Raw genomic sequence first — 121,896 nt, 5'->3', positions numbered from 1 at the left:
TTCTTCCAGAATGAACATACTTTTCCAAGAGAAAAATTAACCCAACAACTAGGCTTACAAAATACTTCCCTGTCAAGATGACTAATTTAAATATAGTATTCAGGTGGAAGTTGCCGTGAGTGATATTATTCCGTGTACAATTTCGGGAAATGGTGAGGAACTCACCTTTCATAGGAATGAAACGTAGCAAAGATTTTGATTGGGATTCTTAAATTCATTTCAACAATCAGGGTTGAGAAATGCGTCCATATCCAACTCAGTTTACTGCTCGGTCGGACAGCAGTTGCTCGATGTAGCTTCGGTCATTTTATTTGCACAACTAGGAAACTGCAACTATCCTTTGTACTTCCAATGCAAACAAGGTTGCATTTTTGAGTTGGCTAGAAATGTTTTTTTTCACGAAAGGGAAAACTATGGAGTCGCTCTACCCGACCTTGCAATATTGTGAAAGCGGATCGCAAAGTCGGTAATTACTATTACGGTTAGATTCGTCCAACACGGCAACATACAGAAACGTTGTACTCAAATCCGAAGCCACAGCGAATTAATTAATCAGGTCACACATTCGGAGACTATGCTTGCGAAGTTCTTCAATACCGCCCTCACTATTTCGGAAACATTTCATAATTTAGTTTTAATTCCATTATTCTATGACAATTTCGTTGTTCCTGGATTAGCGGAGCAGAGCTGTTGATGTTTTCAGGATTTTTTTGTTTTCCTGTGAAGATGGTTTGAATGGTACCTACTCCTGAAAATCTAGTAATATCGATTCAGAAAGCAAGTTTTGAGATCAAATCTATAAGGTCAGATTAATCAGTTAAAGGCATTGAAGACTCGCCCCAAACCTTGTGCCGCGCTTTGAAAAAGTTAGCTTTCAGTTGCTTGCAAGTGAAGTTTTCTGCTTGTCGCTACAAAATGCACACAGTAATGACATGAAACCTTGTTATCTTTAGCTGGACCTGAGATGTCCATCGCTGTATCGTTTGTACACTGTGCTGTGGGTATTGACCGCAGCTGTATGTACTGACTGTACACTAGTGTCTAATTACCGACAGTAGCAAGCTGTGTGTGTATTTTCTGGGATCGATGGTGGTGTCTAACACTTCTGTTACACCTCATTCGAAACTAGTTCAGATTACCGGCATGAGACGTTTCTTTGTGTGCGAGTCTTTACACCCTTTAACCATTCATTGAAAACATACAGAAACCAAATTACCCAGTGTCTGTCATTTTTCCTACGTAACAAAAAATAAAAGTGACACAAGAAATAACAACCATAGGTTTCAGTTTGATAAAATGTATTATCTTTTAACAAGTAAACATTACATCAACAAGTAGTGGAACCAGAATTTTTTCTATATATACCTGATCATTTTCAAATTCGACCTTTTTATGACATGAAAATATGTATCAAATCTGTTTTTGTTTACAAAAGTTTGTTTGTCGTAGAAATATAAAACAAAATTGTAGGAAAATAAAATGAGTTTTTTACTTCCTTATCTACAACTGTCCATGATTATTTATATCGGAAAAAAATGTTGAGAAAACAAAATCTACACCTGATATCTACAATTTCATTAAATATTTCGTTACATAATTTACTCTTAAAAAAAAAACAAAGAAACTAAGACAAAATACTTCCTTGTTTTTCTGTTCTTTTTAAGCCGATTTTGAACAATTTCTCCATGATATTCGATGCTTGAATCCAGATTTTCTAGTTAATTTTGATCATTTTTTAACATTCAACTTCAAAGCAAATTTTTAGCAATTAATTTTTCGATGCTACTATTACTCGAAGCTCAAAGTCCCTTAACGAGATATTCATTAATAAATCATACTACAAACAGTCTTGTAATGAAGTGTGTGCAGGGACAGTTGATGAATACTAAAACCCAGACTAACACATTCCCCCCCTCCACCCCCCAATCACCCCCCACCCCCGATTACAAGTTTCGTTTCTCCATCTTCTTGAAACCACACATCACATACATTCAAACTCAAACTGTTTTTGTCCATCCTAATCCCCCCTCTTGTTTCCTTAATCCCCCCCCCATTCACTCCTCCTTTTTACCTCCATTGTGTCCTCCTCTGTTCTTATGATCGTACCCCTCTGTCGCCCCTCATATTCTTTATTTTCCTCTTCTCTTCATCTCAACACTCTTTGATCCTACCTCTCCTCTTCCTCTGTTGGTTTCTTTCTTTCTTCTCTCCATCCCTTGTCTACTAATCCCCTTACATCTATCTCTTTGTGTTCACCATGCTCATTAAACTGTCTGTATTCTGTGCGTGTGTTTGTACCTTGTATGTATATTAGATCCTCCTGCAATCAGGAACTCGCGAAGAAGCCTCATTGGCTTATCAAAGCCGCAAGCTGACCGAAGTCAGTCTCTCACATTCATATTTAACGTCCATGATTATGAATTGTTAATTGTCAACAACTCTGTAACTGGACGACATACATTAATCTTGGAGTGACTCGAACCGGGGACCTTATGATTGAAAGGCACCGGTGTTAACCACTGAGCTAACACTCCACACCTTCTGTTACTGTTACTTGTCTTTTAGCTTTTGAAGAAGATCCTGCTAGGATCAAAATGTCAGGCCAACTTACTTTTACACACCCTTTGATTTGCCTAATTCATCTCAATTTATTATTCAATGTTCCAATTAACCTTGTCTATTCAACATGTTTTCTCTCATCTTGGATTTAGTCTGTCATTGAATAAGATTCTAACAGAATCAATACATTCATAACAAATTCAACACTCCTATACACCTATGACACAGGGCTATGGCAGTAGATAGAATGTTTCGTTCAACCTTTTATTTTCCCTCGCAGATGTAACACTTGAAAATAGGCAGAGGCATTTACCGGCTAGAGGTGGATTAAAATCAGCGACCTCTGGGGTTACTAGCCCACTGCTCTAACAACTGAGCTATCCAGCCATTGGTTGGTGGCAATCCCTATATAGTCATTCTTTGCTGTGGGCACCGGTCAGAAGTCAGAGTGCCTTGCATCACCGCGATCAGGTCACAGTTTGATTGGGTCCGACCCAGACAGAGGCAGGGACAGGACTTCAAGAGACATTTGACTTTTGAAGTAGAATTATACAATTAAATGAAAAACCGAAAACTGACTGGTAGATTATAAACAAATGGCAAAAGAGCAGAGAAATAAAAAATAAAAAAATTAAAATAAGACATTAGAATAATTAAAAATAGTAATACTAGCAAGGAATAAATACATTGTTAAAAGTCAGTTTAAGGTAACTTTAAAAATTTAAGTTAACATAAAAGGAAAATGGAAAAAAAAAATTTGGACAGACGTTTTCACTAAAAATCTATTGTTTCTGTAAGAGAAAAACTTTTCCAAACGATTAAAATTTGATCAGAATGGACCAAGTGGTATTTAAGTTCATTGGAACAGACTAAAGGCACATTTTTTAATCAAACAAATATTTGCAAATATAAAATGGAAAAAAAAAAATTATTCCATAACAGTAGTACTGTGGGATATCAGTGCAGCATTGTATAACCATTTCCGTTGAGAAAAGTTTTTTCTAGTTTTCGATGTAAAACTTCCTAAATGATGAAAAATATATAAAAGCAACATTTCTTAGTTATTACTCGCAAAAATCAATATGTTTTATTCTTTCGTTATAAATATTGAAAACTGTGAATTGTAAGTACAAAAGAAAAAAATACAACACGCTGTTTATGTAAGGTTTGTGATATTAACTTCTCTGATATCTTTAACAGAGAATAAACAAAATCGAAACAGAACTGGGGATTCCCCCTACCCTCTATGCATATTCATGATGCAGCAAAAATTATCATAAAATCGAGTTATTATTAAATTTACACTGACGAGAAGTTATCCAGATACAAGATATGTCAAATTAATATTCCGCTTATAAAATGATTTTGCAATTAAACAACCATTTCCATAAAACTTGAGGATCATAAAACCGAAAATATGTCTTGCACAGTCTTTCACAGAGTAACTTCAAAATCAGAAATCACAATTTGAAACTGAAGTCTTAATTTTTTTTAATAATAACGTAAAGAATCAATATTTTTCAGAGTAAAACCAATCAAAATATGTGTGCTTGATGCTATTGTTTATATGACAAAACAAAAAAACTTTAACTGGAACCAAGAATATTCTCATTCCAAAGATTTAGAGCAGAGAAACGTTCCGATGGAATATTTCAACTCTTTCTCGAAATAAAAATCCCACCTACAATACATAAGACTTTCCATTTCGAAAAAAAAAATTAAATAGTTAACGAGAAAATAATTTAAGAATATACATTCCGAAAGAAAATTTAAATTAACTTGACTCGAGAATAGCATACCTCGTCTATTCCGAGAGCACTTTGAAACTGATTTTTACGATAAAGAAACTCTACGGAAATAAAATAACTCACTGATAACGATATGACAACCTTGGACAGAAGCACATCCAATTATGTCACAACTATATATAATTACCGACCAGATTTCCACCAAAAAAAATTGACCCACTCATCTTTCAAAGATATTCATAAACCTTGTGATTCACACCTAGGTCAACTGGGTACAATTTCTTCTTCTTTTTCTTATTTTTGTAATGTTTCGAGAGGATCTTTGCCGTGAAAACTTCCTTCATCTGTGAGTGGGTGCTTAATTACGACCACGGCCAACGTCGACGATGGTCGCGTTGACCTTGTAATCGGCCGGACAATTCTCCGAGTCTATGCAGGATCCGCTGTGTAGTACTTTGTGGGCGGGGCATTGACAGCCAGGGACGCACGGTCTTAGGCACTGCTCGTCGATCAGACCGAATGGAATGTCTTTATTGATACAGGTCCTCGGACACGCTGGTCCACATTCATCGAATAGAAATCCACGTTCCGTTGGACATTCGATAGCTGGAATGAGAAATGAAAAAAAAGACTAGCCTAACGAGAGGGATATAATAATTGCGTGCGACCTAAAACAGAGCCGGGGTTCATTAACAGAAAATAAAGTAGTTGTAGTTATGTGCTCATCAGTCAATCTGTGGGTGTGGGTTGGGGAGGGGGGACAGGAGGTGGGGAGTAAGGGAGGGGGTCTGTTGTAAGAATGTTGGGTCTTGACACAAGGTAGGTAGTGTAGTTTGAGGTGAGTAAGGTTTAACAGAAGTTTAGTCTCGATCACTTACGGCAGAGCGTTCCGTCTCGCCAGTCGATGAATATTCCCTCGTTTCGGCACTCTGCCGCGTACGCACCGACGGCGTCGCACAGGCACGTGTCGCTGGTCGTGCAGGCACAAAGGTCATAGACACAGGCAGCATAGTACGGTTCTGGCGGGACCAGGCCGTGACAGCGGGCGAACCTCGCAGACTTTATAGCCGAGCATTTGATGTTCGCTAGGTTCCTGACGTAGAAGCCGGCGCTATCGCACGGGTCGACATCGTCGGCATCGCAGTCCTGGCTGTCTGACCCTGGAACCTGGAATGTGTGTCAAAAGGGAGATACTTTGTGAATAATTACAAGTATGTGATCAATGATGGTATTCCACATAAATCTGGAGTGCGGACCCTATTCCTGCAGAAATGAAAACATTTAACCCCCCCCACCCCCCGCCCAATCGCACCATGAGTGAGACATTGTAGCAAGAATCAGTGATGAGCCTGGGGTAAAATAAAAATCACAGAAACTTTACAAAAATTGCGGTATAGGCTCCAGTTTGCGTATGCTACAGTGTGTTAGGATGGAAAATAGTTTTTGTCCCGGAGGTATAAAAGAAATCACGGATATTCGGCGAATTCGCGGAAAAAGCTCATGCCTGAAGAATACACACTAGTGAATGACGGTTAGGATTTAATGGAGAGGTGGGGAGGGGGGCAAACACACATCATAACTTATATCTGTACATGTGTTGAATAAGATACCCATACAAAAAAGTCCTGCAGGAATCCTATAGGATTCCTGCATATGGAACAGGATTCCTTCCAAATGGAGATTGAACTATAATCCACTTAGTGTTAGAAACTTGATATTTACATTGTAGAGCAGGATTCTTTTACTAAAATACATGATTCTTGAATTCACGATAAAAACTCTTCATTAACAAACATGAATCATTCACATGCAAGCAGGAATCCTTCAGCCACAGTCTGGAATCCTTCATACACATGCAGGATTCTTTCATTTACGTACAAGAATCCTTCATATGCATGCAGGATTCCATGATGCTTGTACAGGAATCCTTCATAAGCATGCAGGATTCCTTGAATTACGTACACGAGTCCTTCATATGCATGCAGGAATTCTTAATACACATACAAGAATCCTTCGTAAACATGCAGGAATCATTCATTAACCTACAAGAATCCTTCACTCAGTCTATACACATGCAGAAACCCTTTTCATACACATGTAGGAATCCTTTATACAAAATAATTAGGGTTGCATACAAAAATCCTTCACATATGCACACAGGACTCCTTCATATACATGCAGGAATCCTTCATACTGTATGCATGCAAGAATCCTACATTCTCGTTGTACATGTGAGTTTTGAAATTTAGAGAAATTTATCTCTCTATTATTTTCTCTCCCTCTATTATTTAATAGAGGCACTCCATTACGTTGTTTACTAGAAATATGCGAGAATGTATTTACATTGTACTCATGATTTTTAAAAGACTCTGCAAGATATTTTACAGGATCGTACATGACTTTTAAAAGACTACAAGATAATTTACAGGATTGTACATGAATACTAAAATGTTATGCAAGATAATATAAAGAACTTTTAAAGGACTATGCAAGACAATTGACAGGACTGTGCAGGATTATTAAAAGATTATGCAAGATAATATACAGGATTGTACAGGACTTTTGAAAGACAGATAATATACAGGATTGTACAGGTAAAAGTCCTGTACAATCCTATAAATTATCTTGCATAGTCTTTCAAAAGTCCTGTACAATCCTATAAATTATCTTGCATAGTCTTTCAAAAGTCCTGTACAATCCTGTATATTATCTTGCATAAGTCTTTCAAAAGTCTTGTACAATCCTGTAAATTATCCTACATAGACCTTTAAAAATCCTGCAAATTTTCTTGTAGGAATCCTACATAAATCCTGCAGGATGTGGCCAAATCCTGGCATAATTCCTGCATAAAATCCCGCACGATTTTATGCAGGATTTTGTGCAGGACTTTTTTGTATGGGTAAATTAATAATAATAATGATAAGAATACACAGCCATTCAAACCATCTCAGAAAACGAAATTTTATAAATACTATACATTAAATGAAATGATATAATTTTGCTCTTGCTTGGGGTAAGACCTGTACATCTCTCTCTCTCAAGGGTAGTTTAAACCCATCATGTCCTTTAATGTATAAGTTTATCTTTCTGGAAAGACTGCCATCAGCACACTTGGGAGAAGACCTTATAAATGTTGGTTTTGTTTCTTGACTTCAGTTCAGTTCAGTTAATATATTTTGCATATATATATATATAGACATAAAAAACAGTTCAGTAATGGTATATACAGGATACTAGAAAGAACATAAAATGTTTATCAAAGCTAGTTAACCCTAAAAGAAAAAGAAAAAAAAATAACAGAACAAAGAAAGAAAGAAAAATATGATCTTGCATTTCACTCAAGACAGCAACCAGCTGGTCAGCTTCACGAACATACACATACAGAAACAGACATACCTTCCAACTGTTTCCAAACATGGCAACCGAGCTGATAATTTGACCTGATCGGGTCTGCAGGTCATCCTGGGGATAGCCGTTGAAGTTTCCGCAGAGACCACACGTCCGTCGGGCGTAGCTGCCCGGAATGCTGACCTCCACATAGCTACTTCCGTCCCATGTCACCTGTGAGAAATAATAAATTGATCCGTATCAGACTATCGATGTATTTCTCAGATTCACTTATATCCATCACGATATTTTTACCACTCTAGTAACATGTCCTGGTAATAATGTGTGTTTACCCCAACCTACGTATGATGGGGTCTGTAGCCTAAACGGCCGTATATAATTTATAGATAATTACATTCACATAGGTTCAACATGATGTGCCACTAACATTCATGTATCTATAATAACACATATCTCACATTCACATATCTATAATAATATGCCTCTTACCATCACATACTAGGAGTGTTAGCTCAGTGGTTAACTCCAGTGCCTGTCAATCATAAGGTCCTGAGTTCGAGTCACTCCAAGGTTAATGTATGTCGTCCAGTAACAGAGTTGTTGACAATTGACAAGTCATAATCATGGACCTTAAATATGAATCTAAGAGACTGACTTCGGTCAGCTTGAGGCTTTGATAAGCCAATGAGGCTTCTTCGCGAGTTCATGCTTGCAGGAAGTACATACATACCGATAATGATGTATCTCTTACCTTCAAATGTCAATAATAATGTCTCTCTCTCCTTCACATATCTATAATAATGTGTCTCTTACCACCACATACCAATAACGACACATCTCTTACCTTCGCATATCTATCATAATGTGCCTCCTGAAACATACCAATGTGTCTCTTACCTTCACACCAACATTGGTGTTCACATAATAGCCATCTCCTCTCCGTTCGACGTTAATTACGGAACCCTTCAAGTACGGTGGTACAATAACCTCACGATCCACCTAAAGATGAATGGAAAGAAAGTCAACGTGACAAAGATCCCGAAACAAAGACAACGCTCTACGACAGACGTGCTGACGATCCATTTCATCCATCTAACCAATATTGAAGGACTGAATAGACAGGCCAAGTATCAAACATATGAATACATGCATGAATACATGAATACATGCAAATACATGCATGAGTAGCTACATGCATGAATACATACATACATGAACACACCAGCTCACTTTTCAAATTGCTCAACTTATTAAAATTTAACGATATTGTTAGGCTGAATGTAGCCACATTCTTTTACAAGGCTTGGAATGGCTTACTTCCTGCAGCCTTTCATGACTTATTTACTATTAACAGCGCCATACATAGTCACCGCACTAGAAGTGCCGGTCAAGCACACCACAACTTATGTAATACAACATTTGGTACGTTAAGTTTAAAGAATCGTGCTATGAGGACATGGAATGATCTAACTGCTACTATAAAATCTAAACCATCTAAAGAAACATTTAGAAAAGCACTAAAAAAAGAAGTAATTTCTCAGTATTGATACATCGTTTATATTGTATGTTATTAATTATTCTTTATTAAGACACTAGTTATATTTTCATTTATGTATATATGCTTTTTGTTTGTTTTTTGTTTTCCCTTTCTTTCTTTCTTTCTTTCCTGGGAGTCCTTTACCTTGTTAAGCCTGAATTGGCTTTTTAGAGGACTTCCCTCCACATGTATATATCCAGTGGAAAATCAAATAAATCAAATCAAATCAAATCAAATACATAAACCAACTCTGTAGGCAACCTAGAATTCTTAACGGCATACACATTAAATTCCATTGTCTTACCTTGACGAGGCCACTTTGACCTAGGTCGACCTGTACGCCGTCCACAATCACAGAAACTTCCTCCGTCCAAGAGACCGAACCACCGACGCCACGGTTACTGTTCTTTACCTCGACTCTGCCACATTTAAGAAAATCGACAAATTTAAGCTTTTTTTCCCCCTTTTTTTTGGGGGGGGGGGGGAGCATTCATGACGGAAAATATCTCTTCTCAGAGCAAAACATAGTCCAATATCGAATGGAATATTTAGGGATGTATGAATTGTTTTTTAAGTAGTATGTAACAGTGAGAAACCACCTTAGCTTATGATAGGCTATATGCAAATGAGTTTTTGTATGCCAAGTCATTTTTTTTTAAAAAGTAGTTGAATAAAGCTTATTACTGTCATTAGGGGGCATTATAATAAATAAACGAGAGATCTCTTAATTAATTAACTCACATGAAGTCTTGATTGTCGCAGTCCATAGACATGATGTATCGACAAGTTCCCTGGAAATGAATCAGTTTCCCATCAAACGTACGATAGTGAGGGTCTCCAAAGGCGATGCATGTAGCTGGCCCTAAATGTGATCAAATATATATATTTATATTGCATAATCGGGCGTAACTTGAAAGAGAGATCATTTGAATTTTTATTCCATTTTTTCATTCCAATTTTTATCCATAAGCCCTTGCGGGTTTCTCCCAAATTTGTGGTCGCTTGAGAGTCATAAAATAACTACTGATTATTATTATATTACTATTATTATTATTATTTTAATGCATTTCATCTTATTTAAATAAGGGACCATAATGTGATATATAAAATTGGCTAGATATGCTACTGAAATCGTATTAAAGACACTTTCAACAAACCATTTTTTAACATTTTTGGAGTAATTATATTTAATAATAATGATCATATTATGATTAAATAAATATTATATATTAGAATACATAATCTATCTCAAATTTATAATATAATTTAACAAATATTTATATAATTATAAACGCTGTGACTTTTTGTTCACAAGTTTTCTAGGTAACAGAAACATCTTGAGCTCATTGTGGGATTTTTTTATCATTTGCAAGACTATGTTATAACTGAAACAAATGAATTTCCCCTAAAAAAAATAATCTCATCACTCTTCAGCTGACCACGGGTTGACCTCCTATCGTTATAACTGCTTCTACTGCCAAAGACTTCATCCAGTTAAACTATAATAGCCCCCTCTAATATTCATGTCCCCCCTAAAGCCCACCCACACCTTATTTAGGGCGGGAATCTATATCAAGCACTTAAGGAAAAAAATAATCCTTTGAACTCTATATGCACCGGCAGTGGTTCTACAAGAGGATCACTTAAATCCTTCCCACTTATCCGGCCAAATCTGATTAATTTTTGGACGCAATCCAAGGATATATATAGAGAGAGAGGTAAGTCAAACTACTCACTTGGCACACACCTCGGACAGCAATTTCCAGGGTCAAGGGTAGGTACTTCATCCTGAAAAAGGTTTGATAAAAATCAGCAATGTTTGATCAGGAGTTGATAAAGTTGATTGAATAATTATCCCCCGGAAAATATGCATACTGTAAAATCATTACGGAGATAACATATATCGATTCATATGGGAGAGAAGAAAACAATTTTAAGAAGAAAATTTAAAATAAAAATAAAAATTGATACTTTTTTTTTTTTTTTTTTTTTTTTAACGAAAGCTCTGTAAAATACAACAAAACACAACCATGGGTATTTTATCTTTTCAGTTTTATATCATAAGAGAGAAGTGAAGATAATTTCACTACTTCAAATCTGAAGATATGATGACCCTGAGAAATAAGAAACAAATTTTCATTCTCCAGCCTGAAATGACATAAAATGGAATTTAAACTTTTCTTTTCTTTCGTCAAATTTTCAGAATTTTTTTTTAATTTCAAAAATGTAAGATTATGTTTGTTTGATATCTTCCAAAATTACTTCTTCGAAGAAATGCTATGGAAAAATCTTAAGAATGAATATGGGGGGATTTTCAGGCGACCATTTTGATAGAATTTTACTGTATCAAACAGCGATATGTCACAGACTAATTCTTTCGTTATTTCACTGTGTGTACCACAATTTTTTTTAAGGGGAGTTGATTTTATTTTTACTTGCCATAAAACTACTGAAAAATGCTAGCAAGGGTTATGTGCACAAAAGAATATGAACGTATTTTGTTTGGCATTTATTTTATTTGTTGCCGATGAAATGAATTCCCTGTACATTATTTTATCATGTGGTGATCGCAAGATTAAAGGGTGTGAAGACTCGCGCAGAAAGAAACGTCTTATGCCGGTAATTTGACTTAGTTTTGAATGAGGTGTAACAGACGTGTTAGACACCACCATCGATCCCAGAAAATACACACACAGCTTGCTACGGTCGGTACTTAGACTCTAGTGGACAGTCATTACATACTGCTGCGGTTAATACCCACAGCACAGTGTACAAACGATACAGCGATGTACATCTCAGGTCCAGCTAAAGATAACAATTGAGGTATCACGTTTCATTATACTGTCTGCATTTTGTAGCGACACAAACAAAACGTCACTTGCAAGCAACAGAAAGTTAACTTTTTTCAGATGGCCGCACGCGGTTTGGGGCGAGTCTTCAATGCCATTAAAGGGAGTGTCCTCTCGATAACTTACAGCTTCACAGAAGAGTGCTTGGCATCTACTCGTCTCACATTGTACCTCTCCTTCCAGACACTCGCACCTCGTACATTCATCTCTCGCCCACGACTCTCCATTCTGATAAAAAAGAAGAATGTGTAAAAGTAAGTTGGCCTGACGTTTCAAACCTAGCAGGATCTTCTTCAGAGGCTAAATGACAAGTAACAGTAACAGAAGGGACAACAACACTCACGGAATACAGACAGGTTAATGAGCATGGTGAACACAAAGAGATAGATTTAAGGGGATTAGTGGAAAAGGGATGGAGAGAAGAAAGAAAGAAAGAAACCAACAGGGGAAGAGGAGAGGTAGGAGATAAACAGTGGAGGGACAAAGAGAGGATTAAGGGAAGGGGGTGGAGAAAAAAAAAGTCAGATAGTAAAAATGCCAGTGATTAATTTGCAGCTTATTATTTCATGTTACAATGGTCTAGATGAGGCTTATTAAAATACAAAAGTTCAAGAGCAGGGTGGTGGTAGTGTGAAGGGGTGGTGGTGGTGGTGGGGGGGGTAGGTGATGGGAGGGGCAGTTTCAGGAAGGGAACCAGGCCCCATCCCCACCCCTTTAAAAAGGTTTTCCCACTTAATATTAGCTACATGCATCGTTTTGAATGGTAAGAAGTTACAAAGTGAAACATTTTTAAACAGATATTAACAGCAGAAGGCAGTATAAATATAGTTTTTTTTTTCTTCCTTACCACGTATTGCACTCCTTGATAATAACATGGGATTCGAACATCTATGGCAAGAAAACAGAAACAATCAGAGGTTATTGAAACAAAGTACAAAGTTTTTAGAAAGATTGATACTTTAAAGCTACCGTACATGTACATATTCTTCCTCGTGTTGAAGATAGCTGTCTATTTCATCATAATTACAATTTGATCAAGGGGAAGAGAGAGGTTATCTTTATATCTTAGTTTCAACATAGACTCTGCATATCACCATAACATCGGATTTGATCCCTTTACGAACAATTTCAAAATAGCGTCCTCTGAACCATTTTCAACTATTGCTGTGTCTCGTATAAAACAAAAGCTGTATCTGTCATGTGAGTGGGGATTTTGAACCCCCACCCCCCCAACCTTCCCCCAGTTTCTATATGACAAAAAAATTTCGCCCAACCTGTAACATTTAGACCCAATTATAGACCTCTAATTTTCTGAGGGATGTCCCTCAAAAACCTTTACACAGGAGTTACGCTTCCACAAAACCATGACCACTCTCCCCCCATCCCCTCCCCCCCCCCACTCATCAGCTTTCCTTTAAAAATCCTGGATCTACTCCTATCTTTACCAATATGTGACAAACCTCGCAAAGGATCTCAAAAAAAAGGGGAATTATTTTAAAACAATTCTGATAGGCACTTTAGTAAATGCTATCATTGCTTTGTTGGGATGAGATGTTTAAGTACAGATTTTCAGGGTTTGCAGCATATTTTCAAACTACTCATAACTGATCCTTACTCCTGCATTCTGGGCAGCAAAGACCATCAGGCACGACTGCTTCAAATCCCTCCTCACACTGGACGGGTGGACAGCTCTCCAGTTGACAGTTAATGGCCCCAAACTTGAGGAAAAATAAACAATATTTATCAGAATGAACTTTTGAAAGAAAATAATTGTGAAATCAGAACGCGATCATTTACAGCAAGTTTGGACAGGATCAAGGTTCCCCTCGGAATTGTCATATTTTTAAATCAGCTGCCAAGGACTAACTGGATCATTTGGTGGGGATGGGAAGGTGGGGGGGGGGGGGGTGAGCAGCTACGACACAACTTAATTGCCATGCAGTCTTGAAAGAAAACATTTATGTTTAACAATACAGTTAAACTTATTAGAACTAACACTCGTGCCAGAGTACTTGATTTTGATATTAGCACTCATGCCGGAGTACTCGATTTTGGAACTAGCATTGATGCCAGCGTACTCGATTCTGGGACTAGCATTCATACTAGTGTACCCAATTTTGGAACTATCATTCATACTGGAGTACTCAATTTTGGTACTAGTATAAATACTAGAGTACTCAAGTTTGGAACTAGCATTCATACCAGAGTACTCAATTTAGGAACTAGCCTTCATCCCAGACTACTCAACTATACTGGAGTACTCAATTTTGGACCTAGCATTCATACATAATTCCAAAATGCCGAGTATAATCAAATCCATGAGAACGTGTACCAGTACTACTATCTTACAATACGAGTACCAGTATGAGTACCAGTACTACTATCTTAGAATATGAGTACCAGTATGAGTACCAGTACTACTATCTTAGAAAACGAGTACCAGTATGAGTACCAGTACTACTATCTTAGAATACGAGTACCAGTACGAGTACCAGTACTACTATCTTAGAATACGAGTACCAGTATGAGTACCAGTACTACTATCTTAGAATACGAGTACCGCTACGGAATCACTGCCATGTGGTACCCTCTCTCTACATCTTCTGAGTGAGACTTACGTCACAGCCGCAGACGATGCAAGGATTGTCTGGTTTGCGCCACGTCTGTCCAGTAAGATGAGATACACGGGAGTCCTCTTCAACACACCCTGTAAGACAACGCACAAGACATAGGTCAGAATACCTTTACTACAACACATGGAAGGATATAGTATGTATATATTAGAGCTAAGGGTCTTAGCTGATAAGCTGAGTCTCACTAGTAAAAATAAGCTTAAATAGTCAACCCCCCTCTACCTTCCACCCCCTCCCCCCCCCCTCCTCTACACCCCTCCAGTCAGATTCATGGCTTCATGCCTCTATTAATACCTAAGAGCATTGTTTTCCAATGCTATTGTAGGGTTTCCCATCTGGGGTAAGGCCTACTTAAGATGAAATTTTAACTGCAACTTAACCCAATCTCATCTCATCCCCTCTGTCCCCTCCCCCCACCACCCAAAAGAAAAGAAGAAAATTGAATATGAAGTGAATTCCTTAAAAAACTTGTCCCACTTTACTTACGTTGGCACTTGGGACAGCACTCGTCCTTTTGTCTGAACCTTTCGCTGCGGGGACACATCAGCATAGGACACATGTCCTGCATACACTCCCAGGTAGACGAATTCTGTATCATTGAGAAAAACGATGCAAAATGAATCAATTTTCCCGGAGGTTTGATAATCTAGGGTGATAAACAGCTGCCGTCAATACATACATTTAATAGCCATTATGAAGACCTGTGGCCGCTATGCGGATCAGTTTTGTAAATTCAACACACAAATGAACATATGCAGAGATGCATGTTGAGAGTCAGTTCAACTTAAAGGTTGTACTAACTCATTTATAACTTCCTATCTCCTTGGATAATTCACTCAAGCCAATATTTTACCACTACAGAGCAAAAAAAAAAAAAACATTCCTTGATATTGAAACTTTATTTGTTTGGCAACCCAATTTTCATATTGATAAATCATCGCGACCCTCCAGTGGTAGATATTGTGCCCCAGGGGAGGAGTCAACAGGGGGAGGGGGAAGACAGGGGGAGGGGTAAGACAGCAGGAGGGGTTCTTATTTAGGTACTTAAAATGCTACCACCTAAACATATGGACAACTATATTAAAGTTATGGCCAATAATCATTACCTAAATATCACTTTCCTAAAAATGACAATGCTTTCAGTTTGGATATAAATATGTGTACTCCAACACAGAAAGGATTAAAAAGAAGATTAAATGAGGGTATTTCTATCAGACAATGCACTCTTAGATTCATTTAATACCTGAAATATGAATAAAGAAATTTAAAAAAATGTTCATTTTGATCTTCACTTTGACATTTGGACGGAACATCATAACATGCTCAGTTGTGACAGGAATACAATTCACAGTTAATATAACATTTGCAGCAATCTCATGGTTAAAGCACAAATTTGTTTGTCAATCTTAAATTCAGCAAGGAACATGAAAGAAAATGGAAGCTCAAAAAATCATGGAAAAGCATCACCGGTTAGCAAATTTAGCAACGAGCATTTGCGTAATTAGGTGTCACACTGTGGTAATTCTGTTAATTCCAAGATGCGCTTATACTTGAGTGCTAACTGGAGTGTTAGCTCAGTGGTTAACGCCAGTGCCTTTCAATCATAAGGTCCCGAGTTCGAGTCACTCCAAGATTAATGTCTGTCGTCCAGTTACAGAGTTGTTGACAATTGACAATTCATAATCATGGACGTTAAATACAAATTTAAGAGACTGATTTCGTTCAGCTTGCGGCTTTGCTAAGCCAATGAAGCTTCTTCGCGAGTTCCTGCTTGCAGGAGGATCTAAAATACATACACACTTACAGTGCAATGGCAGGTGAAGCAAGGGTCACTATAGGGTTTAAACGTCCCCCCGATAGCTGCAGCATCACAAACCCTTTGTTCTTCATCTGAATGATTGCAAGATAAAAGCAAATACAACAAAAAGAATTTATTGATAGAAGTTGTAAATATGAGAGCTCTGTGATTCGAAAACAAACTTACGATTTACTGGAACTACAAATCTATGTCTTGCACATAGTTTGAGAAATTTTGCTTTGCCTCAACATTTTTGACTTCAGACATTAACAAGGATAAATCTATTTTATTCTGGCAGAACCTTATTAAGGAATTGATGAAATCTTGTAATTAAAGAAATTAAATGAACCTAACTGAGGAGGAAAATAAAAAGCTATGACGTCCAGAAATATGTTTGCTTTCTTTTAATAGCACTGTGAGGTTACCGTAGTGACTTACCACCAGAGCATGTCCCACAGCATTCCCCCAGGGCGGGGGGCTGAATGCCATTAGGAGGACAGTCATTGAGGGCTGGACAACTCTCACGAACGCAGGTTAGACTTCCGTGCTGTGAGGCAAATAGAGGCCAAATTCAGATTTCGATCAGGGACAGAACTGTTATATTCTGAGACCCACAAAAAAAAAAATGGCTTTTAAAAAGCTTAGGCATGCAATTTTACATGTAGCTACATATGAGAGAGGCTCAAAGATTTGAAACTTTAAGGAGGTTATAGAAAGTTTAAGAGAGAATGTTACTCTTTTCAAATCAGCGCTTGGTACTTGAAAAATTCACCAGTAATACAGAGATGATTATGACTGTAAATTAAAGCAGCTCGTTACGACTTTAAGAACCAATAGCAAAAACCCCAAAAGGGGGAAATGATATAAGAAACCGCTGATTATAGAAAAGCGTTTTTTTTTAATCCTTTTTTTTTTAGTTTACTTTTTTTCTTCTTTGTTTTCATTTTTATCTTCTTTTTTTCCTTTTTTTCTCCTTGCTTCTGTTTTTTTAATTTAATTTTTTATTTTCTCAGGTTTAAGGATCACTTATCACAAGTATCTCAACCATAAAAGATACATTTTGAGTTTTGGATTTTTTTCCTCTTTTACAATTCATTAAAATCAAATCCATGGATGATGGTACAACCATCAATATAGGTGCAGTAAACTAAGAATGAAGGTAAAAATAATAGGGTCACGATTAAATCATTCAAAATGTGAGTGCAGAATCTTGAGTGTTATGATCAAACGTAATAAAATGCTTACCTCACAGATGCAGGTTTCACAAGGATCTTCGTGCGGATGGAAAGACTGACCGTTCTGATATGTGATGCCGTTATAGGCACAGCCTGTAGGAATAGGGAACAAAAAAATGCCAGTGGTATAGGTGCTATCATCACTACCATACATCCCCCCTCCCCTACCTCAGAAAAGTCAGACAATATAGATAGACATATATATACATATGTATATATATATATATACTTTATGTTAATGCAATAGAGGTAAAAGACAAAGGCAAATGAATAAATATAAATGAAAATTGTAATGAGTTGGAAAATCAAGAACAGTGAAAAAACTTCCAGCCTCCACCGGGATTCGAACCCGGGCCTTCCGCTCTGTACGCGGACACCCTAACCACTAGGCTATGGACGCTGATTGTAAGTCCAGAGGTTCGAAACCGGTAAGGAAGGTCGTAATTCCACTGTAGGCGTTTGTCACCTGTATCGAACAATACTAGTTCTGTTTTTGGTGACATATTTTGCCTTACTCTAGAGATCAAACATGATGCTAACCAACTCGAAATATATATATATATATATATATTTATATAAGTTATCGCTGACAGGGGTCAATTCTTGTCAAGTCATGTACAAAGACCTTGGCCTTATTCGAAAGAAAATAAACCTTTTTCTTAAAAAAATAAATATTATGCCAGTGTAGTACATGTCCGTACCTGGACAGATGGGACAACACTGGCCTGGGACGTTGACAGGGTTGGTGCAAAAGTCCGGTGTTAGGCACCTGATCTCGGTGCACATGGTAACACCATCCTGGCACTGACAGGTCAAACAGAGGTTGAGCGCAGACACCCAGGTTTCCCCGCTGTTATATTCAAATCCCTCGTAAATGCAACCTGCAGGGAATGGAAAATACAACAAAATCAAGACTGTCAGTAATCTGTTTTCCGCACTAGAATCGGTTCCATTTTGGTTAAATGCTGTGGACAAATTGCAGACGAAAAGAAGTAGGCAATTTAGGGGAAAATCTCATAAATTACTGCATTAGGAAACACTGACGGTGGAAAACTGTGATATTAAAATGAAACCAATTTTACGAAAAAATTCTCCATACCTTCTAACTATGACATGCGATTTTGAGTTGTAACCTTTAAAACAGCCCATGGACTTTTCTTAAACATCTAGAAAAGTTTTGGGGAAATTATGTAACTTTGTGATGTATTCACATATATCATAGTATCTGTTTTCTATATACTTTGTTATCATTTTTGTAAATATCAACTATGGCCGTATTGTAGAATGCATCACCATTCAAAATCATGACGTTGTGTTTGGGGGTCGCTGGAAAGCTCAAATGCAACATCTGCGACACAGAGGCTGTCACAAGTGGAATTCATCATCCCTTGGCCCATCTCCAAGTTTCACAAACATTTCAAAAGTATATGCAAACCTTTTAGAAAGTTTGAGTGCCAACAATTGGAATCATTAATCTAACCTGATCCGCTGCTATGCAATTTATCTATTTTATCCTCATTCTTCACATATTTTGTGAAGTTGACAGATATTGCCGCAAAGATGGAAAATATATCTCAATTGGCTTCAGTGGATGAATTAAGTATGGATTCTATGGAGAGGCTTTCATACCTTGACATCTGTCGCAACATTGTCCGGGATCCCTGACTCTGTTGACGCAGGTGAGCTCGGGACATTCCTGAGATGTGCATAAGACGTTCCCATTCTGAGGATGAAGAAGAAACAGTTTATCTTAGGAGATTATATACATTAATGAAAATGGAATCTTCTAATGAACATGAAATCTTCTAACGAAATATGGCATCTTCTAACGAACGATTTAAAGAGTAAAAAGTCAGTCACATCCTTTAAGAAGCGGTGTTTTAAGGAAATAATAGCTAGTTACTGACTAAAACTAAATTATACCTGTATGTAATTACTATATATATATATATTAAACATTTAATTTGTATTTATATTTATGTATATGTGTTTATATGTATATATATATTTTTTATTTTTTTTATATATTTTTGTTCTTTTCTTTTCTTTCTTCAGGGAGTCTTCCACATTGTTACACTTTTAAGCTATATGGAAGACTTCCCTCCACTTTGTACTTTTGTGGAAAACAAAATAAATAAATAAATAAATAAATAAATAAATAAATAAATAAATAAATAAATAAATAAATAAATAAATAAATAAATAAATAAATGCATGCACCAACAACAAGTAGTTGCAAAGATTGATAAAGGCAAACTGACTGAATCCCCCAACACCACTAGGGAGAGTGGGCTTAGGGAGCCATGTTCCCACCCCCGCCCCCAATCCCCCCCCCCTCAAAAAATCTGGAGAATTATTTTCATGTAAGCATGGTGCCTCCCATACATGTAACAATTTCAACACCTCTAAACATTGGCCTGACCCCCCCCCCCCCCCGCACCCCCTTGTTCCACACCTAACCCAAAACATCTAGTTTGAGGGATAAACTATTATCATGCCCTAAACTCCATCAATAAAAACATCACATGAAGTTTAGAAGATAAAACTAGCACAGAATTTGAACAAAGTACTACATATCTTGGCTAGAATGAAAATCCACGTACCAGACAGTTGCATAGTCTGCAGTTATCTGGATTGAACGTCTGCCCGTTGTTGTACATGTTCTCTTCAAACAGACAAGCGTCGCATAGAGGGCAGCAAGCACCGGGTACTGGATGAGTGCAGTCAGAGTTTTCGCAGGTGATTGCGTTACAACGGACTCTGGTGCCCTGATAAGATAGACAGGTCGAGAACACTTTGATTTAACCGGATGAAACCAACATAGTGATGACCCAATCATAGAAACATGAACACAACCTATTATGTCATATCGGTAAGTCTTGGCATTTTGTCTACGTTTCTGTGTTCAATTGTCGTATGAGATACTGAGATCTTTGCCCTATTTGCAACTTTATTTCATCAAGATTTTAAACTCTTTTGGTAGAGATATTTGAAGTTCAAAGGGTCTGGTCTTGTACTCACTGGGTTATACGAATAACTAGGAAGACCTCAACCTTACACAACACATACTTAAAATTACAAAAATATTTTGATGACTTTAATTATGATATTATATTAATATTTCTAATGGATAAAACTCACTTTAGAGAGAGATGCTAAATGGTGAAAATTCTTCAAACTTTGTAGTCTGCAATACAAACCAGTTCTAAATCAAAATTTTCATCTTACAGAGAAAAACTACCTTGATAATATAAATGAATACGAATAAAAATTGATTAAGTTTTCATTGCCGTTTGTAAATACCTCACAGGTGCATTCTCTGCAGGGCGCACTTGCTGGGAATGTAGAACCATCGATGTAAGTTCTACCCTGGTAAGTACATTCTGCAGGATAAAAAACGATAAAAAAAGTGGGTGTTAGAATTAATATCTACAGGGGGGGCAGGCACAATACTTTCACTATTCAGTCCTAAACATTCCTCAGTTCTTGGACGGAATGGTCCGCAAATTAACGATTTGGAGTTTGATGAGGGTAAATGAAATTTGAAAGAGATAAAAGAAAACAAAAACATTCTGCGGACCCAACCTCAGATGACTTAGAAACGACAAAATGCTCGTTTGTCGACGATGCTGTAAATTTTACGGCCAATCGCAAAATACTGATTTGGTTTGAATGATTAATTGGCTTTACAAACCAACACTTCATTTTATCTTGACAAGGGCTGACAAGATTTTTGAACGCTTTCTTAAACTGGCCAGGAATTATCTCAATTCTACGGAAGCTTAAAAGTGCCATCAACATAAGGAAACTTTGCCCCAATAAGTCCACATTTTTTAGTAAATTGTTTAGATAATAAGATGCTCAGTTGCTTTAAAAAATGTTCAATTGTTCACTTCATTCCAACTGAGCAATTGAACAATTTTCTACAAAATGTTTAATTGACAACTTATCGTATCTCGTTAATTCAACATTTTCTGCACAATGATAAATTGTTCACTTCTTCCAAGTGAGCAAGTGAACAATTTTCTGCAAAATGTTGAATTGCTTCCATACAATTCTGTTTTACCTTGACAAGTCTGGCAGCATTCACCGGGAACATCGATCGGACTCGGACAACTCAACTCAGGACACTGTATCACTTCACACTCTACGTTACCGTTCTGTAAAAAAAACAGAAAAAAAATAGACATGGAAACAGTGTGGTGGAATTTGGTATGGATTACATGCAGCATACCTAGAATTATCTCAAATACAAAATAATAATTCCATCAATGCTCTTGACAAGATGAACATAAAATCATTAACTTGATGTGAATTAATACCTGAAGGTTGCCAGAAGCAATATTGTCAAGAACAGGTTTGAAGTATTGCCCTGAAATATGCTAGATGCCCTTAAATATGCTAGATGCCCTTAAATATGCTAGCAAGTCAAATAATGGTCACACAATTACAAATTTTTAACAAACAATGGTATGATCACCAGCAAAGCATTTAAAATTTCCATCTCTTGAATATGCATTGTCTAATTTTATCGCTCGTCAACCCTGAGATAAAAAATTTGGGGGGTAAGAAGAGAACTTCTGAAAAATGATTAAAAACTTTTGTTTACTTGCTGAAAATTGATGGCTTCTATTGATGTTCATTAAAGGTTGAAGATATGAGGTGACAGAAAAAAAAAGAAAAAAAAATTAAAAATAAAGGCTGGTAGAGTTACTTACATAGCAAGTGCAGGAATGACAGTTATTAATAGGGGAAATAAACTGAACTGCATTGTTATATTCGACTCCTTCAAACGAGCAGCCTGTCGGTAGAGTAGAAATTCAGCAGAGATGACAGTAAGCAGACAGATTTGTCACCATGGGAACATGATCAAGGTCAAAGGTCAAGATGATAGAACCTGTGTCACATGGTGAATTACACTTCAGACAAGTTAGTAGGACAATATTATATAGTTTGAAACATTACAAATAATTTATTTTTTACCTAAACAGAAGCAAAATGCATGTAGTAATTATCACAAATTATTGAAAATGACAATAAAATCTTACATCCCGAATCATACATGTAAATTAGCCAAGGCATGTCGGTGGCATTTAATTTAAGTATCAGATCTTCTCTAGACATACATATGCTTTGAGAGCTTTTTAATCAAATTTTGGTCATGTGATGTAAACGTTCTGGTCATGTGACTTTCGTGTAATAACCAAGCTGGCAATATATATAGTTTGTGGCCCTATCACACAACTTGCTACTTCCAACATCAGGGATGAGCCTGGGGTGAAAAAAAAATCACAGAACTTTGCAATAATTGCGGTATAGGCTCCAGTTTGCGTATGCTACAGTGTGTTAGGATAATAGATTTTGTCCCGAGGTAGAAAGGAAATCACAGATATTCCGCGAATTCGCGGAGAAAGCTCATGCCTGCAACATACTCTTGCTATCCAATGAGAAAACTTGACTTACCATCACAGACAGGACAGCATTGACCAGGGATTGTCCTGGGATGTCCACATAATCTGGAACATTCAACTGCTGAACAAAATGCTTGACCATTCTATAATCGAGACAAAACAAAAAAACAATCAATTGTTACATTGCAATTGTAAGGATACTGCTGCCAGCTGCTAGCTCAAGATATTAGCCCAGAATTTAATATGCAAATTAGGTCAAGTCTTACCCTCCATCTGGTTTTGAAAGAACACTATCGGTTCAGGCTAAAGAATATATTTACTCTGGAAAGTGAGACTAAATTTTTTCCGGGTATAAAAGTATAGTATTAAATATCTGAAAAGAATGACAGAATAGTTGTGCTTGTGTCTCTGAGTGGCAAGAGAGATGTTTTATAAACTCATCTAGCTGCTTGGATATAACTAAAAGAAAGTAAAATCATATTAAATACACAAAGGAATAACTTATCATACCAACATGCTTTGCAAAATGGCCAAGTTGCTGCACAAATGCAGAGATGTACACAGACCCTCAGTATTTTTTCGCTTCTCGGCCTTTTGGCTAAGATCATGTGTAGTACCTGTTCCATCTCTAAGGGAACTTGTGATACACATTTCACGATGATCCCAGAGTCACAGTCTCGATGAAAGGGGACTGGGGTTGAGAGCGGAATCAGTTGTTTGGTTTTCATACCCGGGTTCTTTCTTGGGTGACTTTTCTTAAAATGAATCTTACTATTCTTAGGAGTGTTAGCTCAGTGGTTAACGCCGGTACCTTCCAATCATAAGGTCCCCAGTTCGAGTTACTCCAAGATTATAAATGTATGTCGTCCAGTTACAGAGTTGTTGACAATTGACAATTCATAATCATGGACGTTAAATATGAATGTAAGAGAGTGACTTCGGTCAGCTTGCGGCTTTGATAAGCCAATGAGAGTTCTTCACGAGTTCCTGCTTGCAGGAGGATTTAAAATACATACATACATACATACATATTCTTGAGTATTTATTTCATGATAAACAAAATGTAGAGAATCAACATTGGTACACAAAGTGACTGGTAATTAATATTTCTCTGATTGATACCGGGCTGGTTTAGTTTAGATATTAGTTAGTTTGACTGAACTTACCCTGCAAGTACACCTCTGGCAAGAATCACCCGGAGGGATAAAGTCCTCCCCGTTGTTATATTTGACTCCATCCACAGTGCACTGACCTAAAACAGAAAATAAGAAGAAAACATATTTACTGAATAAAAAAAACATGAACCACAGATAAGAGGTTTATTCCTGGAGAAAATTAAATGTTACAAAAAAAAGATAAAACAAATCGAAATTTAAAAGAGCAATTAGCAAAATAAAACTCCATTGACAATACTACATCACAAGAAATAGCTATATTTATATTTATAAAATTGTTGTTATTTCAAATTCTCTTTGTTGACAGAAATACCAGATAAATGTCAATCCACAATTAGATCCTTTGATAAAGTATAAACAGGTCTGAGCATTGATACAGACCACATCCACATGGAGGTAGTACTCAATCAGATCCTTTGATAAAGTATAAACAGGTCAGAGCATTGATGCAAGACCCCATCCACATGGAGGTAGTACTAAATCAGATCCTTTGATAAAGTATAAACAGGTCTGAGCATTAATGCAAGACCCCATCCACATGGAGGTAGTACTAAATCAGATCCTTTGGTAAAGTATAAACAGGTCAGAGCATTGATGCAAGACTCCATCCACATGGAGGTAGTCCTAAATAAGATCCTTTGATAAAGTATAAACAGGTCTGAGCATTGATGCAAGACCCCATCCACATGGAGGTAGTCCTAAATAAGATCCTTTGATAAAGTATAAACAGGTCTGAGCATTGATGCAAGACCCCATCCACATGGAGGTAGTCCTAAATAAGATCCTTTGATAAAGTATAAACAGGTCTGAGCATTGATGCAAGACCCCATCCACATGGAGGTAGTCCTAAATAAGATCCTTTGATAAAGTATAAACAGGTCAGAGCATTGATGCAAGACCCCATCCACATGGAGGTAGTCCTAAATAAGATCCTTTGATCAAGTATAAACAGGTCTGAGCAGTGATGCAAGGACCCCATGCACATGGAGGTAGTACTAAATCAGATCCTTTGATAAAGTATAAACAGGTCTGAGCATTGATGCAAGACCCCATCCACATGGAGGTAGTACTAAATCAGATCCTTTGATCAAGTATAAACAGGTCTGAGCATTGATGCAAGACCCCATCCACATGGAGGTAGTACTAAATCAGATCCTTTGATAAAGTATAAACAGGTCTGAGCTAGGGTTGGGCGATATATCGAAAATTATTATTATCGCGATAATTTTTTTTCAAGACAATATTTTTTGGGGATTGAACAAATGACGATAATTTCTTGTGAAAGAATTTTGAAATAGATGTAGAATAAAAAATTCTCCGTTTTATGTGTAAATGTTATTCTAGCATTCCATGGTTAAGAAAGTTGAAAAGAAATATTTTATCAACTTCATTTACTGACTTTTGAACTTCGTAAAAACCCGTTCTTTACAACATTGACTGTATAGAGAACAAAACTCTGAAAATCAGTAGAGAAATTACCAATTGTGTACGAAAAGTAAGTTGGTAAACCTTTCTAATTTTACGAAAGATCGAGCAAAATACTTTCGAAAAATTCACGCGAAACTGGCATATCGTGCTAAATGCAACAAGTGTCATGTAAACAAGGCTCTAGTACACCCATTTATGAATAAACCAGAAGACCACATCAGGTGTAAAGCGGGAGAAAGAAAGTATTTTCTAGAATTTCCACAAAAAAAATAATAATTTATAATATCCTACCATAGTTAAGTGTATAGTAAATAGCCTAACCACTTCGTCGGTTACGGATCTCACGTAATAAAAACACAACTAATTGTATTTTGCGAAGTTGACGATTTCTACAAGGACATGGAAACAATATTTAGCATTAAGTTAATCACTCCTGGTGGCATAAAACATGGAATTACAAGGTTTACTTTCATAAAGATGGCCATACTGTAGCTATTGGGGCCTTGATATCGTGCTTCAGTATGTCTGTATGGTATAGACTGCCTCGTGTATCATGGGGAATAGATTGTTTTGTTCATGTGGAGGAGTCGGTTGGCTTGAGGTGTGTTTTACTTACCTTAATGTTACGGGGATATTTACCTACTTTCCTTGAACGTCTAAGAAAATAATTCGCATAACTTTACGGATCCTTTACTGACTGACCTAATTAATTCTAGAGTGGAGCCAAAAAAGTTTACTCCATGAAAAGTTTTTTGGAACCGTGCCAAAAATGTTAACAAACAGGTGTTAGACAGGGGTTGTTTTGCAAGGTACCCTGAGAAAATTAGAAGCACATTGTAGCCTACCGTGATATTTAAGTACGGTTAAACACTGCAGTTGTAAACTGATTGTTAGGCAGTCTAGAAACGGGGCTTTGCCGCACGTAGTCTGTTTCATAATATCGACAGTTTTGTAAGTTAAACTTTATAAAGATTGTAAGAGAGATTAATTCTCTTTTCATTTTATCACATAATATAGCTACTCTAACTTGTCATTTTAAAACTTTCATCAGTTTCGTGACAATTTAAATTCATAAAGTTAGTCAGTATTTTGAATCCTCAATTGCGATTTTTTTATCGCCAGACACGAAAAAATCCTTAACTTTTCCGGGGGCATTCGCCCCTGGACCCCCCACAAGGGGTTCCACCCCTTGACCCCAACAGGGCTCTAAGGCGGGCCCTGAACCCCACACCATTATGCTCGGTGTGTTTGCTGCGCGAAAACACCGGTGGGAAATCGGCAGTTGTTTTTAGTGTGTTCGCAAACACACTAAAAACAACAAGGAAAAATTATCGTAATTATCGAAATATCGCGATAATTTTTGAACTATTTATCGTGACATTAAAAAGCAAATATCGCCCAACCCTAGTCTGAGCATTGATGCAAGACCCCATCCACATGGAGGTAGTCCTAAATAAGATCCTTTGATAAAGTATAAACAGGTCAGAGCATTGATGCAAGACCCCATCCACATGGAGGTAGTCCTAAATAAGATCCTTTGATCAAGTATAAACAGGTCTGAGCATTGATGCAAGGACCCCATGCACATGGAGGTAGTACTAAATCAGATCCTTTGATAAAGTATAAACAGGTCTGAGCATTGATGCAAGACCCCATCCACATGGAGGTAGTACTAAATCAGATCCTTTGATAAAGTATAAACAGGTCTGAGCATTGATGCAAGACCCCATCCACATGGAGGTAGTCCTAAATAAGATCCTTTGATAAAGTATAAACAGGTCTGAGCATTGATGCAAGACCCCATCCACATGGAGGTAGTCCTAAATAAGATCCTTTGATAAAGTATAAACAGGTCTGAGCATTGATGCAAGACCCCATCCACATGGAGGTAGTCCTAAATAAGATCCTTTGATAAAGTATAAACAGGTCAGAGCATTGATGCAAGACCCCATCCACATGGAGGTAGTCCTAAATAAGATCCTTTGATCAAGTATAAACAGGTCTGAGCATTGATGCAAGGACCCCATGCACATGGAGGTAGTACTAAATCAGATCCTTTGATAAAGTATAAACAGGTCTGAGCATTGATGCAAGACCCCATCCACATGGAGGTAGTACTAAATCAGATCCTTTGATAAAGTATAAACAGGTCTGAGCATTGATGCAAGACCCCATACACATGGAGGTAGTACTAATAAATCAGATCCTTTGATAAAGTATAAACAGGTCTGAGCATTTGATGCAAGACCACATCCACATGGAGGTAGTACTAAATCAGATCCTTTGATAAAGTATAAACAGGTCTGAGCATTGATGCAAGACCCCATCCACATGGAGGTAGTCCTAAATCAGATCCTTTGATAAAGTATAAACAGGTCTGAGCATTTGATGCAAGACCCCATCCACATGGAGGTAGTCCTAAATAAGATCCTTTGATAAAGTATAAACAGGTCTGAGCATTGATGCAAGACCCCATCCACATGGAGGTAGTACTAAATCAGATCCTTTGATAAAGTATAAACAGGTCTGAGCATTGATGCACGACCCATACACATGGAGGTAGTACTAAATCAGATCCTTTGATAAAGTATAAACAGGTCTGAGCATTTGATGCAGACCCCATCCACATGGAGGTAGTACTAAAACAGATTCTTTGATCAAGTATAAACAGGTCTGAGCATTTGATGCAAGACCCCATCCACATGGAGGTAGTCCTAAATAAGATCATTTGATAAAGTATTTATGCATGTCTGAGCATTGATGCAAGACCTCATCCACATGGAGGTTGTACTAAATCAGATCCTTTGATAAAGTATAAACAGGTCTGAGCATTGATGCACGACCCATACACATGGAGGTAGTACTAAATCAGATCCTTTGATAAACTATAAACAGGTCTGAGCATTGATGCAAGACCCCATCCACTCACCCACACAAACAGGGCAGCATTTTCCGGCAGGGATGGTAGGATTAGGGCAGTCCACTGGTGCGCACACTGGTTCCTCGCAGGTCACAAACCCATTCTTAAAGGTAGTGAAGAATAAAATTAATATTATATAATTAATATTATTGTATTAGTATGATTAATATTATTGTATATTAATTAATATTGTATAATGTCATGCAAAGACTCTTCAAAACTTGACAAACCTTTTCTAAGAATTTAACATACGACAAGACACGAAGGAGAAGGTTAGGGCCTGATGAGGGTCAGAGAGGTTTGCATGTTCCTAAAATTACGGTGGTTTTGACAGGCGAGTTGTATACTTAAAGGGAGTGAGGACTCGCGCACAAAGGAACGTCTGACGCCGGTAATCTGACCTAGTTTCGAATGAGGTGTAACAGAAGTGTTAGACACCACCATCGATCCCAGAAAATACACACACAGCTTGCTACCGTCGGTAATTAGACACTAGTGTACAGTCACTACATGCAGCTACGGTCAATATCCATAGCACAATGTACATAGCAGCGATGGACATCTCAGCAGGGAGTTGTTATGGAACTCCCTGATCTCAGGTCCAGATAAAAGATAACAAGGTATCACGTTTCATTTCTGTCTGCATTTTGTAGCGACAAGTAAAAAACTTCACTTGCAAGCAACGGAAAGTTAACTTTTTCAGAGGGCGGCACACTGTTTGGGGCGAGTCTTCAATGCCTTTAAGGTGTTTGTTGGCACAACACAACAACACCAAATATCGTACACCTTTGCGACATGAGGATTTACGCTGATGTTGCATCTTGACAAAAAGATATCAATTGTCAAGTTGCTGCCTTAATTGGAAATAACTTGACAACTCGTCAAAAATGCAATGTTTGATTGACAAGTTATGATAATATTATACCTTGGTGAAAATGATCAGACTGTTGGGTCATTGCGTTGCACTTAACTCGAAAATACCTTAAAACAAAAGATGACAATATTTGTCTGGTTGACAAGTTACGTGCCATGGACTAACTCAACAATTCAACAGTTACACATCACCTCAACAAAATGTATAAATTTGTTGAGATGTCACGTTACACTAACCACCCTAATTGATTACAACTCGACTGTCCAATCAGAACCACTGTTTAAAATTGAAAACATGGATGTTTTCCTATAGAGAGTATATTTTACCAGGGTCAGGCTAGATGATCCTACAGGACCAATGTCCCTGCAGGGAATTATCTATCTAGTATCCAATCGCAAAATACTATACAAAAGTTGCTACATATGTATATAAGTGTTAAGATGTATAGCAGTTTTCTTACACATGAACTATAGTATTTTATAAGAGAAAAAAATAGAGCCTTCTCCAATGCTACGTAAAATTTTGAATACTACATGATTCCTTTCCCAGTGAGGCATGTTCTATTGGGGCGATGCTAGATAACTCTTGAGGACAAATGTGTCCTAAACTTCTCACAGGACATCCTTGTAGGACACACTTGTCCACACATAGAATGCACTGCCAAATAATATCTGTGATGCCAAAACATTAGCCACTTTTAAGAAATTACTTAAAACTCACTTTTTCTTTTTAGGAATTTCACTGCAAATCTATTTTGTTTTTAAAAAAATTTTCCTGATAGATATATATATATTTTTATATTCATATTCAAGCTGCGTCAATTTTATCTTTGGTATTCATATTTTAAGGGGTTTTGTCATTTTGTTACTTAAATTTACTTAAAACTCCCTTTTTTTTTCTTTTTTTAGGAATTTCACTGTAAATCTATATTATTCTTTAAATTATTCCTTCGTACATATATATATATATATATTTTATATTAATATTTAAGCTGTGTCAATTTTATTCTTTATGTTCATATTTTATGGGTATTGTCATTTTGTTGTCATTGTAAAGCGCTCTTGAACATGCTTAAGCATGAAAAGAGCGCTATATAAATTTGTTAAATAATAATCATAAATTTGGTAAATAATAACATAGCATGCTGCCCACCAAGGATTTAGAAGTTTTATCTATTAAGTACCACATATGGAACAAAAGCATAATCACAAACAGGTAAAATCCGATGGATATTACACAGGCGAGAGAAACAAAGGAAGAAATCCCTTACCAAACAGGTACAGATACCGCACCCATCCGAGGGGTCGGGGAACGAGTCTTGATTGGCCCAAGGTTTACCTCCATAGGTGCAACCTGTATAGATATAAATATCCGAATCAAAATGGGATGTAAGCAGCGATGAAATATTGTGGCATTATAAACAAAGTTTATTCAGGAGTTTTTTTCTTTATTTAGTAAAAATAAACAAACTAATGAAATAAAACATGTAGGGCCTGTAACCAGACACAGCATTATCATTAATTCACCCTTAAAGGAGTGTTCCCAGAAATTTATTTAATATTGAATACAGCTGAATATCTTTAGAACCAGCACAGCTGTAGAAATGTTTTTTTTTTTTTTTTTTTTTTTTTCCTCCATTTCTTGATAACTTCAGTCAAATTAACAGACTTCATATTTTCATACTATAGATGCTTCAGATTAAATAAACGTCATAACAAAATAGAAATGTAGAAATGTTACCAGATCTTATTTTGTCTTAGCTTTTCTTGGACTAAGGCGGCAATATCACGACCAAGGTTTTTACCCAAAGTCGACCATTTAGAGCTGGGCGTTCCCGAACTGGGGTGAAAGAACCCCCAGGGGGTGCGTGAGTCCATCCCAGGGGGTTTGTGAGATATTTGTGAAAGTCAAAACTAGAGTACTTTTTGTTGCACTAAAATCTGATATATCATACAATTTAGTAATGTACAAAATTTGTACCTATCGACAAACTCTTTCGCGTGCCATACGCATTATTGTTGCCATAGTAGTACCGTACCGTGCATGTGGTAAAGAACTGAATTATGAAACAGACACAGGCCGCATGACATTGGTGAAGTTGGTGTACGCATGACAGTACTTCGTGAAGATCTGATCTGATCTTGAAGTTTACAAATAAATATTTGTTCATCTCTTGTTTTGTTTTCTCATTACAATATTACACTATGAACTTGATCTTTTACGAAGCACTGTTATGCGTGTTATAGTATAAAAATGACCCAGATAGTGTCTCGAAAAGTTCAGGGTTCGTGGACAACTCTGACATCCACAGGGGGTTCGTGGGGGATAAGTTAGGGAAACCCTAATTTAAAGTAACGACAAACTGAAACCTGTGACATTTTACCCAAGTCAAGATTAACATACCATCGCACTCGGGACAACACATGCCTTGACCAGGATGTAGACAGACCACTTCCGGGCAGGGGGGTGTCTCGCACACCCATTCGCCGTCTTGGCAGAGGCAGTTAGCACAGGGATCCGGTTCTTCTAGGCACTCTGGAAAGGAAAGAGAGCAATTAACAAAAGAGGTTTCATAGCAGAAAAGATGAAGGTGCAGAGATTAAGCATGAAATGGTTCATTATTTCATATGCCCCACCACCCACCCCCCCCCAAACAAAATATGCTAGTAATCCATTTGCTACATTTTTTGCGAAAAGTTTTGCCTAAATACCATTGTTTGTGATTTTCTGTAGATGGGTGTGTATTACAGATATTATGATGTTGTTTAAAGTTATAAAGAACAGTTTGTTTGGCCACACATAACATATTTCTACCCTGGCAAGGTTTACATGAAATAATTTGTATTAGCCGTTACTGTTTTTAACCCAATTTTAATAGCAAGTTTTGAAATGGAGGTGGGGGAGGGACTAACTCAAACCCTTAAGGAAATGAGGCATGTTCCAAAAAATTTTTTTTTGGGGGGGGGGGGGGTTACTTTCTAACAAAGAGAAAACTTACAAACCTTTCATTAATAAATGTAAAAACTAATTCTTGTATGCTCTATTGTTTTCTTGAATCAGCAAATTATTCAAATTTTGAAAGAGCCATTGTTTTTTTCGCTGTCTCTTTAAAAATTAAAAAACAAGTTGCAGTCGGTCGCCTGTTTGTTTATTGGTCGACGTTATAGCATACACACTGTTTATTACATTTCAGAAAGAAAGGAAAACAACTAGCAATTAATTTCTCACCCGGTTCAAGACAGACAGGACAACATTCTCCAGGAACATTCGTCGGAGTGGTGCAGTTAGCAGGAGGGCAACCCCTCTCGAAGCAACTAACTGAACCCCTCTATGAGACACAGTGGAGAAAAAAGTGACACAATAGAAGCATTGTTTGGTGTACCAAAATTTGATTGACGAAAAAAGTTTGCCTTAAATTGGTGCCACTTAATTAAAACAAACTCAGGAAGCAAGCGATTTTGTAAAGCTTTGCATAACTCCAAAAAAAAAAGGAAAAAATCCAACATTGATTGAGATGTGCGAATACGTATGTTGAAAATTCCACAGTATAACAGCAATTTTTTCGTTCTTAGTATAATAATAATCATAAAAATAATCGTAAGAATAATCGTAAGAATAATAATTATAATAATAATCGTACTCATAATAATCATACTCATAATAATAATAATAAAAATAATAATTATAAGAATAAATAATAATAATAATAACAATAATAATAATAACCATAGTCATAATAATAATAACAACTATTATAATAACAACAATAACAATAGTAATGGTGATTTACAACGCGCGCATATCCACCCGGAAAAGTGCTCAGGGCGCAGGAGAGAAAAGACAGCAAATGAACAAAAGAATTATCGGTTAACATTGATATATATCTTTTTTTGTGCACATGTATTACTTTAACTGTGTTATACTTGGAGTGAACCTAATTGATAAGCCTAGAATGGTTTCTAGGTCACCTCCATTTGCAATGTATGTCATCAAAGTATCAATTAATATATCCTTTGTTCCATAATATGGACATTGAAATGAAATTAGGGGGGAAGAGGGTGTCAAAAGGGACGTGGCAGGGGGGGAGGAGGTGTAGGGTAAGGGTAGGTGTTTATTCTACATTTCATATAATTTAGTGAAGCCATTTTGATTGAATAGTGCTAACTTATAAAGTTCACTTACAACAGGAGATGCTTATGTGTAATAACTGTTATTCATCACTTGTGCACATCCATTATCAATCTGGCAACATATTAACTGGACCGTCAATTCCTGATTCATCTTTGGCTATGAGGTTACCCTAACATGAACATGAACTTTGTATTTGCTACTCTTAACCTTATGGATTATTATGATGACGTCTGTTATCTTTCCTAAGGGTCCAACTCATAGTGCAATTTCTTTGACTTACAAGACCAGCAATTTTTCTCTCGTGATATTGTAACATAAAACAGAGGGGGAAAAAATTGTATTGAGAGAATAAAGGATGCGTTTATACAAAAGAAGAATGGATCATGGTTTTTTTTTTGTCGTCTCACCTCACAAGCGCAGTCTCGACACTCGTTATTGGGATCCACAAAGGTCTCTTCTGACATCACCATGACATCCTCGTACATACATCCTAACACAAAAACAAAAGGACAAAACTTCTCATTAATTTTAATAACAAAGGTTCTTTGTCATTATATTGATATTGATGATATTGATGATGATATTGATGATGATATTGATATTGATGATATTGATGATGATGATGATGATGATGATGATGATAATGATATTGATGATGATGATATTGATGATGATATTGATATTGATGATATTGATGATGATGATGATGATGATGATGATGATGATGATGATATTGATGATGATGATATTGATGATGATGATATTGATGATGATATTGATGATGATGATGATGATGATGATGATGATGATGATAATGATATTGATGATGATGATATTGATGATGATATTGATGATGATATTGATGATGATGATGATGATGATGATGATGATGATGATGATGATGATGATGATGATGATGATGATGATGATGATGATGATGATGATGATGATGATGATGATGATGATGATGATGATGATGATGATGATGATGATGATGATGATGATATTGATGATATTGATGATGATGATATTGATGATGATATTGAGGATGATATTGATGATGATGATGATGATGATGATGATGATGATGATGATGATGATGATGATTATGATGATGATGATGATGATGATGATGATGATGATGATGATGATGATGATGATGATGATGATGATGATGATGATGATGATGATGATGATGATGATGATGATGATGATGATGATGATGATGATATTTAATTTAATTATAATTATAATTTCAATTATCATTATAATTATTATTATTACCATTATAATTATCATTATTATTACTTATCAAAGTTTGATGTTTCTTTGAATAACTGCAAAGCTATTTCTTCATTCAATTCAAGTTTCTTTAAATCGATTTTAATTCCCTGTTTCTGCTGATGACTTCATCTTCCCATGATAGCAATTTTTCAGTATCTACTACGGATATTACGTGAAAAAAACATTTTGTTTAACAGCATTTTTCATTTCGAGAAAAGTCCTACAAGAATGCATCATCGTTCACAGAAATTCAGCTATCTACATTCTAGAAAGTTTATCATTGACAGGATTTGACGTCGATCAATTCACCTTTTTTCACTCGGTTGGCCTAGTAATGAAAACATCATCGGGAAACATAATAACAATAATCAAGCAGTTATGTTTAAGACGCTTATGCAACCACAAATGTGGGAGAAGCTCGTAAGGAGTTATGGATTACAACTTACAGGTTGGGTGGCTTCCAATTCAACATTTTATCTCAAATTTGGAATCTTTTCAATTTAGAAAATCATTTCAGATGGGAAAACTGTAGATTGGTCTTGGATGAAAAGCCCACCTTTGTATGACTCGGCTGGGTATCGAGCCTTGAACCTCCCAATTGCTAAGCCTCATTGCTTCAAATGCCACCGCCTTTTAACCAATCGGCCACAGCACCGGTATAACATGATATTCGATATTTAATTCTCTCATAACGTAATGAAAGTTACATTTCTCCTTACCATCACAGACTGGGCAGTTACATTCGTCCATCATTGGATGCAAACAAGACGCTCGGCCGCAAACCTTCAGACCACAGTTCACATTGCCATCCTTTCAAAATGAAAGGAAAAAAATAGATAGAAAACAGGAGATTAGTATTTACAAGATGAGGTAACCATTATATAGATTTGGAGGATATGCTAAATTGTTAATTGTAACTTTTGCTGGTATTTTTTTAGCTTTTGGTAAGCAGGACGTTACAAAAACTGGAGTCACATTGCGGATAAGATGTAAAACTTTCCAAACAACTGTTTTTGCGTTACCATCCATCATGAGTGGTACAATATGTACTAACCATCGACCTGCATCTGTAACTCTTGTTTATTTTTACTAAATTAAAGATAAACTGAATCAATAACTGTAATGGTTGTTTATAATTTGTAAAGCAAATAAACAAAAGGAAATTGAAATTGATGTGGTTTTAGGTTGAAAACATTTTGGATTATTTTAAGTTTACAGGTTTACATTAACATGGATCCAGATATTGGTGGTATGTTCTTCATGAACACCATGTTTTGTCCAAAACACATATACAACATTTTCTAAAACAAAATGCCAGTTCATTAAAAAACAAAATCTACTGGCTTAAAATCAAATTTCCACTTAACCATAATTTCCACTGACAGCAAAATCCCAGAGAATTTTTTTAATACTGAGTTAGAAAATCAAGAACAGTGAATAAACTTCCAGCCTCCACCGGGATTCAGCCCGGGCCTCCCGCTTTGTACGCGGACACCTAACCACTTTGCCATGGACACTGATTGTATGTCCAGAGGTTCGAAACCGGTAAGGAAGGTCGTAATTCCACTGTAGGCGTTTGTCACCTGTATCGAACAATACAAGTTCTGTTTTTGGTGACATATTTGCCTTACTCTAGAGATCAAAACATGATTCTAACCAACTATATATATATATATATATATATATAAATATATGTACTCACTGTACAGGTGCAGACTCTACAAGAATCGATGCTGTCTGCAAACTCCTGTCCGTTCTGATACGTCTGTCCCTCGTACTGACAGCTGTCACAGGTCTCACAGCACTGGCCTGGTTGAAGGGCAGGATGGAAACAGGGAGCTTGGGGACACTGGATAGGTTGGCAATTTATGTAACCTTTCTGCAATGATGAGAGGGCATGAATACAGGGTGATCGGTACAATGGTGCATGGGTAGTGGGGAGACAGGTAGGCATGGTCTTGCAACACTGGCCTGGTTGAAGTGTGGAATGAAAACAGTTAGGGTTGGGGAAACTGGACAGGCTGACAGTTTAAAAATAAACCTTTCTGAGTGATAATAATCTGAGGTCGGAAATACAGGATATGATTTGAAAGGAGGAAATTTCTAGATAGTAGTCTGAAGGTGATGAGAAGATGAGTAAGACTCTGTGTGGTCATGTGGCGCCGGATTGATGAACAGTTTATTTAACCTTTCTGTTGGATGGTATGCATGTCCCCATCAGAAACAAGAATCAGGGAAGGATACCACCTTGGTACCAGGCCCGCTCCCCCATCCCCTAGCTAGGTGCAACCTACAGGAAGGAGGTACCATATGATTAGGGTATTGCTTACCAAACAGGAACACTCCCGGCAAGTATTTTGAGGATCGTGGAAGGACATACCATCCCGGTACTCGACCCCTCTATAGGTGCAGCCTACAGGAAGAAAAACAAAGGGAAAATAAAATACAATAGGCCTTTGTTCTTTTGAGTTTGATAGTTATCAGCATCATGTATCTATGTATCTCGGTGTGTAACCCTTCTACGTGTGGTTATTTCAATATATTATAGCTTTCATCACCGGAAAGAACAAAGACAGCCAAAAGAGATAAGCACATGTGTATTGCGGAGCTTCCTAAACTAGGGGTTACAGCCCAGACGTGATGGGCCGGAAATTTCATGGTCGGCCACCAGCTAGGTTTTCAGGAAAGAAAGGAATTGATCGGTAAACGAGTAAGGGTCTGATGGAATCTGAGAGTGAACTTTCTGTCTGTCACAATAGCAGGGATGAGCCTGACTGTGTAAAAATAAAAAATCACGGAACTTTGCAAAAGTTGCGGTACAGGCTCCAGTTTTTGTATGCTACAGTGTGTTAGGATAATAGTTCTTGTCCCCAAGGTAGAAAAGAAATCACGGATATTCCACGAATTCGCGGAATAAGCTCATGCCTGCAATAGTCATTAGCTGCAATCCCCAAGTTTGGACAAATTTTGTGAGTGTTGATGTTTTCACAAACTTTTGTCACAAATTGCAATGAAATAAGATAAATGTGGGAGTTATATATTTGGGTGAGGTTAGGCCATAGAAAATTTATGCATCACATCTGGCTTTTGGGAAATCACAAAATGGGGTTGCTAAGGGATAGTTTGGTATGCAAGGGTCAGTTCTCAGCTTTATCGCAGATGTGTCTTCTCCTGACAAAGTTTAGAAGTGTAAAAGTAAGTTGGCCTGACATTTTGATCCTAGCAGGATCTTCTTCAAAGGCTAAATGACAAGTAACAGTAACAGAAGGGACAAAAACATGCACAGAATACAGACAGGCTAATGTTTGACTATTAAAAAGTGAAATGTTTGACTATAAACAATAAGTCTACGTACCATCACAGATAGGACAACCGCATTCATCTTCGGTGGGATATTCACAAGATGTAAATGGACATCTACCTTTCTCGCAGGTGACGTTACCAAACTGTAGCCAAACAAGAAGAAAATGGAAATTTGGCAATGAGCATGTTTGCATGTCCCACAGCTAAACATTGCCTGTGGCAACAGTTACTTCTGCTCGGAAGAAACCCTTCTGCCTTATTTTAAGTGATGAAATATTGATTTCACCCTTGTAAATTGTAAAGAAGTTAGAATTGATACATAGATAAGCCACTTTTACAGGAATGATGAAAAAACCATTTACGGGATAACCAAACTTCATGCAGGAATGTTTAATACACAGAACTGGAGGTCAGAAGTCATCGGTCTATCGACGCATGTGAAACTATTAAGAAGGAATGATGAAGAATCTTAGTACACTACCACTGTGCTGTGATGTGCAGTGAATCAGGCATGAAGCTATTGCAGGGCATTGTATTTATACCAGGGATAAGCCTGGGGTATAAAAAAAATCACAGAATTTTGGAAAAATTGCTGTATAGGCTCCAGTTTGCATATGCTACAGTGTGTAAGGATCATAGTTTTTGTCCCCGAGGTAGAAAAGAAATCAAAGATATTCCGTGAATTCGCGGAAAAAGCTCATGCCTGATAGACTGACGTTACTTACAGCATAGTTTGCTTAACAAACCTTTTCTGTACATCGAGCGTTCAAATTGCAAGTACTACACAAAATGAAAAAAATCACAAGAGCAGACATTCGGCTAGATAAAGCCCCCCCGACATGAGTCGATGGCAACTAAACTGGTCTTATGTTGAGCTAGTATATTGACAGTGAACATCGAAAATCATAACTTGGTTTAGAGATTACTTCATGTCCACTGATGAGAAAATGGTGAAACTCACTAAGGTTTGACAATGGGTATTGTTTTTTTTGTGTGTTTGATGTTACTTTAATGAACAGGCACTGCAACAACTTTCTTTGTAAGCAACAAATTAGTCAGAGAAAAGGCCACAAAATTAGTTTCCTTTGTTGGGTTTTTGATACAACGAGGTGTTCACATTGGAAAATAATTCCATACAGAACCTAGCGATGGAATCTCAGAAGAACAGCTTGATGGGTCTGACGAGAGATGACCTGCTACTGTCGTAATCTCCGACTGTCGTACTATGCTACTGTCCGATTGACGTACTGTCCCATTGACATACTGTCCTACTTTCGTATTGTACTACTGTCGTACTGTGCTACAGTCGTACTGTCCGATTGGCGTACTGTCTTATTGTACTACTGTCATATTGTACTACTATCGTACTGTGCTCCTGTTGTACTGTTGTCGTACTGTCAGAACTTAGAACAGCTGGATAGGTCTGGTGAGAGATGATATGCTACTGTCGTACTCTCCGACTGTCATATTGTCCGACTGTCGTACTGTGCTAATGTCCTACTGTCGTACTATAGTACAATTTGCTGTCATACTGTCTGACTTTGTACTGTCCGTCTGTCATATTGTCCCCATGGTTTACAGCGTGTTTACATAGTCCACTCAAGCAATACACACTCAAGCAAGTCCACTCAAGTATTACACAAGTCTCCACAACCGTGTGCAAACGCCTATAGACATACATACAGCTGCGTGTCATGTTCCAACCACACTTTAATTTCGATTAATCTGCATCGTTGCATCCGTCCGGCATTCTAAGCTGGAAACAGTCCTGCCTTAATTGCTGGTGAGTTTTGTCAGATATTTTTACTTATTATCAAATGTACTCTGCCCTCCAGCAATACCAACTAATATCTCAGTTCAGATTAAAAAACAATTATCTCTTCACCTGACAATCGCACATCTGACAAGAATTTTCGGGATTGCTGAAGCTCTCTCCGTTCCTGTACGAACGTCCACCAAAGTAACACCCTTGGCAGGTGGCACAACATTCCCCGGACAACTTGACCGGGTAACCGCAGGGAGGCTCAAGACATTCTAACTCCACGCAGTTGACGAAACCAGCCTGGGAGGGAAAGGGGAAAAGGAACTCTAAATGAAAGATGTAAATTAAGAAGTAGAAACAACCTCGAAGACAAACTTTGCTGATCTTTAAACCTACTGTCAATCATGAGAAATTAATATAAATCCTTTAAAACATTAATGCAAAAAAAGTTGTTTTTCTGCAGAACTTTAAACAAAATAAAACAAAACTGTTAAAGCAAACTGTTTTATCAACTGTAAGAGAATGTGTAAAAGTAACAGGGCCTGACGTTTCGATCCTAGCAGGATCTTCTTCAGAGGCTAAAACGAATTTGAACGATTAACAGAAAATTCATTTCTTATGAATGAAAGGGTTGTTAATGAGAACACTGTTGAGAATACTGTTGGACCTGATCAATTATACAGACTACATCATTCTATAAACAGACTTCCATTTTTTGCTCTGTATTGCTTCAAATGCACCATGACTTTGAGGATGTATAGTCTTATGTGAGGGTAGCTAAAGTATGACACCACATTATCACAGCAAAGGTATAAATGTAACGGTATAGCAGTAGAAATATGCCATTCTATGAATGCATGAAGGTATTCTTTTACATATTTCCTTCACAAGCAAGGACATATTTCATGGATATTTGAAATGGAAGAGGTGGCCATTAAAAGGGAGCATTCTAGCTGACCCTTTTACACTCACAATCCTGATGACAGGAGTGGGATCTTACCAAAACTTCACTTCATGAATATTCAACAACTTTGCTATTATCATAAAAAAAAACCTTTCTATGACCTCATCTCATGAATATGCAAATATTTTATTGTACAATCATAAGTTAAACCTTAAATTTTGACTAACCTGGCACTCGCACTCCTGGCAGGGAGTGGTGGGGTCCTCAAAGATTTCACCAGATGAATATTCAACGCCTGTGAAATAGCAGCCTGCAATTAAACATTAAAGGGATGACAGTCAGTGATCATATTGTCAGTTGAGGTACTGTGAGTGAGTGGGTAAATGGAGAGGACTAGCAAACCCACTCACCTACGATGGTGTTATGACAGGTACCACTGAATGGGTATAGGGATTGTGATCAGGATACATGGAAGGGATAATACTACACACCATCACAGGTATATTAAACAGCAGGTACCTCTTAGGGGGGGGATGATATACTGTGAATGGGTACATGGAGAGGACTAGCAACCCATTCACCTAAGATGGTGTCATGACAGGTACCACTGAAGGGGTATAGGGGCTGTGGCTGTGGTACATGGAAGGGACAATACTACACACCATCACAGGAATAACAGCAGGTCCCTCTGATGGGGTTGAGGTACTGAGAGTGGGTACATGGAGAGGACTAACAAACCCACTCACCTATGAAGGTGTTATGACAGGTACCACTAAAGGGGAATAGGGACTGTGGTCAGGATACATGGAAGGGACAATACTACACACCATCACAGGTATAACAGCAGGTCCCTCTGATGGGGTAGGGACACTGTGGTTGGGTACATGGAGAGGACTAGCAAACCCACTCACCTAAGATGGTGTCATGACAGATACCATTAAAGGGGTAAAGGGACTGTGGTCGGGTACACAGAAGAGACAGCATTATTCACCGTCACAGGTATTGCAGCAGGTCCCCTCTGATGGGGTAAGGACACTGTGGTTGGGTACATGGTGAGGGCTAGCAAACCCACCCATCTGTGCTGGTGTTACGGCATTTACCCTGAAGGGGGTATAGGGACTGTGGTCGAGGAACATGGAAGGGACAATACTACTCACCATCACAGGTGTCACAGCAGGTCCCTCTGATAGGGTTGAGGTACTGAGATTGGGTACATGGAGAGAACTAGCAAACCCACTCACCTTAGCTGGTGTTATGGCAGGTACCACTAAAGGAGTATAGGGACTGTGGTCGGGGTACATGGAAGGGACAATACTACTCACCATCACAGGTGTCGCAGCAGGTCCCTCTGATGGGGTACGGACACTGTGGTTGGGTGCATGGATTGCGTTGGCAGTACACATCGCCGTCGTTACAGCTACACTCCTGGCATTCGTCCTCTGCGTGTGGGAAGATGGTACCGTGACCGTGGGTCGTACCGTCATAGACGCAATCAACATCTGACAGGAGCAAAAAAACAAGAAAAGAAAAACGTGTCACAAATTCCTCAGGAAATTTGACAAAAACACACTAAGTATCCTGACCAAAGATCCAAAGTATGTATGTATGTATTTTAGATCCTCCTGCAAGCAGGAACTCGCGAAGAAGCCATCGTTAGCTTATCAAAGCCGCAAGCTGACCAAAGTCAGTCTCTCAGATTCATAGTTAACGTCCATGATAATATGAATGGTCAATTGTCAACACCTCTGTAACTAGGCGAAATACATTAATCTTGGAGTGACTCGAACCGGGGACCTTATGATTGGAAGGCACTGGCATTAACCACTGAGCTAACACTCCAAGTTATTGATAAAAAGTCCCAGTTTCTTGAACGACAAAACCAAGCTTTAATGACCAACAAGTTCAGGCTACTGGCCAGATAAATAGGAAAGCAAACAATTATCAGCTCTTGTGCCAATCAAGAAAGATCAATATTTAACTTGTTTTGCTATAATTGTCAGGGTTTGAGAGTTAATTTGATAATCATACAGGCAAAGAAATTAAAAATGTCTGGTAGTTAATATGCTAACCGGAGGTTTACTATTTAAAACAAGATCTTGAGAAAATTAACAAAATATGTAAATGATCCCACTGTGATTTTGTATGGCGGACTCACCGATGCAGGTAGGGCAACAGGTATTCTCCAACTGGGTCTGGTGAGGGCAATTCAGGGAAGGACATGGCACCTTCTGACAAAAGACGTTGCCATTCTAACAATAGGGACAGAAAAAAAAGGAACTTTATATAATGGTAAAAGAAAATAAGTTAGAAAAATATGAATATGATCATATGTTATAAGACAAAGATATAACTAATTAGAAAGGACTATATACACTATGTCACAACTATAATATATAACACCAGTTTCATGATTTATATAGATGGCATAATTTGTTGCGATGTTATCTTACATCAAGTAGGCCAATGGCTTCCGATGCTGGATAAAGCAAAGTGAGTTTCCACTCAGTGACCAAATTCATTTTTTTTATATAAAGTATCCTTCCAAATTGCAACTCAATCTGAAATATCTTTCTGGATAATACAGATTAAAGTTAAAGATAAATGACCGACCATCCAATTTTTTTTTTTAATTAAGTGATGCACAGTTTTGATGAACAGATGAAACAATTATTAAACACTGATATTTTCAGGAATTTGGATTAGCAAATTGAACCAGGAGTGAATTGCTCTTCAGGGATGAGCCCTGGGTGAAAAAAATCATTACAGAACTTTGCAAAACTTTCGGTATAGGCTCCAGTTTGCGAATGCTACAGTGTGTTAGGATAATAGTTCTTGTCCCCGAGGTAGAAAAGGAATGCCTGTGCTCTTAAACAAAAATGCTTTTACCTCGCAGTGACAGATTCCGCAGTCGTCCCTCGGATCAGCAAAGTCAGCCCCTGAAATCCAGTTCTCACCGTGGTAATGACAACCTGTAAAACATGATTAAACTCTTTTAAAGTTCATTAATTATTCTTCAGTCTTATATATTTGTTTCTACAGATGGAAAGTTGTTTTGAAACAATTATCACATCTCCCTTGTTCCTACAAATCGTGTTAGCTGAGCAGAGGAAGACAACCTTAGCATCATGAATCATCTCATCTATAAGCCTTCATCTTAGAAGAGATTAACAGATTTTTACCCTTCACTGAATTCCAAACTTCAAAATTGTTAAAAAGTCACCCACACCGGATTGTAAAACAAGGCAAGCTACAACATAAGAGTCAGCTCTAGCCGTCAATAGCTGTAAAAAGCAGCGACCACGAAACCGACCAGAGTGAAGACGAGGTGTAAAGCTGTCAGTGTGTCCATCCTACATGTAGGCTAATAGTTTTACACCTCACCAGGAACCAGAATTTCTTTAATCATCCACAAATAGCTGCCTTGCAGTTTTGTGGAGCTAATTCTTTTGTGGATTTGGTGCATTTCTGACTTGCGAATTTGGGAAATGCCAGATAACTTTGTTCAACGAGTCTGCACTGCATTAATGTTGAAATGAGATGCTTTCATCCTCCTCAGTATTTGAAAGTGGTCAGATGTTGAGACACTCTCCTCTGGGGCGATGCTAAGTCCCCGGGAGAAAGGAATGGATAAACATCCCTCCCGCCTCATAGTTCTCTGGACACTCATCGAAAAGAGAAGGCTACGGTTTATGCTGTTCCTCGTCCAAGATCACCACATCGATAGGGTATCAATGTAGCTTCTGTTAGCTTCCCATAACAACACTGGGATTCACTAAATTAAACAATACTTATTACCCAAAACTTCTCAGCTCCAGGAAGCCCCCAATTGACCAATCTGTCTCTTACCTATACAAGAGGGGCAGCACTGCCTGGTGACGGGGTGCGTGCAGGGTGCAGGATCGCATGGAATGGTCTCGCAGTTTATGGTGTCCAGGCACTGGCATTGCTGACAGGAGGTGAAATTCTTGAAGATTTCTCCGTTGTTGTATCGGATGCCGTTATTGTAGCAATTTTCGGCTATACGCGACGAGAGAAAAACGAATTGATAAAGTTAGCTAATCTGCGATATAGAGTTGCATCAATAATTCAAACAATTAGAAGAAATGATATTAAAATGATTTTAATAAAATGTTATAAAGATAAGGAAAAGCATTTGGAGCTCAATTGTCTTGATGATGTCATTCAGTCTGGCTGTTGCCAGATGCCTTTTCACAAAATATCATCGAATCTGAAAAATTCATATCTTCGTGATACAACATACAATCAGGAAGTGGGTTTGACCTCAAGGTGCTGAAACTTTCAAACAATTAAGTTTAGAAAGCATTAAAGGGTGTGAACACTCATGCACAAAGAAATGACTCATGCTGGTAATCTGACCTAGTTTCCAATCAGGTGTAACAGAAATGTTAGACACCACCATCGATCCCTGAAAATACACACACAGCTTGCAATCAGACACAGATTGTAATTAGACACTATTGTACAGTCAGTACATACATCTACGGTCCATACCCACAACACAGTGTAGGCCTACATAGCAGCGTGGACATCTCAGGTCTAGATAAAAGATAACAAGGTACCACGCTTCATTACTGTCTGCATTTTGTAGCGACAAGAAGAAAACGTCATTTGCAAGCAACAGAAAGTTAACTATTTCAGAGCGAGGCACACGGTTTGGGGCAAGTCTTCAATGCCTTTAAGCTTTCAGCCAATGGAGTATCCAGTGATATCGAGTAGAAAAGACAAATTAAATGCTTACTTTGTCCTGACTGGCAGGATGGGCAACACTCCCCATTTCTTTCAAAGACCACGTCGCAAGACTCGGGAAGTTCTGGACAGACTTCGACGTTACAAATGAGGCTCCCAGACTGAGTCAAGAGAGTAACGAAAATATGACAAAATTAATGCATACGTGAAAATAAAATCAAAATATGAAAGATATATCGCTTCCACTATTTTAATTCGGAGTGTCTTTTTGGTTTTCACGAAATCGTTGGTTACATTTATAGTGAAGAAACATTACTGACGACTGGTTACGTTAAATATATATTATAACAATATTACATTCGAAAGCCAACATTTACTTTTATGAATCATATTAATATCACCGAAACAGGGCTGACAAGGTCACTTAAGATTGCCTCTTCTTTGTTAGAAGAGAAACAGTAACAAAATTCTTCTTTCCTTTTTCTTGGGGGGGGGAGGAGAGGGGGGAGGGGGAAGTTCATGCAAACTATTGCTCAACAAGCATACAAGTATACTCAAGATTTTACAATTCATTTCACAAATTACAGAAAGACACAAACAGTCCAAACACAGGAGAAACAGGAAAGGGTACAGACCAGCCAAAACCTGAACCGATATATCTAAACTTGGATTTCTGAAATATTTAATGGTTCAGAGTAGAGATGCTCTCTTGATTTGCAGATACCAGTATTATAGTGACCACAGTTTGAGTGAAAATATAACGCAGGGGTGTGCGGTTTAGGAATTCAACTTCTGATTTTGTGGGTCTGCAACCCACCCCTCTTTCTCTCTCTTACAACCTAGTAGTCACTTCCCTGATCTTGTTGGTAAGAGCAACCCCCTCCCACCAAGCCCCTCTCTCTCTTACCACCTAGTAGCGACTTCTCCCTGATCGTTTGGGTAAGAGCACCCCCTCCCCCACCCCCAAGTACCAACCCCCCTCTCTCTCTCTCTGACCACCTAGTAGAGACTTCCCCCTCATCGTGTGGGTGAGAGCACCCCCTCCCCCACCCCAAGTTCCAACCCCCCTCTCTCTCTCTTACCACCTAGTAGCGACTTCCCCCTGATCATGTGGGTGAGATCACCCCCTCTCCCACCTAGCATCTCCCCCCAACCCCCCTCATCACACCCTAATGTTTGACATCCCTCACCGAACAAGTGCACATCTGACAAGCATCGTCTGGCTTCTGGAATGCCTCTTCTTCCGCATAAGTCTGGTTTAGGTACGTGCACCCTGATTAAAAAAAAATAAATAAATAAATAAATATGTATTTAATCGATAAAATTTTTCAATAACTTCAATCTAGATAACCTTTAAACCATAACATATGAAAGCAGTGTGACTAGCTTTCGAAAAGTTCCCAAAATATGAGCTGGAAAGAATACCATTTTAGTCTTTTAATTCTTTTATTATTTATGAAAAGTAAATAAATTAAAATACAAACATCTGGAGAGTTGCAAAGTAACTTAGTCAAGAAGAGACAAATAAGGCGCTTTCTTTCCTACTTTCTTTTGTACTTAATTATTATTATTATGAAAAAAATTTTGACTTAATTCTTTTTTTTAACTGAATTTGGATTTGTTTTATCTTTTTACTTAATTTTTGTTTTTTACTTAATTTGTTTTTTGTCTGTTCTATGGTAACTATTTTTTATTTACAAATATCTTTAGGGAATGAGCTCACCGCTGTCACAGACGAGACAGCAGCCCTCTAATCTCGGGTGGATGCAGGACACGGACGGGCAGGGTTTCTCCTGGCATTGAACTATCCCCAGAGCACAATTGCAGGTCACGCAAGGGTCAAGAGGATTGGTGAACTGCTGACCGTCGTAGTAAAGCTCTCCGTTGAAGTCGCAGCTGCCGTCTGATACCGAAAAAAAACACGGCCCAGTCAACTTAAGAAACCCTGAGGCTCAACAATTGATGTGGATGGAAATAATTGATCGACCACAGACCAGTAAATTCACATAAGATCTTTTAATGGTCTCATCATATCACATGCAAGAACCTCTCCAAAGAGGGACTTTATTTGGCTAGATACATTTAAATGAATCAGGACTTTGAGACGATAGCACTGAACTTGTCAAATTGCAGATTAGCGTCACATCACAAATTTTCGGTTAAAGACATCTTGTTCTCACACCACCATCCCACCCAACTTCCACCAACTTCGGACAAAAAAACTAAACCTCTTTGTCTCTTTGTTTATGAAATGACTCACCATCGATCAACAAAAACATCAACACTTCTGGGAATGATCACGCAAGACTTTCACCAACACGACACCGTTTATCACATTAACAACACCATACTTCCAATAGTCCAAGACAAAATCACATTTACCCCACTGAAAGTTTTACACCATACTCGCACCAGTAGTGCACCATTTATTCCATTTAACACTCCGTATGTATTGCACCATGCTCGCACCAATATGACACCAATCACTCCATTCATTTCATTAACCAATACTGTATGTATTGCACCATGCTTGCACCAATATAACACCAATCACTCCATTCATTTCATTAACCAATACTGTATGTATCACACCAAACTTCCACCACGCTTGCACAACTAAGGTATGGCATTACATTCCCCCTTACCGTCATAACTACTGGATGCGTCACATTCTGGATCTTCGATACAATTCACGACACCATTCTGGTGACAGAGAGAAAACATCGTAGTCTATCAACACCATTAACAGTATCAAGAATGTCCGATCTCGGCCACATTTCATTTTCACTGAAATATTCACTTTGACTGGTATTTTAATTTTATGAATGAGAAGACCACAGATACAAAAAATTTTTGAATATTTGAAGAGATGAAACAATTTGAGGAGAGTACAGACCGGTATTTCGACTATTATCTTCACTTCACTTCATCTTTAATATGGAAAATTACTGCAAGCACATTTAAAAGAGTCATGTCTTACTCATTATGGAATGCTAATTAAAGCTTTATTAAAGTTTGTGTGAGCGACCGCACATCAATTGTCTTTTCGTTTCTTAGACAAACATTCTAAGAGAGGTACATGGTTACAGGCATGTCAATATTCCTAATTATCCAGTTACCGACTGTTCAATCCAATCTCTTACAGAGAATTTTAAATAGTCTCACAAATTTACTGTTTCATGTTGAAATTTGACAATTATTATTACATCATTGCAGTGTGATTTGGGTGATGGCAGAAGGGAGGGGGGATTGGAGGAAGGGGGGTGCTTATGTGACAGACTTTTTTTTTCAAGCAGCTAGCTGGTCTTGCCTTTTAAAATGTCAACATGATATCACAAAATTGCAGCAAAATTTGAGCACAAAATGTAATTTTCAAGCACTTGGTAATGTCTTCAGTAGCAGTTAAAAAGACTAAAAATATGGAAATACATAAATATATGGAGAAATTTCACAAAAGAAAAGGAGAAAAAGAGAATATGGAAAGAAGGGAAATATTACCAAGCATGAACATATGACGCACTCCTCGCTGATAGTAAGCTCCTCTCGGTTCCCCAACTCGTAGCCGTTATATTCGCAGCCTTTTTTTTTTGTTTTTTTTTGGGAAGGGGGAAGCGGAAGAGATAAAATAAAAATATGAATAAGATTAATTTTGATAGATCTTTGTTTTTCACTGATGGAATTAATACAGTTCTCCCAAAGGGAGAAGGGGGATGGGAAATAATGTGTCTAATGTTTACAATGTCATTAGTTTCCTGTTGGATATTTTATGGTCACTTTTCGATCACAGCTCTTGAAAAGGATTGGGGAGAGGTAATACTGTACATGGTAATGCTATGCAAGTTACTACAACTTGTTGCATGATTCAGCTCCATAATACTCTCCTTTATCAGAAGGATTAGCCTGGGGTAAAAAAAAAATCACAGAACTTTGAAAAAAATTGCTGTATAGGCTCCAGTTTGCATATGCTACAGTGTGTTAGGATAATAGTTTTTGTCCCCAGAGGTAGAAAAGAAATCACAGATATTCCGCGAATTCGCAGAAAAAGCTCATGCCTGTATGCAGCTCTTTAAAACGGAGGGGAAAAGAAAAAGCTAAAATTACAGCACATTCTTAGAACTTTCACAACCATTTTACTGACAGTTTTGAACAGTATAGGTCAATGGTCATACATGAATATTCAAAGATTCATCAGTTCAAGCATATAACCTGCACTGAGTTCAATCGAGTTTGTTCTCCTGACTGATATTTTTTTATCTTTTTGTTCTTCTGTGAATTCACCTGATTAAATTTGCTGTATTCCATATCAAATAATTACCATACGTGAATATTCATAGATTCATCATTTCAGTCATATAACCTGCACTGAGTTAAATCAATTTTTATTCTCAAGACTGTTTGTTTCTTTTTGTTCTTCTGTGAATTCACCTGATCAAAATTTCAATGATTCCATATCAAATAATTACCATAAATGAATATTCATAGATTCATCAGTTCAGTAATTTAACTTACAATGAGTTAAATCTATTTTATTCTCCTGACTGTGTTTTTTATTTTTTTTTAGCTTTTCTGTGAATTTTACCTGATCAACTTACCACAATTCCCCAATCGATAAGAAATGTATTTCATCTTTGGCTGATAATTTCAATCTTTAATTAAATGTGAATATCATGAAATATTAAGACAACCATTTGACAATACTAAAGTAGGACGAATTTTGTTTGTTTGAGTAAAGAAATGTAAGACTGTCTGTTATATCTTTTAACAACAGCAGCCAGGATATGAAACAGATTTAGATGGTATGATCGTAATATTTATATAGATATAATACCAAGTTTTGTTAATAGCAACAAATTCCTGGAAAACAAAACGAAAGCTTAATACATAAATACAAAATGTCAAAGTTTAGTTTTTTGCTCCATCAATATAACATATAAATGAAAAATGGGTTAGAAAATTTGTTAAAATATTTAAAATATGTTGAAATATGAGTCAACAAAAATATTAATTAGTTTCACCATTGATCATGAACATTACAATTAGTATGCAACCAATAAGCCGACAAAGCGTTTTAATATGTTAGCGTGCGAACATCGACAAAACTCTCACCAGTTTTAAAACAAGATTAAAACTGAGTGCTTGGGAGAGATTAGGAGAGATATGGGATTGGATATGAGAGTAGGAAAGATGGAAGGTCATATGTTAAGCCCAAAAATTATGCTTTCAAAAGCAAAAACCAATTCGGATTTTTTTTTTTTTAAATCATCAAATTTGAAAAGAAAAAATTGTGATTGTGCAATTCGAAAGAGGCACCAGATGGAATGTCACAATTTTTACATACAAAATTCAGTTTAACAAATATTCATAGAATAAACAAACAAAAAAATTGACTTTGTTGTGAGGAACATTAAAAACACTGAAAAACAATTAGGAATTTTTACATTATCGATTCTGAAAGGAAGAAAAAATTGGTGATCGTGCGATTTGAAATAGGTGCCACAATCGTTACATGAGTTAACTTCACAAATATTATCACGAAAATTGATAAACAAATATTTACATCCTTGACAAGAATGCTATTTAATTACCGAAAAAAAATGAGGAATTTTTAAATTATCAAATTCGAAAAAAAAATGAATGTGATTGTGCATTTTGAAAAAGGTGCCATTTTTACTTACTTCCGTAAGATCCTATGATTGGTTGAGCTGTTCAATCATTAAGAATAGTATTTCAAAGTGATCATTTGTTTTATTTTCTGATACATAATTTGATTATAAAAGCAATCAATGTTTTTATTAAAACTGAGCTAAATATGACTACATTTTTTTCAATGCAGGATGATATAAAAGGATAAATTATGGGAATGGAATAATGTGTGATTCATTTAAATATCAGTGAAGGAAGCACTTTTGAGCTTGGCGTGACCAGGTTAAATATTACTTTTTTTTCTCCTTAATCAGATTGCATTTGGACGGATGCTATTTTTCCTAGAGTGAATCACAGGTGCCTGCTGTATCAAGCGTAAAATAATATTTACCGAGGTGCCTTAAATTAACACAAATAGATATTTTACGCTAAAAAGCACATTTAAGGAAAAAATAAGAAATTTATTTTGGGAATTTGTTGATCACAGTTCAATGTTTAACTGTCAATAATTAAGCCTTGTCAGACAAGCCAATGTCATGTTTTTTTTCTTCTTCAAACTTTTCTTCAAAAAGGGAGAATTTCCGAACGTAATTTTATGGGGAATAGCACAAAAACTGGCAGTTATAATTATCGCAATGTACTTTTTGTTTAAAGTTGGATTAAAATTCTATATTCCTGGACTAAAAGTGATTATTTCAATCCAAAACTAACCTCACACTACCTTCTAACAGTTTTTAATTTTTTTGCATACAAAATACTGACCGATTATGGTATTAAAATTGACAAAACTCATCCTGACATTCTACTTAGGTGCAAAAATTAAATAAAAATAAGTGTATGCTAGGGAAAATAAGTTTTGCCAGCAAAACAGTCCATCCATTTGAAAGCAAGCTACGCCAAAAACAGAACTCAAAATATGTGAATTTATAGCCAAAGCTTGCAAAAATAATTACGAAGCCTTTATCATATAAGCTGTTTCGAGATTTTAATTGGGTGAGCTGCATATCTATCAGCTATAGTATGTTTGGTGAATATTTAAAAAAGAAATCAGAGCAGATAATATTCTTAAATTTAATCACAAGCTCTTCAACAGTTAATTTTTTTAAGTCATCTACTAGTGACACACTGACCTATAACAATTTATTACTAATTTGCTAAGTTACTTTACATTCCATTACATTAAAAAAAAAGTTTAAAAATTTCAAATTTTGTGATATGTTTTCTGGTAAATTTCATTTGTTCAATTCTGAATACTGAAGAAAGATTTTTGCAAGATATTAGCGGCGGTAAAATGCCCCTTCATCTTTGGAAACCAAAATGTCACAGTTCTTGACATTTTACTTTAAAATTTAACGTTTCCCTGAATGAAATCATGTTTTATCAAACTCAAAATAGCCATGTTTGATTGTTATTCATGTTAACATTACATACTGGTGCTGTGTTTGGTCACATTCTTGAAACATGCTGACCGAGATCTATATATATATATATATATATATATATATATATATATATATATTTGCTTCCGGAAAAAATGTTAAATAAAATTAGACTTGCCTATAAAAAAGCATTCATTGTGTATGATCGCGACGGCCATTTGGGGTTCATTGTTGAAATAAAAAAAAAGTATTTGAAAAAAAATTGTTGAAAAAATAATTATAAAAAAATTAATTAATTAAATTAAATAAAATAAAATATTGATGAAATAAAAAATAAATAAATAAAATAAAATAAAATATTGATGAAATAAAAAAATAAAAAAATTGTTGAGGTCAGTCTCATGCATACATTATTCTGTAATATTCAAGTAATATATGAAAATCGGTGAAAATAATATGGCATTCAAATTAAACGTTAAATGTGTTTCTTGGTTTAATTTGAAATCAAAAGGGTTGAAAGGGATGAATATATATATGCAGATATATGTAAGAGGAGGTATAAAAAGAGGGAGAGGGTATATGTAGGGGGGAGGGAGTGTTGGTACCTGAGCAAACCGGACAGCAGTCAACCGTCCGAGGGTGTGAGCAGGTCACAGGTGGGCAGTCCACCGCCATACCACACCCAATCCTACCACCGTAACATTCACACACAAAGCATGAATCGGTCGGACTGGGAAACCTTGCCCCGTCGAGAAATTCCTGACCTTGAAATTCACATTCTGTCGAGATAAGACTGCCGGTTAGTTACATAGCGAGACGAAAAACTGGTTAGTGGACGGGAGACGTATACCCAGCAAAGACGAACCGACCCCCAAAAAACGTATTTCAACTTGGGTGGCGTAGGACATGCAATTAACCCATTAATTACCAATTAAAAGAACCCAGCTACCATTTTGTTTTTCTAAGATTACCTGTCTGAAAATGAGAAATACATCTTTAGTTAAAATTGCCCATTCCAGCAAATAAAAAAAAATATCTATTAATGAAAGGTGGAATATGCAAAATGACTAACTATGTAAAAATCATGTAACCATAGCTACATATGTAAACTAGGACTCACAATTTACGACAAATGCTAAAAAATCTAAATGTGTCAACAAAAAATAGAAGGTATGAAACAGTACCACCCATGAAATAACTAACAATGTTAGTATGTGAATGTTGTAAAACATGCAACCAACACACTTTAATACTTGTAGACGACCATTAAAGGGGTATTCCTGTGTCTGAAGTCGATCGCTTGAAGCTAACCTTGAAAATTTTCTGCAGCTTTAGGTCAAACCCTCATCCTCGTTTTAACAGCATGATTCTTTTGGGGTGCGAATTTGGCATCTGGCAACAACAGCGATGATGTTGTCATGTCAATTCAGCTGAAACTGTCGTTTTTTGTTACAATATTTCAAACTCATTTTTCTTATACAGAAAACTAATTCTACATAAATGTTGTATTTTGACAAAATTCTAGGATACAGAGAACCGTGACGCAGCTAGGCAAACTTTCCAAATGTTTTCAAGGATAATTCAACAAGAGGATTATGATAGGAAATTAAATCAGTTGAAGAACATTTGCCGCTATGGCATCACAGACGACCTACTGCAATCTACTCCAGGGAAGAATCAAAAATTTTAGATACATGATGGTCGAGCCTGCCTAAAGTAAACCTAGTTCTCCTCAAATTCATGCAAGCATTAATAATTTATTACTTGATAGCATAAACTACCCCAAGTACTATCATAAGGATTCATACTTGAGCAAACCTAATTTAATTGACCAGCCACCATATGATTGTAACCACAAATGCTCTAATGGCCAGCACTACTTTCCTGTGTGAAGACAAATTTGGCTTGACCACTGAAATAATACACTGTGTGATTTACCATGAATTTGTGCAAAGGCGCGTACAGTATGGCTAGCATTACCAACTGGGGTAGATATTCAATATCCCCCGTTTTTGGCCAAAAACAGGGGACCCGGTGGTATTTGCTATCTCAAGTTTGGTACAAGATATTGACATGGGCTTTTTCAAGTAACTTTGTGGAATATATTTCTTCTCCAAATGAGTGTCACTTTGTGTGCCACTGGAATACCCCTTTAACAGTCTGAGTACCTAAAAGTGAAAATTATGTAACGGTACAAATCACGCAAAGTCCACTTCTACCTCTAAGTATGTTAACGCTGTTAAACATGACACTAAAACTCTTTAATATTGTGGGCAACATCTATGGCAAGCCAAATGCCTGATAGATCTAGAAACCCAGTTTACCAGTTCATAATCCTGGTATACCACTCGATAATCCAGCATCATCATGCAAAAAAGTTGATTTATGAAAAGACAATGTGTTACTAAAAAAAGACCATTGTAAGACCATCTGATAATAAATGAAGTTATCACAACAAAAGTGACCGTGTTAGACAATAGTCTCCGTTGGGATAGAAGGCCCCCTAACGGGAAGTAATTGGATCATTTAAGGCTGTAATTGCCTCCCCTGGGATATAAAGACAAGCTATTGTCTAAATATAGAATAAAGCTTTACATTGTTCTTTTGTTTTTGTCTTACGTAGAAATCCAAAGAAGTGACCGGTTAGAACCAAAAAGGAAAAAAGACAAAAACACTTGTGAATCTGCAAACAGATGATTCAAGTTAATGAGAGCAAAACCGGAAAGTATTTAACAGTTGTCTCTCTCCGCCCACAGACAACTGACAAATGAGTTAAGACACATGAATAAAAAAAATATATTAAAAAACATGCAAAAATTTATGAAGAATCCCTCTCCATTTTAATAAGTTACAAGTTGATTCCGCCTAAGGTGCTAATGAGTGATGCTTGCCCCACAGATTTCTGGCTGTTATTCAGACTATGGCATCTAGCTACTTGCTACATACTCCCAGAACGATCACTACATTTCAAAGACTGATTTCACACCTCTGAAGAAGAGGAATTACCACCGTGCAGTAAATTACTTAATGCTTTTTGGGCGTTTACTCACTGGCGCAGCGAGTACAGCATTCTCCATCAGGACGATATTGGTCACTGCATGTCAATTCTGGGCATTCTCTTGGCTCACATTGCATGTTTCCATCCTAGAACGATAAATGTCATGAAAATATGGAAATCTAAAATTAGCTAATCACATGCAAAACAAACTAGCATTTACTTCTTATAAGGTGTCCTGTATACCTAAACATGTAGGCATACCTTCATTATCTGGCTTTTGAACTTGTCAAAATCCATGATCCTTTTCATTCACAAATCATTCTCAATTCATACCTGGCATTCACAAATCATTCTCAGTTCATACCTGGTATTCACATTACATTCTCATTTCATTCCTGGTATTCACAGTTCATTCACAGTTCATACCTGATATTCACAGTTCATTCACAGTTCATACCTGGTATTCACAGTTCATTCTCATTTCATTCCTGGTATTCACAGTTCATTCACAGTTCATACCTGGTATTCACAGTTCATTCTCATTTCATACCTGGTATTCACAGTTCATTCACAATTCATACCTGGTATTCACAGTTCATTCTCATTTCATTCCTGGTATTCACAGTTCATTCTCAGTTCATACCTGGTATTCACAGTTCATTTTCAGTTCATACCTGGTATTCACAGTTCATTCACAGTTCATACCTGGTATTCCCAGTTCATTCTCAGTTCATACCTGGTATTCACAGTTCATTCTCAGTTCATAGATGGTATTCACAGTTCACTCTCAGTTCATACCTGGTATTCACAGTTCATTCTCAGTTCATACCTGGTATTCATGATACATTCTCAGTAGTTCTTACCTGGCATACACATATTCTGCAAGGGTCCAAAGGATCCATGGATCTCTGTCCGTTCAAGAAGTACCGGCGATCATAAAAGCAGTTATCACATTCATTGCAGCAGCCCTCCGCACTCCTTGCAGGATGGGTGCATGGTAGGTTGGTAGTGCAGGGAATCGCTTCACAGGTGGTTCTGCCATCCTGGGGGAGAGAACATTAATTAAAACTAGCATGAAATCATCTTTTTCTCCTTTAAACACATTCATAAGATCTCGATTGTAAGAAATATTGGCAGAGAATGTCTATTCTTATAGTTTGATTTGATAATGTTTCATGGTCTGTTGTAAAACCTAATCGAAATCAATTTGAGCGTCATGAATATTTCAACGAGGGTGCACCTTCCTATAAACTAGAACCATTTCTCTTTGCTAAATTTGTAAAGCATCCTTTACATATATTTTTTATACTCAATGCACACGTCCTCTACTGTTAACTGTCTCACACCAGAAATAAGGACGTAAATATCTACAACAGTAGAAACATGGCATTTCCGTATCCTGCTACTCCTTGTCAACTTCAGTGGTCATGCACTGAAGATGAGCTAGCTATGCTTATTGTTCTTTTACTATGCTTTTTTACTTGTCTTATTGTACTTTTATAACCTCCTATTGTTTTTTTTATATAACCTCCTATTGAATTTTTAATAACCACTTATGTCTTTAACCTTTTTTGCAATGGTATTTTAGGATTATTTTTATAAGGTTATTATTTGTTTTCACTGTATTTATTTCCTTTTTATCGTTTTTTTTTTTTTTTGTGAAGCGCTTTGATACTTTTCTGGATTTAGCGCTATATAAATGACGTATTTATTATATTATGATTGACTAGTTGAAGCTTTGCAATAACCAAACATGGGCTGTTTTGACTTCCAAACAATCACCACATTATTTGAGATGCAGCGTTTTCCAAATGCAGCATATTTTTTTTTTCTGTAACTCCTATACAAAAATATATATTTATACATATAAATATATCAATATAAATATAAATATATATACATATTTATATAGATATACATTTAACTATATATATCAGGGATGAGCCTCGGGTAAAAAAAAAATCATGTAACTTTGCAAAATTTGTGGTATAGGCTCCAGTTTTTGTATGCTACAGCGTGTTAGGATAATAGTTTTTGTCCCCAAGGTAGAAAAGAAATCACAGATATTCTGCGAATTCAGGGAAAAAGCTCAAGCCTGATATATACTATAAAGAAAATCCATGTCTACTCCAAAAGAAATTATTATCAGACAATGATTTTGTAGTTTTCATTCCACTGCCAAAAATTCTTACCACACATCCGCATGTCGTGCATGACTGAGAAGTAGAGGTCCATGTTTCACCTTCTGCGTACTCCTGTCCGTTATCCACGCAGACCGAACATTGAGGGCAGCATTCACCTGGAACTCGTCTTGGATTTCTGCACGAGACAACCGGGCATTCTTCGACCTCACACGTCACAGAACCAAACTATAAGTTTATAAAAATGATTCACATACGGAAATATGAAAGTTTACAGTAAGGATTTATGATAGCTATGGTGATTTGAACAAAAGAAAAGCAAATTAACCTAATCTTATGGATAGAAGACATTACATCAAAAGTTACCATAATTGTGTTTCAACAACCAAACATGCATTTCTCATTTTTCGTCTTGTCCATCAGGAAAAACCCACAGTACTGTATTACTCCAACACATCACATCTAGAAAATTTGTTTCAAATGAGAACAAGAATTGAGTAAAATCCCATACGTTTTGAAATATTCTCTGAGGTCACTGTTAGGGTTATAACAGTGCTACGTAACAGATAAATTCTAATTTCCATTTTTTTAATTTTTAATTTATTTTTTTAAACTTTCTGCTTTGTCACAGAGTATTTACATCCCAATAATTTCTCCTGGTTACTTGTTTGCTGTTTGTTTGTCATTTTGCACGGCATGCTAGCATCCTCTACATCCAACAAAACTTTTAAGGTAACATGCTTAAGGGAGTGTTAGCTCAGTGGTTAACGCCGGTGCCTTTCGATCATAAGGTTCCGAGTTCGAGTCACTCCAAGATTAATGTATGTCGTCCAGTTACAGAGTTGTTGACAATTGACAATTCATAATCATGGACGTTAAAATATGAATCTAAGAGACTGACTTCGGTCAGCTTGTGGCTTTGATAAGCCAATGATGGCTTCTTCGCGAGTTCCTGCTTGAAGGAGGATCTAAAATACGTACCTCACAGGTACAAATCTGGCATTCGTCGTCAGGGTTACTGAACCTGGCTCCGTTGCGGATTGCCCTCCTGAGGTACGAACAATCGAGACATACCGGACAGCATTCATCGGGAGGTTGCACGGGATGGGAACAGCTGGTGACGCATCTACTCAACTGCGAGACACAGTCAACACGACCTGACTGAAAAACCAATTGCAGAGATGTGACAATCAGAATATAAATACACACCACGGGGATAATTTTAGCCACTTTTAAGAAATTACTTAAAACTCCCTTTTTCTTTTTAGGAATTTCACTGTAAATCTATATCATTTTAAAATTATTCCTGTACATATATATATATATATATATATATATATATATATATATATATATATATATATATATATATATATATATATATATTTATATTTAAGCTGCGTCCATTTTATTTTACATATTCATATTTTAAGGGTTTTGTCATTTTGATACTTAAAATTACTTAAAACTGACTTTTTCTTGTTAGGAATTTCACTGTAAATCTATATTGTTTGTGAAAATTATTCCTTAGTATATATGTATTTTATATTAATATTTAAGCTGCATCCATTTCCTTTTTCATATTCATATTTTAACGGTTTTGTCATTTTGTTGTCATTCATAAGCGCTCTTGAACATGCTTAAGCATGAAAAGAGCACTATATAAATAAATATAATAATCCTTGCGAAAGTGACAGTGTTAATGAGTTTCAATACCCACAACATACCTATGGCAAACTGGCTTTTACTTACTAAATAACAATCATCTAACCATGGATGGAAAAAAAATAATTCTACACAACAAAATTTGCAGTTTGAAGATACAAGGGCACTAAATAATACTCACACGACAAACACAGCTCAGGCATGGATCGCGTTCAGAAATGAAATCGTCGCCGTCAGAGTATCGTTGACCTTCGTAATCGCAATCGGCTGAAGGAAAAGCCATAGAGGGTGGCATACATATAAAACAAGTTACAAAGCATACCACACACGGTTTATACTTTACATTAATTTTAGTCGTTTTTTTTAAATTTTTTTTTTATTCAATTCAACTTATTCAATTCAGTTCTTTCTTTGCTTTTTGGGTAACCTGTTTCAATACGAGCAATTTTTTTTCTTCTTCCAGTGTTTCCTACTTTTTGAGTCAATTTAAGACTTTTATAGGAGACTTCCTTCCGATTGTACATAATTGGCGATAAAACAAATAAATAGTTGGAAAAAAAAAAAAATGTCACTTTAGATTAATGATTTTTCGGAAGGTGTGCTTCTAATTTTGCCCTTTTTTTTTATTTGTAAAAAGTCAAAGGCTGGAAGGGGAATGTTGTCACGCCCTTTAGAGGCACAACTTCGCAAAGAAAACTTGAGTAAGAAAACTTGAGTACATTTGATTGTTCACTCACAGGGGCATTCTGGACAGCAGCGGCCAGGAACTTCCACGGGGTTGGGGCAGAGTGGTCTCGGACAATTAGCGCGAGCACAGATGACTTCCCCTTGGCGACAGACACAGGTTTCGCACGGATCGCTGCTGAACACCGGGGCGTCGTCTTCGTACTCTCTGCCGTCGTATTCGCACTGCAGACACTGAGGGCAGCATTCACCACGCACTGGGACAGGATTGGAGCAGGTCGTTCTCGGGCATTCGCGTTGTTGACACGTCACTGATCCGTACTATCGATAGCAAATCACACGCAAAATTTAATTGATCAAGTTTAAAATTTTATAATAGCTATGACTGCCAAGGATTCATATATCCTATTAAAGCACGCGATAAACATAATTCATATCCTTCATTAATTTTATGCAAGTCTAAAAAAATGTTGCAAAGAAACAGAAACTTAAAGGGTGTGAAGACCCGCGCACAAAGAAACGTCTCATGCCGGTAATCTGACCTAGTTTCGAATGAGGTGTAACAGAAGTGTTAGACACCACCATCAATCCCAGAAAATATACACACAGCTTGCTACCGTTGGTAATTAGACACTAGTGTACAGCCAATCCATACAGCTACGGTCAATACACATAACACAGTTTACATAGCAGCGATGGACATCTCTGGTCTAGATAAAAGATAAAAAGGTATCACGTTTCATTACTGTCTGCATTTTGTAGCGACAAGAAAAAACCTTCACTTGCAGACAACGGAAAGTTAACTTTTTAGCAGGGCGGCACGCGGTTTGGGGCGAGTCTTCAATGCCTTTAAGAAGGTATGTATCCAAACACCAAAATCACAGGTAACCAGGAATGCCATCGGCGTTCAATTCTGCTGTCGAGCTGTCACTGTTTATATTGCAGCCATCATTGTCAACCAAAGCTAGCTACCGTAAACAAGGGTGTGTCAAATAAAAAACCCTGATCTCTGTTCACTAAAGGATACCCAAGTTTATTATTTTCTGATATAAAATGTAGTTCCAATACATCCGCCGGCCATGACCATTATATTCTAATTTGTTAGAATATGATACCATTCATTTCAAAAGCAACTTAGTGCAACTTCAGCCAGCCACAAGCTCAACTTAAAGGAAACAGCCACCTCAGCTGAAAATTTTGATTAACACTAATTGTGAATTAAACATCCTTGTACACCAACCACTTTTACAATCTTTCACTACACCGTCATAAATCCTATCCGTACCCATGCTTTTGCCCTCTAGACACCCCTGCTTTTACCCTCTAGATACCCCTGTTTCTAACCCTCTGAAACACCACCCATGCATTGTCAACTCTCTGAACAATATTCATTGTCCACCCTCTGGACAGCCCTATTGTCCATCCTTTGGACACCACTATCGTCACCCTTCTGGACACCCTTATCATCAACCCTCTGGACACCCCTATTGTCAACCCCCTGGACAACCCTGTTGTAACCCTCTTTTGGACAGAGCTAAACCCTCTTTACCTGGCAAGTGCATGTCTGACACTCATTATCGGGATCTGCAAAGTTGGCTCCATTGGGGATGGTCCTCTCCAAGAAGTAACAGTCGTAACATTCCGGACAGCACTGTTCGGGCAAGCTCACAGGATGAGAGCATTCAGTAATACAGGTAACGGCATCAGAGAGACACGTCACCTCGCCAGCCTGCAAAAACCAAAGAGAGAAGTGGAGATGATTTAAGCAGAAAGACATGTCACTTGTAAATATAGTTGCGTGCGCCGGTTTGTGGCTGCACCCTATGGGAAGTCCCCCAGGGGACACGTGGCTGTGGTGCACTGTGGTGCCCCGGGAGAGATTGATTGAATTGTGCACACTTTGGTGTGTAGGTGTGACAAGTTACCAATGACCAGGGTTAAGAACAGCGTGGCGAGACTTTATTGTAAGTTGCGCTATATAAGAACTGTAATTTTTTTTTTTTTTGCCAATCTGCAGAAATCAATGTATGAAGTAGAGATGATTGAGCAGTCTCATTATGTTACACATTAACAGTACAGTGGTACCACTCGGGGGGGGGGGGGAGGGGGAGAATCCTTCTGTTATAACAAGAGAGGGTGTGCATGCCCAGTGAATATTTGATATGACAACATGGATAAACGTGTTCCTCCAATGAACAAGAAATATCGGTACGAACGAGACACATTTTTGAGGAGTGTTGTCATCTTGCTGCTGTAGTCTTTAAATGATTTTTTGGGGTAAGATTTGCATATTCATTTCTTGAATTTTTCAAATTACAAATTTTCCACCTGAAAAAAAAGGAAGGATTTGTCAAAGATGACACATGAAGTAATGTGCATATTAGATCAATAACATATAATCAAAAGTTTTAGAATTTATGAAATGGGAAATAAACCACAATTATGAGAAACTGAATTATTATGTTAAGCAACATGAGAATTTACAGATATGAAAATATTTGTTTCACAAAACAAAACTTAAATACATTGAAAGATTATGTCAGCAAGGTATATGACTAAACTAAACTAAAGAAACTAATAATATTGAAATGTTAGGTATATTGAGAAGAAAAAATTTGGAGGTTAAAGGATACTTGAGATAGGGAAAGTTTCTACTTACCCGACAGAGGCACCTTAAACACGGATCTGAGATGGACATAAATTCCGCATCATTTTGGTAAGTCCTGCCTTCATAATCACAGGTTTCCGCTAAAAATATGGACAAAAGCAAGAAATAACTGGATCGATTAAAAAAACGAGACATGAACACACAAAATATCTGAAAAATTGACCTATTTTTTTACTCTTGCCATCGAACTGCAAAAATCCATTTAAGTACCACAAGGAGTGCTAAGACAATAAACAGGGATGAGCCTGGGGTAAAAAAAAAATCACAGAATTTTGCAAAAATTGCGGTATAGGCTCCAGTTTGCGTATGCTACAGTGTGTTAGGATAATAGATTTTGTCCCCGAGGTAGAAAAGAAATTGCGGATATTCCGAGAATTCGCCTAAAAAGCTCATGCCTGAATAAAGCAAACTTGTATTGTGTTTCATTTGATGTCACAGAGAATCAATACAACCAATTTCTGAATTTTTTAAGCAACTTTTGAAACAGGAACTGGTCAAAGAAATTTATGGCTAGGATGGGATTTGAACCATGGACCTATAGCTGGTCTGTATCTTGTTCCAGCCAGAACTTCTTCTTTCGATTCAAGTCTTTCCCCTTGTTCACTTACTTTACAATGAAGTCCTTTCGTTAACAAAATGTTTTAGTTTCCATACACGGATATCAGGAATGTATCGTTTAGGGTTCTATTTTTTATCGTTTAGTATTGGGTGTTTATTACTATCTGTTTTAGGATTTTACAATAATTGTCTTCCTGTACTATAGTTTCTCATACTTATTTATATTTAAAAATTGACTATGATTTAATCTATTTAACTATTTACATACTTCTGAAATTGTTTTGGACTATATGCGTTTTCCTATCGTTTAGTACGGGTGTGTTTTTTATATTGTTGCTTTTGGCTTTTACATTTTTTTGCCTTATTGATTCTATATATTTAATACTTTGGTTTTTGTTACTATTTGCTTTTAGGTTTTACATTTGTAAAGCGCTTTGAGCAGCTTTGCTGATTATGCGCTATAAAAATTATACTTATTATTTTACTCATTATTATTACGAAACTCTAAAAAAGTCCACAAATTTGCTGCGACTCACTGAGGCACACAGGACAGCATTCGCCAGTCCTTATGATCGGGTTTCGACATCTCAAGGGAGGGCAGTCGACGAGGTCGCACTCCACCCGTCCGTCGCGGCACTGGCAGGTCTCACAGGGGTCTCTGCTCCTGACAGGGCTGTTGTCCTCATACTCTCGTCCCTCGAAGAGACATTGGGGACATTGAGGGCAGCATTCACCTCGCTGTCGGACGGGGTTCCTGCAGGTGACCTCTGGGCATTCCTGGACGTCACAGAAGATGGACCCAAACTGTGAAGGTGAAGATTATTTTATTAATTTCATAAAACCATAGATAAGGGCAGAGATTAAATAATGGGAAAGCAGATTATGTCTTAATCCGTAGTACAGACTTACCCTACGATATACCCCTCAAAGGGGTCTTTTAATCCTGACACACTTACCCTACGGTATACCCCACCAAGGGGTCCCTATCAGACTTACCCTATGATATACCCCACAAAGGGGTCTCTTAATCCTTACAGACTTACCTTACGACATACACCACAAAGGGGTCTCTTAATCCTTAGAGACACTACAATATACCCCACAAAGGGGTCTCTTAATCCTTACAAACTTACCCTACAATATACCCCACAAAGGGGTCTCTTACTCCTTAGAGACACTTCAATATACCCCACAAAGGGATCTCTTAATCCTTACTGACTTTCCCTTCAAAATACCCCACAAAGGGGTCTCTTAATCCTTACCCTACCATATACACCACAAAGGTGTCTCTTAATCCTTACAGTCTTATCCTATGATATACCCCACAAAGGGGTCTCTTAATCCTTACAGACTTACCCTACCATATACCCTACAAAGGGGTCTCTCTTTCCTTAGAAACTTACCCTACGATATACCCCACAAAGGGGTTTCTTCATATTTACAGACTTACCCTACGAAATACCCCACAAAGAGGTTTTTTATCCTTATCCTAAGATATACCTCCACAAAGGGGTTTCTTAATATTTACAGTTAACTGCTCTTAATCAGGGTTTTCCCATGGGATTTCTCGTGTGAGAGGCAGTAACTGATTTGTGACACTGGAGGGCATGAGCATACTTTTAGAGTTGGGGGGGTGTCTGGGTGTCACCCGGAAGAGGGGGTCGGGGGTTGTCTGGGTGTCTACCGGAAAATTAATCATCCTAATGTCAATCATCCTAACAATAAATTAGATAAACATGCCATGTTAAATAGTCAGAAGAACTATAATTTTTTGCTATAATTTAGTATTCACAGTCAATTTTTTTATGTCCGATGATGGCATGGGTTTAAAGTGGTGCACTTCAGTCATAGCAGTCTTGACTCCTTCTCTGAAACAGTGAGGCGGTGACGTTGGTAATATTTTAGCGAGGGGGATCTCAAAAAAGGGCGGTGGCCACCTCATGACATGAATACCAGGAGCAAGTCCTGCTCAATACTTACAGAGCAGGTACACAGATTGCACTCGTCGGAAGGATCCATAAAGTTGGCGCCGTTGGGGACCACCCTCCCGTCAAAGTCGCAGTCTCGACAGGAGGAGCAACACTCCCCTGCGTCCCTGACTGGGTGAGTACACTGGGTGTTACACTGGTACTCGATAGATTGACAATCGGATCGGCCGGACTAAACAGAAGGCCAGAAATATGTGAAAAGATTGACTTCATCAAAAATATGAAAGAGAAACAAAACTGTAGAAACAAACAAACAAACTAGGTGGAGAGTCAGAGAACCTAGACGAGAAAACCAAAACAATGTTTGTAAACAATCTGGTATGAAAGACGGGGTGAGGGTGGGGGTGGGGTGGGGTGGTGGTGAGTGGAAACGTTGCGCTAAAGAGACAGTCTTTGACCTTTTTTTACAAATTGCCTTTCCTACAACCAAATTGTCAGAAACACTTCTTCTAGGGTGTGTCATTTTCTTGGAAAATATATGCTTTTCCAAAGTAAATATCATCCCAAATAGGCCACTTTTCAGATTAAAAATATTTACAAAATTATACAGATACATCATCAACAATGGGTCTCGTCTGAGGACTAAACCTACAGTATACCCTACAAAGGGGTCTCTTATGTGGACATAACCTACAGTATACCCTACATAGGGGTCTCTTCCCAGGACTTAACCTACAGTATACCCTACACAGGAGTTTCTTCTGAGGACTTAACCTACAGTGTACCCTTCACAGGGGCTCTTCCCAGGACTTAACCTACAGTATACCGTACAAAGGGGTTTCTTCTGAGGACTTAACCTACAGTGGACCCTATAAAGGGGTCTCACATAGGGGTCTCTTCCCAGGACTTAACCTACAATATACCGTACAAAGGGGTCTCTTGTGAGGACTTAACCTACCCTACCAAAGGGGTCTTTTCCTAGGACTTAACCTACAGTATACCCTACACAGGGGTTTTTTTCTGAGGACTTTACCTACAGTATGCCCTACAAAGAGGTCTCCCTAGGACTTAACCTACAGTATACCCTACACAGGGGTTTCTTCTGAGGACTAAACCTACAGTATACCCTACAAAGGGGTCTCTTGTGAGGACTTAACCTGTAGTATACCCTACAAAGGGGTCTCTTCCTAGGACTTAACCTACAGTATACCCTACACAGGGGTTTCTTCTGAGGACTTAACCTACAGTATACCCTACAAAGAGGTCTCCCTAGGACTTAACCTAGTCTACCCTACACAGGAGGTTCTTCTGAGGACTTAACCTACAGTATACCCTACATAGGGGTCTCTTCCCAGGACTTTTCCTACAGTATACCTTACACAGGGGTTGCTTCAGAGGACTTAACGTACAGTATACCCTACAAAGGGGTCTCTTCTGAGGACTTACCCTACACGTACACCTAAGACAGGCATCACTTTGAGGGACAAATTCTTCACCATTGATGTATCTTTGTCCTTCATATTCACAAGTAGCAGCTGTGAGGAACATAAATTAATAAAAGTTTACAAAAGTCATGAAATTTAATAGCAACAAAAATGATATACAACTTACAAACAAAATGGCTACCAAAGTATCTGGCAACAAATATGTTCCAAGAGTATTCCCAAAACAGTAATGTTGACCCAACATGCTGAAGAAAAACTGTGATATAATCTTGCGCTAATTGTGGGAGAGGGGGGGGAAGGTTAAAAGTGATTTCAAGTGGCTCTGAAGATGTAAACAGATACTTTCAAAACTTACATGGACACTGAGGGCAGCATTCGCCCGGTACTCGCGTGGGATTCCTACAGGGTGGAACGGGACACTCGACCGCGGCACACAGGACGCTGCCATCTCTACAGACGCAGGTCTCGCAGGCGTCCTGGGTGTAAACCGGAGCGCTTTCATCGTACTCCCGTCCTTGGAAGAAACAACCTGCCGAGAAAAGAGAGCTTATTTAACGAATACTCTTAGCTTTGTCGTTACGATTTTGCTAAGGTCTCTACTCTGGTGGCATACTCCTATTAGAGTCTATATCCATCCGCTCGATTGTTCTCCTATTTCAGAAAAGTGCCAAAAAGCAGCGGGAGAACATCTTTTGTGACCTGTTATCAATCATGATCTAGTTTTTGTGGCTTGCATGTTGAAGAGCATGAATGGAAGTACATGTGAGAAAATTGGGTCAATTGATGCAATGTTAGACCCCTTTAGGCCTCCCAGGAGCAGCGTAGGAAAATTGTTTACCACTGAGTGAAGAGGTTTGTTTACAAGTGACGAAAACTTCCGGCTCGGATAGCAAAAAATCTGGGAGGTCATGGTACGGAAAATTGATAATGCCATGAAAGGCCAACTTGTCAGCTATCCAAAGATGGGTAGCATTTAGCTAGTGAGAACTTCTATCTAGACTTACAGACCACATTACTTTTGTGATTTAGTGTGTAAGTCAATGGGGCTTTTAATGGGCGTATGCTACCCGATGCAAACAGGAATCCCTCCCCCTTCGCACCCGTTGACACGGACATCTAGCATAAATTATGGAACATACGGAAGGACGACATCGTTTGACCAACCGAAACTTACCATCGCATAGAGGGCAGCATCCGTTTTCCTCATAACGTGGATGAGTGCACTGCTGGGTACACTCCTGTCGGCCGCAAATGATCTGGCTATCTCGACAGACGCATTCTTCACAACGCCCTCCAGATCGAGGTATCCAAGTCTCGCCGTGACCGTACGTGTTTCCAAACCGATCTTCACACTCTGAACGGGAGACGATAATTTTTAAACAAATTAAAGTGCGGGTAACACCACTTTTTTACTGGTTTTGACTTCCAGCGAGGGCTTACAGTAGCAGAATGTGTGTCTTGTACATCACTTCATCATCTCAATGAAACATATCTGAACGCTCCGATTACTAAGGGGACTTATTCATTGGTTAGCCGTACTTAGAGCCACACCACCAGTTTCCCTAATAATTTAACACAACTAGAGTGTTCTAGTTCAAAATAGCAGTTTACTTTCACACAACGCAAATCATATGCTAAGGTTTTCAGATAGGTAACAAACCCCCAAAGCTAGCCCCACTGTGTTTTACTCACAATTAGATTAAAATTTATCAAACGAAGACACCTTAAGCTATTAGATTTACCACTTTAACCATAAACCTTAAAAAATTTCATGAATACCTTTAACTTTTTTAACTTTTTAAAAATTTGGACATCTACTTCTTTCAACATTTATTACTTCAAAAGCATATTCCAATCTACATTTCAAATTTTCTTTTCTTTTATTGTTACAATTTTCCTTCTATGTTATGAAATGTAACTTATTCATTATATATCCAACTAAGCAACTCACTGAATCCTGTCAACCCCCCCCCCACCCCAAACCCTAAAAACTGAATGCTCTTTAAAGATACAAAACTGAAGCAAGAGTTGATATTTGCGACAGATTTTGGGTTGAGATACCTTTACAAGATGGACAACATTCTCCGGGGAGCAGGACCGGGTTGGCGCAGGAGGGGGCGACGCAGGGCTTCCTACGACACGTGACGGTACCGTAGTAACAGGAACAGTAACTGCAGCCGTCCTGGTTAGGAAACTCCGCGAAGTTACTCCAGGCTTGTCCGTTATACAGGCAATCTAAGGACGGAAAAAATGAAATGACATTGTGAAATAAATCCATATTTTATTGGTCCAAGGAAGCGGGGACAACAGTAGGTTGAAATGACAATTATATACTTCTATAGCCTGTAATAAGCCATAGTGGAGGAGAATGTAAGACCAAGTTAACATCATATATGGTTACAATCATTAAAATTAACCCGGATGATGAGAAACTCATGACAACCAGCAAATATGAATACCTGGCTTTTAGCCTGCACTCCTCAAAAATTAAGTAAAGGGAGGGGGGCTCGGCCCTTACCCCCCTTACCCTCCTATTGTGCAGTATAAATATATCAGATGTATATCCACTATAAATAACCTGCGCATTCGAAACAAAAATTTTGTCAACTTTGTTACAAAGGTTGCAACATTGTGGATCTAAGCATGCTCCAAGTTTACCAAAATTCCCCTCCTCCCTGCCTTATATCCCATCCGCCTTAATGACATAAAATCATCCAGCTTTATCAAAGGACAAACATGCTGCTTGCCCCCCCCCCCACCCTGACTGATGGTAATTGATGGAAATAGAATGTAATTTTGCTTATATACAACAATTGCTAACAATGTAAAGGTGAACTCACAAAAAGAATAACCATGATAAATTAAAAACATTACATATTTACTGTCAGTATATTTAATTTTTTGGGGGACATTGTAGGGGCACATGATATTGTTCATGGTCACTGTTATTCAACTTAAATCGAAACTCCAAAATATCCCTATTCGACTCAAATATATCCACAATAACGTACAAAATATTCTCTTACGTATTTAACGTAATGATTACTAGCGCATTAGGATAATCTCCAGAGATTAATTTTTAATCCTCGGTTGATCACCACCCACCTGTACAAGAGGAACAACACTGGCCTTCCTCAACCAGACCATGTTCGCAGGAATCGGGGCAACTTCTGCTCCGCCTACAGCTGACCTCTGACCCCCGACAGTAACACTCGTCGCACTGATCGCTCGTCAACCAGACGTCTCCGCTGTCGTATTGTTTCCCGTCGTGAACACACTCTGAAAAGTGAAAATAAAATGCATAAGTTATTATTTTTTTTCCAAACATCAATTCTTCCTCTATGTAGTGCATGCCTCCTAGCTCAAATCCCTTTGTAATGTCTTCCCTTCCTAATAAAGGGTGAGGCTGTTTCTTTGATTGTAAAGTAGCAGGACACCTCAGCTTGGCGAGGGGTGCCTCCTCTGCCCCCCCCACCACCCTACCTGACAACTTTTAAGAGCTCAACAATGTATTTCTTTCCAATTACAGTCTTCCTTTCGACAACCGAAACTTGAAAACTCTTAAATGTTGCCTCAGAATTGAAGTAACACGTAAAATGGAAAGGCTCAGACAGTCCAAGGAGATCCTACCACTTTTGAAATTAATATAAGAAATGAATATTACTAGACTCACAAACTACATTTGGAGCCTTTCATTCTTTATTGAGACCTTTGTGATAAACACCCCACTAAAATGAAACATGGAATATTCATACACAACAGTACGTAACGTACCGTAACCTAACCTAACCTACCCTATCCTATCCTATCCTAAAATTATACATGGAACCCCACACACAACAATACGTAACATACCCCAATCTAACCCAACCTAACCTACCCTAATCTAATCCTAAAATTATACATGGAACCTCCAAATACAACAACACGTAACGTACCGTAACCTAACCTTATCTAATCCTAAAAATATCCATTAGAACCTCCATACACAACAATACGTTATGTAACCTTACGTACCGTAATGTAACCTAACCTAACCTAATCTAATCTATCCATCCATGTATTGAAAAGCATCATTTAAAAGAACCAATCTGAATGTAGCTACTCACTGTTGGTACAGACTGGACAGCAGGCCCCCAGTAGGTAGATGGGGTTATCACATTCAGGTGGATCACAGGGCAAAGGATGACAACGGACAATACTCTCCTGAGAAAAAAATAAGAACATGCCAGAGCGAATTATTGGTGGAAGCACAAGACCAAAGAGCAACGTGGAGCTTCGACCAATGGAGTGTTCGAGCCAACAGGCTTAAGGGTGCGTATGATAACCCTATTAGTTCAAGATTGTGGGCCAACTTCTCTTTCCTCTTATTTTTAATGGTTGGCATGCAGTCTTCCTGCTGAAATACATATGAAAAAAGTTTTTAAAATACCCAACAGAGTTCAGAAACTAGGTCACTGTACATATATTATGCTGTTAGTATTAATGCATGCCATCATGGTAGGCTCATTCCTGTACAAATATCGCACGTGACGAAGACAAACTTCTTGATCCGACGACTCACCCGACAAGAACACTGAAGACAAGGATTGGACATCGGCGTGAAGAACATCCCATTGTTGAAAGACATTCCCTCGTATTCGCAGCCGTCACGACAGCGAGGGCAGCATGATCCCTCGGGATTGATCTGATTGTCGCAGGAGAGGCGGCCGCATTCTATCTGGTCGCAGCTCACGTCTCCATCCTCACAGCGACACATGGTGCAGGTGTCGTAGCTGAAGGCCTGTCCGTTCCGTAGAACGCGACCGTCGTACACACATCCTGTTTGAAAAATGGGAAACCAGGTTTTAGTGACTACATAGGCGTTTCGATTAATTAATAAGCTTAACATATAAATGTAAAAAACCAAAATATTTGCAGGAGTTGGTTGTAAATGAATTGCAGAATATCCAATGTACTACCAGCCCCACCCCCCTCCCCATTCTCCCCCCCCCCCAAGAAAAAAGAAATTCAATATTTCATACATCAGAGAGCTCACTTACTGAGGGGGTCAATGTTTTTTGTTCTTTCCATTTCAGACATACTGTATTGCATTGTATTACATTGCACTGCATTGCATTACAATGCAAGTATTGTAATGTAATGCATTGCATTGCATTGCACTGCATTGCATTACAATGCAAGTATTGTAATGCAATGCACTGCATTGTATTGTATTGCATTGCACTGCATTACATTACAAAGCAAGTATTGTAATGTAATGCATTGCATGCATTACATTGTATTGCATTCCATTGCATTGCACTGCATTGCATTACAATGCAAGTATTGTAATGTAATGCAGTGCATTGTATTGCATTCCATTGTATTGCATTGCATTGCACTGCATTGCATTACAATGCAAGTATTGTAATGTAATGCATTGCATTGTATTGCATTGCATTTAAGTTATCGTTTGAGTGCTCTCCAAACCTATATGTTGCTACAGCTTATCATGCAAACATCAGTACTTTTCCAAAAAGACAAAAACTTTTCATTTCAGGTATCTGAATAGCTTTAGAGGGTTGTCTGTTCCAGTTCTGATGAAGATCTCGGGCCAAATCGAACAAACAAACAGAATACACATGACCAGACCAGAAACACCACTCTGTTTGTCAGCAGTTTACATGAACAGTTTAATACACAACTCCAAATGAGAGATGTACCTCCCTAATCCTTTATCAGACTCAAGCCAGCTATAAACTAAACTAAAACTTGAGTTAAGGGATAAAATCTTTAGAAGGCGGAATACCATCACAACTAGGACAGCATCTATCTCCGTAGGTCCAGGGATAGTCGCAGGTAACTGGAGGGCAGGTCACTGTCCTACACTCCACGTTTCCATTCTGTCCACGAGAGAACAAAAAGAGAAACATGAGACAGATGTGGTTGGAAGTTTGTCTTTCGTTTTTAGTTCATTTACAAGAGAATTGTTAACTATGCATGGATGAGCCTGAGGTACAAAAAAAATCATGGAACTTTGCAAAAATTGCGGTATAGGCTCCAGTTTGCATATGCTACAGTGTGTTAGGATAATAGTTTTTTGTCCCCGAGGTAGAAAAGAGATCACGGATATTCCGCGAATTCGCGGAAAAAGCTCATGCCTGACTACTATATAGGTCTCCACATTTCATAGGAAAGGGGTGTGACATGCCATCCCTTTGTTTTCAAGTCAAAGAAAATGTTAAAATAGAGGACGATTTTGACACAGTTGGTACCATGATAGGAAAGATATATTAAAATGGAGATCAAGACCTAATTGGAACAGGATATCTCAGTTTAATTCTTGAGTTGAGACCAAATTGATTACCGCATCGGAAAACAGTCGCAGCTCAACAACAACAAAAATCTGTACTCTTTTTCTCAGTATAATTTCTTGGACAGTGGTGACTAAATTGTTTTAACTAAGGTTATGATTCTGTAACATCAAAATGAACAGTCAACCCAGAAAGTCATATATTCTTTAGCTTTAATAATAGAGAATACTTCTAATTACAGTTTTTATGACAAAATGCTCAATAAAACTCACTACCATACTGGTAGATAATTTTATTTGCATAGTTTATATGAAGTAAATGAACAAACGCAAAATGAATGAGAAAATTACAAACATGAGGGACCTTTCCCCTCCAAGACTTTTCCCTTGTCCCCTCAGTCCCCCCCCCCCACAACCAAATCTGGTACCTATCCAAAATATATGGAGCTAGGCTAATCGTTTGTATCGGAAGCAGCTTCCAATGAGATGCATTAAATGCAAACAAACTGTCAAATAATAGCACCATATTGCGCCTAAGTCATTTTACTTGCAGAAAATGGGGGAACCCCCTTCTCCTTAGACCCCACCCCTGTACCAAGGTTATATTTATCTTCCCTCATATAAAAATTCCTTGCTTGCTAGTCCCCCCCCCCGGATTGCCTAAGGCTGGTGCCAACACTAGAAATGCATTTGAAAAAAAAATTAAGTCTATAAAAAGAAAGGATTTGAAGGAGTTGACTACAAGATTTCTAGGACTTTTTCTTAAATTGATCAATTTTATATGTGTAATATTTATTTCTGATTGCTATTTTTGGAGTAATATTTTCAGCTTAAAAATATGAATCCATCTAACCGAGTAGACCAGGCATATGGAATACTTACAATGCAGGTACATTCGGAACAAGGCTCGTTAGCCGCATTGAAGGTCTGACCGTTGGCATATGTATACGTACCATACTGACATCCTAAGGAAGAGAGAGAAAAAAACTAATCAGAGAGTTTATTTGGCGTGGGGGGGGGGGTGTAATCCCCTCACTGTTCTTATTGAAACCAACCATCGTCTGTAAAGAACGTTGCTAAGATGGTGACCAACATTTGCATAGAATCGATATCCTTTCTCACCTTAGACAAATTCACGATACACTGAGTGTCTTCCAAATGGGATTGTTTTTTTTTTCATTACATTAAATTTTTTTTTAAATTATTGTAAATTATCAAAAGACGTGAATGATGTTACCATCTTCAAACAATTTACAATATTTCTAGCAGAAATCCAGTCCTAAATTATCTCCACCATTACAACCAGCATAATGATGCCCACACATATAAACACTGGGGATATGCAACCTTTTACGTCAAGCCTATTTTCACAGAGGTAAGATATCTAGTGACTGACCATCGCAAGTAGCGCAGCAGTCACCAGCTGCCAGAGCAGGATGAGAGCAAGCCGATCTCGGACAACGAACCACCTCACAGTCAACACTGCCATCCTGGACGACGGAGAGATGGAAAAGTTCAAATTAAGGTCAATCCAGCAAGATTTAAGAGGCAGAGAACTTGCAGGTAAAAAAGTCATTCGATCATTTGTAACTTATCAAAATGGAAAGTTTTAAGAAGCAACTGCCTGGATGTATAAAACCTACCCCGATCATTCGGAACATCTCAAAATATTAGTTGAAGAGGAAACTGCCTGGATGTATAAAACCTTCCCGATCGTTCGGAACATATCAAAATATAAGTTTAAGAGGGCAACTGGATGTAAACGACCTACCCGATCATTTGTAATATATCAAACATAAAATTTTGAATAGCAACTGCCTGGATGTCTAAAACCTTCCCCGATCGTTCTGAACATATCAAAATAAAAATTTTAAGAGGCAACTGCCTGGAGGTATAAAACCTACCCAATCATTCATAACATATCCAAATAAAATTTGGAATAGCAACTGCCTGGATGTATTAAAACTACAACGATCATTCGTAACATATCAAAATGAAAGTTTAAGAGGGCAACTATTTGGATATACATATGCAAACAGCTACATAACAAAATTACCTTGTGTGTGTACAGTCTTTGCTTAAAAGATTTAAGAGACACCTAAGATCGGTATGTTCTTGTAAATAGCTTAACAAAGTTTGATGAAGGGAAAACTTGCGGACTCACCGAACACCGACAAGTAGTACAAGGGTCTGGTCTCCAGACAGCGTCTTCTCGATAACGGTTGAATCCATCGGAACACTCTGGGAGAGCAACAAACACAAAGGTTATTCATTTACAATATGAATAATAAATATAATATTTTCTTGCCTTCATATTCCAACACCAGATTTCTTGTTTGCTTATTCGAAGTCTAAGTTGAAGGTTTACAGTCTTGTTTGAGGCCAAGGACCCCTCACACGACTTTACAACTTAACCCCTGGCCATTGGTAACTTGTCACACTCACCCACACCCCAAACTGTGCACAATTCAAACAATCCCTCCTGGGGCACCACGGTGCACCACATCTACGTGTCCCCTAGGGGACTTCCCATAGGGTGCAGTCTCAAACCGGCGCTCGCAACTATATTTACAAGTTAAATTACAAGTCCCCAGTTATACCCTGGGTGCAAAGAGGTATAAAGTGCCTTGCCTAAGGACATAAAGTAACGATCTGGCCAGGACTCGAACCTGCAAACCTTGGATCACAAGTCCACTGCCTTAACCACTTGACTACAACACTCTTACAACATCATCACTGTTCTAGATTTGTTACTTGTTTCCAAGAAACCAAACATTTGAGTATCTCAATCTGAGCAGACAGTGCATGGACTTCAATGAATTGCCCACGTCTAACAGCCTGCATACCCTATTGGTGCAAGAATGTGAGCCTGTTTCCCACCCCTGCCACTTTGTTCCTGCCCCCAAATTCAATTTCTACACCCCAGTAGGAAGAAATGACCTCAGATCTCTAATACTAGCATTACAGTTGCCTGTTTCTCCATTCCGGATTCTTTGTGTTACTATATTATATGCTACAAATTTTTTTATCGTTTTCATCTAAGATATTACCAGGCTTGTACGTCAACCAACATCCCATCCAACCCCCCCCCCAGCTTCCCCACCCCATTTTTCCATTCTGCAGGTAGAAAAGACCACACACCTCTAACACTAGCATCACAGTTGACTTGCTCTCCGTTCAGATACCACTGGGCGTAACAACCGTCACAGAAGTTCACAAAGCAGACAGCATCCGGATAGCTCCCGCAGGTCCTCTTGCAGGGATTCCTGGTACAAACGGCTGGTTCCCCCTGGCACGGGCAGCGGGTCAGCAGTGGCTCGATGTCAAGGCAAAACCTATCAAAGATGGCAGGATATTGTATTGTATTGCATTGCATTGAAATGTATAGTATTGTAATTTATTGTATTGAATTATATTGTATTGTATTGTATTGCATTGTATTCTATTTTATTGTAATGTATTTTATTGTATTGTATGTATTGTATTGTATTTTATTTTATTGTATTTCATTGTATTGTATTCTATTCTATTGTATTGTATTGCATTGTATTTCATGTCATGTCATGTCAAGTCATGTCATGTCATTCATTTTATTTCATTTTTTTTTATTATTATTATTATTTTTTTTTTATCATTATTATTATTTTTTTTTTTTTTTTGGCAACATTTCCTGGCACACTTATGAAAACTGTTTATTAATCGTTTGTTGCCTCAATGTCAAAGGTCATCAGACCAACAACCAAATATGCTAGAAAGTCACATAAATTGTCACTCATGTGTAATCTTCTTCTCAAAATGCCACTGTTAGCTGGAAGCCCTATCTCATCTTAATCTTGACTCATAACACAATTAATTGCATGTAACCTTCTGTTATTTTTTGCATGACTAATAAAACAATTAACCGACGAAGTTTGAATAAGCATTCACCTTCGGCAACCAGAATCTCTCTTTGAGACAAGATTCTCTGAAAACCCTATTTAAAAATCATTTCTATAAACTTCATCGTCACTACCATCAATGACAAGAACAGCCAAAAAATCCTCAAAAACAGAATGAATTTTTTTTTTACCTTTGAGAATACACAGAGTGCGGAAACTGCGTGGACGCGACTTGGAGTCTAAAGAACGGCTTGGTTCTGTCCGTCCAAGTCTGTTCGTACCAACGGATCGGTTCTCTGGACGGGGCCGAGCAGGTCCTGAAGTACGCCATCAAGAAGTCCTTGGACTGACCGAAGAGGACCGCATCTACCTGAAGTGAAATCCGGAGCTCGTGAGGACCGTTGAAACCGTAAGTGCAGTAATCGACTCGACTTCCCTGGAGGTTAAACCCGAAACGATCGAATCTCGATATGTCTAACTGCTGCCGATCCAGACACTGGGAGTCGAAACCGGACGAATCGTAATAATCCGACTGGTCGTACCGGTTATCCTGGTTATATCCCCGGATGCTGTAACCTCTGGCATCGAAACCGTCTCTGTTTAAGCCGTACCGGTTGAGACCGAGGCGGTCATATCCGTTAACGTCGTAGCCATCTCGGTTGTAACCTGGTTGGGAAAAATTATTTTTATTTTTAAGGTTGACTTGTTCATTTTGTAAGTTTTCATATTTGTAAGTTTAATTTGTAACATATTAATAATATTCCACAGGCGAATAACTTAACTTCATCTTCTTTATTACGTCTTGTTCTAAGTGTCATTTATTTTGAATGTTATCTACTTAATTCTGGTTTCACCAGAAAACAGTTAAAATCTTTCTCCAACAGCCACTTCAAAATTTTAAAACTTTTACTTTTTTAGTTTGATATTATTTTTATATAAAATGTACATTTCTGAACTGGTCTTTTTTTTTTTCATTGGCAGACAACGAGGCCTTTCTTTAAAGTTTGTCTGTAATGCCAAGAAAATAGTTAAAGAGAGTGGAGAGGTGTCACACGTTATTAGGATAAATTCTTTTAGGATAAACTTGGCAGCCTCACAGAAATGATATAGGACAGTTTTTTGTTGTTTCAGGAAAGTCATTTAGTCATGAGAGCCATATAGCATGAACACTACAGCCATAACTTATGAGTTGAGAGCTATAAAGCATTAGTTCACACTACAGCCATATCTACTATACTCTATTTACCCATATCCCTTTACAGCTATCCTTCAAAAGGTAAAAGAGATATGGCCTCATGAGTTATATGTTTAAACCATTCCATACCGTCTACACTGTATCCATATCTGTTGTATCCCCTCCGGTCATATCCGGATCTGTTATAGCCTTGGAAAGAGTAGGTGTTATAGATATAAATGTCACGCGTATCCCGCTGGCCGTATCTGTTGAATCCCATAGCATTGTAACCAAACCTTCAAAGAAAGATGGAGTAATTTGAACTTGAAACTGATAAAACATATTCAAAACACTAGATTTAGGTTTCAAAGAAAACAATATTGCAAATTGTGGTATTGTCATCAAACTTAAAAAAAAAAAGTTCAAGACATTTCAGAAAACATTGTGAAAACTTGTTTCCAAACATTTTAACAATTTTAAAAGACAAAATGAGAACTAAAATTTTCCAAGAAAGATAAACAGGACAAAAATTAAATCGCTGAGGTAATTGTAAAAATTTTAAGGTTAAAGTTCCTTTGCATCTTTGAGACATAATTATCGGAACCGGCCGCGAAGAATAACGACAGATCTCACCTATCGAATCCTTGGCGATTAAATCCATTCCTGTCGTAGCCTTCAACGTCAAATCCGAAGTTATTAAACTCTTCAGCTGTGTAGTTGCACGGCGCCCCCAACGAGGGCAGCAGATACGTCACGCAAACGCTGTGTTCCAGCTGCAACACGTCCCGCGGTTCCACATTGAAAGGTACCATCGGCACGTCGAGAAGGAACGAAGGAAAGCTGTTCTGGTTGCCCGATATCTTCTGCCACTGCCAGAAGAGCATGTCAGCGTACGCTTGGATGGGTAGGAAGAGAGGGTCGTAGGGGGCAGCAGATGTTGCTATGTGGCCGCCGATGTAGCTATAAACCTGACCTAGAATCATCTGTAAGCATTCGGAGAATGAGGAATAGCTCTCGCTCGCCACGGCGAGGGCGATGTCTAACTTTGACGGCAGCCTATGATTCAGTTGGAAGGACCGAACCAGACACGGTTTCCAAGCCGTGTCGTTCCTGAAGGGGTGATCCGGGACGCAACCGTCCGCATCCACGTCGCCGTTACCGCCGAAGTAGTTGGGTTGCCAGACGACAGACCGGCTGAGGTCGTAGGTATCCAGAGTGAAATCAAAGTAAGGTATGGTAACCAGACAATCAATCTCCTGTAAGAAAGAAAAAATACCACAATAAATACATATTAATTCCCCCTACCTCATTATAGGTTCATAGCATCATGAAGCTATGATGATTAATCTCTCAATGTCTAAATCTATGGAGAAATGTATCAAGAGTGAAATCAAAGTAGGGTATGGTCACCAAACAATCAATCTCCTGTAAAAGTTAAAAAAATACCACAAGGAATACATATTATTCCCCCACCTCATCATAGCTTCATAGCATCATGAAGCTATGATGAAACTATATTACTTCTCCCACCTCATCATAGCTTCATGAAGCTATGATGAAAACGTATTACTTCCCCCCACCTCATCATAGCTTCATAGCATCATGAAGCTATGACAAAAAGATATTACTTCTCCCACCTCATCATAGCTAAATAGCATCATGAAGCTATGATGCAACCATATGACTTCCCCCACCTTATAGCTTCATAGCATCATGAAGCTATGATGAAAACATATTACTTCCCCCACCTCATCAAAGCTTCATAGCACCATGAAGCAATAATGAAAACATATTACTTCCCCCATCTCATCATAGCTTCATAGCATCATGAAGCTATTATGAAAACAAATTACTTACCCCACCTTATAGTTTCATAGCATCATGAAGCTATGATGAAAACATATTACTTCCCCCACCTTATAACTTCATAGCATCATGAAGCTATGACAAAAACATATGACTTCCCCCACCTTATAGCTTCATAGCATCAGGAAGCTATGATGAAAATAAATTACTTCCTTACTAGTCAGAAAGGGATTATGAAGATGATCCAAGGTGATGATCTTTCAGTGTAAGTTAAGACTACGCATGGCCTGAATAACACATAAAAACTATAATAGCTCCTGATTCTGTTGTTTCATGCAGTGAATGGCTAATAATGTTAGCAGATGTTTCCATTCTTTTTCTGGTCAGCTAGACTAGGTCAGACTTTGCCACAGAGCAAAGGACGCAATAGTTTCATACAACTGTAAAATCAGAGCAGCTTTGAATGATGCAATGCAAATTCGAGTTGTGAACCATCCCTATAAATGAAAAATTTGACCAGCTACTATTAATGTCCATTCGTCACGGTGACCAACGGCAGCCTCCCTTTTACCTGCAATTTCTTTTCCACCTCGGTGAGGTAGATTCGATGCCAGAGCAGGAACAAGGGCCTGCTGTGGGCCTCCATGACATGAGTAATGTAGAGATTACGTAGGGACTCCCAGCTGTTTCCCGGTCCGGTACCTCTGAGTATCCTCACTGCCTCTTGAAACCGGTCCAGTTCCTCCCGGGTCATATCTCTGATCTCCTTTCGTACGGCCACGTTAGTGCATCTGCAAATATTGATCGCATATATATTATAAATAGGATTCTTGACAAGCCGTTTGTACTTCGCTACCAAATACCAAACCTCTGCACATTTGTATGTCTTTTAGATCCTCCTGCAAGCAGGAACTCGCAAAGAAGCCACATTGGCTTATCAAAGCCGCAAGCTGACCGAAGTCAGTCTCTTACATTCATATTTAACATCCATGATTATTAATTGTCAATTGTCAACAACTCTGTAACTGGACAACATACATTAATCTTGGAGTGACTCGAACCGGGGACCTTATGATTGGGGGACCTTATGATATTTTACGGTCAAAGCCGTCAAGAGTCTGGACGGGACTGGACAAGTTATGTCAGGGGCACCTCTTTGTGAATCTTCAATTTGTAAGGATGTTATAAAAATGAAGATACAATCATTCCTTCCCCTAATTCTGATCTCCTTTACGTTTATATTATTTGTAAAAGTAAATGGGACTGACGTTTCGATCCTAGCAGAATCTACTTCAGAGGCTGCATGAAATCCTGCTAGGATCGAAATGTCAGGCACAATTACTTTACACATTCTCTTACACAGCCTTTTTAGTGGATAAAGCTAATTGCTAACAGTTCTGTTTTATTTGATTTACGTTTAAATTTGGGCGGGACTAGGAAATAGTTTTCTTTTGGTCAACTTTTGCAGTATTTAGAAAGAGTTATTAAATTCAACTTTTTATTGGTAACTTTCATTCCATCAACTTCCAAGTCTCTATGAGTCAGACTAAACAAACGAACAGGCATACACACAAACCCTGAAACTGCCACTTCTTCCAAACTGAGGTATGATTCCACTTTCTTGATATGAATAATCCATGGGTTAAGAAACCATCTTAACCAGGGTTTCCCTAACTTTATCCCTTTCACGAACCCCCTGTGGATGTCAGAGTTGTCCAGGAACCCCCAACTTTTCGAGATACGATCTGAGTCATTATTATACTATAATACTCATAACAGCCTGTGTCTGTTTCATAATTCAGTAATTTATCACATGCACAGTACGGTACTACTATGACAACATATGCGTATGGAACGCGAAAAGAGTTTGTCGATAGGTACGACTTTTGTACATTACTAAATTATATGATATATCAGATTTTAGTTCAACAAAAAGGACTCTAGTTTTGACTCTAGTTTTGACTTTCAGAAACGAACCCCCTGGGATGGACTCACACAACCCCTGGGGGTTCATGCACCCCAGTTAGGGAACCCCTGATCTAAACCATCAGAGATAATTACCTGCATTCCACTCTCCCTCCACGAACACATATACACGTCTGACATCCTTTTTGAAGTACGTCGCCCTCTTGATGGACAATACCGTCCACTGTACATGTCTCCGACGCGCCGCATTCTACCTCTTCGCAGCTCAGCCCGGCGTGGAACGCCGTGACTTCCTTACGCTGTTGAGAGGCGGGGTTTATCGTGCCTTGCAACCTGCACTCAGCTAGTGACAGTTCCTGTCAAGAAGAATAACAATTGCTGTCAACCCTGATATATATGTTAACATTTTTCAACAAAACGACCATTCTCATTTGTTATTAATTAACGATTCCATTCACCAATGTAAAACTCTTAAACTACATCTAAACTGATGAAAATGTTTACCTGACATTTATGGCCAGGGGTCAGCCTGGCAAAGGCCAAGAAGTCGTCGCCTTCTGTAATACGCTGGTATGTCCTGTAGCAGCAAGACCCTACGAGGCACTGGTCTTGGCAGGCCTGATAGGACAAAAAGTTGTTACCATTACCACCGCATCCTGGAAAGAAATTAATCAAAATTTAGAAAGTTTTGACTTTATAAAGAACTATATGAACAGCTAAGAAAGAAGAAAACAGCTCAGCATGGAATATCAGGTATTTTAGTTTTGTTACAAAAATTGCCGCCATGCAGACCAACTTACAAAACACAAATGGACACTTAAACAATTATTAAGAGGTCATTTGCATTGCCCCAATTATAATAGAGAGTTACCTAATAGTCACATTTTGTTCAAACTTTGCAACAAATTTCACAGGCATTTTCACTCCCCGGGTCGTTTAAAATTCGATTTCAACAACTCATTCATGTCAGCAATTATATGTGGAGCCCTTTCAACTGCAAAGACAATACTTTTGCAAACTTCTATCAAAGCTTTGAGTACGTTGATCTTTGGTTTCAACATTCTTTACCTTTGACATAAGACAAGGAGTGATAAAACTGAAGAGCCACAGAAAACAATACCTTTAAATGAAGGTAAGTAAAATTCTCAATATTAATTATAGAAACTTCAGTTTTTGTATAGATCTGAAAAGAGCAAATACATAAAATGCTGATTTTATTGGGAATTTTTCTCCCCACAGCTTATTGGTTTGTAAGGGATGAATTTGGTGTGTACTTGGTGGTTACACCAAACACATGGTGCAGTGGCTTTTAACTGTTATCCCCAGTAGGGTATATGGTTATACACAGATTTCAACCCACTGTGGACTGCATAGCTAAGTTGGTACAGCACAGTACTTGTTATTCTGAGGTGACTGATTCAAATCCTATTCAATGTGTTTATATAAATTTCACTGAAAGAAAATATTAAATCTGAAAAGGGCAGGAAATGTTACTTCGATGAAAAGATAAAAGCAGAAGTTCTTTAGAAATTTTTTCCCCGCTGCTTTCTGGTTTGCATGGCATGACTTTGGTGTGTGATAGATGGTTACACCATACGCATGGGACTGCGGCTTCACGGTATCACCCCTAAGAAAGAAAGGAGCTATATAGAGAGATCTAAACCCACTAAGGACTGGATAACTAAGTTAGTAGAGCAGATTACTTGTTATTCTGAGGTCACTGATTCAAATCCTATTCAATTTGTTGATATCAATTTCACTTAAAAGTATTCTGTTGTTCATGTGCAGTTTTTTAAAAACGGAACATCTAAAACTTGTGTAACATCTCACAAAAAAGACTGATGGCCCACTATATGTTTAATGAAATAACAAACAACTGTATTCAATTGTAAAGTTAACTCTAAACCCTTAACCTTTATCCCTCATTTGCATATCCGTAATGCTAAGACGATATAGGAATGATGCCCTTTATATATGTAACAATAGTTAATCTTTTATGTTCACCAATGCATGTTAGCTGTCGGCGAGCCCTTGCTCGCTGGTGGAGAAGGCTTGTTTGGTTGGCCACGAGGTGTTACAAGGAGGAACTTTAATTAAATATATGTTACGCACGGTTCCTAGTGTTGTACATAGTATATTTTTGTATCCTTCCGAACTCTATCTTTACCGTGATCGGCCTCCCTTACACTTGCAAACCTGGTAAATACTATACCTGAGTAAACAAACTCCACGCATCTCTGGAGGAAGTGATCGTAATAATATCGCAGGAGCCGGTCGCTGCATTCGCCGTACTCGGACCCGATCGCGCAGACGTTGATCATGTGCTGGCATCGGCTGCCGCTGCAAGACGGTGGGCACAGACAGGTGAAGTTCTGGTAACCGGGGTTACCCAAGCAGGTACCGCCATTCAAACAGGGGGACAAGGCACACGGTTCGTTGCACTCTGCAACGTTCAACATGGAACACAAAGTAGATCCCTCCTAAAAACGAAAAGAAAACAGCGACAAATTTATCAACTGTGAGGAGAATTTTTAGGATATATTACGTGGACTACTTTTAAGGTAAGGTTTTTAGCTGCTTTTTCCTTTTAGGAAATGTACAAAAGGAAAGCAACTCCAAATAACTGAAACTCTGAAATCATGAGAGATATTTCATTCCCAACAGATCAGGTCAACCAAAACTGAGAACTTTCTTAATAAAGTTCTTAAAAGATAGTTCTTAATATTTCTGTGAGTATCTTAACAACTGGAATCTACATTTCTTATTATTGTTGTCTCTTGGCCTCGTATACAAAATTATGTCCGTAAGTATTGAGAAACTGAGAATATGTATGATAATTATATGTTTTAATTATGTTTTAATTACCTGGCATTGACAGACAGTGCAGGGGTCTGCATACCATTGCTGGTTGTTCTCGTAGACTTTACCATTGTAGATACAGGCCTGCACCTTACATTCGCAGGTTTCCAGGAGGCCGAGCTGGGTCTGCAAACCGGCGTTCTACGGAGAGAGAAGGATGACACTACATGAAAGCATTGATAGAGAGAAAGGATGTCTAGATGAGAATCTCTGAGTGAGAGAGGGACTTACATAAAAATTATAAGATCACAGAGAAAGGAAAATGCTTTGCTTGATAATATCTCTGACAGAGAGAAAGGGTGGTCTAGATAAGAATCTCTGAGAGAATCTGAGAGTGAGAGATACTTAATTAAAAATTATAAGATCACAGAGAAAGGAAAATGATTAACTAGATAATATCTCTGACAGAGAGATAGGCTGGTCTAGATAAGATCTCTGAGAGAATCTGAGAGTGAGAGATACTTAATTAAAAATTATAAGATCACAGAGAAAGGAAAATGATTAAAAGAACTAGATAATATCTCTAACAGAGAGAAAAGCTAATCAGGATGAGAATTCAGAGAGAGAGAGAACAGCTAGAATCAACAAACATCTCAAACACAGCCAGGAAAGATGTATGGATTTCTATTAAATATCTCTGACGGAGAGATAGATCTTACAAACACCCTGGCTTTCTTATTTATCCTCTTTTCATAGCTCTCTTCCACCCTTTTTTCCCCACACCTTTCTGTCTTTTTCCTTCTCCGGTTTATTCCCTACCCCCTTCCCTTAATCCTCTCTTTGTCCCTCCACTGTTTATCTCCTACCTCTCCTCTTCCCCTGTTGGTTTCTTTCTTTCTTCTCTCCATCCCCTTGTCTACTAATCCCCTTACATCTATCTCTTTGTGTTCACCATGCTCATTAACCTGTCTGTATTCTGTGCGTGTTTTTGTAGCTTCTGTTACTGTTACTTGTCATTTAGCCTTTGAAGAAGATCCTGCTAGGACCGAAACGCCAGGCCAACTTACTTTTACACATTCTTATTTATCTTAACTCTAACCAACCCTATTCTCTGGCAGCATCTAACCAATGCCTAAAAAGACATGTAAGTTCCTACAAAGTCCTCCCCCTCCTCCTCCAACCTCCTATTAATCTTCATCCCTCTCTCTTATTTATCTTAGCTCATTACAAACCTCTTCTTTGGCAGCATCTAACATTCTCGTTAGCTCTAGCACAGAATTCTCTAAGAGGTAGGTCTCTGTCTCGCACACGGATCCAGAGGTTTGAGATGCGCTAGACGAAGAGACGCGAGTTGATCCTCCGGACACCCTGTGGGATGAACTGAAGACCGTGCTGCTCCTGGATGAACTCCCACTGCTGCCACCACCACTCCCACCGCTGCCACCAGAGGACGATGCTACCATAATAATTATGAAAATGAGATAAATTGCAAGAGTTACCCAATGCCACAGAATATCAATACTGTTTTAGTTTTATGCCCTCAGCCTATCAGCAGTATATGCACTGGCTACAACCAGTATGTAACATTTAATTCAGTTTAAGTACCTCACTAATTAATATAAACAATGTAAATGACCTTAATCTGGAAATTAAGTTATACAAATGAGACATGACAATCTAATGCAGTGGCTCTCCACAATACCCCTCCCTCTCCCCCCCATCTCCACCCCCCAACCTCATTCCAGTTTACATCTAAATACACCCCACTTTTATAAGGAGGAATCGGTTAGACCGACATCACAGGGCACTGTCACTAAACTTAGGAAGACCTGTCCCCACGGTTTAGAAGAACTGGAAAAAAACCTACTCTTTCTGTTTCTGATTTTAGCATAATTTTTGAACATATTATGTAAAGCTGTGCATAACTATTCATTGAAACAAAGACAACCATTCCTCTCCCTTTAACTCCTTCAGATCTCATCAATGTGTCCACTTATAGCAGGTGGAAACAGTTTATAGACTAACATCACAGGGCACAGTCACTAAAAGGCATCGGTCCTTGATTCTTACCAGCCTTGTGGATCCAACATACACTTTCCATTTGTAAGTTTAGCATAAATACAGAACATATTATGTAAAATTTGTACATATCTAATCATTAAATACAGAGAGACTGCCATCTATCTGCCTTCTACTCCTTCCGACCTCAGCAATGTTTCCACATTTGTCCCTACCAATTGCAATTAATAATGAAACAAGTATATGCTACCCACAGAGCTTAAACAGAGAAGCCAAATTATCGGACTTACCCCTGGAATGTTGAAAATTCCTTGAGACAGGCTCGTCATTTTGTACATCTCCGCCCTCAGCATTAACAGCTTGCTCTTCTACTGAAAAATGAAGGGGAAAAAACAATGTAAACAAATCCATGTCGATTTGATTTTTTTCGGCAGAAAAGATTTGATAAACTTCGGTGGAATCGGGTGCTTATGGACTTCGCGTATCTACGATGAGATTTCTAGTACCGCGACGGGATGGTCCAGATCTATTAGTGATTTATAGAAAAGCAAAAGTTATTCCCAAACAGCTCTTATTTGCAAATCTGGGTTGTACAACGAGAACGAGGGCACTATATCAGCGGGGGGCGGGGCAGGGGGGTGGGGGGTCGATCCCGATTGAAAAGTGGGAGGGGCATTAAATGACTGAACATGGATAAAAACTGAAGGATTGTGCGGGGAGGGCTTTGGCCCAAAGCCTTCATCGGGTGGGGTTCATGGGCCCATCGTGGGGCCCTTGAGAGGGTCCAGGGGGAAGCGCCGGTGGGGATACAGGGGCAGACTCACAGCCAGGTCCAGGTATTTAAACATCTGGGTGTAACTTGAACCAAAAACGGCAACATTCTTAAACTTTGCAAACACGAATAAAATCATCTTGGTCTACAGATGTCTGCGACATGCACATATGGTATCATAAGTACACATTAAAAAGCACTATTGGGTATCTGGGCACATTCACTTTATTGGAAACATAAAAACCTAAATAAAGCTATTTCAGGAACATATCCTGGGAACAATCCCTAGGAGGCAGTTGAGGAACATGGAGAAACATTATGTATCATCCAATGTAACATATAGTGATGCCTCTGGTGTGTGTATACATCATCAGGAACTTTTTAAGAATTTTTCAGTGGGTGAGCTATTTCCCAAACGGTCAGCATCATAAGAGTTTTGAGGTTTAAGTACAGACGGACATGGAGGGTGTTATGATCTTGTGGAGAGTGGGACACTGGTGAAGGTACAAAGAAAATCAGGCCATACTCAAAAGAGTTGTTGTTCCAAGGTATAGCTATGCCTCTTACCTGCTGGTGCACAGTCCCATGGAGGTCCTTGAAGAACAGAGGTATGAAGTTCTAATGTGTGAATCCAACCCTACCAAACAATAAGCAAAAGAGACAAGAAAGTATAAATTATAAAATGAAGAATAAAATACCTTCTTTACAAAAATGAATTCCGGCCAAACTTTCATTTAAACTGGTTGCCAATTAAAATATGAGAAGAAAAAAATTATAATAACAGCAATATAGCTTTGTAGATTCCCTTTTCCTTGTTGTATATCATAACGATAAAAATGTAAACACAATCTCCATTCCTTTGTGATTACCGTTAATAGTTTAAAATACTGCACAATTTGATAAACACCATTCCATTTCTTTTATGATTACCAATTTTACAAATAATCTTTTTACGGGTTTATCACATACGCCACAAAAAAAACAAAAACAAATAATCCCTCATTATTCATGATTTCCAACTTACAAGTTACTTCAACTGATTGAACACTTTTGGCAACACTAAAAAATAAGAGCAATACTATAAGTTTGAAGATCCCTTTTTCACTGTTATAATATATGTTGATGAAGATATAACTTTTTTGCATGTACCTGTAGTATCATCCACAGCCCTTTAAATATATTATCAGATTAAACTCAGATGTCATGATGTCACATGACATGGATGACCCTGTTTCAAACATTTACTATAAATCTTATCATCATCACTGTATCAAATTGAATGACGTTTAAATACTTACGTTGAATTTATTTTTGGCTTTTGCCGTTTGTAAAACGTGTAAAATCGTGTTCTCTGGGAGGTCAAAGTTTGCCTCTTCTTCTAACGTTACTTCCTGAACATCGTCGCATCCGGTGAATAATGACATTCGGGTCGGTTCCATCACCAACAGTACTTTGACCAGCTCATTGTTCACAAACGGGGTACGAAATATTGCTATCTGCACGGCGCCCTCAGTATCCATATATCTGACCTTCAGCTGTCTCGACTGGGATAGAGACGTCATGCTGAGAAGGACGGTCTGACCGGAGGAGAACGTCAACAGCGTCCCCGAACTCGTCGGAACTTGTCTTCCGACGACGAACAACGAGAATCCATCGCTGGTCTGTGATCGCAGTCTGCCAAGAGATAATATAGTTTTGCTTAACGGCGGCATCTTCGGTCGCACCCGCCATATCGTTTCATTCGTCTCCCGGTCTGTCTCCCTCAAGACGCCCTGATAACTGACTGTCTGCTTAAATCGGCTGATGAGGTCATGAACTGAAAATAAAAACCCATAATTAAACAATAAAACCTGTACAAGATAAAAAGATCAAGCCCAAAGATATATTTGTTGAATTTGGAAAGCAAGCAATTTTTGACCTCCTAAAACTGCCACTTGTAAGCTTTACAATTTCAAAAGTACAGTTTCGGCTCAGCTGCAACTGACCAATACTTTTTACATACATCATTCATGACCCTAATTTTCCCAATTATTTCCCCCTCCCCTTCCCCTTCCCCTCCCCTTCCGCTTCCCCTTCCGCTTCCCCTCCCCCTTCCCCCTCCCCTCCCCCTCCCTTGTCTTTACAACCTTGCTTCTCCTTCTCCTATGACCTTGATCTGGTACCTTTCCTCAGACCCTTTGCCCTTTAGGTAGTCCTTTGTGACTTACAGTACCCATCCTCCCTATGCTATGGTAACCCCTCCTACCCTACCCCCCCAGTTTCTCTTACTCAATACTTCCGGACCTATCATTTCTTAATTTCAATCGACAATATGCAAAGTTAAAACACATTACCACAAACACTAAAGAAAAACAAGTATCGCATAGTTCTGTTATCAAATTCAAAATTGAAATTGAAATTTAGCATATAAACCAACTCGAAAGGTGTGTTCTCAAATATTGCCTTTCTTGTACACTTTATATTGAACCGTGGAACTATACTTCCATGCATGTATTTAACAGGAAGTAGCTGACATCATGCTTGAAGTCAGGAACGACGTGTCCTAAAAATTAATCCCTATTTATCCTCTCCACAGTACGGTTCTGAGCGAGGCTTCCTCTGTCACCTTAAAGCCGACATCAATCAACACTGACTGCCCTCACATGTGGAACAACTTATTAATATTGTTGTTATAAGGGATGGGCAGGGCTAGACCTACTACAAAAGATTCAAAGCAAATTTGTTTGGTCATTTAACCTGCCATCTTTTGGGGTGATTAATCCTTCCCAGCTGAATGGGGAGGAGGTTGTCATGGAGATCAATAATGGTGGCTAGGTGAGCTTCCCTATCAAATAAATGGTATTAAAGATATATATACAGTACAGGGAAACATGTATACCAATAAGTTAACTGTTTCATAGTCAGTTGAACTCTCAGGATACCTTGAACCCTCTGACTCAGTGGTTTGGTCGCCTTGGTTACAACCTTTCAAGGAGACACAAGCCTCATTTAGCACCACTGATCTAGTAGTAGTTGATAAAGATATTTTTAACTGTCATGCACAATTTCCCAATTCATAGCCATTGAATGAAACATCTTATTCCATTTCGATGTTTCTTCGCACACAACGGCCAAGGACTTGATCAAGTCTAAATACAGCATGACATCATTGAGCCACATGTGATTCAACTTGATATATTTTTTTCTTTTATAAACAATATGTATTTTCTGTTAATAACTGGAGAAGGGTTTTTGCAAATTTATGCTGAATTGTAAAATATTGAACCTCCTACAGGTAGTTACACAGATCCCAGACGTGACTTTTAAATTTAAGGATTTTTGTTTTAATTTTTAGGATATCTCCCAAACGGAACAACATCTTTTTCATAGCTGTTCTTTACAATGATCTTAGTCATATCTTATATTACATATCATCTCATATATCATCTCTTATATTACATACATCTCATATTACAATGATCTTAGTCATAAAGACTTTTTAGGAGACTTCCTTTCCCTTTGTACACAATTGGCGATAAAACAAATAAATGAATGAATATCAACCAAAGATGATGGTTGGATACATTATGTCGTCCAGTTACACAGAGTTGTTGATGATTGACAAATCATAATCATGGACGTTAAATATAAATCTAAGAGACTGACTTCGGTCAGCTTGCGGCTTTGATAAGCCAATGATGGCTTCTTCGCGAGTTCCTGCTTGCAGGAGGATCTAAAATACATATCTAAATCTTCTCCTTCCTGTACCCATCAACCTTGCCTGGCATGGTGATCCATTCTCTGCCTCTAGTACTAAGATCTATGTAATGATTTATAAATAACTCAACATACATCTGCCAAACAACATTTTCAACTCAACAGATAAACTGGCTCTATTTTCATTTTCCCCTACCAATGCAATTAACCTCAATTACCTCAAATCTATCCATGTCAGAGGTCATTGTCAAATATATCTACAAACATCCTATACCACATCATGTCTATTGGCCTACATTAACCATTAAATTAACCACATATGTACATTACGTTTGAAGTCATTCAACCACATTTATAATAATAATATTTGCTATTTATATAGCGCTTTATACCAGCGATAGGTCTCAAAGCGCTTTACAGACGTTATATTACCCCTGGTCAATGATAACCTGTCCCAGAGACAATCCCTCCAGTCGGCAGCATATATACTGCACCCAATGACAAGTTACCTCACAGGTACCCATTTATAACCCTGAGTGGAGAGAGGCAAGTGAGATAAAGCATCTTGCCCAAGGACACAACGTAATGAACTAGGCAGGAATTGAACCAGCAATCCTTGGATCACAAGTCCGACGCCTTAGCCAATTGGCCACCACGATCTCACTTTTACCTAGATAAACCAAATATTGACAAGTACTGTACTGTATGTATACAGAACTATAGTAGTAACTCTGTTATATGTGTGTGTCTGTCCTATACACGTGTCTGTACATTATCTCTTTTAAAAATAATTTATCATATTTTAATACCTTCATCAACTTGAGTGGATGGTGCCCCAATCACACCATGCACCATCAACACCATTAGCACCATCCACTTTAACACCATGTTGGATTGAACCCTGGTCGTTGTCATTGCATCCTACTGAGAATCAGCCGCAATATACCTGAAAGTAAAAAGTTCAATAATTATGTTAAAATTAATTTGATCAAATTTTCAATGTGCCATAACATTTTAGGATAAAATTATAAACCCCACTCCCATGACAAAATGGACGTAAGAATCCAAGATTAATGTATGTCGTCCAGTTAAAGAGTTGTTGACAATTGACAATTCCTAATCATGGACGGTAAATATGAATGTAAGAGACTGAATTTGGTCAGCTTGCGACTTTGATAAGCCAATGATGGCTTCTTCGCCAGTTCCTGCTTAGAGGATCTAAAATATATACACATACATACATACACAAAAAGTTGATTGAGCGAGTTCTACACGTGAATTGTGCATCTTTTAAGTATCGCCGCATCAACAAAATATACCCAAGCAATAGCATTTTTGTGAAGGCCTAGCAGTTTTTGCATATTTATGAATTTTATTTGTAGCTCATAAAATACTGAAAATCGGCCTACTTCCTTGTATGCAAAATGATATACATATCTGCATCTGTGTAGCGATTGGCCCATTTCTGCGTAGCATTTTGCGAACTGCGACACCTGGATAAATTACTCCCAGAATCACCTGCAACAGTTTTAATTTCTGATACAGTTATAATTTAGGTTTGATAGTCAGATCTCTTGCATGCTGGAATTTGTCCTTAGTAATACACACCAGTTGTTTCCCGAAATGAAATGTACAGCTCACATGATTGACAGGAATTTAAACTAGTTCAAACATTTCTTTATATTTAGGCCTACATATTCTACATTCTGGAGGTCAGCAAAATTTGGGACAGTAAGGGTGATACATCTTGGCACACTGAAATTACGTCCTCACAACACACTTTTCCTCCAAGAGCTATCTGCATATTGGGACAGTAAGGGTGATACATCTTGGCACACTGAAATTACGTCCTCACAACAATCTTACCCTCCCAGAGCTATCTATATATTGGGACAGTAAGGGTGATGTCTATATTGACACACTGAAATTACGTCCTCACAACACTCTTGCCCTCCGAGAGCTATCTGTACATTGGGACAGTAAGTGTGATATATCTTGGCACACTGAAATTACATCCTGACACCCCTCTTACCCTCCCAGAGCAAGTTTGTATATTGGGACAGTAAGGGTGATAAATCTTGACACACTGAAATTATGTCCTCACAACACTCTTGCCCTCCAAGAGCAATCTATATATTGAGACAGTAAGGGTTATATATCTTGGCACACTGAAATAACGTCCTCACAACACACTTTTCCTCCAAGAGCTATCTGCATATTGGGACAGTAAGGGTGATACATCTTGGCACACTGAAATTACGTCCTCACAACACACTTTTCCTCCAAGAGCTATCTGCATATTGGGACAGTAAGGGTGATACATCTTGGCACACTGAAATTACGTCCTCACAACAATCTTACCCTCCCAGAGCTATCTATATATTGGGACAGTAAGGGTGATGTCTATATTGACACACTGAAATTACGTCCTCACAACACTCTTGCCCTCCGAGAGCTATCTGTACATTGGGACAGTAAGTGTGATATATCTTGGCACACTGAAATTACATCCTGACACCCCTCTTACCCTCCCAGAGCAAGTTTGTATATTGGGACAGTAAGGGTGATAAATCTTGACACACTGAAATTATGTCCTCACAACACTCTTGCCCTCCAAGAGCTATCTGTATATTGGGACAGTAAGGGTGATATATCTTGGAACACTGAAAGTACGTCCTCACAACACTCTTGCCCTCCAAGAGCTATCTGTATATTGGGACAGTAAGGGTGATATATATCTTGACACACTGAAATTACGTCCTCACAACACTCTTGCCCTCCCAGAGCAATCTATATATTGAGACAGTAAGGGTGATATATCTTTGCACATTGAAATAACGTCCTCACACCCCTCTTACCCTCCAAGATCTATCTGTATATACATGTCTGACAGAAATTATTAGCACTTGACAAGTAGGGGCAGAGAGAGTGCCATTTATCCTATAAAATTAGAATGACCTCCTATTAAAAGGTCACCAGTTCACCACAGGCAGCTCCATCAGTCACAGCATGGGTGAGTGTTAAGTGCTACCACAGGAGGGTATAACTGAACAATACCCAACAACCACCCATGGTTAAAAATGACTCCCCTTGCAGGGATTGGAATTATAAAAATTTATATTTAAATAAACATATATTATTACTAAACAGGGGGAGGGATTCCAAATATAGTCTAATGGTAGAAATAGTAAACCAGGGAATTTAATCAGTGAATTAAAGCAAATGCATGATGCAGTTGAACTGTAATGTACAGGTAGTTATAAAACTGGGAGTCAAGATGGCACACATTAATTGTATGTACAGTATGGATGTATGTATTTTAGATCCTCCTGCAAGCAGAAACTCGCGAAGAAGCCATCATTGGCTTATCAAAGCCGCAAGCTGACCGAAGTCAGTCTCTTAGATTCATATTTAACGTCCATGATTATGAATTGTCAGTTGTCAACAACTCTGTAACTAGACAACATATATTAATCTTGGATTGACTCAAACTCGGGACCTTATGATTGAAAGGTACCGGTGTTAACCACTGAGCTAACACTCCTTAACTGTCAGTTTGAACTGCAAAAAAACAAAACATTGTCCAGGTTTGCTCGGTTGGGTAGTTGATTTGCATTCTGTAGATCCTGAACATTATTGATGAAATTGCAGTGTAGATTCCAAAGACCAGAAGGGGGCAGGGAGTGGGGGAGGGGGGTGGGAATGGGGAGGCATACGACTATGTCCCAACATTCCACCAATAATTCTCACAGCAATGATTAAATTCATTCACAGAACTTTCCACTCTTGATGACATACTGTACAGTACAGTACTTATACTGTAGTTTACACAGAATGCATCCATTGTCGTTCTTGGTGATGAACAGTGAAGTCGCAAAGGGGTGCAGAGGGTGGGGCGGGTGAGGGGAAAGTGTGGGGGATTTCTTGAGGATTATTTTAAAACCAGGAAATGTGGAAATGGAAATATCACTGAGCCTTACAAGTGCATTTATCATTATTTTTTTTCTCTCTGTAATCTTGATTTTGCTGTTAGAATTTGTCTCTTTTCATGATCCTGCATACAAACTGTATGACTACTGTTACCAGGGAGCTGCTACCCTTAGCAGCTCCCTGCTGTTACCATGGTTACTAGCTACATAACCTAGCTATCTAACACCTGCTGTACAGTAAGTTCCAGTAACCTTGTTTGGAATATAGTGTAGTCTTCTCCTGACATGGCTTATAAATTTTGTGTTAATGTGTATCTTGGTATGTGTGTGTGAGTATGTATACATGTACTATACATGTATATTTAACAGGGAATCATTTAGTGTCCAAAATATGCATACCATATGAGTTTAGACATCTCTCAAAGTTGACTCACATGTAAACTGTAGTCAAAATTGGCATGAATTTAGGTTTATCTGAGGTTTAACTAATTCTTTCAAAATCATTTTTTTTTTGGTGGAGGGGGGGGGGGAATGAACCAGACTAGAAAAGCTTATATGCTTATTCTGGTTCCTCGTACAGTATATACCATCACACTTGTATATTTTAGGGAATTTAACAATTTTGTTAATTTACATCTAATTTTACATCAGCCTTACATGGACTATGGTTCCAGTGCACAAAAAAACCTGCTACACTTTAGCAATTATCAATATACATGCAATTTGCCAATTTTGCATAGCATTTTTGCTATGTGATACCGGATAAATTATGCCCCTGCAGTGTACATGTATGTATGTATTTTAGAGCCTCCTGCAAGCAGAAACTCGCGAAGGAGCCTCATTGGCTTATCAGAGCCGCAAGTTGACCGAAGTCAGTCTCTTACATTCATATTTAACGTCCATGATTATGAATTGTCAATTGTCAACAACTCTGTAACTGGACGACATACAGTAATGTTACCATGGTTTCGGTGCAAAACTTATCTTACGCCTGCAAAAAGCTTAATATTTTGAATAACGTTAGTCATAAATACATAAGTGAACTGGTATCCTTAATAAGACCATACTGTATATCCTTTATATCCCTTCTTCCTTGAAATTTCCAAAACAATATTCTACAACTAATGAAAACATAAAATAATTAAAAAAAAAAAAATACAATTGGATGATCAGTCATTTTCCCACACCTACTACAGCGGTCGTTGATGGCAAAACATCTGTAGATCATTCAACCCTCGAACAATTTCCTATTTTGTGGCGAATCCTTCCTATTGTGGGAATAATTGTTCTAACCGCTAAGAAAAACCAGTCACTGTTAATGGCTTTGAAAAAAGAAAAAAAATAATTAACTCGATCGTACAGGAAAATACCTGAGCGCTATAGCAAAAGAACAATTAACTTAAAGGAACTTTTTAGTGGCAGCCTATTGGGTATATGACAAAAAAAACCATAATTTTTTCATCTACACAGTCCTACAGCAGTTTGTGGATTTTACATCCATAAATGATATTAGGAGAAGTGATATTTTGAACCTCGCGCCAATTTTTAAATCTAATATACTGTATTTTGAACAGTGGAGAACAATGAGCGACTGTGACATCATCGCGGCACTTTGTTTTGGGGACTGCAGGGACGCTATCATTAGCAAGCTACGATGTAGCGAGGAAAGTTCAAATTTCTGAAAGTAAAACAGCGATAGATGGAAATTACCTGGTGAAGTTGCAAGGTAGCAATCTTTTGGAGAGTTAAAACATTCCAGAATTCCCTAACTAGTTTTTCTAATTTTCTTCATAATATGTGTTGTTCAGATATTTGTTATTTGAGAGATTTTTTTTTAAACACAGCCGTACTCGAAGTCTGTACACATTTCTGTGTATTGTATCGAGGCCAAGCTTAGAGTAAGCTCACAGAACACACATGTATATTCATCCAAATCAAGCTTCTATCTTGGTTGATACTGAGCAGAAATTGACGTTGTTATTTCTTAAGTGTTGATTGACACACTACTGTATGTAGAATATGACTGTATGATACAACTCGATACAACACTACAGTACACGATTAAAATAGATCTAATTTATGAAATAAATGCATCGTGGGAAGATGATTGCTGTTTTACCTCTCTTGCAACCGACAGTCCTGGTATACAGGCTTACATCTAGGACTAGTACACTTTGTCAATTCGACACAACAAGGCATCACCTACAGTAATGGCAACGGCCGGTCACCATGGAAGAAATTGACCTACAGTAGTTTGTGTCGCTCAAATGTATGTACTGTATGTATGTATGTATTTTAGATCCTCCTGCAAGCAGGAACTCGCGAAGAAGCCTCATTGGCTCATCAAAGCCGCAAGCTGACCGAAGTCAGTCTCTTACATTCATATTTAACGCCCATGATTATGAATTGTTTATTGTCAACAACGCTGTAAACTGGGCGACATACATTAATCTGGGAGTGACTCGAACCGGGGACCTTATGATTGAAACACTCCAACACTCCAAATGCGCTGTGAATTACAGGTCCAATTGTAGGAAGGGAGGAGCGCTATGACTACACATAAAGTATAAGGCAGATTACACAGACACCCTCAATGCATAGTGCACAATATAGGGCTTTACAGTATATAGCCCAGCAAGATTCTGATTGGTCAATCAAAACCATCAAAAGTCAAAGGCATGATTTACCTCACCACAAACAGTTTGAAATCTTGGTATTTCAATATCTTGAAGCATCATATAGCAAGTCGTACGAACACTGTCATATTGAAACCATTTAATGATTGTATCGTCTTGTAATATTGTCCCCATGCATCATAAATGGGCATACATGGGGCGATGGGGTGAACAGTGTAGCTTAACGGGAACATGCCTGTACTGTACGTATGTACATAGCAGATAGCAACATTGGTTGGGAGATACAAGATGATACCGTACCCTTGCGCACCAAGGGAGCCTTCCATTAATCAAAGGGATCCACTGCTTGACACTTAATGAGTTGACAATCAATCAATTGACAATTTGGTTTCATAGTCTCAGATTAACAGGAACATGCCTACAGGTTCGTTTGTACATAGCAGATAACAATATAGGTTGCGGGATACGAGATGATACTGTACCCTTGCGCACCGAGGGAGCCTTTCATTAATCGAAGGGATCCACTTCTTGACACTTGATGAGCTGACAATCAATCGTTTGACAATTTGGTTTCCTAGTGTCAAATTGATCTATAGCTCCGCTATGAATCATTCTAACTGTTACGTGATAAGTCAATACTTTTAATGCGACCGCCACCATACTCTCAACAAGGTCAAAACAACTGGCTGAGATCCTGCCACAGGAAGTTAGCAAGTGCGAGACAGACGACTTCCATTGTGTCCTCAAACAGGAACTAAGGCCTTCTTGTTTAGGGGGAGGGAATGTTTTCACAAAAGTGTCCGTTATACAGATGGGTAAACGCATAGCTCTGGAAGGTTAGGCTTAATATTTCTTTTACTCAAACTGTACACTGTAAGTGACACGGAATCTAGCCTGTTATATATCCAGGCTCCATATTTGGGGATCTTGATCCTGAAACTAAACTGGGATCCTAAGAAAACAATCAAATTTTGAAAAGTTTGGGTGACATTTGTATGGGGCAGTAACCTACCATGCACATTGTACAAAGGTTCTAACTAACTTAGCAATTACTACAGTAACCTACCATGTACACTGTACAAAGGTTCTAGCTCACTTAACAATTACTAAAGTATCTTCTCTCATCTTGATGATATTTTGCTCCATATTTTCCTCTCAGTACAAGGGTCAAAACTTTTTCCGGCATCCATTTTACCACTCATAGGACTTACATATAGATATGCTGTGGTATTATTTTTAAATGTAACCATGTATAATCTGAACAGAGTAAGAAGTTTTCTCAAAGACTGCTAAAATTTTCCAGATTCACAGCCGTAACCAACTTGAAAAAATAAAGTCGATTGAGCGCCATGGAATGATTTTCTAAGAATGGCAAGGAATATTTATAATTCTAAGCCATCCCCTTCATTCTTAGCTACCTGTATTCCACTCTATACTATTTGATATTCTCACAAACTACAATTTAATAAATAACTAATATTGTTTTCAATATATACATTATACTTTTTAAAAAACTCAAATAAAACACAGAGAGCCATGCACTCTTTTTATCCAAAATTGGAACATTACCTGTAGAGCCTTTGTTAAAACCTTTTGCTCAAAATTTGATATTTTTCCCACAAAACTTTGTATTTTAATAATTAGATGACAGTCTCAACTTCTTAATTTTTATTTTGTTATTGTCTTTTCTTCTTTTTCTTTTTGTTCCTTCTTCAACTTTTAACTCTTTTCTGCAAGTGTTGTGACTAAATAAAATTTAGAGCAATTTTTAATGAAATTCCATCCATCCATTTTTCAAGTTTGTTCGGTATTTCGTGAAAGCATCAGGCAAATAACTGCACAGTGAATGATCATATTCCGAGCTGTTTTTGTCCCTCTTTATAAGAATCAACTCTAAAGTATTCTATTTCTATGGAAAAGGAGCATTTTGATAAAATTCTAATTACTGCAGAAGATCTTGACAGCTGCAACCAACCATTCCATTGGATGCAACCATTCCAAATGTATTAGGTTTCAAGGATTTAAGTCAACAAAAAGATTCCAACAGGAAAGCAAAGTTTTCTAGCTTCAACATAATTTATTTTATGTACATAATTTACACAACTTTATGTGGACATGATTTCAAAGGTGGGGGGTGATGGCCAAATTCTTAATTCCCTCCAACCCCCCCCCCCCCTCTTATTCAGGTAGAACCATGAGTTTTATGGAAAAGACCATAGATCGCTAAGGGTCAAATTTCAACAAGCACTGTATTGCGTCAAACCTTATTTTCTGATTAAATTCACACTTAAAATAAACTGTTAGCAAACTGCTTATAAATCCACTATAAATTCACACTTCTCCAAATTTGAGCATAGCTGCTGGAGAATCGGAACTACTGTGAAATTAATTACAGTACTTTGGAGGTCTTTCAACAATTTTAAAAAGATCTGCAAAAGTTTATGGCACATATATACAACTTTACTGAACACCTTTCTGTGCAATAGTTTGTGCTCCTGTTACACATGTATGTTATAGTATCTGGATTGACACACCATCAATTGGGTTGTTTTGTAAGCCACTGCATGCTCAGGCCCAGCTTTCTATTTGTTGTACAATTTATCCAGATTTACAAAATCCTTAAAACAAAATCAATGAAGCTTGGAGACTCTTGAGCAGTGAAATAAACATTTCCAATTGATGCACTGTAAATCCTCTTCAAGGAACAGTTTATATAATCCACAAGCGTCCATGAATTAACTGAAAGCTGAATGAAAACCACAAGATAATAAACAACAATCCCACCAACAATAGATTGGTCAGTGAAAGGATTCTTAAAGAGGATTTACTGTATTTACAGCCCTGGAACTACTTGGTTAATACACTGATGATATGAACAGGATTGGAAAACTTAAAACCAAATCGGGCTTCTACCATCTTTCTGTAATATTTACAAGATTGACCACTAAGTTGTCGATAAAAAAATACAGGACAAATTTGGGCTAAACATACTCTCGGAATATGGGGCTAAACTATTGGACATACAGTATGTCTCTACACAGAGATAAATGTCAGACCATGGAGCTGCTATTTGAGCTAAAGTATATAAGTACTAGTTGTACTTGTAGGTCACTGACCACACAAACCCTGACCACAATTGCACACTTGTGTAAATAATATGTGGATGACCACGTCCCAACCCAACAATTTGACCATTTCAGCAATCTTAAATATTCTAGGCCTAAAGTACTGTAATATGAAGGCAATTTAACAATGTGTTTGGGCCTAGCCCTGTCTTAAGCAGGTAACTTCCACGCCCATGTATTTTGGCTTAAGTTTATGGTACACAAACTTAGCATAGGCTACATTTGGAAATCTAACTTTTCTTAGCTTGCCTCTAGAGGTCTTGGATCAACTTGAAGTTGGGCCTGTGCTTTGCCTTAATTTCTTTATTTGCTGTTCTAATTAAGATGATCTCTACAAATGAGTTGGCAATCATGGTATATATATTTAGACTAGCCTGTCTTCAATGTCATTTCAAGTGGCAGCTCTTTCGTAGGATCCCAAGTTTAGATTGTTTCACAATAGCCCTCAAGTTACTCCTTGAGTCCTTGGACTAACGTTAGGCGTACAGTATTTCAATCAAGGGCCTATTTCTAGTTAGATCTAACAGTAACACCAACAGGCTAAGTAGGACCATTGTAGCCTAGTTAGTCTATCAATTATCATATTTTAGAAAACAATTATATGAATAAAACTTAAAACTTAAGCTACACCTTGCCAGTAGCAATCCTTACAAAAGGTCGGCGCCCAACCAACTCACTTTTCATCTGTTCCTCTTTCCCCAGAATAAATGCTTTCCTCTCGAGATATCTCGTCAATAACTAATCGGTAATCTATGCCGGTTCACTGCTCCATTTTTGACGAAAACTTTGATAATTCGAAACTTCTTCCAAAAGTGATATTAAACTCCAAAGTTTCTCTGGTCACATTTAAGTCCAGAACATTCTTCAAAAGAACCGCCTTTTATAGTGACAGATTAAAAAGTTAATCCTATCCCACTTGGTGATAAAGAAGAACAGACAATGGCTGACAGGTGTTACCGGCGGATCGTATTGTCGCCAAGTGTTAAATCAGTGCATGTGGTTTAGATACTATATAGTGTGCATATGTGCGGAAGAGCTTGCAGGTTGGTTGACCAGATGCCTATGATAACTTCTTGCTATACAGAGTGCCTCCTCGACCCAATATTCTACATCAGAAATTTCACGATGAACTACTTCTTATAGTGTGTTTTTAAAACCTTCTGCACTGATAAAAGTTAATTCAACACTTTTACTGCGCAAACTTGACTTTCAAACAGGACAACTGGTAATCGTTTCTTTGAAACTGAGTCGACTATGTAATTATATAAAATATGCTCTTGCAAACTAACTTTCTGTGTGAATTTCCTTTTTCTTGTTTGTTTGTTGCAGTATTTTTGTTTTGTTTTTGTTTTTGTATATCAGGGGGCGGGCATTCGGACACCTTTGTACATAGGAACGGATCCTTGGGGAGGGGTGTATACCCACACCCGTATCAACCCACAAACAAAACAAACCACACAAACACACATATCCGCCCCTGAAGTATGACTGGCAATTGCAACACAATAAATGAGTTTGCCCTCCTTACAAATTGTTTTGCCCACAAATTTTCATTTTCATAGCAACCTTGAAGTTTAAAACTATTATAGAATAAATAATACATAGTTAAGTTATATATGACTCAGAATACATCATTTCACGTCTTAAATTTTACATCAGAGTCGGCTTCAACGACCTCGTGTGAAACACAATATTTTTTTTAAAATCCTAGATCCGCCCCTGTTACCCCGATTATTCATGACAGTAACACTATTTCCTATGTATTGTCTGCTATATGTATCATAGCGTAGTATCGTTCCCCTCCACTCCCCTCTCCTCTCCCAACCCCTCTGATTGTATATATATAGTTATTATGTTGTTTGATGTGAAAACTGAGGCTGAGCCATGCAATATTATTGCACGAAACTGTATAACACATGCATGTTTGTTTCGAAGAGTTAAATGTATACATTATGACATAGACATCACCATGGAAACACGCGCCAAGTCAAGTTACAATTTATAGAAAACATCGTTACTTGCCGTGATTTTTTGCCCAAAGAAACCGGTTCATTTCTTTAGAAAACGTCTCCGTATAAGTATGTAAGTTAAATTAGTAGGAGAGAATACTGGTCATTAACGCGCCGCTCCCCTCCCCTCCCCACCATGAGGGTGGGGAGGGTGAGGGGTGGGTGGACTTATCCCTGATCCTTTGTACTCTTCTATAACGCAGAAAAATGCCACCCTTCGATAACCCTTGAAATATCTCGCTGCTATAGCTATACGGTACTGAATAACATATTGCTACGTGTCTTTTTTCTTATAAACCTACTCCGATATAGGGTAGGCCTTCTTTTCTGTTTAGCTTTAACCATATATTAGGCGAAGTAACAGCCCTCTCGTCTCCCTCGCCATCTCGGCTCCTTCGCCCTCTCGGCTCACTCGCAAAACATTTCCAACAACGCATGTGCTAACTGAAGACTCGCCCCAAACCGCGTGCGGCCATCTGAAACATTTAACTTTCTGTTGCTTGCAAGTGACGTTTTGTTCGTGTCGCTACAAAATGCAGACAGCAATGAAACGTGATACCTTGTTATCTTTAGCTGGACCTGAGATGTCCATCATCGTTTATGCACTGTGCTGTGGGTATTGACCGCAGCTGTATGTACTGACTGTACACTAGTGTCTAATTACCGACGGTAGCAAGCTGTGTGTGTATTTTCTGGGATTGATGGTGGTGTCTAACACTTCTGTTACACCTCATTCGAAACTAGGTCAGATTACCGGCATTAGAAGTTTCTTTTTGCGCGAGTCTTCACACCCTTTAACAAAAGCTCAAACAACTTTCTACACGGCACGTTTTCTTCTATAAGCTTCTATATAAGCCTTAACGCCAATAGCAACATTTCCGACAACTGTGCTAACTGAACTTTCACTTACAATAGCTGAATGCTTCTTTCTTGGCTGAACAACTACCTATCATCGCTTCTCGGCCTTTTGGCTAAAATCATGTGTAGTATATGATGGTGATACACACCCGACGATGATCACACAGCCACAGTCTCGATGCAAGGGGACTGGGTAGAGAGCGGATCAGTCGTTCAGTAGTTTGGTTTTCGTGCCCAGGTTCTTTCCTGGGTGACTTCTCTTAAAAAGTACCTATCATGGCATTTCGGCTGAGATTCTATACAGCAACACTTCTCGGGCTTCTACCTAAGATCATATGTACCATTATATTCTCCTTGTAGGTCAACTATAATACAAACCTGACCGATATGATCACAATCTCTATGCAAGGAGATTGGGCTTCACCACCACCCTGCAAAGGGCATCAAACCTATGCTAATCCCAACTTACTCTAATTTGATTAAATGTCTGATATTTAATTGAATTAATATATCACAAATGTGGTATTGGCTCATATGGTTTACTACGCAAGGAGGCTGGGCTTCAGCACCACCCTGCAAAATGCAATAAACTTCTGCCATGTCCTAACTTATTCTAATTTGATAAATGTCTGATATATAATTGAATTAATGTCACAAATGTTGTATTGGCTCGTATGTTTTATGCAAGGAGGCTGGGCTGAAGCACCACTATGCAAAAGGCATCAAACTTCTGCTATATCCTAACTACTCTAATTTGATAAATGTCTGATATTTAATGTAGGAGAAAACTAGCAAGGGCTTATGGATTACAACTTCCACGTCGGGTGGCTTCCAATTCAACAGTTTAACTCAAATTTGGATTTTCTTTTCAATTTAGAAAGTCATTACAGATGGGAAAACGGTAGATTGCACTGAAAAACCATCTGACTATGGAACTAACGGCGCATCAGTTCTGAGCCGGTAAAAGCGGTATACCGATCCGTCCATGACCCCTCCCACTTATCACTAGGGGCACCAGTTTATTTCTCTAGCACCCTCTCCGCATACACACTTGTTTCTGAACTTCAGGTAATATGGTGAATTCTGGTTCAGCCGGATACCTTGAAATAGCAAACGGAGTGCCATACATTCAAACGATCAATCTACCGTTTTACATACTGTGTAATCCTTCAAATTTTCGATTTTCCTTTTCGCCTTGAGATTTCGATAGAAGTAGAAATTTTGATATATAAAGTGAAAGATTCGGCATCGAAGGTTGAAAAACATCAAATTTTCGACACACCATTTTTTGAAAATTTGTCATAAGAAGTCATAACTTTGACAGAAAAAATTAACCTTAGACGTCGACATTACTAGATAACATTCAATCACCTTATCCTATCCTTATATTCACATACAAGACACAAAATGTGAAAATTTCCACATATTCAAATATATATTTCATAATGATCATTTCATACACGGTTATGACAATCTTTTGAAATATATAAATTTTGCGACGAGCTAAAATAACATTCGTATTCAGATATAATCTGTTCTGACGAATTTATATGAACGCAACAGAGAAGATTTAGGTAGATGGCTGTACTTTTGAATCGTTCCAAATTTTTATTATAAATCAGCTTCCTGACTGACACATGTATAATTGAATAGGCCTACTCTGTGGAACGGAACTTCCTGGAAACTGAAGTTGGAAATTTGATTAGGGTGTGAACATTTTAGGCTATCTTACCTTTATAATGCTACCGCTATCCCCCCCCCCCCCCCCCCCCATTACCAACATACCCCATTCTCGCCCTTTTCTCTTTTGCAACCCCTTTGTAGTTCTGTTACAGCATTAGGTCTGAAGTTGTTGGTTAGAAAACAAACTTCATCAAAAAGATGGCAGTATTCACTTTTGATGATATAAGAACACTTTTCTACCAGGGTATAGTTAGCCGATAATTCCAATATATCTAGCATATTGAATGGCCCCACTGATATCCACTTCTTTATGTTCGTTCGGCACGTCGCGAATGCAAATTCTCGGACCTGAAATTAAATCTTCATCGTAAATTCCTGTACATTTGTATTTCTTTTAGTTCGGTAAGTTAAATAGAATCAATGATGTACACGTTTGAATATTTGACCAAAATCAGTTCATAAATTGTTCATGTTCTTTAAGTTGCTCTTATATTTTGGTACCAAGTGTTGTCCACTCTTTCGCATGACTGACAATCCAGACTAGGCTAAGAAAGCTACCGCACATGAAACACGTTAGGCTGCAGAACAGTTTTTGCTTTATCATGCCTATGAAGAAGACTCGGCAGACGATAGGCCTACACTACAGTGTTACTGTGTAACGTTGGGACTATGTTAAGAGAGAGTTTGTATGTCTAGACAAAGGTACTACTTGCATGGATGGGTTCAGCAAATACAATTAGGCACTGACCTTGCAAATTTATCTGAAACTGTCAAGATGATTGTTTGCGAAAAATTATCCAACTTTGGCATTGATCAAATTCTGACAAAACTAAGGAAACAATTCTTTAACTCCTGTTTTGAATAAATTACATTGATAATCATGGAGTTTTCTGTGGAAGAAATGTGTCCAAAATGTCAAAGTGTAAATTTGCAATTTAAGAAACTTACAGAAAGTCCCAAATTTTTGCCATCCCAGTCTCGATACAATTGCACAGCATCCAACTGTTACTTACAGTACAGTACTAGCATTGTGGTCAAGTCCTTAATGTTAACCCATATTCCAAAGTCTATATTCTGGAACTTTTTTGCCAAACAGTTAAGGCCCATTTTAAGTAACTAGTGGGTATTACACATGCTCAGTGATTCCAACGGATCATGTTATTATTATTTTTGTTTGCTTTATTCAGGACGATCAGCTATTAAACATGGAGAGGTTACTCAGCTTAGGTAGAGGGATGCCCGGCCTTGGACAGGGTACCACAGCAGGGGACGCTCCAGCCGTCGATACAGCAGAACAGGTTTACATATCATCACTGGCATTACTGAAGGTAAAGAAGTGTTAAATATGCTGGCTAAATGTCAGTGGACTTCTCTGTTTACCATTCGAAAATAAAAGGCGCTTGCATGTTTTTCTGCCAGTAGCCAGTAGGAACTTAAAAACACATGATAAATTGGTTACCAATCATAAGTCGAAAAGTCAACATGATTTCCACATTTTACATACTGCTTGTTATCAGCAACTAATATTGGGCTGTTCTGGTAAGCATTTACAGTCACTGATGTGTGTTGTAACTGGAAAATGCCAGTGAAAACTTGAGTAAAGCCAATAGTCTGTAAGCACTCCCATTTCTTAGCAAGTGACTTATATTGTGAGATTCTAGGCCTAATTCACCGAGTAATGTGGAACTATATGACTCACTCGCCAATCATATGACGGATTTGACAAAGTCAAGGTAATGTGTAAAAGTAATTTGGCCTGAGGTTTTGATCCTAGCAGGATCTTCTTCAGAGGCTTAATAACAAGTGTCCTTTAGCTTCACTTGTCATTAAACCTCTGAAGAAGATCCTGCTAGGACCGAAACGTCAAGCCAACTTACTTTTACACATTCTCTTACACTGGATAAGCAAGTTTGCTAACGGTTTTATTTTAACAAATTAAGGTAATGCGAATCATTGTTAACTGTATTCCATTAATTAAAACCTGTGTCTTTCTCTTTGGTTTCTTGGTAGATGCTAAAGCATGGGCGAGCTGGTGTACCGATGGAGGTTATGGGACTGATGCTGGGGGAGTTTGTTGATGATTATACAGTGAGGGTCATCGATGTGTTTGCAATGCCTCAGTCTGGAACGGTGAGCTTGACATGTTATCATTTTCTGCTAGAATATGTGTTTCTAATTGTTTTGTTTTTTCCTACCACAAAAAATATAATATATAAGACACATTTTTTGTTTGCTTGTAACCCTTGATAAAATACCTGAAATAGTTTAATACAGGTAACTTGTAAATAAAGTTGTGTGCACTGGACTGTAGCTGCAGGGATGCGTAGATTTGGTGTTCTGTAGTGCCTTGGGAGCTGCTGTTTGAATCAACACAAAAAGGTGTTTTGGTGTAAACAGTTAGTAATGACCAGGGGGGAGGGGTCTACTGAGCTGTATAGTTGTGTGAGAAGGAAATTACCTTTCATTTTGTTTCGTTTCGTTTACTTCACTTTTTCTCATTTTTTACAATTACATTTACAATAATGAATAATACCAATGTCAAAGAAAGAAAGAAAAAAAGCATGGAAAATTTGAAAAAGCTATGCTTATACACACATAAAGTGCAGATTTACCATGAAAAAATTAAATACAATAAGCTAACTACATCCCCCCCCACCCACTCCCCAACTGGGAAGCACAAGTAGCAAGTACCTTGATACAAGACCTCAAACCTTAAACATGTAATTTAACTTTATCAATTCACAATATATGCAAATTGGCTATCGATTAAAAGTAGAAATAATTGATGCCTTATGGTGTTCGGGCCACAATATCATCTTTATGAATATTTATTTTCTTCTTCTCTCAGGGAGTGAGTGTAGAAGCTGTCGATCCGGTATTTCAAGCTAAGATGTTGGACATGCTTCGGCAGACGGGTAGACCAGAGATGGTAGTCGGGTGGTACCATTCCCATCCAGGGTTTGGCTGTTGGCTGTCGGGCGTGGACATCAACACCCAACAGAGCTTTGAGGCGCTATCAGATAGGGCCGTGGCCGTGGTGGTTGACCCTATACAGAGCGTGAAAGGAAAGGTGAGGCATTAACAGAGATTATCTGTATTGCAGGGAATAGTCATCCAATGTTGCATCGTAAAATGCTATGTAAAATGAGCAAATTGCTTTACATAGCTGCAGTCATAACAGTTTTTGTACATAGAAAAAACCATAGCATTTTATAAGAGGCAATGTACAGAGTGTTCAAAACTGCTACACAAAATCTGTGCACTAATATATTCCCTGTATAGGTTCTCCTTCAAAAGGGCTGTTGGGTTCATCATGTAGAGTTATCAGAAAGGGATACTTTTCTGACCATTCTTAGAGAGGACAATTTCCAATTGAAGTTGTGATTTTGAGTGACAGTTATGTATCAGTTTCTAACATACATGGGATGCAAATACTATTCACCTCAATAGTCTGGTTATGGATTCTATTGCAGTCACATGGAATATTAATGTAAACATTGGTATATTTCAATGCAATTTGAGTTCTGTATTATCACCAACTTGTAAGGGGTAGGATACTTCTTGGTCAGTTCACCTGGTTTTAGCCTAATTTGTTATAACCTCTGCCTTGATATATATGTATGCTCAGGAGACCTAGACTAGAGCAACATTTGAAAGTGCTTATTGTTGATACTAATGTTGTGTACATATTTTGTAATGTTAATGACTCAATTAGCTAACAATGTTACCTGTGGTCCAAACTGTTTGCATGTTGATGTATATCACCCTGTCACAAAAAGTCGTTTGTCTGTCTTGGCATACGACATACTGAGTTGATTGGCAGTCGAACCTTTGTTTATAATCAGGTTTGATCCTTTCATAATTTAACAGATACAGGGAGTTTAACAGCATCGGTCTCTTTCTCTATTCTTTCACCGCAGGTTGTCATAGATGCATTCCGGCTGATCAACCCCAACACGATGGTTCTCGGTCAGGAACCGAGGCAGACCACCTCAAATCTGGGTCATTTACAGAAGCCTTCCATCCAAGCATTGATTCACGGGCTGAATAGACACTATTACTCTATAGCAATTAATTACAGAAAGAATGAACTAGAACAAAAGGTAAGACAACAATTCATGTATTTGAAAAGAGATATGAGGGATGCTGTTTGAAATGGAAAAAAATGGTAAGCGGCACTGTTTGAGTTAAAGTGTAAGGGGCATGGAACAGGCATTCTAACTCAGTTAATTACAGAAAGAATGAATTAGAACAAAAGGTAAGAAAACAATTCTTGAATCTAAGAAGAGATAAGGGGCACTGATTGAACTGAATGGTAAGGGGCACTGCTTGAGTTCAAATGTAAGGGCATGGAACAGGCATTCTCGCTCTATAGCAGGTAATTATGGATATAATGAATTAGAACAAAAGGTAAGAAAACAATTCTTGAATCTAAGAAGAGATAAGGGGCACTGTTTGAACTGAACGGTAAGGGGCACTGCTTGAGTTCAAATGTAAGAGCATGGAACAGATATTTTCACTCTGTAGCAGTTAATTATGGATATAATGAATTTGGACAGAAGGTAAGAATAAATTCTTGAATGTAGAAGAGATAAGGGGCACTGTTTGAACTGAATGGTAAGGGGCACTGCTTGAGTTTAAATGTAAGGGCATGGAACAGGCATTCTCGCTCTATAGCAGTTAATTATGGATATAATGAATTAGAACAAAAGGTAAGAATTAATTCTTGAATTTAAGAAGAGATAAGGGGCACTGATTGAACTGAACGGTAAGGGGCACTGCTTGAGTTCAAATGTAAGAGCATGGAACAGATATTTTCACTCTGTAGCAGTTAATTATGGATATAATGAATTTGGACAGAAGGTAAGAATAAATTCTTGAATGTAGAAGAGATAAGGGGCACTGTTTGAACTGAATGGTAAGGGGCACTGCTTGAGTTTAAATGTAAGGGCATGGAACAGGCATTCTCGCTCTATAGCAGTTAATTATGGATATAATGAATTAGAACAAAAGGTAAGAATTAATTCTTGAATTTAAGAAGAGATAAGGGGCACTGATTGAACTGAACGGTAAGGGGCACTGCTTGAGTTCAAATGTAAGAGCATGGAACAGATATTTTCACTCTGTAGCAGTAAATTACGGATATAATGAATTTGGACAGAAGGTAAGAATAAATTCTTGAATGTAGAAGAGATAAGGGGCACTGTTTGAACTGAATGGTAAGGGGCACTGCTTGAGTTTAAATGTAAGGGCATGGAACAGGCATTCTCGCTCTATAGCAGTTAATTATGGATATAATGAATTAGAACAAAAGGTAAGAATTAATTCTTGAATTTAAGAAGAGATAAGGGGCACTGATTGAACTGAACGGTAAGGGGCACTGCTTGAGTTCAAATGTAAGAGCATGGAACAGATATTTTCACTCTGTAGCAGTTAATTACGGATATAATGAATTTGGACAGAAGGTAAGAATAAATTCTTGAATGTAGAAGAGATAAGGGGCACTGTTTGAACTGAATGGTAAGGGGCACTGCTTGAGTTTAAATGTAAGGGCATGGAACAGGCATTCTCGCTCTATAGCAGTTAATTATGGATATAATGAATTAGAACAAAAGGTAAGAATTAATTCTTGAATTTAAGAAGAGATAAGGGGCACTGTTTGAACTGAATGGTAAGGGGCACTGCTTGAGTTCAAATGTAAGAGCATGGAACAGATATTTTCACTCTGTAGCAGTTAATTACGGATATAATGAATTTGGACAGAAGGTAAGAATAAATTCTTGAATGTAGAAGAGATAAGGGGCACTGTTTGAACTGAATGGTAAGGGGCACTGCTTGAGTTTAAATGTAAGGGCATGGAACAGGCATTCTCGCTCTATAGCAGTTAATTATGGATATAATGAATTAGAACAAAAGGTAAGAATTAATTCTTGAATTTAAGAAGAGATAAGGGGCACTGTTTGAACTGAATGGTAAGGGGCACTGCTTGAGTTCAAATGTAAGAGCATGGAACAGATATTTTCACTCTGTAGCAGTTAATTACGGATATAATGAATTTGGACAGAAGGTAAGAATAAATTCTTGAATGTAGAAGAGATAAGGGGCACTGTTTGAACTGAATGGTAAGGGGCACTGCTTGAGTTTAAATGTAAGGGCATGGAACAGGCATTCTCGCTCTATAGCAGTTAATTATGGATATAATGAATTAGAACAAAAGGTAAGAATTAATTCTTGAATTTAAGAAGAGATAAGGGGCACTGTTTGAACTGAATGGTAAGGGGCACTGCTTGAGTGCAAATGTAAGGGCATGGAATAGGCATTCTTACTCTATAGCAGTTAATTACAGAAAGAATGAATTAGAACAAAAGGTAAGCAAACAGTTATTGAATTTAAGAAGAGAAACAGAAACAGTTCTTGAATTTAACAGGAGATAGGGGGCACTGTTTCAATTGCACCTGAGATGATAATACTGTGCCTTGACCTTCGAACTGTTCTTGCAGTGCCGCTTTGAAAGCTGAACAGGTTCGACGAAGAAAGACTTGCTCAGGGAGTGTGTGCACCGTTATAATTATCTGTCGTCAAACTTGCATTACGACTAATAATTGAATTGCGCATGGCTGTAGTCTTTGTTTAGTTTCGTTGATGCTATGTTTATCCTCTCTCAAGATAGCTGTAGTCTTTGTTTAGTTTAGTTGTTTCATTGATGCTATGTTTATCCTCTCTCAAGATAGCTGTAGTCTCTTGTTAAGTTTAATTCTTTTGTCGATGTTTATTCTCTCTCAAGATGCTTTTGAACCTGCACAAGAAAAGCTGGATGGACGGATTAACCTTGAAGGATTACAATGATCACTGCAAAGTCAACGAATCAACTGTACAAACTATGCTCAAACTTGCGAAGAATTATAATAAGGTGAGGATTAACGGTCACCTGGCAACTCCCCCTCCCCCCCCACACCCCTTCACTTGTTCTTTGAGAAGGTTGTTATAAGTCAAGGATAGATAACATTTGTTCTCCAATGCAAGCTACTAACGCAGCCTCATTTTGCAGTAAATTGTTCAGTTTTGCCACGTCAGTAACCAATTATAAGTTTTGCTTGAAAGCAGACTTAGCATTTTTCAATAAATTACAGGGAATACTTCATCAATCTGCATAGTAAAACGTAGTACAAAATGGTAACGTTTCTATTTTCAAGTTTTAAGATGCATAGCAATTTTCTACACAGGAACTATAAAAAATTTTAATGAGAGAAAAAATAAAAATTAAGAGACTTCGAAAAAGCTACACAAAATTTGAACACTTAAGTATACCCTGATTTACTATTTAAGGTAATAAAGTTTTTCTCAGAATGTCATGGGAAATGATCACACTGTGATCATCTAAGTAGTGATTTCCACAAAATGGACATTAAGTATAGATAATAAAAGAATTCCATTCAATATTAAACATTTTGTCTCTCAGACAAAGTTCAAGTTAAATTGATAAAGCATCTTCCATGTGTAGATATGCAAGTATAAAACAAACTTAAGAGAGAATTATGAAGTGGTACCCATTATATGACATAAAATACAGATAAGACCTTCATAGAGCATGGAAGTGGACTTCATGGAGTCTATAAACCGATTTGTAGTCCTGTTTGTCTAACTCTAATAGGAACAATATCAGACACTGAATTGATTTAAGTTTAAATATATGAATTGGAAATCCTCCCAGCATTTTGCAGTCTCTAAAGTCGATGTGATTTTCTTTTAATTTATTTTTGCTAAACTTTTCATCTTACAATTTAGGCTGTGGAAGAAGAAGATGCGATGACCAAGGAACAGCTAGCGGTCAAGAATGTGGGCAAGATGGACCCGAAGCGTCATCTGCAGGAGCATGTGGAGGTCCTGATGACGTCGAATATCGTACAGTGTATCGGTGCCATGCTAGACACGGTCGTCTTCAAGTAGTCAAACGAATTATTTCACTTATCGTCAGCGTCCCTCAGTGTGTAGCGAAGCTGACACGAACAATCCATAGGGCTCCCATGGACGGAGTGCCGAGTCAACTGTGGCTACTGGTGATATATACGGACAGGTTATGTGTTTTCACCGTCACGCAGAGCCGTACCTGCGGGCTGGTGGTGTCGTCATCACCCAGTAGTCGACAGTTTGCCAATGGTCTCTTCTGTGGGACGCTTAAAAAGCTGTGCTGTACACTCTGGATTATTGAAAACATCAAGCATCGAGGCTGTGCCGTGTGTTGTAGTCGTCCGGTAGTCAACAGAATGTCAACAGCCTGCAGTGCTCTTCTGAAAAGGTTGCCTTGCACTGTGGATTGATCTGAAAATATCAAGGCTGTGTTTTGTGTAGCAGTCATCTAGTTGTCGGCAGTATCAAATTGATTGACAATGTTCATATGAAATATGAATTATGAATACTGCTCTTTTACTCTGCTATTATCCAGTTTTGAAATGTTATGGAGTTGTTTTGTTCACTGATAAATTGAAATACCAAAGCTCATCTATATTCTGTAGTCGTCCAAAGTTATTCATCATCCAATTGAAGTTAGTGATGAGTGCACGGTCACATGAAAGCTATGCTATTCTAATATAAAAGCTTCGCTGTAGTCAGCTTGTGGTCATCTTGTAGTCAGCAGAATTGACATCTGATACTAGTATTGATATCAGGAAAACATGATAGATGCTTTTAACTTAAGTATGGAACCTGGTTTGCTTTTCAAATGAATTGAATATGACGTCTATTGTGTGTAGCCATCCAATAGTAAACAACTGTATCAAATTGAAGTTTGATGCTAATAACCGGAGTTTTATGGCTGCCTCTTTTCTTTTCCGGATGTGAAAACTCTGCTGTACTCTGTAGTCACCTTGCAGTCCAAAGAATGTAGTTCTTCCTAAATTGGAAGGATTTTCCCAAATTTATGAGAAATTATTCCACTTGGCAACTCAAATCAACTATTACCCTCACTTCATCAAGTACACTGTTAGACTATTTGATTCGTGAATACACTATTTTCCGTTTCTGAATACTGCCCTCATAGACGTTGTTACATGTGCTTTTGCTATACAAAATATTGAAAGTCAAATTATAATTGACTGTGGCCTGAAGATTGGGCATATGTGTGTTTGACTGAGAGATGATACTAGTACTAATGTTGGTGATCCTGTGTGTATGTGACATGCATGACACCATACTTGCAGGGAGTCTGTACTCATTATTCTAGCATATTTGCCTGTTTTAGTACTCACCCTCATTGGTTTGTACTCGTTTGTACTCACGGCTGTTTAGAAGTCTAGTTTATACAGGCATGAGCTTTTTCCGCGAATTCGGGGAATATCCGTGATTTCTTTTCTACCTCGCGGACAAAAACTATTATCCTAACACACTGTAGCATACGCGAACTGGAGCCTATACCGCAATTTTTGCAAAGTTCCGTGATTTCTTTTTTACCCCAGGCTCATCCCTGTTTATAGATACTAGTGGAATAAGATACTCGTATAATGTTGGTGCTGAGACCCTAGTTACTCTGAATCATACCAAGGTGAAATTCTACTTGTACTCACTGTACTCGTATTCATGCTGTTGTGATTGTACTACAAGTCTGGTTGAGTACCACTGACAAACCTTACTGCTGTTTGCATCTCCACATGACTATATTGTATTGTATTAGTCTTCAACTCAGTAGTAAAACTCATCTTCTTTACTAGAGCTGCATAAGAATTGTAATAACCAATTTTATGACTCATATTGATATTGAATGAGTATAGTGTGATGTTGTTATGTTTGTTTTTATAGCATACGTGGTACATTAAACTTCCTTAGAATGATCAACTGTCTTCTACACACATACCCCTCCTCCATTCATCCCTCCCTTCACCCCTTGTCAAAAGCTGATCTATTGAGGTGCCGTAAATCCCATTGGGAATCTTCATATTTGGCTTAATTAGTGCATACTGTCTACTTGGTTTACTGGAAGGATATGAATAATATGGCTCTTTATCTATGGAATTTTTAAAAACATACCAGGTGCATTTCACATCCATTAAATGACCCTCATCTCACCTCCCCCCTCCCCCTCCCTCCACCTTCCTCCATCCATCCATCCCTTTACTCCATTTCAAACTACTTGTCTTCAGATAGGTGTCTTAGACCCCTTGTTAATCTTCAATATTTGGCTTTTAGTGCATATTTGTTGCATACTGTGTACTTGATAAAGTGGAACAGAGTATGTATGGATAAGATGGATCTTTTCACCATCACAGTAGAGTAACCCCTCAAGACACGGACTCAACACAGTAAACAACGACTTCAGCTTTGTTTGCTCAGAAGAAATACCCTTTTCCCCCGTCTGAGTGTTTGTTGAAAAGATGCATACCACATTGAACCTGTGTTATCAAGTTCCATCTCATAATATTTCGGTCCTATTATCAAAATTGTTTTGCTTTAAAATATTTTTGGTGTATAAAAAAATTCTTATTGTAATAAAAAAGAACGAAAACTAACGTGATGTTTTGAACTTGCGTGTTTATTATTGTAGCCGAATCACTGGTGTGTTTTGGCTGCATGGCCCGATTTATTCAGTTTTTATCGCAAAGAGTGTTTTGACTTAAATCAGTAATCAAATCGAGAGTCTGACTTCATCGTTGGATGCATGAGCCTTTTCCGCGAATTCGCGCAGTATATAAAGTTTAGGAAGAGTTTTACATTTGTAGAACTAGATAAACGAACAAAATAAAACGAAACAGTTGATGAAAGTCATAGTAGTGTATATTCAAACGTTTTCGAAGATTTCCCATCTTCCTCGTCAGGAAATAGATAATAATATAGTCAATAATATAGTCACTTATGTATAGTGCATACGAAAGTTGTTGTATTAATGATGACTATCCATGTTCAAAGATCTATTTCCTGACGAGGAAGATGGGAAATCTTCGAAAACGTTTGAATATACACTACTATGACTTTCATCAACTGTTTCGTTTTACTTTGTTCGTTTATCGCGCTGTATATCTTTTTTCCCTAACACACTGTAGCATACTCAAACTGGAGCCTATACCGCAATTTTGGCAAAGTTCCCCCCTTTTTTTTTTACCCCAGGCTCATCCCTTGTGTTGACTTTAGCCAAAAGTTTAGCCTTGATATGTTACTGTCTAATTATCATTTCAATTTTAATTATTTTAATTGCCAGAAATGTTTTCTGGTGTTCAAGATATTCGACGTTTTTTTTTTCTTAAATCTTTGGGCTAAATTGATGATCACATCGCCTCCTCAGTGCAGGGCTGAATATTAATTGCTAATCCATTGTTTTATAAATTTTAAATAACTCAATTCAAAACGTGTTCTCATTTAATTTCATATAAATTAATAAAATATCATTGGATGACATTCAACACGATTTGTCCATGAAAACTTATATATAAGTAATATTATAAACGTCATTTGAGGCCACAAACAGGAAAATGGGTCATTCAGTAAGCATTTTTCTGGAGGGGAGGGGGAAGGGGAAGTTGAGGTGATAAAAGGGGTTGGGGAAGTGTACCATATGTCATGAAAACGCCATTGCAATTGATTTAACTTCCTCCCCCAAAGCACCCCCCTCCCTCAAACCACCTCTTCCCGTCAGGCTTTACGCAAATCTACCTACACTATGTTGCCATATGTGTACGCCGTGAGAGTCACCTTCGAGATGTTTGTTTAATACCTGTTGCGAGTAGCGTGATGATATATAATGAAGTGACTTCTTGATTTTCAAGGCCAAGCTGCTATAATGTTTTTAAAGTAACACAATGCTTCCTCAAGCGGTGTCATCGGTGATAATACATAGGAATCGGCTTTCATCTTCCACAGGGCCACATTAACCCTTTACATATTCCTTTAGTCGTCGTCGGCCCGTCCATAAAGGTTCATCCTTTAACCTAAATCAGTCCGGGCAAATTCAGATCTTTAACCCCCCACTCCGTCCCTACACACACAAATTTTTGAAATCATGTGCATGACACTGGGTTGGAAAATAAAGCGGGGGAAGGGTTAAAAATGATTACCTGAAGCATACAATCTATGAATTACTAACTGACCAAAGTATGACGTAGAGAGGGGTTTACGACCATAATTCGCTCATCAGGTATGAAATTGCTATCTATATTCTTACTGTCCATGCATAATTGTCTAAATAAAACGACGAAGTTTATGGAAGTGAAGGCTATCGAAGGCCAATTACGTAACACTTTCAATGGCTGACCCCGGTGGAGAAGGACGCAAATGTTTACACGGGGGGGGGGGGGGGGCTCGAACTGGGGCCTGCTGGAATGTCCAATAGGCAGAACAGGCATGTGTCCAGGGCCTCCAGTTCAACGGTCAAGGGGCTGCGTGAACACTTCAATGTTGCTATTTGCGGATAGTGGGGTGGGCCACTTGAGGTGCATTTTTGTTCTCGATGGTTTCCATGCAACATTGAATCGGGTAACTGTGGAGAGGGTTGCATGGACAGCGATGTATGCATCGTCCGACCTTTAGCCTGTGAAACCTTGTCTAAAGTATCTGCTCTGTCCATGCAAGTTATTGATATGTACACACTGAAGGGATGTTTATTAGCGTATCGAAATATCCTTTTTGGGAAAAGGAGCTTTGGCGGAGGCAAAACCATGCAAATACTCGTTGAAATTTCAAAATTAGAAACCATTATTTGAATTTCTATAACATATACGGCGGCAATTCTGTATTAAATACATTAAAATACGCATTCAAACAGTAAATATATATCTGACATTAGAACAGACCAAGTCTTCCATAGTAGAACAGACCACTCACCGGTAATAGGTTCATATCGCTCAGTATATCGGACATACGCTCTTCCCGACTCAGTGGTTAGCGTAGGCCTATGATGACGGTATCTTATGAGTGATGCCATCATTAATTCCTGGAAAATTACCATCTCCATCCTGATGAACAGCGTCTGAAGTTATTAGCTGTTACGTAATATTATGAAAGGATTAACTTTAGTGCTGTACTGTCCGTTATATCATCATCGACAATCACAGGTCATAATTACCTAATAAAGTCTGGGTACAAATCAAAAGAAATCGTATCAATTTATTTCAGCGTCGGAATTCAGTGGAGGAACAGTGCCATGAGCTAAATGAAGGGGTGTGGGCAGGGGAGGGGGAAGCAGGGGGTGGGGGCTGGGGTAAACATGGCTCTCATCTCCATTGTCATGGGGAAATAAATCCAAGAAATAGTTCGTTGAAATACATTCAATCGAGGAACAATTGCACCACTCTCCTGGGTCCAGGGCGCCCAGAGGCGCGAATCCATTGCTTCTAAGTTCAGTTCTCTTTTGGAAGGGGAGGGGGTCACCCCGTTCGAACTCACACAAATGTTTAATATTTGTTATTACCACAACTAACCGTTGAGACCTAATTTATACTCTTAATATGCCTCAGGAATGCACCTGACTTAACTTTTTTTTTGTCTAGGGAGAACCCCCAAACCTCGAGCCTTACGAAGGAATCGGATTCAACGACCACGGGGCCAAATCCCTTCATCACAAAAGCATATATACTTCACTGGCTCTTCCATATAGGTTCATGCTTCTACCTAAACCAGTGGGTGATACATACTTAGTAGCAACTCCCACCTTTGTGTTTGGGCCACTGTGCAGGAAGAGGGGACGGGTGGGGGTGGACGGGGGATCGAGGGGAAGGGAGGGAGAAGAGAAGGAAGGGGGACCGAGGGGAAGAAGGAGCGAACGGTAAGGGTGTGATAGGGAAGAAGATTGTCAGGGAAGAGAGGGCAAGGAGGTGAATGTTTAGGACGGATTAGGAGGTGTAGGGTTCTCGTTGTCCCATGCAAAAATACTTTATCTCTATAGCTCATTTTAGAACTGTCACTTCTATAGTGTATTATGTTCCTCGTTTTGTTTCTTAAATTATCCTTGTCTTCGATGTTTACTTTAGCCACACAGCTTTAAGGAGACAACAAGTAAACAATGAATTTATCTTTTCATCTGTCCAGATAAACAATCACGATATAACTACCAGTAACTTGTGCAAACACTGTGACTGTGAACGCTAACGTACGATAACGGTATAGTATACATGACTAAGCTATAACAAGGTATAGGCTATATATCTGACGCCATATACATCGAACCAAAGACACTGTAATAGTAAGGTGCATTTGAAGCAGGTATACTGGCCAACACCTGACAGCGACTTGGTCAATTTTTGTCTAAGTATTTCGTAAGAAGTAATAAACTTGAAAAGAAGAGACGAAGAAGACTTATTATCATATTTGGAATTAAACAAAATCAACCATGGAGAAAGAACTGGAATCCAAAAATGGGGAAATCCCCGGAAAAACAGAAGTCATTGAATTAGGTAAGTTTAATGATAAATTTCGTTTCACATATGACATACACTTCATCTACCGAGCATTCACCGTATATATAAGAATGTCATATGCGAATTCATCATGTCACACATCCGGAGTCTATGCATGTTAAATCAGAGCCGTATATAGTATATATATATATATATATATATATATATATATATATATATATATATATATATATATATCTATATATACATACATACATACATACATACACACATACATACATACATACATACATACATACATACATACATACATACATACATACATACATACATACATACATACATACATACATACATACATACATACATACATACATACATACATACATACATACATACATACATACATACATACATACATACATACATACATACATACATACATACATACATACATACATACATACACCCATACATACATACATACATGTCTACATACGGTTCTGTGCTAAGATATTCAAGACCAACCTTATTTACTTTCGGCAAACATTTCATATACTGTAGTTTTGATTACGTATTTGCCTAGCCTGAAAGTCATTCGAGTAGAATTCAATTTTGCTTAAGTGGAATTCTATTTCACTTCAGTAGCATTCTATTGAACTTAAGTAACTTATTTCACTTAAGTAGAATGTAGTTCTACTTAAGTGGAATTCTATTTCACTTAAGGAAATTAGGCCATATATTTTGACCTATAGAGTGAAAATACCATTTCACTTAAGTACTTAGACTTCAATGAAGCTTAAATGAAATTCTATTTCACTTAAGTAGAGTTCAATTTCACTTAAGTAAAATGCCAATTCGCTTCAGTAAAATTCAATTTCGCTGGAATTAAATGTCATTTCACTGAAGTAGAATTCAATTTTATTTAAGTAAAAGTCAATTCTACTTCACGGGAAGTCTATTTCACTTAAGTAAACTATAGGCCATGTAGTTTATTTAAATAAAATGCCATATTTCACTTGAGTAGAATTTAATGAAGCTTAAGTGAAATATATTCAGCTAGTTAAGTGGAATACAATTCTACTTAAGTGAAATTGCATTCCACTTAGAAAAATAGAACATTTGTATTCTACTCAAGTCGAATTCTCTTTCACTTAAGTTGAAATGAATTCGGGTTAGATATATTACACTTAAATAGAATTAGGAAGTAAAAATTTAAAACGGCTTGCCATTTTACCGCCGTAAGCAATCTATAAGACCCGTAGGAACTAAACGTACCATCAATTTGTGTGAACTCTCAAAACTTACCGTTTGATTGGGCATAATGTACGGTGGCTAGGGACATAGGAAAAAAGTTAGTGTACCCAAATCTCAAAATTTTGACTTTCAATCTCAAAATTTTGACTTTTATCTCATGATTTCAACTTTTTATCTCATAATTTGGACTTTTTATCTCAATTTCTTTTCTTTCCTATGTCCTTACCAAGCCACCGTACATAGTGTGCTTTCCGGTAGTAATGTCATTTAACACATACAATCCACGCAAGAACCAGTAGCACATATCGACCTGTACATTAATGTATATTTCCGATCGATGGTCGCAAAGCCGAGTCACATCACGGAAGTATAAAATATGAATTCCATGAGCTATATATCTGGAGGGCTTTTACTTTGAAAAAACATATTGCTGCGAGATTTTTCTTTTGATCGTCCACGTTACTTTCAGGTTTCAAATTTATTTTAATTATGTAACGTTTTAGGCTCATGCCCAAGGGCATAATATGCAAACCGGCGCGAATTAGTATAATTAGCCTAGAGGTAGATGGGAGCGCAGGGTTAAGTTGGCCTAACTTAGGCCTTACTTTAGATTAGTGTTGGTCTTACCGTAGCGTATAGTCGGCCAAGGGCATACTAGCATACAATGTACCTTACAGGCTTGTAATCTTTTACAGTCGCGATGTAAGCTGGGACAAGTTGATTGGTTCCGTGCCCAGGTAACTTCCATCCTGGGTGACTTTTCTGAACAAGTGCCGTATAGGCCAATGCCAAGTCGTACTGGTCCCAGTTCAGTTCAGGTCCTATTTTCGTTCATCTCATATGATAGGGGACACAATATTTATCATGGACTTGGATGAACGTATACTATTCCAATCACTCCCAAAAATAGCATATGGACGCACCAAGAACACCAATACAAATCATATAGGCCTAAGCATATGTTGTGGACAATCCTTTCATGG

The 121,896-nt window shown here is 38.0% G+C and overlaps 3 protein-coding genes, 1 non-coding gene and 1 pseudogene across 5 annotated transcripts in view; 3 read left to right on the top strand and 2 right to left on the bottom strand.

Moving 5' to 3' along the window:
* Nucleotides 1–1,281: 1,281 nt before the first annotated feature.
* LOC139972149 (uncharacterized) lies at nt 1,282–101,803 on the bottom strand. Its single transcript, XM_071979127.1, has 81 exons — nt 101,448–101,803; nt 91,890–92,026; nt 88,683–89,200; nt 87,952–88,021; nt 86,903–86,983; nt 85,826–86,049; nt 84,660–84,794; nt 84,007–84,274; nt 82,299–82,450; nt 81,930–82,150; nt 80,440–80,659; nt 78,696–79,318; nt 78,213–78,358; nt 77,080–77,554; nt 76,152–76,345; nt 75,175–75,251; nt 74,407–74,500; nt 73,893–73,975; nt 72,507–72,600; nt 71,280–71,536; nt 70,825–70,921; nt 69,821–69,994; nt 68,777–68,950; nt 67,890–68,069; nt 67,071–67,244; nt 66,717–66,805; nt 65,323–65,502; nt 63,879–64,146; nt 62,776–62,864; nt 61,666–61,845; nt 60,170–60,437; nt 59,614–59,699; nt 58,749–58,928; nt 57,819–57,995; nt 56,490–56,669; nt 55,679–55,772; nt 53,234–53,407; nt 51,282–51,308; nt 49,105–49,184; nt 48,252–48,309; nt 47,330–47,509; nt 46,797–46,879; nt 45,659–45,767; nt 44,746–44,916; nt 43,786–43,868; nt 43,055–43,148; nt 42,222–42,398; nt 41,127–41,209; nt 40,119–40,295; nt 38,286–38,376; nt 37,261–37,343; nt 36,633–36,809; nt 35,650–35,740; nt 34,054–34,136; nt 32,744–32,843; nt 31,919–32,050; nt 30,786–30,868; nt 28,651–28,744; nt 24,285–24,370; nt 23,171–23,261; nt 22,426–22,508; nt 21,774–21,867; nt 21,011–21,090; nt 20,311–20,475; nt 19,337–19,430; nt 18,409–18,588; nt 17,718–17,800; nt 16,911–17,019; nt 16,479–16,564; nt 15,161–15,263; nt 14,660–14,748; nt 13,657–13,759; nt 12,889–12,929; nt 12,168–12,269; nt 10,929–10,980; nt 9,934–10,054; nt 9,497–9,611; nt 8,553–8,654; nt 7,704–7,868; nt 5,186–5,474; nt 1,282–4,913 (listed from the first exon to the last, which is right to left on the bottom strand). Exons 2-81 carry the CDS (start codon nt 91,993–91,995, stop codon nt 4,666–4,668), a joined length of 11,739 nt encoding a protein of 3,912 aa, XP_071835228.1. The 5' UTR covers nt 91,996–92,026; nt 101,448–101,803; the 3' UTR covers nt 1,282–4,665.
* On the bottom strand, nt 18,036–18,107 carry Trnac-aca (transfer RNA cysteine (anticodon ACA)). The gene has a single exon. It is a non-coding gene; the product is annotated as a tRNA-Cys (tRNA).
* On the top strand, nt 23,697–23,785 carry LOC139972327 (U2 spliceosomal RNA; annotated as a pseudogene).
* Nucleotides 101,804–105,593: 3,790 nt separating the features above from the next.
* LOC139970017 (26S proteasome non-ATPase regulatory subunit 14) lies at nt 105,594–115,819 on the top strand. Its single transcript, XM_071975543.1, has 7 exons — nt 105,594–105,722; nt 106,508–106,648; nt 107,331–107,450; nt 108,169–108,390; nt 109,241–109,423; nt 112,105–112,230; nt 113,106–115,819. Exons 2-7 carry the CDS (start codon nt 106,526–106,528, stop codon nt 113,265–113,267), a joined length of 936 nt encoding a protein of 311 aa, XP_071831644.1. The 5' UTR covers nt 105,594–105,722; nt 106,508–106,525; the 3' UTR covers nt 113,268–115,819.
* A 3,615-nt stretch (nt 115,820–119,434) lies between these two features.
* Nucleotides 119,435–121,896, top strand: part of LOC139970004 (solute carrier family 35 member F4-like) — a 10,205-nt gene continuing 7,743 nt past the window's right edge. The window contains exon 1 of one of the 2 annotated variants that reach the window (XM_071975520.1): nt 119,435–119,692. In XM_071975520.1, coding sequence (XP_071831621.1) covers nt 119,629–119,692 — 64 coding nt within the window. In that variant the 5' untranslated portion in view covers nt 119,435–119,628. Of the gene's footprint in view, nt 119,693–121,176; nt 121,383–121,896 lie in introns of those variants that run through there. The other variant, XM_071975529.1, reaches the window with a different exon arrangement.

Source organism: Apostichopus japonicus, chromosome 1 (assembly GCF_037975245.1).
Source record: "Apostichopus japonicus isolate 1M-3 chromosome 1, ASM3797524v1, whole genome shotgun sequence".
In the NCBI taxonomy this organism is placed as follows: Eukaryota; Metazoa; Echinodermata; class Holothuroidea; order Aspidochirotida; family Stichopodidae; genus Apostichopus; species Apostichopus japonicus.
This window is presented reverse-complemented; position numbering and strand designations above follow the sequence as displayed.

Bases quoted from the DNA above. Each gene is read 5' to 3' on its own strand.
- LOC139972149 (XM_071979127.1), bottom strand. From the start codon at position 91,995: ATGACAACGACCAGGGTTCAATCCAACATGGTGTTAAAGTGGATGGTG. The intron at 53,408-55,678 runs GTGAGTAAACGC...TTATCTCGACAG, and splicing joins ATGCTGTACTCGCTGCGCCA to AATGTGAATTTCAAGGTCAG. The intron at 34,137-35,649 runs GTAAGGAGAAAT...TTTTTGTGTTAG, and splicing joins TAACTGCCCAGTCTGTGATG to GATGTATGTACGAGGATGTC.
- LOC139970017 (XM_071975543.1), top strand. From the start codon at position 106,526: ATGGAGAGGTTACTCAGCTTAGGTAGAGGGATGCCCGGCCTTGGACAG. The intron at 106,649-107,330 runs GTAAAGAAGTGT...GTTTCTTGGTAG, and splicing joins CATCACTGGCATTACTGAAG to ATGCTAAAGCATGGGCGAGC. The intron at 109,424-112,104 runs GTAAGACAACAA...TTCTCTCTCAAG, and splicing joins AGAATGAACTAGAACAAAAG to ATGCTTTTGAACCTGCACAA.